The sequence below is a fragment of the Anolis sagrei genome, chromosome Y (assembly GCF_037176765.1).
Source record: "Anolis sagrei isolate rAnoSag1 chromosome Y, rAnoSag1.mat, whole genome shotgun sequence".
In the NCBI taxonomy this organism is placed as follows: domain Eukaryota; kingdom Metazoa; phylum Chordata; class Lepidosauria; order Squamata; family Dactyloidae; genus Anolis; species Anolis sagrei.
The window spans coordinates 14,986,606-15,095,816 of NC_090035.1; the positions used below are offsets into that span (position 1 = coordinate 14,986,606).

A 109,211-nucleotide genomic window follows, 5' to 3' on the forward strand; every position below is an offset into this window, starting at 1 on the left:
TCCCCACTAAGATTACCATATTACATGAATATAATGCGCACCCTAATTTTGGCAAGGTAATTTAGCCCAAAAAAATGAGCAAGTAAATATGGTATATTCTAGGCAGAGTTTGGACTAGATATTTACTTCTGCAAAAATGCTCTGGAACAGTTTGAGCCTTCAACCAGCTTTGCTGCATCTACTTGGTCTATTTTGGATCTGAAATAACCGACAAACATCTAATTGACACTCCTGAGAACGAGACATATTTTTTCAAAAAGTTCCACGTTATGAAATCGTGTTCTCCTCGTTCGAAGCCTGGGAGAGGATTTCAGCGGCTCGAAAACCTGTTATATTGTCTAAGACCCGATGCACATTCCTTTGGGATATAAATATCAATTTGATTAGCTAGCAGGTCTTGTCAGCTACAGTATCTTATCCCCCGGGGCATTTGAGCAATGACGTGGTCCCAGGACTTCTGTAAAAGGCCTGGGGGATCTTAACTATAGTCTATATAAGACAGGGTCTCTCCCCAAGCCAGGAACCTAAGAGAAGAGAGATCTTTCTGCCTATTCCTCTCAGCTTTGGAAGCCAACTCTAAAAGGTGAGTTTAGCTTCTTGTTCGAGAAGAGTTCTAGTTATCTCCTGGAGCCATCGGCGAAATTGAAAACCTGCAAGATTCTCTCACCAAAGAATCAGTTGATGATGATGAAGAAGAAAAACATTGATATCTGGGATTTGGGGTTTTGCAAGAAACCGAGAAATCGATGCTGCGAGAAAAAGGAAGCAAAGATGCATCATGTGAAAAATAAAATATTATGACTTGGGTGGAGAAGAGGATTTGAAATCTTTCGGATGAAGGAACTCTGCTGCCTGGTTCCGAATGGGAGCTCGCTTTTGCCTTGGACTGTATTTCTCGCTTTTCGACTGAGATGTCAAGCAATCATGTCATTCGTTGCCTCATCTGCTCCGGCAGCTGCAGCCATCCATACACAGATGATCTCCTGCCCCAAAATTTTATTTTTTCCCTCTATAGTTTTAATATTTGTCTTTATTGTCAGCTAATTATTTCTCCCTCCTCCTCTTCCCAGCTTTGACATGTCTCTAGCCGGTATTCTGACCGATGCTGAGATTGCAGCAGGCCTGGAAAGTTGCAAAGGTAAATGTCTCTCTGAAAATTTTTTGTTGCATTGTTGTGTGTCTTTGGGTGCATCTGCACTGCAGAACAAATGCAGTTTTGACAACACTGTGTTTCAATGCTATTATTGCTGTAATTTGTAAGCTGCTTTTTCTCTTAACTGAGACTCAAAGCAGCGAACAGCGCTAAAAAGAATGCAATATATAATACAAAACCTCAAGATGATATAGATTAAAACAGAAATTAAACCAAAAGAGTTGTCCTTTTACAAGATCTTTAGAATCATAGAGTTGGAAGAGACCTCATGGGCCATCCAATCCAACTCCCCTGCCAAGAAGCAGGAAAATTGCATTCAAAGCACCCCTGACAGATGGCCATCCAGCCTCTGTTTAAAAGCTTCCAAAGAAGGAGCCTCCATCACACTCTGGGGCAGAGAGTTCCACTGCTGAACAGCTCTCACAGTTCAGGAAGTTCTTCCTAATGTTCAGGTGGAATCTCTGCTTCACCAAACCACAGATCCCAGGATTTAATAGTACCGAACCATGGCAGTTAAAGTGGTGTCAATCAGCATTCATTCTACAATGTAGATGCACCCTATGAGTAATTTCCAGCTCATTGAGTTTCAGAATGCAGGCTGGAGCCCCCGGTGGTGCAATAGGTTAAACCTTTGTGCCAGAAGGACTGCTGACCAATAGGTTAGCAGTTCAAATCCGGGGAACGCAGGTTGAGCACCCTCTGTCAGCTCCAGCTCCCCATGCAGGGACATGAGAGAAGCCTCCCACAAGGATAGTAAAACATCAAACATCCAACCATCCTCTGGTCAACGTCCTTGCAGATGGCCAATTCTCTCACACCAGACGCAAATTGCAGTTTCTCAAGTCGCTCCTGACACGAAAATAAAAGCAGGCTAACTGGATTATATGACAGTGTAGAATCATATTTATAATCCAGTTCAATTAATATGCACCCCAAAACTTCATAATTTAACAGTGTAGATCCAGAACAGATGCAGCAGAAGTGTCAGGAATCATTTGGGGAACTTTTTTGGAATCTTAACAGGCAAAACACTAATTGCAAAGAACAGTATGCTAAATTACACAGAAGAGTTTTGTAATCTTTAATGCTTAACGTGTCCAGCCATAACAGTATTTAATCTATCTATCTATCTATCTGCCCAACCTAAGCTTTCTAGCAGGGATTGTGCTGATGTTTGTTTTTAATTTTCCACATTATTGCTGACAGCAATTTAGCAGATTGGTTTTCTGTCTTCATTGTCTCTTAAGAGAAAGAACAGAACACTACTGTTTAGTTCTGCAAAGATGTGCCCATACGTTTCCATTGACCTCAGTACAATCCAGGCTAGCTGCTCTCATGATCCAGCTGTCATTCCAAGCCACTATCCACATGTAACAGGTGGTTCTGGATGTGCCTGGACAGTGAATCTACACTGAAGAATTAATGCAGTTTGACACCAGTTTGACTGCTATGGCTTACTGCTATGGGATCCCAGAAGATGTAGTTTGGTGAGGCAAAGAAAATCTAAAGACTGTGTCAATCCACAACTCCTATGATTCCACAGCTCTAAAGTGGTGCCAAACTGCATTCATTCTACAGTGTAGAAGCACCTTCGGTGTTCTCTTTCAGCTCTAACACTCTATGGATGCTTTAGAGCAGGCATGGTAAACTTGGGCCCTCCAGGTGTTTTGGTAGGCTGTTAGGAATTGTGGGAGTTGAAGTCCAAAACACCTGGAGGGCCGTAGTTTTCCTATGCCTGCTTTAGAGCAATTCTTGTTATGAATCAGTCACACATGTCTCACTGGTGCATGAAACTCATATCCCTATGTCAAATAAACAAGAGTATTGTAGCATTTCAAAGACCTGAAGACATTTATTACATCAGATTGTAGCTCATTTAGGTTGCATCTACACTGTAGAGTTAGTCCGGTTTGATGCCACTTTAACTGCCAAGGCTGTAAAATCCTGGGAGTTGTAGTTTTACACGACCTTTAGCCTTCTCTGCCAAAGAGGTCTGGTGCCTCACTAACTACATTTCTCATGCTTCCATAGCAAATAAAGTGGTGCCAAACTGCATTAATTCTACCATGTAGATTCACTCTTAAACAAAGGCATCAAAACCCAGATTTTTTTTTCTGTAGCAGGCTAACACATCTTGAAATGATTGTACAATAATGAAACATAACCCAGAGTTAGCATGTTCCCACCTCAAAGTTTGGGGAAAATAATTTCTGCATTTGAACTGTCCAATATGCCAGAGACAAATAGATAAAATATACTAGGCAAAAGCTGCCTGTAGTAAAACCTTCATTAAATAAATACCTAAAATGCTACAATGTGTTTACAGAACTTGGGAAAGACTTAAATTAGAGTTATACAATCCTTCATATTTGCTAGATAATATGTTTAGGAAGGAGCCCCCCACTGAGCTGCTGAACTTGTTGACCGAAAGGTTGGCAGTTCGAATCCGGGGAGCGGGATGAGCTCCTGCTGTTAGCTCCATCTCCTGCCAACCTAGCAGTTCCAAACATTCAAATGTGAGTAGATCAATAGGTACCACTTGACCAGTCATGCTGGCCACATGACCTTGGAGGTGTCTATGGACAACGCCGGCTCTTTGGCTTAGAAATGGAGATGAACACCACCCTCCAGAGTCGGACACGACTAGACTTAATGTCAAGGGGAAACCTTTACCTTTTTATGTTTAGGAAATACATAGAAATGTGATTTGCCTGTGCTATGATTGGGACCTCCTTCTCACATGCCTTTAAGTTGATTGTAAAAGGAATGATAATCATGTCAATTGTGCCAAAATTGTGACCAAGGCTGTATCCACACTGCAGTTTGGCACTACATTAACTGCCAAGGGTTCGATAATAATAAATCCTGGGATGTGTAGTTTTGTCACCCTTCACTGTCAGAGAGTTCTGTTGCCAGAACAACTACACATCCTAGGATTCTATATGAGAGAGGGCCATAGCAGTTAAAGTGGTTTCAAACTGCTATAATTCTGCAGTGTAGATGGCCTTGAAATAGCAATTGTGAGTACGGAACAGCTATGAAGGGGTAAATTTAGATAACTGGTATTGACACTCATTACTTAGTCACAAATATGACACCACCCTAACTCCCCAACCTATTTTAATGGGCATCAGCTGCCTGGGAAAAAAAGAGATGCGTTCTGCTGGCCACTGGGACTGAATGACATCTCCAGAAGGTCTGGAGGGGTCAGGCCAGGGGAGGTTGCTTAATGTAGTATCCTTAAATCGTCTGGTTGATACTGACACGATAAATAAAAAAACAAAAAATAATAACAGAGTTGATACAGGAATCAGGCCATTATTGTCAAGGGAAAACAATGTCAAAGAAAACAAATAATTTCTTAAAAGACTCATATCTATACTACTCACATATAGCCAATGCTATGTATATATATTGTGTGTGCCTTCCAGTTGTTCCTGTCTTATGACAGGAGTTTGCCTGGAAAAGTCTGTTCAATTGGGGGGTTTGTCCTTGCCCTCCTCTAAGGCTGGACTTAAGGCACCAAAATAATGCAGGCCGTTCTTAACTATAAGTCATTTGTAAATCAGATGTTTGTAACTTGGGGATTGCCTATATAGTGTGTGTGTGTATTCATACACAAACACACACACACACATATGTACATATACACTAGTTTAGTTTGAGGGCCCATGTTTTAGAATAATATACCTTGGTTTGGTAACTCATAGGAATGAAGCCTGTTGCGTTATTTATTCCTTCGCATTCCCATGCTTCACCTTCTGCTCCTTTTTCTCTCTCTTCCTTCAAGCCCCGGATTCGTTCAACTCCAAGACCTTCTTTGCCAAATCAGGCCTGCACGGCAAATCGAAGGATCAGCTGACAAAAGTGTTTGGCATCCTCGACCAGGACAAGAGCGGATTCATTGAGGAGGATGAACTGATGTCAGTAAAAGGAAAGGGAAAGGGATGGGGACAAAAGAAGGGGGAGGAAGGGAAAAAGGGAAGAGGGAAAGGGAAGCAAAAGGAAGCGTGTGAAAGTAGTGGTAGGGGTATGAGGAAGCAGTAAAGAAACAAGGGCCGCTTCTACACTGCCCTATAAAATCCAGATTATCTGTTTTGAACTGGATTATAAAGTAGTCTGGACTCATATAATTCCATTCAAAGCAGATAATGTGGATTATCTGCTCTATAGCAATGTAGAAGGAGCATTTAATAATAAAGTTCAGGCATTCAAAGAAACTTGCCAAATAAATGTCAACACAGCAAATAAACATTCCAGGTGTGGATAATTTTCAGTGTCTCATTCTATTCAATAACACAAATTCGGGGGCAACTGGGGGGGGGGTCCTTTTGCGGGAGTAGGGTTTTTGTTTATGGAGCAATGCCTTCATTTGCAAAAGAGGGAGCTGCCTTTTCGCTCACCCTGTTGTTCTTCCCCAGGAAATTCCTGCAGAACTTTAATACATCTGCCCGAACTCTGACTGAGAAGGAGACCAAGGTTTTCCTGAACACAGGTGACACTGACGGAGATGGCAAAATTGGAGTTGATGGTAAGGTGACACCCCTAAAAGCTATTTCCTCTATTTCTGATGATCATCTCAGGAGCGCTGATCCATATGTAACCAAGCATGATCGCCCATTCAGAGGGGCTTCAGTAGATTTGAAGGAACACTCTGATATCCAGAAGTACAAACAAGTCTCTTGCAAGAGTAGGGTGGTCAAATGCAAAAGATATAGGGACCCTGCACCTTTTGCTCTTATTGATATATTGCTTCTCTGCCCACCAAGGACATTATTGTGCCATAGTCTGGTAGCACCACAATCCCATTTTCTGTGAAAACGGGAATATACCGGCATTGTACTTCTTCCTTGCACAATGTTCCCGTATTGTTGTTGTTGTTGTTGTTGTTGTTGTTATGTTTCTGCTTCGTGGAGTCTGTGAAATGTGCCCTGCTTTTTCTCTCCACAAAGGAAACTCAAAGTGATAATAGAATATATGTTGTGTTATCGAAGGTTTTTATGGCCAGAATCACTGGGTTGTTGTAGGTTTTTCGGGTTGTATGGTCATGCTTCTAGAACATGGCCATACAGCCCGAAAACCTACAACAACCCAGAATAGATGTTATCATTGCCAAACCTTATTTTGTGGTGCTGGGGCCACAACAGCAGAACTCCAAAGATTGCGATGTTTGGGTTATTGTAGGTTTTTTCGGGCTATATGGCCATGTTCTAGAGGCATTCTCTCCTGATGTTTTGCCTGCATCTATGGCAAGCATTCTCAGAGGTATCTCACTACCTCTGATGATGCTTGCCATAGATGCAGGCGAAACGTCAGGAGAGAATGCCTCTAGAACATGGCCATGTAGCCCAAAAAAAAACTACAACAACCCAGTGATTCCAGCCATGAAAGTCTTTGACAATACGTTGCGATGTTTGTCTGTTTGAATCCCAGTCACAATATCACAATTAAAAGAGTGCATTCATATTCAAAAGGCAAAAAATCATAGAATCATAGAATCATAATGTAGCTGAATACACAAAGCAGTCATTTTTCCAGAAATATTTCTGCACTATATTCTATGTTTCTATGTTTCTATATCTCACATGAAAAGGATGCTTGTACAACAAACAGAAAAGCAGAATAATGCCTGGAGATACCAAATATGCCACTGGCATAAAACAGCAAGGTGCAATAAACTGCACAATAACATGCTGTTAATCACTTGTGGGAAAATGACTCTCAAAGCAGAGATCAATAAAACGGAGCAAGCATTGTTTAAAAATAAATGGAAGTCCATTTCAAAAGCCTATTTGAAAGCACTTTCAATCCCCAAAGCCCTTTGAGACTGAATCTTCATTGCCATATAATTAGATTATCTGCTTTGAACTGGATTATATGAGTCTACGCTGCCATATAATCCAGTTCAAATAGATAATTTGGATTGTGTATGGCAGTGTAGTATTGTTCAATGCAGCTTCTTTTGGAGATGGGTCCCACAACAAGGGACTCCACAGGAGATTTCATGTTCCAGGGAAACTCATACAGGAAGAGGCGGATGCAGGGAGAGGGCTGAAATTCGGGGCTCAAGCTCCTTAAGGCTTTGCATATTAAAATTTGGATCTTGGATGACATTTAGAAACAAATAGAAAGCTTTTACAGCTGGTTTAATTGGGGCCTCTTCCACACAACTATTTAAAATCCACATTGAACTGGATGTATGGCAGTGTGGACTCAGATAATCCAGTTCAAAGCAGATATTTTGGATCATCTGCCTTGATATTCTGTGTTGAAGGGCCCTGGTTCAGTCAAAGAGTGGTCTGGATGCTGGAATTTTCATTCCTTGTTGCTGCAGAACAGTTTCCAAGGGCAGCTCTATGTAGAACGCATTACAGTAGTCTAATCAGGAGGTAATTAAAGTGGGGAAAAGCAACAGAAGTAGCTGCTGTGAAAATTAGTCTTTCCTGTATAAAACCAGTAATGGTTTAGAAGCCACAATCCCTTTTGTATGTGGCCAATCCAGACAGAACTAAAGTAGCGACTGCAACGTTGAGAGAAATGTTTTCTATTTTCCAAGGTAATGAAACCTATTTTTTCTCTCCTTCTTTTCTAGAGTTCATAGCCATGGTTACTGCTTAAAGTGGACAAGAGGAAGACCAAGCTGATTATATTGTAAAACACTCTTTCTTACTGCAAGTTGACTATTTCTTTATACCTTTTTTTACAGTGAAACAGCATTAACAGTTGCCAGTATCTTGTTTCTTCTTGTTGGAGAATTGTGTTAACTCACAAGCGCTCCCTGTTTGATCTTTATTACTGTCTAGTCTTGTAAGTTCGTAATGAAAAGTGGCTCAACATCCGAGACAAAGTTGGAAGCCTTCGGAGTGGGACTGTGAACTTTGACGTTTCATTTGCAGTAGGCGCTGTTATTAGGAAGACTCTGTAAAAGGGAGATTTCAAAGAGATCTCCGAATCAAAGGTTAGCCGATACAAAAACGATAGAGGACAAGAAAAATCACATTGATTTTTTTGTTTCAACAAAAAAGCTTAAAAGGGAATGCTCTGACTGGTCTTAGCTTTACATAACCAGCTTCACAAAATGCCTTGCTGTACAAAAACTGGTGGAATTGTTCATTCATACCTATAAAGTGACTTCATCTTTCACAATTTCTGCAGTTGTCCTTTCCTTATGTGGCTTCCTGGGGTCTGCTTTGTTTTCTTCCTTTGCTTACACAACAAGAGGCTATTTGGTAATCAAACCATAATGACTTTGTCATGTTTGGGACAAATTCTGGTATGGTTTAGGGGTGTTGTTTTTTAAGTGATGGGGACTTAGGGTGCATCGACATTAAAGAATTGATGCCATTCAACATTATTATTATTTACGATATTTATAGCCCACCTTTCTCAGCCATACGGCGACTCAAGGCAAGTTACAGGTTGGCACAATTCGATGCCATACATCCATGCTTGGCTAAATCGTATGGAAACATGAAAGGGTTGTTGTAGGTTTTTCGGGCTGTATGGCCATGTTCTAGAAGCCATGTTCGGGCCATACATCCCGAAAAACCTACAACAACCCAGTGATTCCGGCCAGGAAAGCCTTCGACAATACATGAAACGTAAGAGTTTTACAAAGTCTTCAGCCTTCTCTGCCAAAAGGTACTGGTTCCTCACCAAACTACAAATCCCATGACTCCCTAGGATTGAGACATGGTAGTTAAAGTAGTGTTATAGTGCATTAATTCTTCAGTGTAGAGCCAGCTTCACGCACTTATTGAAACCCAATTACAGCGAACTGAGCTTTTTAGAAACTATGGCCACTTGATGGCACTCCTATTTCACCCAAAGGTATTACATGCATAACACGTTGAATTGCTGTTCTTGAATGACTCCCAAGATCTCCTAGGCTTCTTCTACACTGCCATATAATCCAGATTATCAAAGCAAATAATCCAGATTAATTTTATTGCTTATTATTTATTTACAGTATTTATACCAACCTTCTCACCCTGAAGGAGACTCAGAGCAGCTTACAGAACACACATACAGCAAACATTCAATGCCAATTATACAATTAACAGAGACAGGCAACACAAACAGAGGTAAAGGAAGCTTTTCCCATATTATTTCCAGCATCTTGGAGTCTGTGCTCGACTCCAGTTACAGGGGGGTTCTTCTATGCTGAAGAGCTTTCCTCCAATTAATCAATGTCCTTAAGGGCGCCTTTATTACCTCCCTGCTAAAAGCGGTACCTATTTTATCTTCTCGCATTTCTGCGAGATAGGCAGATGAGTTGGGGCTAACGGTGGGTGCTCACCCTGACCCGGGCTCAAACTACCGACCTTCTGATTGGCAGGATTTTTCTGCAGCACAGTGGTTTACCTTGCTGTGCAAAGACCAGCTCTGAACTGGATTGCACTGCCATATAGTTCAGATAATCTGGATTTTATCGGGCAGTGTAGATGGGGCCTCGGTCAAGTATCCCATGGATAGGTTCAAAACAAGCTTATTATGGCACACCCTTCAACATTTTAAGGATGAAAACTGTGGCCAAGCAGTGTCAGAGTGTGGTCAAGAAGCCAAATGATACTCATTGGTAAGGACAGACAAACTAGGCAAGGCTGCACGAATTTGCTTTCGCTTGGGAAGGCAGGAAGAGTCATGAATAGCTGTCAAAATCCAATAAATATGCTCTTTATTTACAATTGTCAGTCCTCTGCTGACATCCTCTCTGGCCATTGAGAATAACCCTCTGATTTTGCCTCCAACCCATCTGTGTCTAATTTGGCCTTCTGGAAGCTAGACACGCTGGGCCCTGAAGCCATGGTTCTTGCGAATGCTGAAATTATACAACAGAAGGACTACTGAAAGAGGCACTTTTGGCCACTAAGGAGAGTGGAAATGAATACTGATCTTCACAATGACTGAAGAAAATACTGGCACAATCTATACCAAAGCTTAAGGTGTACTTACACTTCTATATGCAAGAACCCAGGATCCTTCCAATGCCATACAGAGGGGCTGAATAGCCATCATTTTCTAGAGGTTCCCATAGATGAATCTGTCTACTATATTTTTAGAACTCCTCTAGCTATCTACTTACCTATTACTACAGTTTTTGATAATGAATTAGATATATCAGCCACATGTGAGAAAATATGTTTTGTTTTCTCTCTGAACCCATTTTACACTCAGAGGGGATAACTGGGTTTACCCAACTTAGTTCCAACAACGCTGCAGCGTAAGCTTCCTCTGTTCACCAGCGTCCCTGAGTTTGGGCTGATAATTATTTTAAGACAATGGCCAATAATGCTGGAACTCTAGAAGAGGAGCTGGTAATAGGATATACAACCAGGTTCTCCCTCTGTGCGTGTCTCTGTTACTCACAACTTTTTAACTCATTCTTGAGAGAGGGTCTCTATACCTTTAATCATCCTCTAACCTTTAGGGCCAGCGTTATTGTTGAATCAACAGAGAAAACCTGAATAATTCAGCAATCCAGAGATCGCCCTCCATGATTATGCTGCTGACAGCAGCCAGAAACATCTTTAGACAATTGCATGGTGCATCGAGGTCACAAGATAGTGTTACTAGACCCTGGGCAACATTTGACACTCTGTTTAATGATCATGACGGATAAAGTATATCAAGTGGTAGCAACAGCAGCCGCAGAGGTGCCTCCCTTGGCTTTGATGCTGAAGGCATGGTGCCAGGGCTCCTCTGGTCTACCCAAATATCTACAGATGAGGTGGAAGCTGGACTTGAACTTATTTTTAAAATACAGCCATATCACTCACCTCTTGTCCTGCTCTAGTCTGTTTCCATCACTTTCTGGGTTTCACACTCAAGGCAAGAGGTGACACCCCCCCCCCCAGGAGTTTCCAATATACAAAAGGAACATTACCCCATGGAACCAGTATAGCCTAGTGGTTTGTGCATCTGACTACAAGTTTGGAAACTATGGTTTGAATTCCCTCTCAGCCATGGAAACCTGTTGGGTGATCTTGGGCAAGTCATACACTTGCAGTCCTAGAACCACTGTTGTCAAACATGACCCCCCCCCCCCCCCGGCCCGTAATAAAAGATAGTTTATAATCAGGGAATTCATAGTTTTGCCAAGGACATCAGGCTGGAATGCTATAATAAGGGTTGGGTTGTGGCCAATCTGTAGAAGGATTAACAACCACAACAGGTTAGATGGTGTGTACATTTAATCAAGATTCATGCCCTGTATTTCATATATTTATAGCAGAAGGTAACTGCTAACATTTACTGAAAACCTTGTCACAAAAGATATTTGACCTTTTAGCCTGGGCCTAGCCTGAGCCTCACCCAAGTCAAGAACTAACTACTGTCAAACAAGGGATGCCAAGGCCTTTTGTCTAAGGCCAGCAAAAGGGGAAATGCACAGCGATACCTGCCTAGCACGTATGAGAAAGACCTGTTTGAGTCACGTACTTACTTAGGCAATCCCTTGTTGTCCCAATAGGATAGTCATCCAAGGTCAGTGTACTGGTGGGTCCGTAGGTGACTGTGGACCTGCATCTTCTCCCACAGTGAGGGCATTGGTTTCCAGGTGGAAGGTGGTCTCGGTCAGGATTGGCTTGACGCACCTTCCTCTTGGCACATTTCTCTCTTTCGCCCTCCATTCGTGCCTCTTCAAATTCTACAGTACTGCTGGTCACAACTGACCTCCAGCTGGAGCGCTCAAGGGCCAGGGCTTCCCAGTTCTCAGTGTCTATGCCAAAGTTTTAAAGGTTGACTTTGAGCCCATCTTTAAATCTCTTTTCCTGTCCTCCAGCATTCCGTTTTCCATTCTTGAGTTCGGAATAGAGCAACTGCTTTGGGAGATGGTGGTCGGGCATCTGGACAATATGGCCGGTCCAGCAGAGTTGATGGTGGAGAGCCATTGCTTCGATGCTGGTGGTGTTTGCTTCTTCCAGCATGCTGACATTTGTCCACTTGTCTTCCCAAGAGATTTGTTTGAGTAAATAACTGCTTGGCTTGGGAGGGCATGTTTCTGAGTGCATCACATGGCATGGGCTGATCTGGTTTTTTAAAATATATACATGGCATAAATGTAGGGTAAGGTGATTGCTTAAAAGGTAATATCTACTGCGCAGGGGCCAGCTTAAGCCAATAACAACCAGTTTATCAAGCGTCTCTTACATTGTATCTAAGACAATGGTTGATCTTAATGATGTATGTATTGTTCTTATATTATTATTTAACTAATCGTTTATGTTTTATACTCTTTTAACATAAATGTTGTTTTATTGTTTGTTTGTAATTTAAATTGTTCAAACTATCAGAATGGACAATATTTCTGCTTTTGGACTCACTGGACAGCAGCGCCAGAGGCTCAGGACTCCTATCGCTATTTTTTTGACAATAAAACCCATGGAATTTGATGGCTCCCTTTGTTTGTCCCTCAGCTGGGACCCAATAATCCACTCAAGACCCATCATCCTTCCTTTGTCTCCTGGACTCTCCTGCCCCTCATTCACCATTAGGAGCAGGGATTGATCTCCTATTGGCCAGCCAGTGCCGCAGTCCCATCTTTGCAGGGAATCCTCCCTCAGCTATTCCATGATGTCAGCGGCGCCTAGCCAGTCATGGTAAAGGTGGATCCAGCTCAGTGGGAGCAAGAATTTCAAAAGACTGCAGTGTATAAAAATGTCTGTTTTGCAATGTTATGGCATCTCAGTTCATTTTGGCGGATTACTGTGGCCTGACATCACTTCAGCTGATTTCAATAAACACCTTGGTGGCTTCTTCTTCAACTTGCTGACATTTATTCAAGAATATTGGGCTTCTTTTTCTCACCAGGGCGGCCTGTCACCAGTACCAGTAACCGCATATCGGAACTTGGTACCCACACTTCAGGTTTTGCTATCTGTAGCTTGGCTCTCACTGTCCGCAGCCATTTTAAATTGCTCTATTTCACTGTGACCTCTGGCTTGCTCCATTGTTAGACGTGTGTAGACATTGCTAGGGGATTGTGGTCACTCTGCAGCATTGTTCCTTGGAGTTCAAAATGTAAAGCAACATTCAAATGAAATGTATGAGAGGTTGCAGACGGGGGGGGGGGGGGAATCCAATGTGCTGTCTGTATACCCACAGATAATAATTTATATTTTTTATTATTTCTCGATAACACTTCCATATTTTCACATTGCTTGGTTCTCATCTGTTAAATGGGTTTGCATTCGTTAGAAGGGTTTGCATTCGTTAGAAGGGCATCATTTACATTTGTTGCCTTATATCAATGTCTCTATTGGCCTCTGGAAATATGGAGTGGTCCATCTCTGCAGTCCATTAAGAGATTCTGTGGGTTCGTAAAACATATCTCTTTTTATGAAGTGCAATTGAATTCAGAAGAGGAGCTCGCAGGGAGGCGGCACAAATAATGGCACCCTTACTGCTAACCAGAACGTAGTGAGATTCAGCTTCAATGCCAAGGCCACTCTAGCTTTGTTTGAACTGCCTTCTGTTTTGTTTCTTTGACTGATCGCAGTCAGGCATCAAGAGTGGCGGCGCTTCCCAAAAGCCAGTGGTTTAAGACAAAGAGTTAGCATTTAGCCTGCTAAGCAAGCCTAAATGCATTTCGTGTTCCGATGTGTGTAATTAAGAGGCCCTTTTTTATTAGTGGTCTTGGTCCCGGATGATTTCATGCATTCTAATTAAGGCAGACAGAAAGCCACGCTTCAAATGAAGAGTGTCATCAATTAATAAATAAATGCAAGTAACTGTAGATTGCCACCTGTATCATTATCCAGAAGTATTGACTTCGTTCTGAAATGCAGTTCTTTTTAGCTTTCGTAACCAACCTTTCAGATAGGACCGGTATCACTTTGGAGTGTACCTTGGCATCCGATTTCCAGCTTAAAGGGCACAATTCTCAATAGCCCTTGTGCAGCAACATCTCATTACCATGTTCCTGCCGGACACAATTGTATGTTTACGATATAGTTGACTTCAGTTAATTAATGGTCTTCAAATATATTTGGAGGAAGGATTACAAGAGCTGCTTTTGACATCTGGAAACAGGCTACTCGTATCAATGTTATTTCCAAAGTGCCTATCTATTATATTGTGAACTACTTTTATTGTAATTTGTTCGTTTAATTTTTATTCTACCTGTCTTCCTAAAATGTGGGATCCATCACTTACATTTCAAAGGAGCTGTAATCTACTATTAGATCAGAATCAGGATGCCGTCGGTCTTAAGTATGATTAATTCAAAGGAGATAGTTTCAAGCTGTGATATATATGACTCTGGAGATCAGGGTTCGAATCTCTGTTTAGCCATGGAAACCCACTTCATGATCTTGAACAAATCACACACTCACAACCTCAGAGGCAAAGACAACTGCCTGCCAAATCAATCTTGCCATTAAGACACCACGACAGGATTGCCTTAGTGTTGGCATAGATCAAAAACTGCTTAAAGGCACACAAAAACTTGAAGTTGGCTTATTTCAGTCGTAGTTACGATTAACAATCATTTAGGGTTCCAACACAGCAGTGGCTAGTTGAAAATGGCACAGAACACTATCTTCTCTCAAGAAGGTAGAGAGAGGCTCGGTGCATGAATCCATGCTTAATTCATGAAAAGCTAAACCACACTGTTATGCCAAACCATAGAATTGAATCAGACCATTGGTCAATCCCTAATATTAATAGTTAATAGTAACAGTTACATGTTTCAAGAAGAACCAAGAGTTAAATGAAGATACTGTGTAACCGCCAAGCATATGTGAACCTGAGAAATCTTCAAATAAATGTTGTTTCTGTTCAGTTTAAATACTGAGTGTTTATGACTACTTATTTAAGAGAAGATTCTCTAGAAGAGAGAAAGCTGAAGATCTCATGGAGCCAAAGATAAATTTGTTGCATTGGATTACACATATTAAAGTAACATAAACAGGAGTCCACTCTCAAATAAACAAAGTCTCATCTTTTACACAACTGGTGGCAAGGTGGAATGATAAAGTAAAGGTCCCCCCTGCCTGAGGATTTCTGCCAGCATCACCTTAGGTGTGTGCATTTCATATTTATTGGTGGCAGAAGTGGGATAAGAAAAACAAGATCCATCCTGCCACATGAAAGATCTGAGTGTGTTTCGTATTGATTAAGCTTAGAGAAGCTAATGATGCTGGAGGAAATGGAAGGAAAAAGGAAGAGGGGCCGACCAAGGGCAAGATGGATGGATAGTATCCTTGAAGTGACTGGCTTGACCTTGAAGGAGCTGGGGGTGGCCAAGGCCGACAGGGAGCTCTGACGTGGGCTGGTCCATAAAATCACAAAGAGCCAGAAGCGACTGAACGAATAAACAACAACAATTGGTCAATCTAGATTTTACACTAGAAGATGAGCCAGTGGGATATAATGCTTTGAATGTTAAATTACAGGGTTCAAATCCCCACTTAGACATAGAAACCTACTGGGTGGCTTTGGGAAAGTCACACTCTCTCAACCTTAGAGGTTACTTGCAGGCACATAATAATAGTCTGTCCCAACTAGCAGTGTCTCTTTGAGGTGCTTCCTTTTCCAGAGATGCCAGTAATTGAACATGAGATGGGCTACACCCAAAGCATGCGCTCTACCACAAAGCTCATCCCCCTTCATATCCATTATTAGTCAAGACAAACAGCTTCCAGACAGCTTGTTTTGGGCACCTCATCCTCAGAATTCATTAAGGGACTTTGGTCAGATCACTGGCTGCCTAGGATTTTGCCACTTGGGGTAATGAAATAATGGATGTAGGATTTAAGATTCTAAACCTGATGGTCACACTAAAGCTCAAATGGATCATCTAAACCCCTGATGTGGTCTACGCTTCTACCATACTAGTAGAGTCTAATGCACCAGTGAATCTAATGCACAACTCAATTTTCAAAACCATGAAACCCAAAATATATTTGCTGGTGATGCGCACGCTTTGTCATTTGGCCAGAAAAGGTGTGTTGCATCCTAGTTAAAATTCCTTTTAAAAAAACCCCAAAATTCCAGCAATCTATATAAATAAAATTGTAATGTTCGTTTGTGGGATTGACATAACTCAAAAGCCACTGGATGAAATGACACCAAATTTGGACACAATATACATATCAAACCAATGAGTGACCATCACTCATAAAAGCACTGGGAAACACAGCAGAAGAGACTTAAAAAGCCAAAAAATAAAAAAGATATTACTGAGAGGGAATTCAGAAAATGTCATTTTCAAAATTACTCATGTCTGAAAATATTGTCCTTATGCGACAGAATCTGGGGCTGACACCATAATTGTTTTAGCTTGGTCACAAAGTCCACTCTTATAGATAATGGGATTAGGTGATTGCTCAGCACCCACTGATAAACGGGGTGCATAGCTCAGTTGCTTACTAAAGCATAATTATTGATATGTAATGAATAACCACAGACATAACAATTGATATGTAATGAATAACCACAGGACATAGACGTTGAGACATAATTGCAAAATGTTTGCTTAAGAGTATATAAGTTCTGAAACAGCACCATTAGCGCGCGGCAGCTTAGTAACAACACAACTCTGTGTATGGGTTGTCTGTCCGCCTTCTAACTGCAGTTCAAAATAAACCTGTGTTTTTGTTTCTAACTATTTGGGCTTCTGGTGATTCAAAGTGGTTTGGCAAGTTCCCGAAGGTAGGGACGCCATTCCCTTACATTTCAATATAGAAATACACACACACACAAAACACATATACACAGACTGGGCCACAGCAATGCGTGGCAGGGGACGGTTAGTCCATATAAATAAAAATGTAATGTTAGTTTGTGGGATTAACATAACTCAAAAACCACTGGACGAATTGACACTAAATTTGGAAACAATAAACGTATCAAGCCAACAAGTGACCATCACTCATAAAAACATTGAAAAACACAGCGGAAGAGACTTAAAAAGCCAATATATATATACATAAAATACATTACAACATATGCGCATAACCACATAAATACACATATACACAAATATACACACACACATATACACATGTATACACACACAAAACACATATACACAGACTGGGCCACAGCAACGTGTGGCAGGGGACGGCTAATGGAAAATAAAATCTTGGGAAACATCTGTGCTGTTGAATGAATCCACTTTAGCTGCCATAGTTCATTATTATGAAATCATATGGGAGCTCCTGGTGGCGCAATATGTTAAACCCTTCTGCCGGCAGGACTGCTGACCAACAGGTTGACAGTTCGAATCCAGGGAGCGGGGTGAGCTCCCTTCTCAGCTCTAGCTTCCTATGTGGGGACATGAGAGAAGCCTCGCACAGGATGGTAAAATATCAAACATCCGGACGTTCCCTGGGCAATTTCCTTGCAGACAGCCAATTCTTTCACACCAGAAGTGACTTGCAGTTTCTCAAGTCACTCCTGACACTAAAGAAAATGTGTTCATATGGTTTTATAAGGTCTTGAGGGTTCTCTGCCAAAGAATGCTACTGCCTCACCAAACTACAAATCCTAGGATAGCATAGCATTGAGCAGTGGCCATTAAATTGGAGATAATGTCATCAAATTGGAGTTCCAGGAGCTCCTGAAGCAGTTTCCCTTTTTACTTTGGCTCAACACTAAGATTACTGTATTACACAAATCTAATGTGTACCCTGAGCCCCCGGTGGCACAGCTGAACTTGCTGACTGAATAGTTGCCGATTCGAATTTGGGGAGCGGCATGAGCTCCGGCTGTTAGCCCCAGCTTCTACCAATCTAGCAGTTCGAAAACATGCAAATGTGAGATCAATAGGTACTGCTCAAGTGGGAAGGTAACAGAGCTCCATGCAGTCATTCCGGCCACATGACCTTGGAGGTGTCTACAGACAACGTCGGCTCTTTGGCTTAGAAATGGAGATGAGCATCACCTCCCAGAGTCGGACACGACTGGACTTAATGTCAGGGGAAAACCTTTACCTTTACCTAATGTGCACCCTAATTTTGGCGGATAATTTAGTCAAAAAAGGTGAACATTAGATTAGAGTAAACATGGCATTTTGCCAGTCCTAGGAAAAATTAAAATTTGCAGCAATAGCTCTAAATGGCTTCCATGTCAGTGGGATGGTGAATCCATCCCAGGGTTTAACCCAAATATGAAAGGATCTCTCCAATGTGCTATCCCAGGCATGGGCAAACTACCGGCTGTTAGGAATTGTGGGAGTTGAAGTCCAAAACACCTGGAGGGCCGAAGTTTGCCCATGCCTGTGCTATCCTCCTCTGGATAGGATCCATTACCTTGGATAAGCTTCTTTAAACTTTAGACAAAAACTCGGTTAAAATCCGTCAGCTCACGAAACATCAGCCGCAAATAGCCAAGAGTCCAGCCAACTTCTGGGTGTGAAATAGAGAAGAGACCATCTTGGCCTTCACCTCGGGCGGCAAAAGGTCTTGGGCCACTTTTGAAGCCAATGCCTTCATTTCCTGCCTGCAGTTCTTTCTACAATATCATACTTGGGTTTAAATCGGAGAGGAAAGAAACCCAGTTCATTAGTTAAGCAAGACATTTGAGCAGGGGCTCAAATTGAGCATCTAATCCATGAAAAGGTAACCCAAGAAGCTATTGTCACCTTTTGAAACCTATATAAATTGGGCAGGTGACTGGAAGCCAAAGGTACAATTCTGCCGGAGATCAATCCAGCTCTGTTCCTTTGTTCCCTGGGAACCATTACAAGGGGAGCAACCAGCTCCAAGGACAGAAACATCTGTGTCCAGCTCACCAAGAAGTAAGTACCCAGTTGCCTCTTTAATATTAACTTATTATCTAATGTTTATTCTGCGTTTTCTCTTTTGCCTCTTTGAGGAAACCACAAATAAGTCAAACTAGTCCATAAACAGGCAGAAACGTTTGTGAACCGAAGAAATCTTTTTCAAATTCCAAGAAAAGAGAGTCTGCTGAAGTATTAGGAAGGTCTTCTTGACTGGAGGATGGAGGACTCTCCTTCTTTGGAGGTCTTTGAACAGAGCATCTTTTGAGAGTGCTTTAGTTGTGTATTCCTGCTGCAAGGAGTAGAATTCAAAGTCTGTTGCTGATCTTTCAAACGCGATGGTTCTCAAAGATAGAATTATTATTTTTTACTGACCAGAATCGGTCCAAATGCCACGAGAAAATGGAATAATTATCTTTTTAGTGAGCACATTCTACATTCAATCTGGATCTGGGTAACTAAAATGTACATTGTAAAGGCATCATTTTTGGTATCTCTCAGCTTGCCAGAGGATGAAAGATGGAGAAGATATTAAGATAGGCTAGGCTCCAGAAGAGAAGAAACCTGTTAATTTCCAATGGGTTGTCATATTGGTCTGCTCTAGCAACTCAACAGATGGTGCATCTACATTGTAGAATTAATGCAGTTTGACACAACATCAGCTGCCATTGCTGAAGCCTCATGGGATTTTTATAGTTTGCTGGGTTATCAGCCCCTCATAGCAAAAACAACTAAAAGGTAAAGGTAAAGGTAGTCCCCTGACATTAAGTCCAGTCATGTCTAACTCTGGGGTGTGGTGCTCATCTCCATTTCTAAGCCGAAGAGCCAGCGTTGTCCGTAGACATCTCCAAGGTCATGTGGCCGGCATGACTGCATGGAGCGCCGTCTAAAACTACAAGTGAGGCTGGATCTTCACTGCCATATCATCCACATTATCTGCTTTGAAGTAGATTATATCAGTCTACACTGCCATATAATCCAATTCAAGGCAGATAATCTGGATTTTATATGGTAGTATAGACAGGGCCTGAAACGATTCCATGGCAGTTGGAATGACATCAAACTGCATTAATTCTACAGTGTAGCTATACCCAGAGAATCCTAAGGCATCTTAAGTGCAGGCACAGGCCACTTATACACTGCAATATAATCCAGATTATCAAATCAGGTAATCCACATTATCTGCTTTGAACTGGATTATATGAGCCTACATATACTCTTAAGGATCTGATACCTTAAGAGTAATGAAGCACAGCTGCAAGACAATTTATTGCATTGTCAGTGTGAACAAAGTGGCCAGTTACACACAGCTACTGATTTGGACCCCATCTGATGAGGTTGCTCATGGCATGCTGCTAATCTACAAGACTTTTGGATTTGCAATTTGCTGAGAAACTTAGAATTCTCTGCTACACAGCTCTAGTGTCTTATTTGCAGAGAGCATTCCAGCCAAAGTACACATCCCAGTTGCTTATAAGTCACACACACGAACTGGTTTTGTTAAAAGATCTGCTTTTTTCCTCTCTTCTGCATCTTGCATTTCACTTCACTTGCCTTTTACAGTACTTTTATTCCTTTCTGGAACAGATTAATATGAGCCTCAACGACCTCATCAGCCCTTCCGACCTGGCTGCTGCACTCAGAGACTGCCAAGGTAAAATGACTGCATATTGTTGTTATTGTGCTTTAAAAGTACTGGGGTTTTTTTGGAAGCAAAAGCCACAAGAAAAGACTTAAAGCCCTGTGTGTAAGTATATATGCCTTAATGTCACTTGCCAACTTATGGTATAGGGTTTTCTTTGGCAAAGAAAACACTCAGAGGTGTTTTTTCCAGCCCCTTCCTTTGAAATCCAGCCTACAATGCCTGGTATTCATTGGTGGTCTCCCATCCAAGTATTAATCAGGGCTGGCCCTGCTTAGCATTCAAGAACAGATGGGATATGATACCTTAAGAGTAATGAAGCAAACCTGAAAGACAATTTATTGCACTGTCAGTAAACTATGTTCTTCCAAATGGACAAATATTTCTGGAGAATTGTTGCTGAAGTCCTCTGTAGTTTCTTTTTAAATACCCAAATCCATGTTTCCATTGCCTCTGTCTTGTTGTTTGTTGTTCATTCGTTCAGTCGTCTCCGACTCTTCGTGACCTCATGGACCAGCCCACGCCAGAGCTCCCTGTCGGCCGTCACCACCCCCAGCTCCTTCAAGGTCAGTCCAGTCACTTCAAGGATGCCATCCATCCATCTTGCCCTTGGTCGGCCCCTCTTCCTTTTGCCTTCCACTTTCCCCAGCATAATTGTCTTCTCTAGGCTTTGCTGTCTCCTCATGATGTGGCCAAAGGACTTCAACTTTGTCTCTAGTATCCTTCCCTCCAATGAGCAGTCGGGCTTTATTTCCTGGAGGATGGACTGGTTGGATCTTCTCGCAGTCCAAGGCACTCTCAGAAATTTAACAGAAAATGGGACCCCATATACACTGCCATATAAAATCCAGATGATCTGTTTTGAACTGGATTATATGGCAGTGTAGACTCATATAATCCAGTTCAAATCTGATAATCTAGATTATCTGCTTCGATAATCTGGATTGTATGGCAGTGTAGAAGGGGCCTGGGTTTCCTTTGAATTCAAAGAAAAATTAAAACAAAAAGTCTTCTCTCTGTTTTTCATGCTTAGAATTATTGTGCATTTGTGGATCAATGTGTTAATTTATTAATAGAATAGCACTTTTGTACTATAGCACAATAATTCTTTTTCTAAAAGAATGAAAATTACCCTTCAAATGACAGGATCATCTCAGCCATTTATTAGTTATTTACTGATTAATTGATTTAATTCACTTATGCCCCTTCTTTTCCCTAGTAGTAGGACCCGAGGCAGCTTCCACTATAGGGATCCCTATACTAAAAATATTAAATATTCAGGTTATTCCTGAAAAATTATAATATTAAAACCACTGCAATTAATTTAAAGATTATGTACAGACCAACAAAACAGCATAAGAAACACACTTAAAAGCCCATTTGAAGCCCCATCTACATTGCCATATAAAGGAACTGCATTTTAAGGTTAGGGTAGACCAGGCATGGGCAAACTTGGGCCCTCCAGGTGTTTTGGACTTCAACTCCCACAATTCCTAGCAGCCACAAGGCTGCTAGGAATTGTGGGAGTTAAAGTCCAAATCACCTGAAGGGTCCAAGTTTGCCCATGCCTGGGGTAGACTCTTATGATGCAGTTTAACTGCCCTGAATGCATTATATGAGTCTACACTAACCATATAATGCAGTTTCAAACTGTATTATATGGCAGTGTAGATGGGACCTTAGTTTCTAAATGCTTGATGGAATAAGATTTTTTTTACTTGCTGGAGGAAGGAGAGTCAGGATGGAGCCATTCAGGCCTTTCTGCAACTTCTTAAACCTTTTGCCTTTTTATCCGAGAAATTCTGACACAACCCTGGTATATATGTTGCTCCCCAGGCCTGGAAAGACCTACACAAAAGTCCAGAGTATAAGCAAACCGTTTATTGTAAAAACACATAAAATATATGAAAATTCAGAAATAAAGAAAGAATAAAGAAAGAAGATATATAATCCAAAAAAGAGTTAGCAATAGGTTATAACCAAACAGTAATCCAAATGTCTCATGTAAATTCCAAAGTAACACAGTCCAGCAATAGCCAAAAAATCACAAGTACTGTATAAGTCCCCAAGTAAAAGTTGAGCAGAAATACAAAAACGAGAACACAGAAAACTTCCAGGATACTTAACTCCAAAACCAAGGCTTGACTTGAAACAAGAACCAGAGAACTCAGGCCTAGTGTCTCACGCGAATGTTATGTTGCCTGAACTAACCCTTAGGTAAACAACTTGCTAATTAATAGGCACCCATGAAATCATTCTTTTTCCCACTAATTTTCTCCCCAACTTTCCCACATAATTGTGCAGACCAGTGACACCTATTTTCTGCTCTAATCTGTAAACGAAGACTTTTGTGGATCTCCGTAGGTAGCTCCATGTGTTTTTCCCTGGGAGCCTTTCATATCACTTAGCTCTTTGCCTGACTTCTTATCTAATGTTGCAGTTTCTGACTCCTCTGACTGACCTTGAAGCCCTGCACTTTCTAAGTCAGATTTCTCCCAGAGAGAACCATCATTTCCCTGACTTGAATCATCATAACTTTATGCCCCAGGAAATCCCAGAGGAAATCCCGCAATCCCCTCTTAAATAATCAGTGAACCAATCTACCTCACGCTGTACAACAATATAGATATATAAAATAGGCATGCAAATCAAAAATTTACTGGTAATAAATCATAAAAAAATATTTCAAAGCAATTCCATAATTTTACCATTTATTAAAGACAAAAGCCAATTTGCATTCTAATGAGACGGGGGTGCTTCATTAAATCTTAGCTGTGCATTTGATACTGTAGGATATAGACCCTCTTCAATGTTTTCCAGATATGATCAATACCTTGATTTTGTAATCATTGGTGCTTTGCATGACATTGATTTTCCCTTTTTATTAAGTACAGTGGAGGCATTTGCTGCAAAGTACACTGTAAACGCTACAGGTTGCTGATAACGTATTTGTGTAAATGCCTAAAACAGTCACTAGGTGGCGTTCAGAAACTTTTTACTGTTGCCAAATATTTCACAATACCAACGTTCACTTACAGTCACTCTGTATGGGGTCATAACCCATACAGAGTTTTTATTGTACTTTATTGTACTATTTTAATATGTAATGACTTTGCACTTTGTTGTACGTATATGTTATTGTACTTTCATATATGCTGTAAACCGACCTGAGTCCCTCGTTGAGGTGAGAAGGCCGGTATAGAAAACTTCTAAATAAATAAATAATAAATAATAACTCCATCCAGTTTGGACCAATACAGTTTGAATGAACACTGACACTGTCTGTATAATTTAGATTATTTCAATGTACACTGCATTTTAATGTATCATCTACTTTGGTTTAATATTAACTTTAAACATGTCCAGAATCCCATTGAGATGTTATATCTTTAGAAGGAGGTACTTGTATCTCTGGGTATTAGAATCTGGCATCCATATCAGTCTCCTTCTGGAGATTAATCAGGGTAATAATAATAATAATAATAATAATAATAATAATATAATTGAGAGCTATTGTTACATTATTAGGCAGCAAAGTTGGTCAAGTAGCCAATGCATATTTCTGGTGGATGAATGTACAATGGCACTGATGCACAATATTGTAACTAAAATACAAGAAAACTTGAGAGAGAAAAAAATCAGTGACTATAAAAAAGACCCAGAAACAGTGGAAGCAACAGTACTCCGGTCTCCATGTGTTTGTATGATATTGAAGATAGATAGAAGTTCTTCCTAATGTTCAGGTGGAATCTCCTTTGCTGTCATTTGAACCCATGGCTCCAGTATGCCCTAGTCTCCAAGCCTGCACACGAAAGTGCAACTACAACTGGGTAATAATGACAGCTCTAACCAGAACACATGAGCATTAGAAGTTCAGAACACAGAATAAGGTTTAGCCTTGTGGGTCTATTGATGCTGCAGATACGAGATGGGCTTACAAAAATGTCTTTGTGGTTACAGGTTATCTAACTTTGTGGATATGCTTAATTAAAACATGTTTTTGCTGAAACGCAACACCAACGTTTTACAGAAGTCTTTTGGGTGTTTCCTTGGATGGTGTCACACATCTTGCACACAATCCCCAGTGATGCCACTATGTGGGTCTCCTCCATTGCTATGAGTTGTGTAAATGAGGTAGAGTGATTTCAGTACAGCATTCATTCAGGCAGTGGTCCTCAATCTGGGTTTCCCAGATGTTTTGGCCTTCAACTCCCAGAAATCCTAACAGCTGGTAAACTGGCCGGGATTTCTGGGAGTTGTAGGCCACAAACATCTGGTACCTGATTTCTCATAGACATCCCACACAATTGTGTTTGTACTGCTGTACTGTATATGCATGAATTGAAACACTACATTTTGCAGTTATGGCAAATGCTTAAGAAAATTATTTCTTTTAGCTGCAGTGGTGGCTGGTTTACATGCATGCAAGCAGTTGTGTGAAAAGAAGCATGGATGTCTGAGGACACCCAAGGATCTTTAAATGCCTCTAAGGTGCATCTGAGAATAAATACCATTTGACACCACTTTAACAGCCATGGCTCATTGCTATAGAATAGTGAGAATTGTTGTTTTGCGAGATACCAGAACTCTTGGGCCGAGAAAGCTAAAGACCTTCTAAAACAGTGGTTCTCAACCTGGGGTCCCCAGATGTTTTTGGCCTTCAACTCCCAGAAACCCTAACAGCTGGTAAACTGGCTGGGATTTCTGGGAGTTGTGGGCCAAAAACATCTGGGCACTCCTGGTTGAGAACCACTGTTCTAAAACTACCACTCCCATGATTCCATAGCAGCGAATCATGGCAGTTGAAGTGGTATGAAGCTGCAATAATGTGGCTGTGTAGATGCACTCTAAGGGCCCTTCCACACAGTCATGTAACCAGAATATCAAGTCAGATAATCCACAATATCTGGTTTGAACTGGATTATCTGAGTCCACACTGCCATATATTCCAGTTCAATGTGGATTTTATACAGCTGTATGGAAGGGGCCTAAGTCTAAGGAAATCTCTATCTTCTGTCCCTAGATGTCTAATTAACAGAAGTTTTCTTTTTTCTGTCTCAGCTCCAGATAGTTTCAACCACAAAAAATTCTTTCAGCTCACCGGTATGGCCAAAAAGAGCAGCAGCCAAGTGAAGGATATCTTCCGGTTCCTGGATAATGACCAGAGTGGCTTCATAGAGGAAGATGAACTCAAGTGAGGCTTTTCCTGTTTTTCATTCTGAACTTCCCTTTGAGATGACAATGTGATACAGTGGTCAGTGCCCTGCAAACATCCCAGGTCGAGGGGAACAGTTCTAATTCAACCACCATCCCACTTTATCAGCTGGTTTAAAAATGTTCCAGTTTCTCCCTTCTCCTCCCGCTTTCCCCTTTTGTCTTCTGATGCTGCAAAATGGGTGAACTATATAAAGTGTGGTTTATCCATTTAAACCATGACTTGTTCCAATGCAGTTCCCCAGCCTTAAATAAAAGCCCATGGGAGGGTTGCAAGAGCACAGACCGAAAGTTAAGAAGGCAAGTGGTTTTCCTGCTCATCTGTCACCGAAATGCATGACCTACTCCATAAGCCATGGTTCAAACAACCAAAGGCACCTCCTCCTAATTAAGCCATGAGATATCCCATTGCAGTGCTTGTTCAGTGATTGCTCACTTTCCTAAACACTTCTATCAAAAGAGCTTCATCTTCCCCCTCCCACGCACACATCTTTGAGTAACCTCTATTACTGATGTTAAGAAGCTTTTGTGTTGCATAAGATTCCTCTTCGGGTATTTTTGTTTCCTTAGCTCCCTGTTGCTTTTCTCCCTTCTCTCACTAGATTTTTCCTCCAGAGGTTTGAAAGTGGAGCCCGAGTTTTAACACCGACAGAAACCAAATCGTTGATGGCAGCAGCAGACCATGATGGAGATGGAAAAATCGGGGCAGACGGTATGTAACCTCCTCCAGTCCTTTTTCTTCCATTTTCCTTTCTAGAGTAGACACTCGCTTATCCAACCTTTGCTCATCCAACATTCTCTATTATCCAACACAATCTGCTTCCCACCCGGATCCACAGCTGTTTCAATACATTGTGATGTTTCAGTGCTAAATTCATAAATACAGTAATTACTACATAACTTTACTGTGTATTGAACTGCTTTTTTGTCAATTTGTTGTAAAACATGATGTTTTGGTGCTTAATTTGTAGAATCATAACATAATTTGGCATTTAATAGGCTTTTCCTTAATCCCTCCTTATTATCCAACATATTTGCTTATCCAACGTTCTGCCAGCCTATTTACGTTGGATAAGCAAGACTCTACTGTACCTCTTTTTTTGTGTGTGATCATAAGAATGGCAACCAGAGGCTGCTTGGATGCCATCCATATGCAGGACCCTTAAGGACAAATGGCCCAGACATTTGACACAGAGATTGCAATAACACACGCCACATGTATATGTATATGTGTGTGTGTGTGTATATATATATATACACACACACCATATGGCTGAATTGCTGTAGTATGGAGCTGTCTTCTCCCCAGCTGCCTTAATTCTTCCCGCACCACTGGCTGGCTATGTGTGTAACATGAGAAAAGATGCATAGATGGACTGAAGGCGTGTGTAAACACACAGAGATGGGGGCTACTGCTTGTGGCAAAGAATGCAGGGTGACATGACTCCAGCTCTGCCCAAGGCCGGTATGTGATGGCTGAAACATTACCCTCAGGTTAAGATGGCCTATATTGGAATTCAGCATTTTCCTTCCACCCACAGTCACTTACAATGATAACCTATATCAGATGGGTGAAACCCAAGGTCTGTGGGCCAAATCTTGTCTGCCATGTCATTAGATGTGGCTCTTCTCCAGATGTTGGACTACAACTCCTATATTCCTCATTATTAGACATCATTATTAGAGTTGATGGGAGCTGGGATACAGTAACATCTGAAAGGCTGCAATTGTTCTATTTGGTCAGGATAATGGGGTTTGGATTTAGATACAAGGCTTATGGATAGGATGTCTGACTTTAAGATGTCCTTTAACTTTTCCCCAACATCCGAGTCACAAGTGGTGTTGGGTTGCAATTCCCATTATTTCCAGTAATCAAGTGATAGGAGTTTTCATTCAATAACATAGGAGGATCCAAATTGGGTTAAAACTAAAGAGTAATGATCACTATGTAAAATAATATATAGTTAGCTCTCTGGATCCATGGATTCTCCATCCATTGATTCAATGGCCCTCTGAAGGCAACCATAAAGCAGATGTAGCCCTTGATTAAAATGAGTGACACTCCGGATCTATACATGATAATTGTACAAAGAGATGATAGAAAAAAGTCTATCTCTTTACAAAGCTTCTAGAATGTCCACAATCAAAACAGGAAACTATCTCATTCCAGTACAAACTCACAGCCAAGATATATGTACTGATGGTGGATCAGGACTGGTCATTTCTTAGGCCCCTTCTACACTGCCACATAAAATCCAGATTTTCTGCTTTGAACTGGAGTATATGGAAGTGTAGACTCATATAATCCAGGTAGAAGGGGCCTTAGTCCAGCATCTGGAGAACCCTAGCTTACCCCCTTTTTCTGCTTTTGCCATGCCCTCTTGCTTTTGCTCGGGGAAAGAAGCAACTGCCAGCGACCAACCAATTCATATTTTCTCCTTTTGGTGCAGAATTCGTGGAAATGGTACACTCCTAAGTTGCTGTAAACCATCATGCGGTGTGGACTAGATGATCCGTTTATAGCAGATGCCGTCTCCAAGGCTTGTAATCCCAGGAATACTTTGTTAATGTTGTTTTACTCTTGATTGCGTGTTACTCATTCATAGGTTTACACTAGTTAATAAATGTGTTTTCGTGCTAGTGTAGACCTTGGTCATCATCGCAGAAGTCCCTATGTTGAAAAATAGATATGTACACCTACACACTATGTTTCTTTCTCCTATTCTTCTTCTTGATTTTTCTGGGTGGGGAGCTTGTGTGGCCCTCCAGAAGTTCACGAACGACAGCTCTCTGCAACTCATAGCAGCATAACAAATGGTGAAGAAAGCTGGGAGTAGCAGTTTCATGTCTGGAGGGTGACACAGTTCCTACCCTGTGCTCAGCATTATCCCAAAAGGTGTTGCAGGAATTGGGTTGTAGCGTCCAGGCTCAAATTCTTGCTATAGCATTTTGCTATTTGACCAATGCTCTGATTTAGAGAACCAGTGATCCACAATCTGCTCGTTCTCCCTCTTCCCCTCTACTGAGACTTGCATTTATATTCCATCTTCTTGCAATAAGTTGAAGGTAGTCCATACAGATCTTTGTCTCTTCATTGTCTTCATAACAACCTTGTGAGGCAGGACAGTGAAGAGAGCTGGAATGGCCTCAGGTCATCCAATTAGTTTCATAGCTCAATGGCAACTGGAACCTGTCCGTTTCAGCCTCTTGCTTAAGCAGGTTGGACTTCTTTGCAAGATCTAAATTTTTCTATGTGATTGTCTCACGGAAATGGCATCCTGTGCAGGCATATTTCGCCAATATGGCGAGCTAGATTCCAAACCATTACTATAAAGCAAATGTCAGGCATATCTCACTCATATGGTGAACCAGATTCCAAACCATTGCTATAAAGCAAATGTCACCTTGAAGTGAATACCAGCCCTTCTTATTCACTTCCTACAGAAGCCAATACACATATTACATCATCATTGATTGAGTGCTTAATAGTGCTGGGCTTTTGCAAGAGTAGCAATAATAATAATAATAATAATAATAATAAGCCAGTAAAGGTGGTCCCAGTGGTGATTGGCACACTGGGTGCAGTGCCTAAAGACCTTGGCCTGCATTTAAACACAATCGGCACTGATAAAATTACCATCTGCCAGCAGAAGGCCACCTTACTGGGATTTGCACACATTATTCGCTGATACATCACACCGTCTTAGACACTTGGAAAGTCTGACATGTGATCCAATACAACAGCCAGCAGAGTGTCTGCTGTGTACTCATCTTGTTGTGTTTCTAATAATAATAATAATAATAATAATAATAATAATAATACCAAAATATGATCCTGAGATACAAAGTGAATACATGTTATAAACTGGACTGGCTTTCACAGTACTATTGTTTCATTAAAAAGCACCAAATTGGTGAAACCCTCTAAAATAAAGCACCTATGTGAGGTATGCCTGTAGTCCCTCAACTCTTTGAGCCTGTCTTCTACTGTGGGAAAAACAAAAAGGAATACAGTATCACAACTCAGTAAGTCTTGACATTGGGAGTCTCTCTGAAGTCTCTCTGAAGCTTTGTTGTGTTATGGGTTAAAGTAATAGCAAAACAAAATGGCATATACAAAGTCGCCCAAAGTCTGCTTTTATTTTCATTTAGGATAAGATGAAACAAAGCCAGGACATAGGCTTTGCAATGTTGAAATGCCATAAGAATTGTTTGTTACATTTCTGTCCTGTCCTTTCTCAGGGTGGAGTTCATGGCCCTCTTCCCCATTTATCATCACTACAGTCATGCAAGGTAGGTCAGTCTAGAGCAGCATGGGCAAACTTTGGTCCTCCAGGTGTTTTGGACTTCAAATCCCACAATTCCTGGCCTCAGGCCCCTTCCTTTTCCCCCTCAGCTGCTTAAGCGGCTGAGGGGGAAAAGGAAGGGGGCCTGAGGCCAGGAATTGTGGGAGTTGAAGTCCAAAACACCTGGAGGACCAAAATTTGCCCATGCCTGCTCCAGAGAGATTGGTCCAAAACCTCCCAGGGAACCTCATATTTTCTTTAGTCTCTTCTTTAGTCTTAGGTGTCATCTTCATTTAGATCTGAAGCTATTGAGTCGATTAACTGGTGCAATCCATCGACTAACCTCTAGTTTCATTTGCTTTCACATAACTGAAGGCAAGAGTCTGGTGGTGCACCTATTTGTAGGCTTAAGTTCACCTCTTCATTCCCATTAAAAATTCAAACCATTTGCTTCTTGGAAAGTGAATAGTAAACCCTGCCCATTGAAGAGGAAATGGATGATGTGGAGAAGAGTCCACAATCAGCAATTTCTGAAACTCCTCTAGGAAAATATTCATTCCTAGAGTGAAAACTATTTGGAGAGGTTTAGCGTAATTCATCATTTTTCTAAGATCAATGCTCTGTCACTAAGGCCCCTTCTACATTGTCATATAAAATCTAGATAATCTGATTTGAACTGGATTATATGGCAGTGTAGACTCATACAATCCAGTTCAAAGCAGAGAAAGTGGGTTATCTGTTTTGATAATCTGGATTTTTGGCTGTGTAGAAGGGGCCTGACTCAAAACAACATGATTTGAAAATTAAACTGCACTCTAGAGATGCCTCTTGGGGTTTAAAATCCCTCAAATTTTATTTTTATTATTTATTTGTATTAATAAGGTCCCATCTACGCTGCCATATAAAATTCAATTGATCTGCCTTGAACTTGATTTTTATAAAAATCATGTCAGAAGCAAACATACTGCAAGTTGCTTCTGGTGTGAGAGAATCGGCTGTCTGCAAGAACGTTGCCCAGGGGACGCCCTGATGTGTTACCATTCTGCTGGGAGGCTTCTCTCGTTTCCCCACATGAGAAGCTAGGGCTGACAGATGGAAGCTCACCCCATATCTGTCTCACAGATTTGAACCGCCGACCTTCAGGTCAGCAGTTCAACCAGCACAAGGGTTTAACCCATTGCGCCATTACGGCTCCTTTTTGCACCACCGCAACAGTGTAGACTCATATAATCAAGTTCAAAACAGATCATCTGGATTATCTGATTTGATAATCTAGATCAGGCATCCTCAAACTGCGGCCCTCCATCTGTTTGGGCCTCCAACTCCCAGAAGCCCTAACAAGCTTGTTCAATTGTCAGGAATTCTGGGAGTTGAAGACCCAAACAGCTGGGGGGCCGCACTTTGAGGAAGCATAATCTAGATTATATGGCAGTGTAGATCCAGCCTAAATTAGAAAGTCTCATCTTGAAGTAGGACCAATATATAATGGGGAAAGTTTCAGTTCCCTTCCACAGACACAAACATTACATTGCACTTCTTGTTATGCATCTTAAAGCAGGCTCTGGTCTGTGGAAACCCTATTGTAGTTTTTTTGGGGGGGTTGGCATGATTTATTCAGGGTTTGCTACTGCATTACTTTTCTTAGATGGGAAGAATGTGACTTACCCATGATCATTTGGTTGGTTTTCATGGCTGGGAAGGGATTTGAACTCTGGTCTCCCTGAATCCTAGTCCAGAACTCAAACAAGTAGATCATGTAGGATCTTTCTTTCCAAATAAGCCTTGTTGTGGGCATTTCTTTGAAAATAAAAAAGCTGGGTGGGGGAGCTGGTGTTATTTACTTAAGAGTAAATATTCAAAAGATTTTGAATTGCACAAGACCCTTTTAGACAGAAGAAATGTTGGATATGCTGCATGTTTTAAATCAAATTATAAAAGAGCAATCCAAGGAAAGGATTTAGCAGTTTCAATAGATTCTTGAAAATATGGTCAAAAACTCCATATTAGATTCTTTGTTCCACTACCATTTTACTGTCAGAGATACACTGTAATCAGGAATATGTTTCCTGCAAAATAGATTACATTAATGTACATAGCATTGCCCTCTCAAACAAGCCTTGTCGGACTAAATAGGACTCATTTTTAGCTGATTTCCATCCTGGCTTACAAAGAATATACTATATAAATGTTTAAGATGCAATTCAGACAGTAATATTCCCCAAAACGTTCTGAAGAAATGCCCAGCTAAAGAAAGGAGTCTCACTCATTTCTCATTCATAGTTATTTAAAATGTAATAATGAGGGGCTACTAAGAAAATGTCACTACTCAGTGTAACCATTGATGTAATTTACATCTGAAAATTAAGCATGATCTTATAATGGGCCACACTAGTGAGCCAGTAAGTCCGCTCCAGATTTCAATCTATCCAAAGCCCAATACTCTAACTCTCCCCAATAGGCTCAGCAGTTTATTTTGTTCCGGTAATGTTTAGACTAAAACTGTAAGAGTCCTTTTCTCCCTGACATGAGAACTATCAAGCAGCCCTTTTAGTAATTGCAGATAATAAAATAATAGAGTTGCAAGGGACCTCAAAGGCCATGCAGTCCAACCCCCTGCCATGCAGGAAAAGCACAATCAAAGCACACCTGACAGATGGCCATCCAGCCTCTGTTTAAAAACCTCCAAAGAAGGAGCTTCCACCACACTCCAAGGCAGAGAGTCCCACTGTTGTCCCGACTCCAACCTGGAACCTTCTGCATGCAAAACATGTGCTTGATCGCTGTGCTATGGCCAAGGGAAGGGGCAGAAATCTGGAACGATTATCTCAGCAATGAAAGAAAGAAAATGTAAGAAAGCTAATACAATATTGTTACCCATTCCTAGCAATGAAAGAATGGCCATTCAGAAGAGGTTTTCTCTCTTTTGCGTGTATTTTTGGCAAAATAAATATTTCCTCAAGACTGTGTTTGTCTGTCATTGTTGTCATATGATTTCTCTCAACAGACAGGATGGAGCTCCTATTATCTGCTTCGATAATCTGCATGATATGGTAGTGTAGTAGGGGTTTTAGAGTAAGCAACATTTTCCAGCCATATGGAATAGAGGAATTAAAAATGGGGCTCAAATTAAGGCTCGCTGAAGAACTGTAGCACTATGGTATATAGGCACATTTCATTTTTCTCCTGCAAATGTTCTTCACCACATCCATTTTCCATTGCAGGATTGACCATGTAAGGAATTGGCTTTGTGTGCCATGAAAGAAAAGGAAATCTTACTTATAGAATTATAGGTTTGGAAGAGACATGGGCCATCTATTTATTTATTTATTTATTTCCTTCATTTCTACCCCGCCCTTCTCCCAAAGGGAACTCAGGGCGGCTTACATAAGCATCAGTGATGCTGTCAACATATACATTCGATTAAAAACAATAAGGCTCAATTAAAGTCATCAATAAAAACATTTAACATTCAATTAACATACCGCAAAATCCAAGGTCCAGTCAGATAACTCCAATGTCAAAATCTTCAAATTTCCTTTTCAAGATGCCATTGTCATTTAGTCAATGCCAATGAGTCTAGTCGAACGCCTGGTCCCACAGCCAGGTCTTCAGTTGTGTCCTGAAGGACAGGAGGAAGGTGATGTCCTTAGGGAGGGAGTTCCACAGATGGGGGGGGGGGGCACTGCTGAAAAGGCCCTGTCTCTCATTCCCACCAACCGCGTTTGCGAGAGTGGCAGGATCAAGAGCAGGGCATCTCCTGACCATCTTAAACTGTGTGATGGTTCATAGCAAGAAATATGTTCGGAGAGGTAAACTGGGCCAGAACCATGTAGGGCTTTAAAGGTTAAAACCAGCACTTTGAATTGTGCCTGGAAGCTAATCTAGTCCAAACTAATTCTGCCATGCAGAAAAAGCACAATCAAATCACCCCTGACAGATGGCCACCCAGCCTCTGTTTATTTAAATGCTTGTAAAAACTCTCTGTGTTCTTCATTCATCAAGATAGAGGTCTCATACACAGGGGCGGCTCAACCCATTATGCAAAGTAAGCATTTGCAGTATAGTTGATTTTGCTCAGGGGCGCTCTTGAGGGAAAATAGACCTTGACATATGCAAGCTGTAGTTACTGGGATGTATAGTTCACCTACAATCAAAGAGCATTCTGAACTCCACCAATGATGGAATTGAACCAAATATGGCACACAGAACTCCCACGATGAACGGAAAATATATATATCAGTGATTGGTTGAGGGGGGGGGGGGGTGCCAAAATACTGTTTGCTTACTGTTGAAAATTACCTAGGGCTGCTTCTGCTCATACAACTACTTCTTCGAATGAGAAGAAATGATATTTCAAGATTCATGTGCAGAAATAACTTGGAAGATTTAGGCCACATCTACACTGTTATATAATCCAGTTTCTGATCCCAGATTACCTGCTTTGGACTGGATCATATATCAGTGTACACCCATATAACCCAGTTCAAAACAGATAATGTGGGCTATCTGCTTTAGTCATCTGGATTATATGGCAGTGTAGATTCAGCCTCATATAATCCAGTTCAAAGCAGATAATCTGGGATCGGATATTGGATTATATGATCCAGTCTTTGCTACTATGTAGATCCAGCCTTTGCTACTGTGACTTAGGGTGTGCTTGCACTGCAGAATTAATGCAGTTTAACCACTTTTGCTGTAATGGTTCAAAGCTATGCGATCCCGAGAGTTGAAGCTTTGATGAAGCAGCAGCACTCTTTGGCACAGAAGTTCAGAGGTCTCGAGGAACTACAACTCCAGGGATTGCAATATATTGAGCTATGGCAGATAAAGTGTCATCAAACTGCATGAATTCTACACCGTAGATGCACCCTTGGTAAGTGCAGATCCTGGAGAAGTACATTTTTGGACAGCAATCCTCAGAAACCCCTAGCAACCATGTTGGCTCAGGGCACAGACGGTGGGGACAAGGGTTATAGGAGGACTGAGTCTCCCTTTTCGCAACACTTGCATAAGAAGCAGCGCTGGACAGCTGGCTACTAGCTTCACACTTTTGCCAATGCTTTGAGACCACAGGCTATCAATGAAGCAACTATTTGACTCTGTCAGCTGAATGTGTTTATAGCTGTCAACTTTGACACCCAGGATGACTTATGGTTGCTGTGCACGGGTTTTTGGGGTTACGCCTGATATTCTGTAACCCATGGAACTGCTGAAAATAGAATTTGGAAGCACAGCCAGCAAGCTCGAAGGCACTCTCCCTTCCTGTTGAATAGAATATTCCTATTTTAACTACAGGTCAGGCATCACTGAAATTAACCAGCTACAATTAATTACTTCCACGTCATTTCCAACTCATGGCAAACCTACGAGAAACCTATCACAGGATGTTCTTAATAATAATAATAAAACTTTATTTCTAGACCGCACCTCTCTTCCAAAAGGAACTCAGGGTGGTTTCCAGCACAAAAACAGGCAAACATTAAATGCCTTGCAAAGTAACAAACAAGAATAATACACAAGAATACACAATGATAGCAATAAACTTATAATGAAAGAATTAAACGTTGAGATGGGTGATAAACCAATTAGATAATAAATGAGGACGTGCAAACATTAAATGCATGACAGGATTTGTTCAGAGGGTGTTTGCCCTTGCCTTCCCCTGAGGCCGAGAGAGTGTGACTTACCTAAGGCTAATAATGTAATGCTTGTAATTAATTAATATTTCCAGTAAACAAAGTTTAGCTATTATTGACTGATGGGTTTTATTACATCCTTCCTTCCTCCTACAGGAACCCAAACCAGCTTCCAATGTAATGTAAATGGTTTTGATGAAAAACAATCAATTGCACATATTAAAATATGATTTAAAATTATTATTCCCATTGAAGCATCAATTAAAACAAATGAAAATACAAAACAACATCAACACGATATGAAAATGCAGTTACTCTATTTCCTCCAAAATAAGACCTAACCAGAAAATGAGCCTTCTTTTAATGTGCACCCATGTAAATGAATAACTCCTGAAGTAGAAAATAAACCCTTACCTAGATGTACATGTTCCAATTAACTACACATCGTTTAATTGTGCTTTTTAAATCCTATATTTATACTTTTATTTTGACTTGAGTATTGGGGGCATTGGATCATCAGGACCCATCAGCCACCCATCAAACCACATTTCAGCCAGTTTTTGGAAAGGACTCACAAACAGACAGAAGACTTCAAATCCACGAGTGACAGTGTATTAAATTTCCTGCCTCACCTCTGATTGGCTCAAAGGCAGAAGTACCTCCTCCAATGGAGCTGTGGATCCTAGCTGGCACCCTCCAAGACCAATGAGGAACTGCTGCAGCAATTTCCAATTGTTCTGTATTGCTCTGCCTTCCTGTCAAATAATAATAATAATAATAATAATAATAATAATAATAATATTCATTAATAAAATTCATAAATTAGAATGTATGATTAAAATTTGTGATTAAAATTCACAAATTAGAATGTGTTATAAATAAGCCCATGTGTTTGCAGTTAGGTTTTTAAATGCTCATGTGTTACTGTTTATTGTTTATGTTTTATGTGATTTATATTAATTGTACTGTATTGATTGTTTTTGTTATTGATGTACTGTGGGCTTGGCCTCATGTAAGCCGCACCGAGTCCCTTGGGGAGATGGTAGTGGGGTATAAATAAAGCATTATTATTATTATTATTATTATTATTATTATTGGTATGTCAGTACTTTTGAGTGTTTTCTCTGCTGACATCCTCTCTGGTCATTGGAAATGAACCTCTGGTTTTGCCTTGACTTGTCTGTGTTTGATTCGATCCTTTGGAAGTCAGGCACTTCAAACCCTGAACCCGTGATTTAGCGGAGCTGAAATCACATAACATGATCAGAAAGGGATGGCTTTGCTTGATCATATCATTGGGTGGCAACCTGTGCTCGACAGGGTTACACTCCCCCCTGAAGGCGCAGGTCCGTAGCTTGAGGGTCCTCCTGGATTCAACGCTGTCGCTTGATGCTCAGGTGTCAGCGGTGGCCAGGAGGTCCTTTGCACAACTCAGACTTGTGCGCCAGCTAAAACCATACCTCGTGAAGTCTGACTTGGCCAGGGTGGTCCACGCCTTGGTTACATCCAAACTGGACTATTGCAATGCGCTCTACGTGGGGCTGCCCTTGAAGACGGCCCAGAAGTTTGAACTGGTACAACGGGCGGCAGCCAGGCTCCTTACTGGAGCAAACTATAGGGAGCATACAACGCCCCTATTAAAACCACTTCATTGGCTGCCGATAAGTTGCTGAGCCAAATTCAAGGTGCAGGTCATGACCTATAAAGCCCTAAAAGGTTCGGACCCCGCCTATCATAGGATAGGACACTGGGTCTTCTTGTTGTTTCCTTCTAGGGCAGTGGTTCTCAACCTTCCTAATGCTGTGACCCCTTAATAGAGTCCCTCGTGTTGCTGACCCCCAACCATAACATTATTTCTGTTGCTACTTCATAACTGTAATTTTGCTACTGTTATGAATTGTAATGTAAATATCTGATATGCAGGATGTATTTTCATTCACTGGACCAAATTTGGCACAAATACCCAATACTCCCAAATTTGAATATTGGTGGGGTTGGGGGGGGAGGCTTATTGATTTTGTGATTTGGGAGTTGTAGTTGCTGGGATTTACAGTTCACCTACAATCAAAGAGCATTCTGAACTCCACCAATGATGGAATTGAACCAAACTTGGCACACAGTTCTCCCATGGCCAACAGAAAATACTGGAAGGGTTTGGTGGGCATTGACCTTGAGTTTGGAAGTTATAGTTCACCTACATCCAGAGAGCACTGTGGACTCAAACAATGATAGATCTGGACCAAACCTGGCACGGATATTCAATATGCCCAAATGTGAACATTGGTGGAGTTTGGGGAAAATAGTCCTTGACATTTGGGAGTTGCAGTTGCTGGGATTTATAGTTCATCTACAATCAAAGAGCTTTCTGAACTCTACCAACAATGGAATTGAACCAAATTTGGCACACAAAACTCCCATGGCCAACAGAAAATACTGGAAGGGTTTGGTGGGCACTGACCTTGAGTTTTGGAGTTGTAGTTCACCTACATCCTGAGTCTGTGGCCTCAAACAATGATGGGTCTGGATCAAACTTGGAACTAATACTCAATATGCCCCAATGTGAACACTGGTGGAGCTTGGGGAAAATAGACCTTGACATTTGGGAGTTGCAGTTGCTGGGATTTATAGTTCACCTACAACCAAAGAGCATTCTGAACTCCACCCACGATGGAATTGAACCAAACTTGGCACACAGAAATCCCATGACCAACAGAAAATACTGGAGAGGTTTGGTCGGCATTGACCTAGAGTTTTGGAGTTGTAGTTTACCAACATCCAGAGACTGTGTACTCAAGCAATGATAGATCTGGACTAAACTTGGCACGGATACTCAAAATGCCAAAATGTGAACATTGGTGGAGTTTGGGGAAATTAGACCTTGACATTTGGGAGTTGTAGTTGCTGGGATTTATAGTTCACCTACAACCAAAGAGCCTTCTGAACCACACCAACGATAGAATTGGGCCAAACTTCCCACACAGAACCCCCATGATCAAAAGAAAATACTGGGTTTTCTGATGGTTTTTGGCAACCCCAGGTTGAGAAACAGCGCCTTAGAGAGACCTGGGGCCTAGCTTGGGCCGCAGAGTCTGAAGAACGCTAAGGGCCTTCCTTCCGCTTGAGGCCTGCGTCGCAGTGGCAGCCTGAGCAGAAGCACTTCCGGGACGGAGGAGGAGAGCGCCTGAGGCCTGGCCGTGCCCGCTCCGCCAAGGCGCCCGATGCTGCGGCCTCGTAAGGCGCTCTTCCTCCGGGCCCGGCGGCGATGGCGGCGGGAGCCGGGCAAGAGAAGCTCCTGGCGCCGGCCCTGCTCGGCTTCTTCGTCTACAACCCCCGGCTGGGCCCCAGGGAAGGAGAGGTAAAGGCCCTTCTCGTCCCCCAAACGCCCCGAAAGGCAGCTACACGAGAGAACTGGCGAGGTTTGACACCTGCAGTGGTCGGTAGGCTGTTAGGAATGGGGGGAGTCGAAGTCCAAAACACCTGGAGGGCCCAAGTTTGCCCAGGCCTGAGATATATTATAATTATGTTTATTATTGTGTTGCTTTGTTGTTATTTGTATTAGACCCACTCCCCATCTATTATTGTTGTTGTTATTATTACTATAATGGTGTGTATTTATACCCCACTTTTTCTCTCCACAAATACGACTCAAAGCGGCATACATTAAATACTTCAAACACTTCAGATTATTTCAGTGAATTACATTAGGTATTGGTAAAGCTTTCCGCTTGATACGAAATCTAGTTGTGTCCGACTCTGGGGGGTGCTGCTCATCTCAATTTCTAAGCCAAAGAGCCGGCATTGTCCGTAGACACCTCCAAGGTCATGTGGCCAACATGACTGCATGGAGCGCCGTTAGGTATACAGTATGTATAATATATTATGTCTATTAATTTGATTATGTATATGCAAGCATTCCAAAATTAAGGAAAAATCCAAAACATTTTGGGTCATTGGGTATATTAATTTCATTATGTGCATATTATGTATGCTATATTATTTATATGTCATGCATATGATTTTATTATTATTTATTATTTATTTATTTCACAGTTTTGTATACCGAGCTTCTCAACCTCGTTGAGAGACTCAGCCCGGTTTACAGCCATAAAAACATATACATTCATTAAAATATCATATATCACAAATTACAAAACAACTTTAAAATACACTAAATATAAAACTACAGTGGTCAGTCGTCCTATTAGATGGATCTATATCCACTTCCATCCAGAGTCCTATGGTGTTATCGCATTCCTCAAAGGCCTGACTCCACAGCCACGTCTTCACCCGTTTCCTAAATGTTAGGATGGATGGGGCGGTTCTGGCCTCCAGAGGGAGAGAGTTCCATTATGTATATATGGTGTATAATACATAATCTATATATCACCTATACAAATTTCATTATGTATATATTATGTATAATTCAGTTTATTATCTGTATATCAGGTATACACATTTCATCATGCAATATATTATGAATAATATATTTGTATATATCATACATACGAATTTCATTATCACATATACATATTTTGTTATTTATATATTATGTATCAGATATACAAATGTCATTGTATGCAAGAATTACAAAATCCAACAAAGATCTAAAACAATTCAGGTCCCTAGCATTCCACATAAAAAGAATAATCTCTTTCCTGAAACTTTTGGAATGAATTGATTTTTGATTTTTTTTAAAAAAAACTTTGGAATATAGTACAACTTATGTATCCACAAAATTGGTAGCCACTATTTTATTTCTAAATGTCCCACAAAATATGTCCTTTTTATTCTACATCCTCCAGCATGACTCTACATTATTCTTGGTTTTTCATTTCAGTAGAGTTCGCTATTTATCTGCAGTTTCTCGTATCCATGTGAAGTTCTGGAACATTTTCCACTAAAAAACCAGGATAAATGTGAAAGAGGCTAGTGGGGCAGATAATTTCAGAACTTCAGAATTTGATTATAGTTTAATATAGGCTAATGGAAAATACTTGCTAAGTTGGTGGGAAATAAACAGTGCGTGCCTTCTAAAGAATAGCTGAGTTATAGATGTGTGGAGAGAGAGAGAAAATACAAATACTTGTTGGTAGCAATATCATGCCCACAGTTTTCTGGATTTGAACAAAGCATTTGACAAGGGTCCACATAATATTTTTATTCTTAAATTAAATAAATGAAAACACCATCAAATGGAAACTAGGATGGATTGATATCCAAAATGTAGTGAGATGCCAAGACTTCAAAGATGTTTGTTTGACTCTGACCCTTTGTCTTTTTGGTCATTGCTGATTTTCTAATTTCAGGAAGAAAAGAAGATTCTGTTTTATTATCCAAATGAAGTAGAAAAGAATGAAAAGATTAGAAGTGTTGGGTTATGTGAAGCCATCGTGCAGTTCACAAGGTATTGACTTCCATCTGTTTGTATATCCCATTTCTTATTTATTTATATGGAACACAGAATCCTGGGGGCTTTAGCTATACCAGGTCTTGAGTCATTTCTGCCAAAGAATGCTGATACCTTAGCAAACTACAAATCCCAGGATTGCATAGCATAACATGTCATTGAGCCATGGCAATTAAATTAGATGACATATCTCAAATAACAGTTCCAAGTTCTCCTGAAACATCTTCCCTTTTGTTTTGGCTCAGTACTAAAATTGCCGTATTACACTAGTCTAATGTGCACCCTAATTTTGGTGAGGTAATTTAGCAAAAAAAGACGAGCATTAGATTCAAGTAGATAATTGTAGAGGATGTAGTTCAAGATACATAGAGGACTAGATTTTTCTTGTCAGTTTTAGATGACATGTTTGAAGCATTATAACAGGCAACATTTAAGAAGGAACCTCTCTCTGAAAAAGGTAAAGGTTTCCCCTCGACATTAAGTCTAGTCAATTCCTACTTGGGGGGTTGTACTCATCTCCATTTCTAAGCCAAAGAGCCAGTGTTGTCCATAAACACCTCCAAGGTCATATGGCCGGCATGACTGCACAGAGCTCCATTACCTTCCCACCAGAGCAGTACCTATTGATCTACTCACATTTTCATGTTTTCGAACTGCTAGTTTGGCAGAAGCTAGGGCTAACAATGGGCGCTCACCTTGTCCCACAGATTTGAACTGCTGACCTTCTGTTAACAAGTTCAGCAACTCAGTGGTTTAACCTGCTGCAGACCTCTCTAGTGTATGAAAAAAGAGGGAGTATCTCTAAACACTGATTACTGTCTGTAGATTCTAGAAGTGCATTTTTCTGTCTGATTATCAAGTGCCCTTTCAGTTAATTTACAACAAAAACAATTGCACTGTCTGTTAAACATTGCTCCCCTAGAACATATTTTTGAACCATTTTGGATCTCAATCCAAAAAAAAAAAAGGCAGGGTATAAATAATAACATGACAACAATAACATAGTTCCATGATATTTGAAATGTTAATTCATTTGAATTTTATCTTTAGGACTTTTAGCCCCACAAAACCTGCAAAATCTCTCCATACCCAGAAAAACAGGCAGTTCTTCAATGAGCCTGAAGAAAATTTCTGGATGGTTATGGTATGTAAATACATGACACTGTTACAGTAAATGTTGTACTCAAGCTTCTTAAAGCTCTTTTGAATATTCAAAAGAAGGAGAAGGGGAAATTATTTAAAGTGTAATCACTTCACGTTACAGCCAGAAGTCATCTCTGGCTCCATTTACACTGACCATTTCATGTCGTTTGAAGCTATCTTCAAACTACAGCAACCAGATAACTAATTCCCACAAAAGCACATGAAGAACAAATAACTGAGCTTTAGATTATATTGCATCACATTGGTTGCAACCCTATAAATGATTTTCTGGAAGTAAACTGTTGACTACATAGTCTCTTCCATATAAAAATTCACAGGATGGCATCATTGGCGATCTTATCTTCTGTTTTATATTTGACCCTCTTTTGTTGAATTTTTAATCAATACAAATGCTCAATGTAATGCCTCTAAACAAATCTGCTTATTTTGTTCTGTTTTTCAAGGTTGTACGAAATCCCATCATAGAAAAACACAAAGATGGGAAACCAATTGCAGAATACCAAGAGGAAGAATTATTGGTAATTATTATCTAGATATTATGTTGCAAGTTAAATAATTAAGTGTTAAAAGCTTGACTTCATAAGCTTTCTCATAATTAATCACACCAGATCACAAATTTGTTGATATGGAAGCAGCTAGATGGCATTTGCTTGGGCAAACAGGTAGCCTGCTGGGATGACTGCCACTCAGTTCTTTTGGGGGAAGGTCAAAGGCAATTGGCCTCCTAGGAAAGGCCATGGAGTAGTCACCAGCACATTACGTTTCGTAGAAAAACTTGTAATATTCACCAAAATAGCTTGCAACTTACCCCATCCTTGTGACAATTTTGTACTTTGTGTCTTTGTATCTTCAGGGGAGGCCCTCCTTTTGCTCCGACCACCGTCACAAGTACAGTTGGTTAGGACAAGAGAGAGGGCCTTCTTGGTGATGGGCCCCTGCCTCTGGAATGCCTTTCCTAGGAAAATAAGATAGGCCTCATATTTGTCATGTATGTTTGATATACTTTTTAATTTTTAACATGAAGCAGTAGCACTTCATGGCAGTACTTTTCTGTTAGTAAATATCTACATGTTGTGTAGACTTTAAATACAATTTGAATGGGAAACTGAATGAACCATATTCATATAAATGTTAAGGAGAAACAGACTGCATGTCTTCAGGAAAATAAACCAGTCCTGTGCGTAAGTTAGTCAAAACATTTGTAATCTTATTGTTTCTGAAACAGTTCTTTGTTTTTTTTGTGTATCTTACAGGACAAAGTGTATAGTTCAGTGTTACAGCAGTGTTATAATATGTACAAGGTATGTTTTTAATGTACATTCTATAAGCTTTAATTATACTGGGTTGGAAAGAGCAGTCTGTGCCTGTTCTCTAACCAAGAGTGAATTGACTCTTGGTTTCATTCTCTCTAAAGGCTGGACAGGAAAAACATTTCTTAGTACAAAATATTTACTTACTACTACCTATGGGGACTTAGGCTTGGTTGTGTTTTAATATTTAATTGGTCAATATTTTGATGTGTTTTTATAATCTTATTGATTTACTTAATGTTAATTGTTTGTACTGTGATTGTTTGTTTGTTGGTATCTAATGATTGTCAGTTGTAAACTGCCCTGAGTCCCCTTTTGGGGGTTGAAAAGGACGGAATATAAATGTTCAAATAATAAATAATAAATAAATATGTGGGTATCATTACATATAGCAGTATGTGCTGCATTATTGTACCACTTTTCATACAGTGCATTGCAATACATAAAACAACAACTAATAAGATGAAGATGTTACAGAAGCAGAAAGGGGAGGGAAACACGTCCAAGAGTTGAGAACACTGCAGGTAACAAGGAATGAGTCTACACTGCCATGTAATCCAGTTTAATGCAGTTACTCTGCATTCTAGAACTGAAGTATATGACATTGTAGATTCAGCACAAAGTCAAATGGCAACCCCAGTCTCACAAAGTCTCACTGTAAAAGACACTATGGAAAGCTCAGAGCTTCTAGGACAAGGAATCTTGCTGTAATATTCTTATTGTGATTTGAACCATGTAAATCAATTGCTCAGCTCTTGGTACTCTCAGTATTGTGAATTTCAGCTCCTTTATTTCCTGAGCATTGATCATATAGGCCATGGCTTCTGTGAACTAAAATACAAAACATCTGAAAGACTGTTAAATGACTGTGACCTCTCATGTTCCATACTCTGTCATATGTTTATCAGCCTGTCCCTGACCACAGTTTGCCATCTCATTCAAAGCTTCAAGTATGGTTGAGGCTTGCCTTGGAAAACCAGTTAGCTAGCTGGACAAATACTTACCATGACGGCATAGTTGTTTTCTCTTGTTCGCACAGTGTGTTCATGCTCATGATTGGGGATACAGTAGGCTGCATCCTTTCCCAAATGTCAAGTCCCCACCAGTGTGGCTAGAGCAAGAGATGCTGGGAATTGTACTCTGGGTCATTTGGGTTATGTTTAAGTTGGGAAAGGTTGGGATAATGTTATTAACTGAAATTCCATTGCTTGTCCTGAGTGGCAACCTTTCTCTAAGTAAATATCTACATGTTGTGTAGCTTTTGTTTTCCTACTAAAGGACATGAAACTAGAGGATAGAACTGTAATTGTCTTTTTAAGTGGAATCCAATCTGATGAACAGATATGTTTTTAATGACTCAGTTGCCCAACTTAATTGTCTTGTTATTGTTGTTTCTCAAATTATAATGGATAGCTTTTTAATGGCACATTCCAAAAAGCCATGGAAGATGGAGGGTCCCGTGTTCTGAAAGAGCGCCTAGAAAAGTTCTTCCATCGGGTGAGTCTTATATTATTTTAGTGGTAAGAGCATGTTAGCTGGGCATCTAGTTACTAATTCATTCACTTACTTTCTTTTACTGGGACTTAATTACAAGATTAAAAATTAAAGGACCATTTAATTAAAGCTATTTAAAAACACACGATTAAAAATTACAATGAAGAGTTGTCATGGTGTTATGGTTTGAGCACTGGAGACCAAAATTCAAATCCCCTCAGTCATAAAGATCTGTTGGGTAACCTTACACAAATATTGCTCTCTCAGCCTCAGAGGAAGGCAAAGGCAAACTCCCTCTGAACAAATCTTGTCAGGAAACCCTGTGATAGGGTCACCATAAGTTAGAAGCGATTTAAAAGCACACAAGAAAGCTTTTTCGTTTTCCTCAAAATGATTCTGAGACCTAATGGAGACCACTCTATGATTCTCCTCTGTGTGTGAACCATATTGACTTATAACACTCTTCTGAATGCTTTTACACACTAAGAAATCCCAATTTAGAAGTCAAGATAAAAAAATGAATGAAAGACAGAAAGTTATGAAATGGTGACCTTTGTGAATGGTGCTTTTTAATTAAAAAAAAGGTTTTGGACGGCATCCACTTAGTGGCATGTACACATGCCCCCAGTGGCGCAGCGGGTTAAACCACTGAGCTGCTGAACTTGCTGACCAAAAGTTTGGGATTTCAGACTTTGCCTGAAGCATTATACAATAGTGGCAGACAGAATTGGAGCTTGGGTTTTTGGCCCAGGAATAAAGAAACACTGTGGCTTCTCAGTTTTAGTGCTCTTCCCCAAATATGTCCCTATCTATCTCTACCTACCCCTTCCTGTCACTGTTCGTTAAGTGGAAGGCTTTTGTTTTCAAATAGATTAAAAAAGCAACATTTGTTTCTTGCTATATCATATATATTCCAGACCACTATGTTCTTCATCTGACTCCGTTATGTGGTTTTTTTTTTTCAGTACTTGCAGACACTTCATTTACAGTCATGTGACCTACTGGATGTTTTCTGTGGAATTAGTTTCTTTCCATTGGACAAAATGACTTACTTAAAAATTCAGTCATTCATCAATAGAATGGAGGAAAGCTTGAGCATAGTCAAATATACTGTCTTTCTCTACAATGATCAACTGATCTGGTAGGTACCAGCATGAATGCAAAAGCTATAAATGCACATTTCTCTGATTTTTCATTTTTTTTTCTCTCTCTCTCTGTCATACACACATGCAGAGATGCTCATCCTGCATCCCTATATGTATATCTTTCCTATGCCGTATTTCTACCATAAGAAAGGAGTACATATTCAGGGCTATACTCATGTTTACACTCAGGAGTATAATTCATTGTCTACAGCAAGACTTCTTCAGAGTTTTACACTTGCAACCCCTTTTTCCTTGAAAATTTTTCAAGTGAGCCCAGATGTACTATCCATTTTAATAGTAGATATTGCTGTGTTTCACTGATTGAAGGGAGATGTTTTACTGATTGAAGGGAGATGTTGACAAGCTGAAATGTGTCCAGAGGAGGGCAACTAAAATGATCAAGGGTCTGGAGAACAAACCCTATGAGGAGCGGCTATAAGAACTGGGCATGTTTAGCCTGCAGAAGAGAAGGCTGAGAGGAGACATCATGAGAATCATGCATCAAGATATGAGGGGAAGTCATAGGGAGGGAGGAATGAGCTTGTTTTCTGCTGCCCTGAAGACTAGGACGCGGAACAATGGTTTGAAACTACAGGAAAGGAGATTCCACCTGAACATGAGGAAGAATTTCCTAAGTGTTAGAGCTGTTCAGCAGTGGAACTCTCTGCTCCAAAGTGTGGCGAAGGCTCCTTCTTTGGAGGCTTTTAAACAGAGGCTGAATGGCCATCTGTCAGGAGTGCTTTGAATGCGATTTTCCTACTTCTTGACAGAATGAGGTTGGACTGGATGGCTCACGAGGTCTCTTCCAACTCTAATTGTATGATTCTTTTAAATTGAGGTTGTGTCTTTTATTTTTCTAATGTGTTGTTTATGCTAATTGACATTGTTATTGTTTAACATTCTGGTGTAATTTTACCTGTATTTTATGTGTACTATGTCACTAATATGTGCTGTCCTGTAAGCCGCCCGAGTTCTTTTGGGAGATGATGTTAGGATACAAATAAAAGTTATTATTATTATTTTTGGTGACCCCAACATTGAGCTTTTTGGAGACTGGACTCACATTTTAAGAAACAGTGGGCTAGAGTACCAGAGAAGCTGTCTTGCATCATTTCAGGACATTGTATGCAAAGCACTCATTCATTTCTTGACTTACATTTTGAAACTGTCCACTAACCAGAGCCCTTTGCGTTGTGCACAATGTGTTAAAATACCAAAAGCAACAATTAAATGACAGCAGAGACTTACTGCTTAGGCGATCCCTCGTAGCTCAGGATGATTGTCTTCCAGATGTAGTGTCTAAGGCGGAGGTTCCGTAGGTGGCTGTGGAGCCCTATTCTTGATCCGCATGTTCTCCCGCAGTGAAGACATCAGTTTCCAGACGGAAGGCAGTCCCAGTTAGGGTTAGCTTGATGTGCCTTCCTCTTGGTGCGTTTCTCCCTTTTGTCCTCCATTCATGCCTCTTTGAATTCTGCAGCATTGCTAGTCACAGCTGACCTCCAGTTAGAGTGCCAGAGCCAGGGCTTCCCAGTTCTCAGTGTCTATGCCACAGTTTTTAAGGTTGGCTTTAAACCCATCTTTAAATCCCTTTTCCTGTTCTCCAACATTCCATTTTCCGTTCTTGAGTTCAGAGTTAGGACTAGAGTAACTTCTTTGGGAGACCGTGATCAGGCATTCGGACAATGTGGCCAGTCCAGCGGAGTTGATGGTGAAGGAGCATCGCTTCAATGCTGGTGGTCTGTGCTTCTTCCAGAACGCCGACAGTATGAGAACAGAGAACAAGGAATTTCAATCCGGAGAACAAAATTGAACACGTCACAAAGGCAATTTTTTTTTGTGTGTGTGGCACCAGGTTGTGAAAGCGACAAAATGTTGGTATAAACAAGCTCTCTACCAGGCCTCGTAATATAGGCATCAGGGGAGCCTTGTGGGAGGCTGTTGAATGATGACTTTAGGATCCAGAGGCTACGAATTAAAAGGAGCAAGGCTAGATCTGGCTGAAGGGCTGTGCAGGCCAAGCTTCTGGCCCTGAAGCCATATGCCATCGGAAGCTCAGAAGAAAAGGGACATGAGGATATTTCTCCACCTGTAAATCTACCACAGATAGGTTCTATTTATTTATTTATTTATTTACGACATTTATATGCCGCCCTTCTCACCCCGATATATATACATACAATATATTATGTTATTAGCATAGTGCAATATCAGTATTAAATATTACTATATTGTACTATGCCATTATATTGTAAAATTATTAATAATATTACATGTAATATAAATATATAATTATGCTATATTATTAGTATTATATTGCATTATATTTTAATATCATAAATATTATATGTATATACAATATATTATATTTTCTTGTTTTATCTTCTATAGTTCAATGGTGTGCTTTGAAAAACCATTTCCTTTTGTGTGCTCTGAATCTTTCCAGTGTTCTGCTTCAGTTAATAATCCTGGTTTCTCATATCATGATGAGACAGGGAAAAGTTCTGTCTGTTTTCTGCACACCATGTATGCATTTAATTTCAATGATGACTGCAGCCTTTGCCTTCCTCCCTTTATAAGCAAAGCAAATTATGATGAAAACAGCTGAGTCAATTTCAGATGTCAGAGATGAGCCATTTAGCATCTATTTTCTGTTTCTGAAGTGAGGAGATCAGAGGACTAGTAAGAGAGACAAGTTGCCAGGGAAGAAGGCAAGAGATAATTCTTCCTGGATAATTAATCTCTTGGGCTCTTGGTCCCTCCACACACACACACACAATTTTTTTCTTCGACACTTTTAATTTTGGAAGGAAGCGATAAAAAAGAGTGGCATGTCTTGAAGTAATCCAAGGCACTCTTTGCCCACCATGACTTCATTGAGGGAAAATGTTGTGTTTTAAACAGAAACAAAGACGTGCCTCCAGTTTGCAGCATCAATGTAATTTAAACCCACAAGCTCCCCTTCAGCTGTGTTTGATTTCAGGGTGTTTATTGACACGGCACAGCTGCACCGGGCATCCAGTTTCATTGGAGAGGTCCAGTTCAAGGGTTTCCTGTTCAAAAGTGATTAAGGAGTCAAGAGAGAATGTGCTCCAAGCTTCGGCAAGAAGTAATTGACTGGCGGCCGCATAAAATAATTACAAATCAGAGGAAGATTAAATATATGGTTTTCTGGGTTTTGGTTTTCAAGGTTCTAGGCCATACTTTTTCCAGGTTTGATGCTTATATTTGGGGGGGGGGGGGGAGAGAATTTGCCTTTTGTGTTACAGATACATGCCAAGAGTGTTGACAGCTTATAATTTCAAAATGGCACAAATAAAATAGTAGAAATGTGGGCATGACTGTCAGAACAGGGAGAAAATTCAGGCTGGTGTTCAAAGTGGCTGCCTGGTTGCATAGGTGAAAGTTGCATTTTAGGCCTATGCTTAGGTATATTCAGGACATTGGAAAATGTTCTTTTTCTGTATTACAGCTATTTGGGGGATTCTGATCTGTGTGATCAAAATGTGAAATTGTCCACATGCTTGTGGGTTTCAATGGCTTCTCTGTGTAGCTTGACATGGTGTTTGTTAGAGTGGTCCAGCATAGCTGTGTTCTCAATATGCTGTGTCCCATGTTGGTTCATCAGGTGCTCTGCTATGGCTGACTTCTCTGGTTGACACCATGTCAGACTACACAGAGACACCATTGAAATCCACAAGCATGTGGACAATTTCAGCAGAAAGGAGAAAACCATGAAAATAAACAAAATCTGACTACTAGTCTTAAAAAACTCTAAAATCAGGACAGTAAATAAATAACTACACTCAAAAAACTGGGGAAATCCAGAGAAGAAACAATCAGGGCCAGCTAACATCTCCCAACAAAGGATACCTCCAGGCAGTAAGCAGACAGGCTTTGAAGCTGCAAGTCTATTCAGTGCTTATCAAGCTGGCCAACTGCAACACTCACACTTGCCTCCAACAGACAGTAGTTCTTACTCCTATCCTGGACATTATTCCACAGATATATGAGCCTCACTTGCCTAGTTTCCAACAGACCTCTCAATCTCTGAGGATGCCTGCCATAGATGTGGGTGAAATATCAGGAGAGAATGCTTCTGGAACATGGCCATGCAGCCTGGAGAACTCACAGCAACTCAGTGATTCTAGCCATTAATCACATTAAAAATTCATTATTAGCAGCAGTAAAGTAACTTCCCTTGGGTTCAAGTATGTATCTTGTCTGGTGGAGCCATACATTTCTTGGGGTCATTGGCTTGAGGCTACCAGGCACCTCTCATCCTACAATGTCATAAAATTGTCAGTTAGGCAGGCACAAAAAGTGATCCAGTCCAGCTAATTGCTAAAGCTGGAAATCCACTAGCACATCTCTGTTAAACGGCTACGCAATCTCTGCCGAAAATTCCCCAAAAAGGAGGGACCATCACGTTGTAGCCTAGTCTGTTCCGCTGGCCAACTGCCCTTACCACAAGCTCTTACTCTTTGCTGGACTGCAGTTTTCATCTACTACAACTACTGGGAGTTCCAGTCCAATACATATAGATAATACTATGTTTAGGAAGTCTTGTTGTGGGGATAGGTAGTCCTTACAGTCTGAAATACAAGGTCCTGAAAACACTCAGGTGTTAAATATACTGTCTGGATGTGAACCAGTGTAGCTAGCGCGAGCCAACAACCCTGTGAATTGTGAGGGCTTGACAGCTGTTGTGTGTCTTCCATTCGAGTGATTTGTTATTAGTGAATGTGCTTAACATACTGCTCTGATGAGGGAGACGCTATCGCTTATTGACAGAACATGCAAATTACATATTTAAAGTCCAGGAAGATGGCTGGCATCTCAGCTAAAGGGATCTCAAATAGAAAACATCCCTGATGGATGGCCATCTAGCTTCTGTTTAAAGCAGTGGTTCCCAAACTGTGGTCTGTGGACCACCAGTGATCCACAAAAACTAAAATATGGTCCACAGCCTCGATGGATGGTCATCTAGCCTCTGTTTAAAGCAGTGGTTCCCAACCTGTGGTCCGTGGATCACCAGTGGTCCACAAAAACTAAAATATAGTCCACAGGCTCACCCTTACTACACTATCGCAACAAGAGCTGGGGCAATAGTTGCAATAGTGCTGGGGCTTATTAAATACGGTTTCCTGTAGGCATGCAGATAGCAGCTACTGGATGGCATATGTTCTGTATCAGAAACTAGAGCTGATGTGGTCTATCCAATGCAATTTTCTGCATCAGCACCCCAAATTACCAAACCAAATCTAAAGTTGATCAAAAACGGATTCGTAACCCTTTTGGTGCTAATGTTGGAGAGTGGTCCCTGGCCCAAAAAAAAACAGGTTGGGAGCACTGGTTTAAAGGCTTCCAAAGAAGGAGCCTCCACCACACTCTGAGGCAGAGAGTTCCACTGTTGAACAGCTTCTATGGTCAGGAAATTCTTCCTCGTGTTTACTTGGAATCTCCTTCCTCCATTGAAGAGGGAGGAAGATAATACAAGCTTCTAAAAACACATACTATAAGTGGGTGTAAGGTAGACATGTGCCTGCATGTAACCCTCAACAGGATGCCAGCCTGTACAGCCTGTAGTCTATCACAGGACAAATAGTGCTGCAATTTAATCTTTTTTTTTTTCACATTCCAGGAGTGGGTTGGAGCAAGATGATATGAGAATTTTATACAAATATCTCACCACGTCTCTCTTTCCCAGGCACATAGAACCAGAGGTAAGTGGTGCCATTCATCTTTGCAGAAACTATCCTTTCCTCTCAATTTTCCCACTTCTCCTGGGAGAAAACAAGGTTGTATTGGCACAACCGCTAAATCCTATAAGGTAGCCCTTTCAAGCTTGCCACCCTCCGAATATGTTGTCTCCCTATTCCTATCAACCCAGAGAGCCATGCTGGCTAGGGGTCATAAGAGCTGTAGCTGGGTTATAGCACAGCAGGTTAAACCATTAGCTGCAATAAATCTTGTCAGTCGAAAAGCTGCCAGTTCAAAGTCTGGGTAGGGTAAGCTTCTGCCTTTTAGCCCAGCTTCTGCCTACCTAGTGGTTCGAAAGCAAATATGAGCCGATAAATAGGTACCGCTTAAAAGCGGGAAGGTATTCTGAGGCACCCACAAGGAATGACGGTGATTTGATCAAAAGGAGGAACGTTTATGAACAAAGTTCTTTGACAGGGAGATGGAGCAATAGACCTCCCCCCCCCCCCCCCCCGTGGTCAGAACCAAGCACAAAGCCTCCAAGATGCCGAAGATGGGAAAAGCCGATATATATTTCTATCTATGTACAGTTGTCTGTCTTGTTTGTGTATAAAACAGCATTGAATGTTTGCTGTGTATGTCTGTTCTGTGATCCGTCCTGAGTCCCCTTCAGAGGGAGAAGGGTGGAATATAAATACTGTAAATAAATAAATAGCTCAGGAGGTGCAGGACACAAGGTTGAGGAAAGGTGCTGCGAGGTAACGATGGCGCTGGGAGCATGGCAAGGATTTCCCTAACAGTGCCTTTCTTTTCAGTTGGCAGGAAGAGATTCCCCGATACATGCGGAAATACCTGGAAATCTACAACACTATGGAAGGTAGATTCCCCCTCCCCACCTGTTATGAGCTGTCCTGTCCTTGTTTACATTCTTGTTAATCCAAAAGTGGTGAGAGTATTCCATTCTCTTGGCTCTCATTATAGTGTCATCCAGTCTGTAAACCACGGACTGGGCGACATTAAAAACAAGGAAATATCCTGATGTGCTTTGAGATCTGCTGGAGGGTGGCTTTTTCTTTATCCCACCACCATTAGAAGTACCTCTGTCGGGAACATTGAAGGGCCTTCTCAGAGACTGCCCCAAGGCTCTGGAGCTCTCTTCCCAAGCAAATTAGTCTGGTACCTTTCTGACTGTTTTGACTGGATACTGTATTTCATCACATAATAGTTGCACTTTTTATCCATTTTTTTATAAAAAGGGGGATACGACTTACGCAATGAAAAAAAACTGCCTTTGATTCTCCAGTTTCTGATTTTAAATAAATAAATAAATAAATAGGAGAAAGGATGATCCAATCTCAAACAAACAGCTCTGTTACTATTTGTTTTTTTAAATTGCCTTGCCAAGGAAGAAAGAAAATTCCCTCCCTCCCTTCTTTCTCTCTTTCTCTGAAGGGAAGACAGTTTACAAAAGCTGAAATGGAGCTCTTTGGAGAAAGGAGCAAGAAGGGAAGATCCAAGTTCAGACCCAAATGGCTTTGCGGCTATTATGCGAGGAACACAAAAATATCAATTTAGCCATCCAAAAAATGCAGGTGCGACTATTATGCAGTGGTGACTATTATGCAGTGAAATCCAGTATTTAATGGGTGACTATATAAAGCCTGTTCCACCGAAATGATGTGGTGGAGCTTGCTAATTGGTGTGTCATTGTGTGCTTAATTATAGACAGTTTTGATTTTTTTGGCATTTAATATTTTTTTAAACTTTTATCTCCTGTAGATTTCTAACAGTACATTTTTTTAATTTGTTGTAAGCTACTCTGAATTCCAAATTGTGTAGATGGCGGGATAGAAATAAATATCATTACATATTTGCATTTTAGGTTTCTCACGGGACCTCTAAACCTGAATGATCCGGAAGCAAAATGTCGATTCCCCAAAATATTTGTAAACACAGAGACTGCTTATGAAGAGCTTCACTTAATTGTTTATAAGGTAATTCCCCAACTGTTTCCTAGTCAAACAGTATAGACTGATTGGAACATTTAAATAGCTTAGTTCTTGGAGGATAGAGCAAGAAGAAGAAGAGTTATATCATTTAACATATCCATATAGTGGTTTGAATTTCACTCTATGACTTGTAGACCATAATTTGAATCCGTACTTAACTATGGAAACCTACTGGGTTACTTTAAATAAATCAAACGCTCTCCGTTTCAAAAGAAGGCAAAGGCAAACTATCTCTGAAGAAGTCTCGCCAAAAAAAAGCTCACAATAAGGTCACTTTAGGGTTGCCGCAAGTCAAACTTGAATGCACACAACAACAATATATACTAGCCGCTTTAGCGTTAGAAGCGTAGTAGAGCTTAATAAGAGATTCTTATGATAAATGTTCTGTCTTTTTCAGGCTATGAGTGCAGCTGTCTGTTTTATGATTGATGGTGAGTATAAAATTATATTCTTTGAAATAACCTGCTCTTTTTTCCTCTGTGACAAATCCTTCCATGTGAACATTTTCCTCAATTATTTGGTGGCATTTGCTTGCCTTATTTATTCCTTTTGTGGGGTTTTACCAATGATTTATAATGACAGGTGTGTTTGAGCTATTTTCTTTATGAGAGAAATCAGGATTTTTCAAATGCAGGCAGTCCCTGGATTATGGGCAAAGTAGGTCCTGTAGGTTTGTTCTCAAGTTGAATCTTTTATGTACGTCTGAACAGTTACATTTTAAAGTGTAACTCCAGCCATTTTTTAAAAAGGTTTTGGATGGCATGAGGAAGGGTTAACATCCCTGTAACATTTCTTTTGCTGTCTGTGCCTCTGTTCAGAATATTTCACCTCACTTTCTGTCCCTGTGAGAATTGGATTTTGAAAATATTGGCTTGTTTTGGAAACAAGAATTGGTGAGAAAACTTTAGTGGAAACACGTTTCCCCCATGAAAACTCTTTCAGGAGTGAAATTCCCTTCCAAGAGATAAATTTCTCTCACTTCCTGTGGTCTCACCTCTGTTCTTAACTAGGAGTCAGGCATGTAGCCGTGGGGGGGGGGGGGGGGCTTGAGGGGCTTCAGCCACCCCCACCCCCAAAATTCTCATGGTGGTTACTGGTGCATTATTTAAACTGTTATGTTTATTCATATCATGATCTGAACACCATACTCAATATGTCCCATATGCATGGGGGTATTGGGGTAATGATACAAAAGGTTTGCTAGGGTAGACCCTCTTTCACTCAGACTCAGCCCCCCCCCCCCGAAACTCAGCCCCCCCCGAACCCCCCCTGAAAAAAACTCACCCCCCCCCCCCCCCCCCGAATCGAAATCCTGGCTACAGGCTTGCTAGGAGTCATTTGTAAGTCAGATGCCTGTAACTTGGGGATTGCCTGTAGAGTATGAATGGACCATGGGTAACATAGTAGAAGAGAGAGCCTGAGTCTGTAAAAGTCTACTCAGAATCAAAGCCCATTTCAGTGAAAGAATATTTTATTATGTTCTGCAGATGTGGTGTCTGTGGCTGCAATGTACATTGGGGGGAAGTCTCACTGTCCTTTTCCAAACTGTTTTGCAGCCTCTGTGCAGCCAACCCTGGAATTCTGCCGTAAACTTGACAGCATTGTTGGACCTCAACTCACAGTATTAGCTTCAGACATATGTGAACAATACAACATCAACAAGAGGATTTCAGGGTTCGTACGATCTTTCTCTCTGTTGCAAAATCTCTGCCAGTAAACAAGAGCCAGCTATTCCAGAACTGGCTACAATGCAAATAAAAAGTGCTTTTAAAAGATCACCCTTTTTATGTCATCCCATGAGGTTTCAGTACAGATAAATAGGACTGGGCCCCTTTGTGTCAGATTGCAGCTCAGTTATTTGTCGCCATTGGCAAGGTGTAATGGGAGCTGTAGTCTACCTCTGCCTCCTGCGATACCTCTTTGTCCACTGGCTTTGGGCAGGTGACAGGCCTGCTCTTTTCCACTGTGGGCTCCTCTGTAGGGTCTGGAACAAAGCTTTGCAGCAATGCCTTTGGATTTGTAGTTTAGAAGTAGTATGGCCACCTTTTGGACTCAGATGGGCATTCTCGGAGTTGTAGTCTCTATCATAATATTCTCAAGTTGTGGTATAGAGCCTTTTCTGGCCTGAGAAATTTTGCTTGAACTCAGGTATATAGGAATATAAAATAAGCATAAAAACCAAACATTTACTGATAACCAATCCCCATTTGCAAGGCTTGCTAAACAGGCTGATATTCCTTTTTATGAAGTATAGCTGAAGGATCTTCTGCGGAGTCTACTTTAAGCACTGCACAGCAGCTTTATATAAATGTCTAAAAGGGCCATTAGGTAATGTTCAGGACAGTCTTAGGACCCCAACATTGAGCTAAGGCAGGCATGGGTGAACTTTGTATTTGGGAGCCACATGCTAGGACTTCCTGCTAAGAGGACTGCCCGCTGATGGAAGGAGGAAAGAAAGAGAGAAGGAAGGACAGGCGAAAGGGAGGAAGGGAAGGATGGAAAGAAAAGAGGGAGAGAGGGAAGGAGAGAGGGAAGGAGGGAAGAAAGGGTGGAAGGGAAGGGGGAAGGGAAAAGAGAGAGAAAGAAGGAAGTGAAGGGTGGAAGGAAGGAAAGAGGAAAGGAAGGAAATAAATGAAGGGAGGGAGGAAAGGGGGGAGGGAGGAAAGAGAAGGAAAAAAAGACAAAATGGAAGGGAGAAAGGAGAAAGGGAGAGAGGGAAGAAGGGAAGAAAGAGAAAAGGAAGGAAGGAGGAAAGAAGGGAAGGGAAGAGGGAGAAAGAGGGGGTTAAGGAGGGAAGGGAAGGAGGAAAGGAGGAAGGAAAGAGAGCAGGAAGGGAGGACAGGATGGTAAAAGGGGGGGGGGCTGAGAAAAGAGCCCAAGGGGCCGCATCCAGCCCCCAAGTCTGGGTTTACCCATACCTGAGCTAAGGATAATTCCTGTGGGATCATCCGCAGTTTAAGAATCCCTGGTATAGAGAGAAGCTATGCCATCTGCAAGCAATTAATTTTACCACATCTATTCATGTTGTAACATCAAGACAAGTGGCCAGGGTCTAGCAACTCCAAATAAATATGGAGACACTTGCCGGAGTGTGGCATAGCATTGCCTTCCTCTTTCTTCTCCTAGTCAGGACATTGTCTCCTTCCCCCTGCCCATACTAAATGGCAGCTAAGGAGGGAGAAAGCCTGCGTGCATCATGATAGTTTGCATATTGGCCGGAGGAAACATTGGAAATCCTTCAATTATATCAGGAAGGCTCTTGTCTGCTGAAGGATAGCAAAGGTAGATTTCCTTGGTTGGTTTCATTCTTATCCCAGATCTGGAGACCAAGAGATCAAAAGCAGTGGAAGGGAGCCGGTCTGCAGAGATCTCCACTGCCCTATGAGTTTTCCAAGGTATGTTTCCTGGGGAAGCAGAGGACTCCAAGAGAAATATTACACAGAAAGCTCCCCTTCTGCCCCACATGATCACGTGGTATAGTCTGGTGAGAAGCATGCAGTCTTCACTGGTGTGGCATGGGATAGTATGGGACAAAATTGAACTTGATGGGAAGAGGTCAACACCTTATTTATCAATGTATTTACAGTATTTATATTCTGTCCATCTCATTCCGAAGGGGACTCAGGGCGAACCACAGTACACATATACAGAAACTTTCAGTGCCGTTATACAGACAACTGTAAATAGATAGAGGTATATATAAGCTTCCCTATCTTCAGCATCTTAGGCTTGTGCTTGTTTCCGGCCACCGGTGTGTGGGTGTGAGTGTGTGTGTGTGCTGTCGCTCCATCTTCCTTGCCAAAGAGCTTTGTTTGTAAACTTCCTTCTTGATTGAATCACTAGCATTTTTCTGGCATTTCCTTATGGGTGCCTTAAATACCTCTTTGCTTTAAAGCAGTACCTATTTATCTACTTACATTTGCTTTCAAACTACGCAGGGAAAGCTGAGCTAAATGCCAGGAGCTCACCCTGACCCAGGCTTTGAACTGTCAACCTTTCGATTGGCAAGATTTACTGCAGCTGGCAGTTAACCTGCTGTTCTAAAGCCCATCCCCCTGGTTGGTTACTGAACTAAGGTAATAGAGGGATTCAGCCTTTCCTGGCCAATATCCGTAGCTCATGAAACAAGATGATACCTTCTGGCCTGAGATTCTTCACTGATCCTGCTGCCTAGTTACGAAGGATGCTCCAAATGCAGTTGTGTTTAGTCAGTGGGAATGTAAAGGAAGTCATAAGACAAGTTTCAAAGCTTGGGCAGTGATGGCATGATCATCAGCATAGATGAAACTCTCTGTCCCTTCTGGCTGTGGCTTATACTTTTCCTTGCTTTCAAGAGAACACACAAAAGCCTGTCAATTCAAATAGCGTAAGAATTTCTTAAAAATCAGCCAATAATAGCTTCCCACAAGCCTCTATCTGAAAAGCCTCTGCAGGAGACTGTAGCAAACTGATGGGATAGACAGTGCTAGTCTGCACAGATGGGCTGAGCTGGCATAAGATAAGTTTCCATGACTTTTCTTATTGTTATTAATCAGCTTCCAAAATGGCCCAGCTTCAGTTTCAAAGGTTTGTGGATCATGCGACTGGGACCCCTCCCTGGAGTGGGTGTCACGTAGGCCACCTCAACTATATTGTCCGTCAGGAGTCCTATCATAACAAAAGGCTAATGGTCATGGCCCCTGACTGCGGCTGCTACTGCTTGGTAACTAGAAGTGGGGAAAACAATTTCCCAAGTGCATTTTTGTGCTTAAAACAAAGCAGTCTGTGAGGAGGAGCTTCATTTTACAGAAGAATCACACTCCTAGAAACTTTGCGGATTACAGATCTTTCTTTTGGCCTTCAACTTCCAGAAATCCTAACAGCTAGTAAACTGGCTGGGATTTCTGGGAGTTGTAGGACAAAAACATCTGGGGACCCCAGGTTGAGAACCACTGTATGTTCCAGGAACAATCTTTTGACACTGGTTTTAAAATTGAAGGGCACAGTGGTTCACTCTGAAATAGAGGTTCACTCTGAAATAGAAATCTGCAGCCCCTCCGTCATTTACAGAATGTTTTTCTTCCTCTGGTCTGTTTCCGTAGGTCTGAGAAGGAACCTCAGTTCAAATTCATCTACTTCAATCATATGAACCTGGCGGAGAAAAGTACTATCCATATGAGGAGGACACCCAGTGTCTCTCTCACGTCAGTTCACCCCGATTTGATGAAGATTCTTGGGGACATCAACAGCGACTTCACTAGGTGACTTACCTTCTTCCTAAGAGGAGCAGTGAGTTACAGGACACACATGAATCCCTTTCTTTCTTAAAGTCTTCTAATCGGCTCTTGGGAAGTTTATTCTCCTTCAGACTGATGCCAAAATTGAAGTGGTTAAAACTGTTAAAATTCAGTCAGAATGGAAAGCTATTTAGGAAATCCTAATACACATGTATCTAACTCAAAGCCCACCATGTTGTTTTATGTGGCTCTCCAAATGCTGGACTACAGCGCCTGTATTCCTCATCATTAGGCATCCTGACTAGAGCTGATGGGAGTTGTGATACTTTTACTTACTTAGGCAATCCCTCATAGCCCGAGGATGATGGTCCTCCAAGTGCAGTGTCTTTGTAGTGGATCCATAGGTGGCTGTGCAACCCTATTCTTGATCCGCATGTTCTCCCGTAGTGAGGACATCAGTTTCCAGGTGGAAGACAGTCAAAGTTGGCTTGATGTGCCTTCCTCCTGACATGTTTCCTCCTTTTGCCCTCCATTTGTGCCTCTTCAGCACTGCTGGTTACAGCTGGCCTCCAGTTAGAGTGCTCAAGGGCCAGGGCTTCCCAGTTCTCGGTGTCTATGCCACAGTTTTTAAGGTTGGCTTTAAGCCCATCTTTAAATTTCTTTTCCTGCCCACCAACATTCCATTTTCCGTTCTTGAATTGGGAGTAGAGTAACTGCTCTGGGAGACAGTGATTGGGCATTCGGACAACGTGGAGTTCATGGTGTAGAAACATCACTTCAATGCTGGTGGTCTTTTTTTCTTCCAGCACGCTGACATTTGTCCACTTGTTTTCCCAAGAGATTTGCAGGATTTTTCGGAGGCAACATTGATGGAATCGTTCCAGGAGTTGCATGTGACATCTGTAGACAGTCCACGTTTCTCAGGCATATAGCAGGGTATGCAAACTGAAGCAGACCCATTGAATTAGTGAACTTGGCAAGTCAGTATTTAATGCAACAGTTAATTTAGTTAGGCCCACTCTAATTGGGCCTTTAATGCTTTTTGTGTGAACCATAGATTCTGCATAATTCTGCCAGAAGTGTGGCCTAATACATCCACATGTCTTCACAGGGTTGATGATGATGAGGAAATCATCGTGAAGGCCATGAGCGATTACTGGATTGTGGGCAAGAAGTCTGATCAGCGGGAACTGTATGTCATTTTGAATCAGAAAAATGCAAACCTGATTGAAGTCAATGGTAAGGAGGATTGGAGATATGGTCAAGAATTGCTTTCATTATTATTTATCGACTAGCTTGTCCCGGTTGTTTGAAAGTCAATTTTAACTGTACAAAATGCATAAGGTTGTGGGTGAACTACAACTCATATCATTCTAGGTTAACCTCCAGAAACTCCATCAGTACTTTGGCAGGGTATAAAAATAAAGTTGTTATTATTATTATTATTATTATTAAGTTTGTTATGTTGGGCAAGTTTGCTCTAGATGCATCATGAGTGGGATTCAGTGTGCTCTCTGGTTGTAGGGTAAACTACAACTCCCACTATGGTGAGTCACTCACCTCAAACCCCTCCAGTAGATTGAAGTAGTCATGGGGATTCTGTGTGGCAAGTTTGGTCCAGGTCAATCATTGATGGAGGTCACAGTTGCTGTGGTTGTGGGTGAACTACAATTCCCAGAAAGGAAGGTCACTTCCCCCCCCCCCCCAAACCCCTCCAGTAATCAAATTTCAGCATATCAGGTCTGTGTGCCAAGTTTGGTCCAGATCCATCGATGTTTGTGTTCACAGTGCTCTGTAAATGTAGATGAACTATAATTCCTATAAATCAAGGTGAATTTCCCACAAAGCCCTCCTGCATTTTTTGTTGACCATGAGGATTCTGTGTGCCAAGTTAGTCCATGGCCATCATTGGTGGGGTCCAGAGTGCTCTTTGATTGCAGAGGAACTATACACCCCCGTACCTACAATGATTAAATCAAGGTGAATTCCCCCCACATCTCTCCAGTATTTATGTTATTCATGGGAGTTCTGAGTGCCAAATATAGTCCAGGCCCATTGTCAGTAGGGGTCACAGTGAACTACAACTTCCATAATGTGGAGTCAATCTCCCAAACTCCTCCAGTACGTTTAGTTGCTGATTAGTTCTGCTCTCTTTGTTGTGCGGACAGAGTTGAAAAGAGTAGGAAAGGGTTAAGGGAGAGGCAATGGGCGGGATCATGCAAATTCCACACCAATGGAGAGAGTGAGAAACACTAGGATGTCTCTATGGTGTAGGAAACATGTAAAATCTAAGATGAAATTGTCCTCGAATGAAAGCCTTCACTTGGGTGATGGATGGGCAGTATGAAGTTTGGGGAGGACATTGGCAGGAGTTGGGAGACATGTTCATGCTACTCGCTATTTAATCTGCCATAGTGTTTTAAATCTCTTGTGTATTATTGATTTAGTTATATTATTTGTATTGTTTTATTTGCTTGCTTGCTTTGTTGTTGTATTGATGTATTTGTTGGGCTTGGCCTCATGTAAGCCGCCCCGAGTCCCCTTGGGGGGATGGTGGCGGGGTATAAATATTATTATTATTATTATTATTATTATTATTATTATTACTACTACTACTACTACCTGAAATGTCATTGGAGGGAGTGTGGGTTATAGCTGTTTGTGGAGGCGGGAGGGCACCTCAGCCACATAAACACATACACATTTTCACTTTTATTATGTGTATAGATGTATAGATAAGATATCGATAGATACCTTTTTCTTCCTCCTTCTCCCTCCAGAAGAAGTAAAGAAACTTTGTGCAACACAGTTCAACAATATTTTCTTCTTGGATTGATTAGCCAATGGCCCGTTCCTATGAAGATGGCTTTAAACAGGTCTGGAAAGCATTTTTGTTTACTGTGACAGGTAATTAAGTCATATTATTGACTGGAACAATGACAATAGTAAAGCAATACTTACTTTGTAAGAATCAAATTTCTACCAAAACCGATCATACAATTTTTAGATTTTAATGTATTTATGTGTAAGTTAATTAAAATGGGTCTGAATTCAATATGTGTCATTCCATTCCTCTGATATTGTTATGTGAATATTTTACTGGAAAAAAAATAAAAGTAATCATTGTTACAATTTTAATTGGTCTTATTATTATTATTTAGTTGCAGGATCTCACACATTCCGGGAGATGTAGTTTCTCTCCCAAAGGAGGCTGGGGCCTCACCAAATCCCAGGATGCCAGAGCAACTAAAGCGGTGCCAAACTGCATCCATTCCACAATATAGAAGTGCTCTAGAAGAAATTCCCTTAATGTAACTTCTATGAAGAGCCAACTTCACAAAGAGGCCAGAAAAAAAATGAGACTTTGACCACATGAAAGAAATCTAGGACCCTTAAACCATATTTAACTATGGGCTTTTTCAGGTGGTAAAGATGGAAAACGAACCAGCATGGTGCAATGGTTTCAGTATTGGACTAGAATGCTGGATGATCTGGGTTCAAATCCTTCTTCATTCATGGGCTCTCATGCACACCCAGGTATTTCAACAAAGCTAAATTCAACAACAGCATGGACATTCAGTACAACTGATTTCTATAAATATAATTATGTGCATAAATATAATAGGATTACGTGTTAACTTTAAATCCTTAAGTCAGTAAAAGTAAAGGTAAAGGTTTCCCCTTGATATTAAGTCTAGTCGTGTCCGACTCTGGGGATTGGTACTCATCTTCATTTCTAAACTGAAGAGTCGGCATTGTCCATAGATGCCTCCAAGGTCATGTGGCCGGCATGACTGCATGGAGTGCTGTTACCTTCCCGCAGAAGCAGTACCTCTTGATCTACTCACATTTACATATTTTCAAATTGCTAGGTTGGCAGAAGCTGGGGCTAACAGCAGGAGCTCACCTCGCTCCCTGGATTCAAACCTCCGATCTTTCCGTCAGCAATACGTCAATACATGTACATTAAAAATATATTTGATCTTGGCATTCAGTAAATGGGGGCCTCCCGGTTCTTTCATCCACTTCCAGCTGAGCCTGTGCGTTATTTACCAGTTACACCTACAAAACACTCCTACTCCAACACAGTGGAAATAAATTCCACTGGTTTCAATATTATTCTCAAGCATGAATAGAACTGCAGCCCTGGTAATGTTCATGGTCTAGGCCAGGCATGGGCAAATTTTCTAACTTAGGGGCTGCATGGCAGGCTGGAGCGGGAGGGCAGGCCAGGAGGGAGGGGTTTCCCCCCAAGTCCCCTCCCTGCCTCTTCCTCTTCTCTTTCGGAGGCAGAAAATGAAGGAAAGATGGCTAACATTTGGATCCCAAAAGGGCTGGTCTTGATCAGGAGGAGATGGTGGACAGGAGAGGAAAAAGTATCCACGAGACCCCGTATTGCCTACTCCTGATATAGAATCCTAGAGCTGGAAGAGGCCCCCAAGGGCCATCCAGTCCAACCCCCTGCCATGTAAGAAGGCACAATTAAAGTACTTTCAGTAGATAGCCTCTGCAGAAAAAGCCTCCAGAGAAGGAGACTCCACCATACTCTGAGGCAGCCAATACCACTCAACAGCTCTTACTCTCAGGAAGTTCTTTCTAGTCTTTACAGTCGAATCTCGCTGGCATTTGAAACTATTGCTTCTTTGTGAGCAGCAGAAAGTCCGTTTCCCTTCTCTTCCTCCTCCTCCTCCTCCATGGGACACCCTTTAAAATCTTGAAACATGGTTCTCATATTCCTTCTCTACCTTCTCTTTTCTCCCAGCTAAGCATCCCCTGGGAGGAAAGAAGGAAGGAAAAAGAGAAGGAAGGGAGAAAAAGAAGGAAGGAAGGGAATGCAGAGAGGTAGGGAGGAAAGAGAGAAGGAAGAAAAGACAAAAGGGAAGGAAGGAAGGAAGGAAGGAAGGAAGGAAGGAAGGAAGGAAGGAAGGAGAAAGAGGAGAAGGATGGAGGAAAAGGAAGGAAGGAGGAGGGGAGAAAAGGAGGTAAGGAAAAAGAGAATGGAGAAAAAGAAGGAAGGAAGGGAAGGTAGGAAGGAAAGAGAAGGAAGAAAAGACAAAAGGGAAGGAAGGAAGGAAGGAAGGAAGGAAGGAAGGAAGGAAAGAGAGGGGGGCGGAAAGAGGGAAGGAAGGAAAGACAAGAGGGAGGGAAGGAAAGAAGGAAGGAAGGAGAAGGATGGAGGAAAAGGAAGGAAGGAGGAGGGGAGAAAAGGAGGTAAGGAAAAAGAATGGAGAAAAAGAAGGAAGGAAGGGAATGCAGGGAGGTAGGAAGGAAAGAGAAGGAAGGAAAGAAAAGGGAAGGAAGGAAGGAAAGAGGGAGGGGGGAGGAAAGAGGGAAGGAAGGAAAGACAAGAGGTAGGGAGGGAGGGAGGGAAGGAAGGAAGGAGAAAGAGGAGAAGGATGGAGGAAAAGGAAGGAAGGAGGAGGGGAGAAAAGGAGGTAAGGAAAAAGAGGATGGAGAAAAAGAAGGAAGGGAATGCAGGGAGGTAGGAAGGAAAGAGAAGGAAGGAAAGACAAAAGGGAAGGAAGGAAGGAGAGAGGGGGGAGGGGGGGAGGAAAGAGGGAAGGAAGGAAAGACAAGAGGGAGGGAGGGAAGGAAGGAAGGAAGGAGAAAGGAGAAGAATGGAGGAAAAGGAAGGAAGGAGGAGGGGAGAAAGGGAGGTAAGGAAAAAGGGAAGGAGGAAAGAATGAGAGAAAGAAAGATAAGATGGAGAGAAACAGCGAAAGGGCTCGAGAAAAGAGGCCAAGGGGCCACATCCGACCTCCAGGCCTGGGTTTGCCCATGCCTGGTCTAGTCTGTGTTTCAGAAATGTTCAGTAATCTGTTTCTAACTAGGTTGTGAGGCTCATCTTGACAAAGCCATTGATTTCATAAAAATACTTTTATTACTAGTACAATTCAAAGGCCCCAACGGATGGATGTCACGTGGCTCTACTGGGCCGCCTTCTTCTTCTTCTTCCCTCCTGCCGTTGCCTTGCTGCTTGGCGGCACTTGAGGCACAACGGGAGGCTCTTCTTTTGGCGGAGGGGGAGGCTGCACAGAGATCTCCTCCATCTCTCGGCCCATGCTTTCTTCCAGCTCTAAAGCTGCCTTCTCGGCTGCAGCTGCGGCTTCTTCCAGTTTTCTTAATTCTTCTGCCTCCCGCATAGCTTTTAGCCTGTGATCAAACACGGAGTGGGAAAGCAACCATTGCATTTTTAACACGCAACTTCTGGGACAGTTGGAAGCAACTTTAAACTAATAGAAGTCAATTCACAGCACAGTTCAACCAAACTGTAGAATCTATACCAGCCCTTCTAAACAACACACTCGTTGTTTGTATTGTTCGTATTCCCCATCGTGGTCACTGTGAATCGCACATATGGTAATTCACAGGTGACCACTCGGGGAACTACGGTTACAGGTAAGCAACCCATATTTTATACCCCACTTTTTCTCTGCCAAAGGACACTCAAAGTGGCTAAATAAAAAACCTAACACTTATAAACATTAGAATTGAACACATAAATATTTTTTAAAATAATTAGAACAAATAAATAAAACCATTAAATAAATCTATTGAACAGTTAATCCTGTGTTGTTCTGTGACAACAACAAAAAGGAAAGCCGGAATCCAACAAGCACAAAGGCTGTGCCAGTCCCTGACACGGTGGAAAATGGCAATTGTTGGTTCTGCTGTAGGAAATGATTTACTAGTCCTCTGTAGCAAGGGCATTTAAAAAAAAATATATAATTAGAACAAATAAATACAAGCATTAAATAAATCTATTGAACAGTTAATCCTGTGTTGTTCTGTGACAACAACAGAAAGGAAAGCCGGAATCCAACAAGCACAAAGACTGTGCCAGTCCCTGACATGGTGGAAAACGGCAATTGTTGGTTCTGCTGTAGGAAATGATTTACTAGGCCTCTGTAGTAAGGGCTATTAAAAAAATAATTAGAACAAATAAATAAAACCATTAAATAAATCAACAACACAGTTAATCCTGTGTTGTTCTGTGACAACAACAGAAAGGAAATAGCCGGAATCCAACAAGCACAAAGGTTGTGCCAGTCCCTGACACGGTGGAAAATGGCAATTGTTGGTTCTGCTCTAGGAAATGATTTACTGGACCTCTGTAGCAAAGGCATTTAGTCCTTTCACGTACAAAATGATCCTAAATTTTTGATATTGATGTCTTAAGGCCAGGTAGTAAAGGTAAAGGTTTCCCCTTGACATTAAGTCTAGTTGTGTCCAACTCTGGGGGGTGATTCTCACCTCCATTTCTAAGCCGAAGAGCCGGCGTTGTCCATAGACACCTCCTAGGTCATGTGGCCAGCATGACTACATGGAGTGCCATTACCTTCCTGAAGAAGTGGCACCTATTGATCTACTCACATTTGTATGTTTTCAAACTGCTTGGTTAGCAGAAGCTGGGGCTAACAGTGGGAGATCACCACCCTGCTCCCCAGATTCGAACTGCCAATCTTTCTGTTAGTAAGTTCAGCAGCTCAGCGATTTAACCCGCTGCACCACCAGATATGATGAGCCCTAAGAGAACTGGACATACCTGTCCTCATATCTTTCTTCTGTTGGCAGAAGCAGAGGGAGGGCAATGCGCCTAAGAGATTAAACCAGAACATGCGCTTGCTTTTAGTCTACTTTTCCTGATTGCAGCAGAACCTACAACTCAAGGTGGTTTAGTTTTATGTATGGCTGCAACCACAGCCTGACCTTGTAGAACTTGGCCCTGAAAAAGTACTTGTGAGATAAATGCCATCTGGGAAAGGACCCCTTTGTGACTTGGAGTGACGAAAGTCCAGTCTCCATTAAAAAGAAAAGGGCCAGAGACCACTCACTTTGCATCTTCTTCCTCCTCCTGAATCTTCCTCAGTAAGTGTAGTTCCGTTTCCCAGACCCTGTTGTCCAAAATGGTTTCCTTCACGATCTGCAAGTGCTTGTAGCCGGCAAAGAATTTGTTGACGAAGAAAATGTATATCTGGCTCATCCACAAACTGTGCTTGTCCTTCTGTTCGTTTTTGGCACTTTGGAGCTTGTCTGGGCCACAATAAAAAAAAACACGTGATGACAAGTTTTGATGGTAAAGAAAGCAGAAGTTTTTGCATTGCCAAAGGTTCCCATCCAGTCCCTGACTCCTTTAACACAATGATTTCTAGCAGAGACACAGCTGCTGTCAGTCAAAAGAAACGCAATTGCACAAGATGGACAAATAGTATGACCTTGTGTAATATAACTATCGTTTATAGTCAAAGGCTTACAATCCACTGCAAATCTGAAATAGTTTGTTGTAAGTTTTTTTTTAGGCTGTATGGTCATGTTACAGAAGCATTCTCTCCTGACGTTTCACCTGCATCTGTGGCAGGCATCCTTAGGTTGTGAGGTTGCAACCTCTGAGGATGCCTGCTCACAACCTCTGAGGATGCCTGCCATAGATGGAGGCGAAACGTCAGGAAAGAATGCCTTCTGGAACATACTCATACAGCCAGGAAAACTTACAACAACCCAGTGATTCCGACCATGAAAGCCTTTGACAATACAAATCTGAAATGATTGGGCGATGATGGAATCCAGCCCAAACTTCCATATTTCCACTTGATGTTTTTATTTCCTGTCCTTCTACTGCCCTCATGCGGCAGCTACAGGATTTCACATTGGGTTCCACACATCTCAGAATGTGCAGGTGCTATACACAAGGAACAGAAGTGTGCTAGGGCTGCCAGTCCTCTTTTCTCATTCATGTCTATCACGCTCTATACTTAGAGAACAACCTTTTGAACAGAGAACCTCCTCTAAGGGTTTTTTTTAGCTGCCCTCCAAAGCTCTCCCACTTCATAAAAATGTCCTGTATAGAAGCACAAGAAGAGTTTCTCAGTGTTACAGAACTTAAATCCGGTGGCCATTTCAACTGGTTCTGGGAATTGTAGCACACTGCCTGTGGAGGACAGCACCACATCTGTAGGTGGGATGGAAAGCCTTTGGCCAGTTTTCAGGTGAAACGTCAGCTAAAGGAATTGCATTTTTGTTGCAGGGGCCTCTGGGGTGCTTCAGGATTTGCACTTTGGGGTCCCACAGGGCACCTACAGTCATCTGTGCTTTACCTGAAGGTCAGTGGTTCAAATCCGTGAGATGGGGTGAGCTCCCATCTGTCAGCTCTAGCAGGGGCATGAGAGAAGCCTCCCACAGGATGGTAACATACCCGGGCATCCCCTGGGCAACGTCTCTGCAGACAGCCAATTCTCTCATAAAAGAAGCGACTTGCAGTTTGTAAAGTTGCTTCTGACATGATTTTTTTAAAAAGCCCTGCTGTCTCAAAAGACCTCATTGTCTCACCTGCCAATTCTTTCATCGGAACACTAAGAAGCACCTCCTGCTCCACTCCTGAGGTTGTCAGCGCTGGCGTTTCCTCTTCACCTTTCTCTTCCTCAACAGCAGTGAAGGTGACACTCGTCATTGCGGGCGCTGGAAGGAGGAGAGAAGGCCAAATGGTCAACCTATGGCTCCACTGGAGTCCAGGCCCAGCAATGGAGGACGGACCCTGCAGCGTCTCAAGAAGGATGTACAATGACAGAGCAGACAGTTCAGTGTTCACACTGGTCAAGTCCTGTTGGAATCACAGAATCGTAGAGTTGGAAGAGACCTCAGGGACCGTCCAATCCAACCCCATTCTGCCAGGCAGGAAAAGCACAATCAAAGCAGCCTGGACAGATGGCCTTATAGCCTCTGTTTAAAAGCCTCCAAAGAAGGAGTTTCCGCCAGACTCTGAGGCAGAGAGTTTCACTGTTGAACAGCTCTTACAGTCAGGAAGTTCTTCTTAAGATTCAGATGGAATCTCCTTTCCTGTAATTGGCACCCAATGCTCCACTGAGTCCTAGTCTCCAGGGCAGCAGAAAGCAAACCTCCTCCCTCTTCCTTATGTCATTCTCTTTATGGCACCCCACTGGATTCCATGGCAGAGAGTTCCACTGTTGAACAGCTCTTACAGTCAGGAAGTTCTTAAGGTTCAGGTAGAATATCCTTTCCTGTAATTGGCACTCAATGCTCCACTGAGTTCTAGTCTCCAAGGATGCAGAAAACAAGCCTGCTCCCTCTTCCTTATTATGCTCTCTTTATGACATCCCACTGGATTCCAAGGCAGAGAGTTCCACTGTTGAACAGTTCGTACAGTTAGGAAGTTCTTAAGGTTCAGGTAGAATATCCTTTCCTGTATTTGGCACCCAATGCTCCACTGAGTCCTAGTCTCCAGGGCAGCAGAAAGCAAACCTGCTCCCTCTTCGTTATGACACTCTATTTATTGGCACTAGATTCCAAGGCAGACAGTTCCACTGTTGAACAGCTCTTACAGTCAGGAAGTTCTTAATATTCAGATAGAATCGCCTTTCCTGTAATTGGTACCCAATGTGTTTTAATATATATGTGTTATTGTGATAATTTTATGCTTACGTTGTGTTGTTAATTTATGTCATGCTGTTTACTCTGTATGTTTTGGTGATGTTACTTTGAAACCACCCTGAGCCCCCCTCAGGGAGATAGAGCGGTATATAAATAAAGTGTTATTATTATTATTAATATTATTATTATTATTATTATTGTGATCCACTGAGTCCTAGTCTCCAGGGCAGCAGAAAGCAAGCCTGCTCCCTCTTCCTTAGGACACCTTCTTTATGGCATCCCACAAGTCCCACCTTTCCAGGATGAAGAGGAACCATTGGGGAGAAGCATCCTTTGGGTTCGGTCACTTAACCAATGACAGATCCACCTAAGAGTCGCATTGCCTAACCCACATTTGTCTAGTTTGCTTGGGAAAAGGTCTTGGGGGACTTTGTCAAAGGCCTTACTGAAATCAAGATATGTTACATTCATAGCATTCCCTCCATCTACCAAGCTTGTAACTTATCGAAAAAAGAGATAAGATTAACCTGGCAAGATGTGTTTTTGAGAAATCCATGCTGACTTTTAGAGATCACAGCATTTCTTTCTAAGTGATTGCAGACTGCCTTCTTCATGATCTGCTCCAGAATCTTTCCTGGGAGCTGTTCAGCGGTGGAACTCTCTGCCCAGGAGTGTGGTGGAGGCTCCTTCTTTGGAGGCTTTTAAACAGAGGCTGGATGGCCATCTGTCAGGAGTGCTTTGAATGCAATTTTCCTGCTTCTTGGCAGAATGGGATTGGACTGGATGGCCCATGAGGTCTCTTCCAACTCTAGGATTCTATGAATCTATATTCTGCTTTATCTCCCCAGAAGGACTCAAAGCAGATTACAGTTTACATATATAAGGCAAACATTCAATGCCTTTTTTAACACAGTAAACAACGACATACAATACACAGACAGGGCTGACGGGACATACAATACACAAGCCAGGGCTGACGGGACAGTAATTGCTAGGCTCCTCTTTCTCTCCCTTCTTGAAGATAGGGACAACTTTCTTCCTCCACTAATCTATTGGGACTTCTCCAAGCATCCTCAAAGGTTATTGCTAGTGGCTCTGAAATGACTTCTGTGGTTACTCCTGATTAGAGCAAAGCCTCAATTGGAATGACCATTCAATAATTGACCGAATGGCTCTATTCTACTTAGGTTTAAGCAGCACACTTCCATCCCAGGTCACTTCACTAGTTGTTTTTCCGAAGAGCCAGGTGAGGCCTTGAACACCAGAAGGCATGTGTTATATAAGCCAGAAGCCATATAGGACTTACATGGGGGAGAACGGGTCCTTTCTTTGCTGGATGATTTTGAACCATGTCGAGACGCTTTCTCTTCCTTTTTGCCCTCCTTGGTTTTCCCCTTCTGTGAAAATCAGAAAAGGCCAATCACACAAAGATCACACAAAAATTTGGGGTATTTCAATATAAATAATAATAATACACTTTATATAATAAAGTAGAGAAGGGTGACTCAAATCATCCAGGGTCTGGAGAACAAGCCCTATGATGAGCGGCTTAAGGAGTTGGGCATGTTTAGCATGCAGAAGAGAAGGCTGAGAGAAAACATGATGAGGGCCATGTATAAATATGTAAGGGGAAGTCATAGGAGGGAGCAAGCTTGTTTTTGGCTGCCCTGGAGACTAGGACGCAGAACAATGGCTTCAAACTACAGGGAAGAAAGGAGATTCCACCTGAACATTAGGAAGAACTCCCTGACTGTGAGAGCTGTTCAGCGGTGGAACTCTCTGCCCAGGAGTGTGGTGGAGGCTCCTTCTTTGGAGGCTTTTAAACAGAGGCTGGATGGTCATCTGTCAGGAGTGCTTTGAATGCAATTTTCCTGCTTCTTGGCAGAATAGGCAGAATGGGGATGGACTGGATGGCCCGTGAGGTGTCTTCCAGCTCTAGGATTGTATGAATCTATATTCTGCTTTATCTCCCCAGAAGGACTCAGAGCAGATTACAGTTTACATATATAAACATTCAATGCCTTTTTTACACAGTAAACAATGACATACAATACAAAGACAGAGGTAAAGGCCTTCCCCTTTCCATCTCTGGCGTCTAGAGGCGATGCTCAACTCCGGCCACAGGGAGGTGCTCTTGTTCCATTTTTCCATGTCGAGGAGTCTGTTGTCCAGAGACTTTCTCCAACTGTTGCCAGTGTGTCTGCATAGGTGCCCTTTTACCTCTCCACCGAGGTGATACCTTTTTATCTACTTGCATTACATGCTTTCAAATTGCTAGGTAGGCAGAAGCTAAGGCTGACAGTCAGGAGCTCACCCTGACTTGTGGCTTTGAATTGCTAACCCTCCGGTCAGCAGCTTTCCTGCATATAGCAGTTTAACCATCACGCTACCGCACATGTCAAAAGTAAATACATAACCCTAGAAGAGCATTTCTCAACCTGGGGGTCAGGACCCCTGGGGTCGCAAGGGGTGTCCGGGGTCGCCAAAGACCATCACAAACCACAGTATTTTTGTTGGTCATGGGAGTCCTGTATGGGAAGTTTGGCCCAATTCTATCTTTGGTGGGGTTCAGAATGCTCTTTGATTGTAGGTGAACTATAAATCCCAGCAACTACAGCTCCCAAATATCAAGGTCTATTTCCCCCAAACTCTACCAGTGTTTACATTGGGGCATATTGACTATTTGTGCCAAGTTTGGTCCAGATCTGTCATTGTTTGAGTCCACAGTCTCTGGATGTAGGTGAACACACCCAGTGTTTATTTTATTTTTAAAAAATTAATCTATTACATCTGACCTGGGTGTAAGGTTTTAAATTTTGTGTGTTATTGCTTATATGTGAGTTATATTAAATGTACTGTTTTATTTGCTTGCTGCTTTGTTGTTTACTGGTGTGTTGTTGGACTTGGCCTCTTGTAAGCCGCCCCATATCCCCTTGGGGAGATGATGGCAGGGTATAAATAAAGTTATTAATTATATTATTATTATTATTATTATTATTATTATTATTATTATTAACTACAACTCCCAAACTCAAGGTCAATGCCCTCCAGTATTTTCTGTTGGTCGTTGGAGTTCTATGTACCAAGTTTGGTTCACTTACATCATTGGTGAAGTTCAGAATGCTCTTTGATTGTAGGTGAACTATGAATCCCAGCAACTACAACTCCCAAATGACAAAATCAATCCCCCTGTCAACCCCACCAGTATTCAAATGTGGATGTATTTGTGCCAAATGTGGTCCAGTGAATGAAAATACATCCTGCATATCAGATATTGACATTGCAATTCATAACAGTAGCAAAATTACAGTTATGAAGTAGCAACGAAAATAATGTTATAGTTGGGGGTCACCACAACATGGGGAACTATATGAAGGGGTCGCGGCATTAGGAAGGTTGAGAACCACTGCCCTAGAAGGAAACAACAAGAAGACCCAGTGTCTATCCTATGTTTGGAGGTATCATTCGTAAGCAGGAGAGAATTGTATTTAAAGAAATATATTTACATCCGAGCTCATTGAGTTAAGCCAAGCGATAACTCGATCTCTGCCTCAGCCGTACATTGAAACCCCGTCTGGGAAACTCAGCACAACTAACAGGTCTACAAAGGAATGACCCATTGCACCAACCTCGGACTTCTTTGTCTTGCTGACTTCGACAAAGTGAACAATCTTGCTAGCGGACGACTTGGAGCTCAGGCGGCGAGTGGCGTCTGTCGTCTCGTTGCTCGCTTCCCCGCTGCTTGTGCTTCTAGTCTGAGCAGACTGACAAACATACACAAACACAGGTCAGTTTGGTTACAACGAGTAGGAGATCTTCATTTTGTTTTGTAGTATGACCCCTACACAAGAAGTCCCCGAGTTACAAACATCTACTTGCAAACAACTCCTAGTTAAGAACGGGGCTGAGATAACAGGAAGGGAGAACAATCTATAGCATGTATAGGTGAATTTGGACCTTCTAGGTGTTTTGGACTCCAACTCCCACCATTCCTGACAGCCTCAGCCCCCTTCCTTTTCCCCCTCAGCCGCTTAAGCGGCTGAGGGGGAAAAGGAAGGGGCCTGAGGCTGTCAGGAATGGTGGGAGTTGGAGTCCAAAACACCTGGAGGTCCCAATTTTGGTCTAAAGTGAGAATTTCACCAAATCAACAACCTGGGATACAATTTTCCATACAATTTTTCACATTGCCCTTGAAGCACTCCTGGTGACGCATCTCCATCAACAGCAGAGGGGAGTGGAATGGTTTTGCTTATATGAATGCTTATTTATATTGTTTCTTGCACCTTATTTTTTATATTTTATTGTTGTTATATGTTATTTGCATTGCTGTATTGGAGGGCTTGGCCTCATGTAAGCCGCCCTGAGTCCCCTTTGTGGAGAGGGTGGCGGGGTATAAATAAAGATTTATTATTATTATTATTATTATTATTATTATTATTATTATTTGCTTCCCACTTTTGCCTGATAGGCTTTCCGGTCGCTCGGCCTCCTGCACAGCTCAAGAGGGTGGCGAAAGGGTTACGCTTTACGAGAGCGGCAGTGGGCAGGATTATGCAAATTTTACACCAAGGGGGAGACGGGAAAAATGTTGAAATTTCCGCAATGGAGAAAACACATAAAACCTCGGATTAAATTGTCTCTATATGAATGTGTCCACTTGGGTGTTGGGTAGTATTGGGTTTGTAGAGCACATTGGAAAGAGTTGCCAAGCAGAAAGCGAAAATATTCTTCCAGATGCTTGTGCGTCTTCACGATACTCACCATAACCTGAAATATCCTTGGAAATAGGGACTTGGTCGGATCGGGAAGGCGTGGGTATCGCTTCTCGGCCTTTTGGCTAAGATCAAGTGTAGTATCTGTTCTTATCAGTTTAATATCTGATACGTCCTCTATTTGAGGACTATATATTAAATGGATTTTTGGGCCTGGGAGATGGAATAGGGGCTTGCTCCATCCACTCCACGCATCGACCTGGTATTGCAGTGCCTCCAGGAATGGTGCACCTCCCTCTGGGGGGAGATCAACATGGTGCAAAGACAGATGAGAGTTGTAGTTTGGGTGCTTAGTAAACATTGCCTTGCTTCTAATGGAATGCAGTGTTTCCCCATTCCATTATTCTTTTCACAGGATATTTCTCCTTGCAGTGAATGCTAATGCTAATGGTTTCCCTTTTTTGTGGTGCTATGTATTAGGAACTAGTGTTCACAGCACTCTTGGGATGTAGGCAAACTACAACTCCCAAAATCCAGAGACAACCCCCCCCCCCTTTTTTTGTCGTGTCAGGAGAGAATTGGCCGTGACGCCCGGATGATTTGTTGTTTTTATCATCCTTTGGGGGGGGGGGGGTTCTCTCATACTTCCCCCAGACCCATCCAGTGTTTTCTGTGGTCATGGAGGGATCTGTGTCCCATCACAGGGCTTTCTGAAAGTGGGAACCATTGTGGAAATTGGGTTGCTGTGAGTTTTCTGGGCTGCATGACAGCCAAGAAATATTTCCTAATGATTTGAGCCTTGGAGAGAAAAAGCAGGATGCAAAATAATAGAAGTAATAGTAGTAATAATAATATTAAATAGGGACAGATAACAAATATTGTCTAGTCATTTGAATTTCTTTCTTGGAGAGAAAAAGCAGGATAGAAATAGGAGGAGGAGGAGGAGGAGGAGGAGGAGGAAAAGTAGTTGTAATAGAAGAAGAGGGGCCTTGAGTCCCTACAAGGAGAAAACTAGGAGAATAATAAAGATAAGAGGAGGAGGACAAGGACAAGGAGAAGTAGTAGTAGTAGAAGAAGAGGGGCCTTGAGTCCCTATGAGACGAAAAGTGGAATAATAAAGAGGAAGAGGAGGAGAAGTAGTAGTAATAGTAGTAGTAGAAGAAGAAGAAGAAGAGGGACCTTGAGTCCCTATGGGAAGAAAAGTGGAATAATAAAGAGGAGGAGGAGGAGGATAGGGCATGAGTCTCATTTTGGAGAGAAAAAGCAGGATATAAAGTAATAGTATTACTAATAATAATAATAGTTTAATTTATTGATGTTCAGTTTAATTTACTGATGTTAGGCTTTACTTTGATGTTAGGTTTTAATGTTATTTTCATATGCGGGGTTTCTCTGGGATTTTATGTCAGAATTTGTTTGTTTTGCAAAGGCATTTAATGTTGGCTGTTGTGATATTGAATCCGCCCTGAGTCCACCCTCGGGGAGATAGGGCAGAATACAAATAAAGTTTTTTTATTATTTATTATGGGTTGTTGTAGGTTTTTTTCGGGCTATATGGCCATGTTCTAGAGGCATTTTCTCCTGACGTTTCGCCTGCATCTATGGCAAGCATCTTGAGAGGTAGTGAGGTCTATTGGAACTAGGAAAGTGGGTTTATATATCTGTGGAATTAATATTTATAATATTATTTAGAATAAAAATTAACATGTCAAACTACTCTGAGACTTCTGAATTCAGACTGACAGAGTTTCGGAGCACAGTACTCCTGACCTCACGACCGTGGACAGAAACATAGTATGGATCGTCAATGTTGCAATCCACACGAGATGAGGAGTTAAAGATCAAATTGCAAAGACTCTGGCACAAGCCAGCCAAGGTGATCCCAATGGTGATCGTCACACTGGGTGCAGTGCCTAAAGACCTTGGCCTGCACTTAAAAACAATCGGCGCTGACATCACATAGTCCTAGACGCTTGGGAAGTGCCTGATGTATGATCAAATACAAAAGCCAGCATAGTTATTTTGTTTGCTCTATACTAATCTTGTTATGCATCAAATAATAATAATAATAATAATAATAATAGCAGGAGAAGAGCAATTCCTGCTCTCTAATCCTTTCTAATACAAGCCTGTAGCTGCACCCAGAGGCCTGTCTGGAGGGTACCTGTCCAGAGGAGTGATCCTGGGGGAGTGGAGAGAGCCGGGCCCCGTCCACAAAGTCCTCCGTCCTGTAGGAGCTGCCCGACTGGCTGGCCTCCTCCGCCTGGCGCTTCAGCATCTCGTCCGTGACGAAGAGCAGAGCGCAGTCCAGCAGGGCTTCAAAAAACTCAAGGAACACCATCTGGAAGAGAAGCCAAAGCAGGCAAAGGGGGAGAGGAAAAGCACCACTGAGTCTCCAAAGGGATTACGAGACTTGGGCCAAGTATGGGCAAACTTGGGCTCTCCAGGTGTTTTGGACTTCAACTCCCACCATTCCTAACAGCCTCGGGCCCTTTCCTTTTCCCCCTCAGCCGCTTAAGCGGCTGAGGGGGGAAAGGAAAGGGCCCAAGGCTGTTAGGAATGGTGGGAGTTGAAGTCCAAAACACCTGGAGAGCCCAAGTTTGCCCATTTCTGGGCTATAAGGTCAAAAGGGCTAGCAACCCAAACAACACTGCTGCAAAACGTAATTGCTGAAATGCCAAAGTCAAAATATCCGAATTTAAGCTATTCAGCCAGAAATGGAAAAGAATAGCACAGGATCATATATTTTGACAAATGGTAGATTTGTGTGAAGCCCAAAGGAATGCATTGATGACAAATCGGATACAGGAATCAAGGTTATAAGGCTATCCTTCCACTTTAACCGCCATGGCAACATTATATGGAATTCTGAGATTTGCATTTCACAAAAGGAACAATATTTATTATTTGAAACACAACAAGATGAGTCCGCAACAAACAAGATCATTCTGCTGGCTGTTGTATTGGATGACACCTCGGACACTTCCCAAGTGTCTAGGACTGTGTGATGTATCGGCCAATAATGCATGCGGATCCCAGTAGGGTGGCCTTTTGCAGCTGACAGATGGTAATTTTGTCAGTGCCAATTGTGTTTAAGTGCAGGCCAAGGTCTTTAGGCACTGCACCCAGTGTGCCGATCACCACTGGGACCACCATTACTGGTTTGTGCAGAGTCTTTGCAGTTCGATCTTTAAATCCTCATATCGTGTCAGCTTTTCCAGTTGTTTCTCTTCAATCATGCTGTTGCCTGGGATTGCAACATCGACAATCCACATTCTGTTTATTATTATTATTTATTTTTATTATATTATTTGTATATTATTTATTATTTCATTATTATTATTCATTTTTATTATATTATTTGTATATTATTTATTATTTTATTTTTATTATTTATTTTATTATATTATTTGTATATTATTTATTATTTTATTTTTATTATTTATTTTATTATATTATTTTATATTATTTATTATTTTATTTTTATTATTTATTTTTATTATATTATTTTATATTATTTATTATTTTATTTTTATTATTTATTTTTATTACATTATTTTATATTATTTATTATCTTATTATTTTATATTATTACACTTTGTTTTTGTTATATTATTTTATATTATTTATTATCTTATTATATTATATTATTATTCTTTGTTTTTGTTATTTTATATTATTTATTATTTTATTATTATTATTATAACAACAACAACTTGGGGCGGCTTACACATGGCACAATGTGTCTAAAACAACACATAAAATAAACACATCATACATGGCAGCTAAAGCAGAATATAGCATTATTAACACTATAGTGCAGTAAGGCAGTGAAGTTCCCTCCAAGTGAAGTCCAGGCTCCCACAGCAAACAGACTCTTTCCATTGCAGTTGTACAAATGGATTTCTGAAAGACACACACACACCTCATGCTCCAAATTTGTGTCCTCCCCATTGCGGACAATTGGGCTCTCTTTGGCCAGAACGTTCACAACTTTGGTGGCTGTGAGTTGCTTGCTGATGAGCCTTAAATCCTACAAATGGAAAGAAGAAGTAAGTTATTCCCTTTCTACATCCAGGAAGGAGCAGGGGAGATGTTTGGGCAGGTGGGCCATTTGCAAGCTGACCCCATCCAACATCTTTCCCCAATAAGCAAAGAGCACGAAATGTACTCAGAAAGGCAGAGACAGCAAAAGATTGGTTCCAGTTCTGCCCACCCCTTGACTTCACCTCTGGCTACTCCATCGTCTTCCTACTGTTGTCAGATCAGGACTATCGCAGGCCCTGTGTTATTGCCCCAACCTTATTCTCCATTTTCATCGCTATGATATTACACTTTGTTGATAGGAAGCTTCCCACAGGATTGGAAATAATTTCGTAACAGACAGATTGCAAGCTATTTAACCTCAGCAGACTGAAAGTCAAAACCAAGGTTACAACAACATCTGTTATAGAACTCCAATATGCCAATGATAACGTAGTCTGTGCCCATTCAGAAGAAGACCTACAAGCCACTCTAAATACCTTTTGCAGAAGCAAACGAGAAGCTTGGCCTCTCATTGAACATCGAGAAAAACAAAGTGCTTGTCTAGCAAGCACCAGCCTATTTATTTATTTATTTATTTATTTGCAGTATTTATATTCCGCCCTTCTCACCCCGCAGGGAACTCAGGGCAGATTACAATGTACATATATATGGCAAACATTCAGTGCCTTAGACACACAATACATATAGACAGACACTCTGAGGCTATTTAACATTCCAACTTTTTCTGGCCACCAGGGGAGACGTCGCTTCACCGTCCATCTGAAACACCGATGAAGTACTTCCTCATTCCCCGCATGATTGCTGGAGATTTTTATGGCCTCATAAATTAGTTACCGTATATACTCGAGTATAAGCCGACCCGAATATAAGCCGAGGCACCTAATTTTACCACAAGAAACTTGGAAAATGTATTGACTCGAGTATAAGCCGAGGGTGAAAAATGCAGCTGCTACTGAAAATCATCAGTAGGTTAAATGTTTTTGTGTATTTACATCAAACTGTAATTTAAGATAAGACTATCCAACTCTGATGAAACCATTATTCTAATCTTCTTCAATGTGCTTATGCATCCTTCCAATAATATTAGAGTAAAATAATAAATGTAATAATAATAATAATAGAATAAATAATTGAAATTTAATAACTATAATAAGAGTAAAATAATAAATGTAATAATAATAATACATAGAGTAAAATAATGTGATAAAATAATAGTACAGTAAAATAATATATAGGTAATAATAATAATAATAAATAGAGAAAAATAATAAATGTAATAAAATAATACTAATAACAGAGTAAAATAATAAATAACCTTGACTCGAGTATATTTTTAAGCCTAAAAAAGGGGCTGAAAAACTAGGCTTATACTCGAATATATACACTAAATTAGCCTCCCCACAAAGTGGTACCTAAATTTCCTACTTGACAGATGGAACTGTCTTTCGGGCTGCAAAGGTCGACAACAAGCTACACAAATTTGGTCGGAAGCTCACTCCGACCCAGGTCAGTAGTGATCTTAATGCAGCTGACACCCAACCAGCTGCACCAAAGTCCCGGTGCCAATCCTTCTGCAAAGCCAGAAATACAGCTTAATGGTGTAATGTTAGAAAGTGTTGACCATTCCTGCTCCCTTGGCAGCCACTTCTTCACAAAAGACAGCATTGACACTGAAATACAACACCGTCTGAGCTCTGCGAGTGCAGCCTTTTTCCAAATGAAGCAGGGAGTGTTTGAGGATTTATTATATACTGTACAGTAGTGGCCATCGCAAACTAGAAAAGCAGACTCTCTGAAGAATCAAAGTGACACACTGACTCACACACATGGCCACAAAAAATAAGGGCTGTAAAGTCCCTGGCTTCCACAATCTGTCTGGAGACTACAACCATCTCCCACAGCAGTTCCTGGACCACTTGTACAGCAGGGACAGTGTTGCAGCTTCTGGCCACCAAGGGGAGCATGCATCCAAACAAAAACTTTGCTAGGTCTTACTTTCAGGGGAGGCCTTAATAAAATAATAATAAACTTTTATTTATACCCCGCTCCATCTCCCCCAGGGGGACTCAGTGCGGCTTACATGAGGCCACGCCCAACAATACAATAAACACAATATAACACAAAAGCATAGCAAAAATCGAAAAAAGGGCAGCTGCAGCTAGTATATATAATGTAATGTTCGTTTGTGGGATTAACAGAACTCAAAAACCACTGGACGAATTGACACCAAATTTGGACACAAGACACCTAACAACCCAATGTATGTCCTTCATTAAAAAAATTATTTTGTCATTTGGGAGTTGTAGTTGCTGGGATTTATAGTTCACCTACAATCAAAGAGTATTTTGAACTCCACCAGTGATGGAATTGAACTAAACTTGGCACACAGAACTCCCATGGCCAACATAAAATACTGGAAGTGTTTGGTGGGCACTGACCTTGAGTTTGGGAGTTGTAGTTCACCTACATCTAGAGAGTCAAGCTAGGATGGATCTGGACCAAACTTGGCACCGATACTCAATATGCCCAAATGTGGACACTGGTGGAGTTTGGGGAAAATAGACCTTGACATTTGGGAGTTGTATTTGCTGCGATTTATAGTTCATCTACAATCAAAGAGCATTCTGAACCGCATCGAAGATAGAATTGGACCAAACTTCCCACGGAGAATCCCATAACCAACAGAAAATACTGTGTTTTTCTGATGGTCTTTGGCTACCTCTTTGACACCCCCTCGCGACCCCCCCAGGAGTCCCAACCCCCAAGTTGAGAAACGCTACACTAGGAGATAGGACTATGTAACATACCAGGGAGGGCATCCAGGGATGAGGTAGGGTTTAATTGCACAAACCATAAAATAAAGTGCTTCTGAGGTCATTTTGTGCAAAGTTTGGTCAGGGAGTATCTTACATTCAATCACTGAAGGCACATTGGAATAACCAGGTTTTCAGGTTCCTCCTGAAGATTGCCAGCGTGGGGGCTTGCCTAATGTCTCTGGGGAGTGAATTCCAGAGCCGGGAGGCCACCACAGAGAAGGCCCTCTCTCTCGTCCCCACAAGTCACTCTTGCGATGCAGGCGGGAGCGAGAGAAGGGCCTCTCCGGAAGATCGAAGAGGTCGTGTGGGTAGATGGAAATGCGGTTGCGCAGGTAGGCGGGTCCCAAACTGTTCAGGGCTTTGTAGGTCAAAACCTGCACCTTGAATTGGGCCCGGAAAATAAACGGCAGCCAGTGGAGCCTTATATTTAGCATATCAGCAAAACCTCTACTAGGTCTTATTTTCAGGGGACGTCTTATTTTTGGAGAAACGGGGTAATAAATAAAATTGCCTTTCCCAACTCGGAACAAACAAGTCTGTGGCGAAGCAGACCCACGGATCAACCCGGGAGGCGGATGCTTACTTTCAGCATCCAGAGAAACTGCCTAATCTTCATGGTAGGTTCATGCGGAGGGAGGGGACTCGGTCGGCAGAAATCCCGGTATATCTCCCAACACTTGTCGATGTAATTGATGGCGTAGACAGCTTGCTGCCGCTCACCAAACAAAACTCCTGTGGATGTAACAACATTTGGCTGTTGGTTTGTTGTAAATCATAGAATCCTAGAGTCAGAAGAGACCTCAAGGACCATCCAGTCCAGGAAAAAACACAATCAAAGCACCCCTGAGAGATGGCCATCCTAAGAAGGCAGGCTACCTTTGATCTGGCAGGCGTTGGGAGCAATGTTCTCGGCCATCAGTTTGGAGAAGCACTTGAAGAGGCGGGGAGTTGTGTCGCTGGGTGCGAGAGAGGAGAAGACAGCAGTTTCACACATTTGGAAGAACTCGTGCCAAACTAATTGGAAAATATTTCTGGGAAAACGCCAATTAATCAGGAAGCAAATAAACAAAGACATAAAGAGGCATTTGGGTTTCCTTCCTGGATGTTTAGGAAGGCCTCTTCTGAGAGGGCATCTATACCATGTGTGGGCCAACTTGGGCCCTTCAGGTGTTTTGGACTCCGACTCCCACCATTCCTAACAGCCTCAGACTCCTTCCTTTTCCCACTCAGCTGCTTAAGCGGCTGAGGGGGAAAAGGAAGGGGCCTGCGGCTGTTAGGAATGGTGGGAGTCGGAGTCCAAAACACCAGGAGGGCCCAAGTTGGCCTAGGCCTGGTCTACAGTCATCCACTTCCCTGGGAATAAGGCCATTTGGCTTAGAAACAATGGGATTTGTTTCTATGTAGACTGAGCTGGGGCCAACACAGGAAAGGCCACTTACTCAAACTCCTTGTGGTAGATGTGGAAGGCCAAATAAATCAGATACGTCAAAAACATCCGCAGGAGTAAGGTCTCATATGGGGAATGGATCTCTTCCGGCAGTGTTTTGTCTACAAAAGAAAACACGAAACCCATCCGACAAAAGGAGGTATTGTCAGAATCAGTTTGTCTGCAGGAGATAACAGTATCCTTATATTCCTTGTATTGGACTCCTGGCCACTTGGATTAAATGGCTTGTCTGCTCCGTAGATTTGATGCCATCTGATACCACTTTAACTGCCATGGACTCCTGGGAGTTATAGCCTTGCAGGGTCAGCAGACCTCTCTGTGAATGACTGGTGTATGTATATATCTATATAAATAAAAATGTAGTGTTCGTTTGTGAGATTAACATAACTCAAAAACCATTGGACGAATTGTCACCAAATTTGGACACAAGACATCTAACAACCCAATGTATGTCCTTCATAAAAAAAAATGATTTTGCATTTGGGATTTATAGTTCACCTACAATCAAAGAACACTCTGAACCCCACCAACGATGGAATTGAACCAAACTTGGCACACAGTTCTCCTATGACCAACAGAAAATACTGGAAGGGATTGGTGGGCAGTGTCTTTTGGTTTTGGAGTTGTAGTTCATCTACATCCAAAGATCACTGTGGACTCAAACAATGATAGATCTGGACCAAACTCTACAAGAACACTAAATATGCCTGAATGCGAACACTGTGGTTCCCTCTTCAAGAGAGCCCTGTGACTCCCACCAATGGCAAAACACAGTCCCCCCATGACCTACAGAAAATACTGGGTTTTCTGCAAGGGAGTGGCCAGGATTTTGGGAACTCTAGTTCGCCTACAACCAAAGGGCATGGTGAAACCAAAAGAAGCCAGGCACCACAATACATAGCATAGATACCCAGGGAAAAGAATAATGGAAAGGGGAAACACTGCATTACATTAAAAGCAAGGCAGTGTTGAACTAAGCAGCAAAACTGCAGCTCTCATCTGTCTTTGCACCATGCTGATTCCCCCCAGAGGGAGGTGCACCGTTCCTGGAGGCACTGCAATACCAGGTCGATGCGTGGAGTGGATGGAGCAAGCCCCTATTCCATCTCCCAGGCCCAAAAATCCATTTAATATATAGTCCTCAAATAGAGGACGTATCAGATATTAAACTGATAAGAACAGATACTACACTTGATCTTAGCCAAAAGGCCGAGAAGCGATACCCACGCCTTCCCAAGCCGACCAAGTCCCTCCTTCCAAGGATATTCCAGGTTACGGGGAGCGCCGTGAAGACGCACAAGCATCTGGAAGCATATTTACACTTTCTGCTCGGCAACCCTTTCCAATGTGCTCCACAAACCGAATCCTTTCCAACACCCAAGTAGACACATTCATATAAAAACAATTTAATCCTAGATTTTATGTGTTTTGTCCACTGTGGAAATTTCAACTTTTTCCCGTCTCCCCCTTGGTGTGTAATTTGCATGATCCCGCCCACTTCCTTTCCCGTGAAGCCCTGCGCTGCTTGCGTTGATTCCTTACAGGGAGGCCAGCGCAGACTTCCTTAGCAACCACCGGCAGAACTGCTCTGCCTTAGCTCCGCCTGCTTTCTGAGCCCGGGCGGTAACCATGGCAACCCCAAAGATTCCAAGACAAGCATGCTTTTCTGTTCAGGAAGAAGCCCTTGACGCTCCATTGGGACTCTTGCAAATTGCATGAGAAGTCTTAAAAATTTGAGGGTTTCTTTTTTGCATAACTGACACAAAACCAGTTTCTCCTAAAGTTAGAAGAGATCCCAAGGGAAATAATGTTAGGATCATATGATTTTAATGTTCTATTAGGTGGTTTAATTCTTAATAATAATAACAACAATAATAATAACGTAATAATTATAATATTTGAGCTATTTAATAATAAAATAGTAATAGTAATAATAATTATTATTATTATTATTATTATAATAAATAATTATAACATTTTGGCTATGTAAACCTCAATACACAGCCCAACAAAATAATAATAATCTAAAATAATTATAATTATAGTGATTATTATTTTGTTGGGCTATGTAATGGCGATTGTTGATGTTGTTTGCCTTCAAGTCACTTCTTACTATGCCACTGCATAGAACGGGACTGGATTTTGGTATCGAACAAGATTCTGGATGCAATAAAATGTCTTTTATTGTATCTTACGATTTGTTCCATTGATTTTATATTTTGTTATATGGTGTTGATTGTGATTTGTGTATGTTTGTAAGGCATTGAATTTGGCCACTATTTCTGTGTAAACTGCTTGAGTCCCCTCAGGGGTGAGAAAACTGGTATATAACTACTGTAAATAATAAATAAATTAAATAAATCTATAACAATATATTATAATATTATATATTATATATTGCATGTAATATTACTAATATTACTGGCTGACAATTTGCTACCGAGCACAATTCAAAGTGCTCGCTTTAGCCTATAAAGCCCTAAGCCAGTGTTTCTCAACCTTCCTAATGCTGGGACCCCTTAATACAGTTCCTCATTTTGTAATGACCCCCAACCATGAAATTATTTTCATTGCTACTTCATAACTGTAATTTTACTACTTTTATGAATATGATATCCAGGATGTATTTTCATTCACTGGACCAAATATTATTATTATTATTATTATTCCCAGGTACACTCCAGTGGACCCATGGCATCAGTTGGGGCTTGCATCCAGAATCCTCCTCGATTCCAAAATCCACTTCCATTCTATCCAATGGCATAGTAAGAAGTGACTTGAAGGCAAACAACATCAACAAACCCCATTACACAGCCCAACAAAATAATTATTATAATTATAATGATTTTTGATTATGATTATTTTGTTGGGCTATGTAATGAGGTTTACATAGCCCAAATATTATTATTATTATTATTATTATTATTATTATTATTATTATTATTGGTGCCTTTGTTTTTAGGCCTATTCCTGAGGTTCTTTGGGGCACTGATTCAGAAAACTGCATTGGATAGACTGCATCAGTTCTAGTGTCATAGATAGGGTTATTGTGGTTTTCTATGGGCAAGCAACTGCAATATGGCTTTTGTTCTGTATCTCAAAAACTAGAGCTGATCAGGGGAAACTGGTGCAATTTTTGGAATCATAGGGTGAAATATACCCAGAATCGGGGCTGGGATGGGAGGCACCAACATGTTGTTCCTGCCTCAATGATTTCAATAAGATAAACGAACCGTTCAGGATCCGATCCATGTCAGCCAGAGTGAGGTTGCAATGGTGGAACCTGCAGTCCTTTAAGAAGCGCCAGAACTGCAGCTTCGTCATCAGGAAGGTGTTGTCGATTGAGCGGTCGTACCCCAGGCTGCTGTAAAAGGTGTAGATCCGCCTCAGTTCAGAGATGTGCCTCAGCACAGCAAATTCCGTCTGGAAGGAAAAGAGGGGAAAGTGCCATGAGACTTTTCTCACATCCAGATACCAACCAAGTCTAGTCCTGCTTAATTTGCAAAATGAGGCAGGATCTAGGACCTTTTGAGTATTTCAGTATTTGAGTATTATTAGCTTAGGTACCCGATGTTGCCTGAATTATTTGAAAAAGCCCATTTTCATTGTACAAAATGCATAAGGTTGTGGATGAACTACAATTCACATCATGCAAAGTTAACTCTGAGACACTCCATCAGTATTTATGTTGGGCAAGTTTGCTCTAGATGCATCATCACTGGGGTTCAGTGTGCTCTCATAAACTCTAGGATGAAATGTTCCCCATTTGAAAGCCTTCACTTGGGTGGTGGGCAGTATGGTGTTTGTGGAGGACATTGGCAGGGCTCTTGGATATGTTCACAGCACTCACTATAACCTGCAATGTCATTGGAGGGAGGGCCATTGGTGTCTCCTGAGTAGTGGGAGCTATAGCTGTTTGTGGAGGCAGGAGCTTGTTTGTGTGAGTGGACACTCCAGCCACACCTTTATCATATGTAGAGTCCTAGTCTCTGCTGCCCTGGAGACTAGGACGCAAAACAATGGCTTCAAACTACAGGAAAGGAGATTCCACTTGAACATTAGGAAGAACTTCCTAATTGTGAGAGCTGTTCAGGAGTGGAACTCTCTGCCTTGGAGTGTGGTGGAGGCTCCTTCTTTGGAGGCTTTTAAGCAGAAGTTGGATGGCCATCTGTTGGGGGTGCTTTGAATGTGATTTTCCTGCTTCTTGGCAGGGGGTTGGACTGGATGGCCCATGAGGTCTCTTCCAATTCTATGATTATATAATTATTATATTATTATTATTATTTGAAACATCACAAGATGAATCCACATTATTATTATTATTATTATTATTATTTATCCACTGCTTTTTCTCTCCATAAAGGAGACTCAAAGTGGCTATTTAGGCTATGATAGGGCAAACATTAGGATGGGGCCAGAGAGGAGATCCCCAACTTGCAAAGAATGGACCAAGTTGAAAGCCAGATTTGAAAACTTTTTTCTTCCTTCAGGACCTTAATTATATTCTCCCTTATCTCTCCCCCTTTTCACAGGCAGGAAACACTGCGTACCTGCTTGATTTCTTCTTTCCGGTCTTTTTCTGGAAATATAGCCAGCAATGTAGAAATGTCTATCTCAATATTGGTTCCCAAGGTAGAGGCATCACCTGGGCCATCAACCACTTTGATGCTCTCTGCACAGGGATCAAAAGGGGAAGAAATCAACATGGAACACTTCTAACTACTAAAAAAGACAAAATACCAGTAAGGGTTACGGAGGTTTTTGCATAAAGCTTGAGGCTGTTAGGAATTTGGGAGTTGAAGTCTGTTGCACTCCATAACAGGAAAGCTCTCTGACTTTAAACACCACACAGCTGAGTGGAATTGCAAGCAGTTTATTAAAGATATTTTAAAAGCAGTAGCAGTAAAAAAAAAAACCCTCCATAAAAATAGGTAAATCCAATTAGGTAGAAAGATAAGCAGGAACAAATAGTCCAGGAAAATTAGTCCATTAGAGTTCATGAAAAACAAATATTTATTTATTTACCATATTTATATACTGCCCCTCTCAACCCGGAAGCGACTTGAGGCAGTTTACGGTCTTTTACAAAAACTACCAAGGTAAAACTCCAAAATATGAATCATGAATCAAAAAGGCACTTAACACATGAATCTATCCAAGGCAAGGCTTCCAAGGACCAGGAAAGGTGTCTTGACTCAATTCCAACAATGCTTCGTCTGAACTAAAGATTCTATACTTGGCACTTTTATCCCCTAATCTACTTATCGTCCCAAGTGGCCAGGAACAGATTTCGTTTCAGCCTTGACTTTGTTATCAATCTCTCTCTGAGCCTGGCAGAATGCCTAGGAGATTGGGTTGTTTCTCTGTGCTGACTAAAAACATGCCTTCTATGTACTGGCTCATTAATTTCCGCAGCTGGCCCAGGTACCAAACTATTTTCAGGCTTATACTGAAAGGGTCTTTGAGTGAAATTAGCAAATGCTAAGCAAGGGGCTTTGAATGAAAATAGCAAACAAATGAGAAATACACCCTTTGTCTGTAGAAAAGGAGCAACACAGAAGAAAATGTTTTAAAAACAAGAATGACATGTAGAGGTCATACAAAGTTCAAGCTTACATAGGAAGTTGGGTTGTGGCTAAGCGCAAAGGTTGTGGTTAAATGCAAAGTCTGCCGGTGCAAGAAGGTACTTTCCATCAAAAGGTCAAGGGAAGGGGGGGTGGAAAGAGAGTACTTTCCATGACCAAAAAACCCTTGTATTACTTGAGTATAAAGGTCAGCAAAAACAGAGGAGGGGGCAGCAGTCTGTGAAAGCTCATACAGAAGTGCTGTCTGTCCACCTCATGCTGATCAGCTTGAATAAACGGTGTCTTACCTGAACCTATTGGACTCCGTGGATTTTTTCAAAAAGGGACCCCGCACCCTAAACCCGTGATCCCTTACAATACCATCATCCCCAAACCCTTCAGGAACATTCTCATCAGAAAAGATGAGAACAGGAACAGGAATCCCATTGTTACTCCCTGCATCAATAGCAACCTCATCATTAGAAACATCATCAGATACATGAACCTTATTGTTATTCCCAACATCCAGAGTACCCTGGTCATTAGACACAATCACACGCTGAACTCCAACAAAGTCCAAAACACCTGGAGGGTCCAAATTTGCCCATGCCTGGGCTAATCGCCCATTTTCAGCCAGAGAGATGCAAAGTGGCTTGCTCACCTTTGCCAAAGGGAATCTTTGTTCGAATGAAGCTCAGATCCTGCATATTTATGTCGTCAATTTGAAGAGTGGGATATTCGGCAATGTGGTCATATATAAATTCACCTTCGTACACATGTCCATTCTTGAACACAAGCTTACCCTAAAGGGAAAGAGAAACCGAGTGGGCACATCCATCCTACTTTTGCTTCTCTGTTTACATAATCCCGACCAGCATAATCCTGCCCACGATCCTATTTGCTGGGTAGTTGCAATAGACAATGAAAATATAAATGAAAGGTTTTAATGAGATGGCCTATTTACTCAAATCGAAAGCCCAATGGCTGTATGGCCATGCTCCAGAAACATTGTCTCCTGACAGCAGGCATCTTCAGAGGTTGTGAGGTCTGTTGGAAACTAGGCAAGTGAGGTTTATATCTCTGTGGAATAATGTCCAGGGTGGGAGAAAGAACGCTTGTCTGTTGGAGGCAAGTGGGAATGTTGCAATTGGCCAGCTTGATTAGCACTGAATGGCCTTGCAGCTTCAAAGCCAGATAGAAAACAATCAGGGCCAGCTAATATTTATTTATTTACAACATTTATAGGCCATCCTTCTCACCCCGAAGGGGACTCAGACCGGCTTACAAGATATGTATACATACAATATATTATGTTATTAGCATAGTACAATATCAGTATTAAATATTACTATATTATACTATACCATTATATTGTAATATTATTAGTACTATTACATGTAATGAGCCCCAGGTGGCGCAGTGGGTTAAAGCGCTGAGCTGCTGAGCTTGTTGACTGAAAGGTTGCAGGTTCAATTCCAGGGAGCGGCATGAGCTTCCACTGTCAGCCCTAGCTTCTGCCAACCTAGCAGTTAAAAAACATGCAAATGTGAGTAAATCAATAGGTACCGCTCCGGTGGGAAGGTAACGGCGCTCCATGCAGTCATGCCGACCATATGACCTTGGAGGTGTCTATGGACAACGCCGGCTCTTCGGCTTAGAAATGAAGTTGAGCACCACTCCCCAGAGTCAAGACATGCCTGGACTTAATGTCAGGGGACAACCTTTACCTTTACCTATTACATGTAATATAAATATATAATTATAATATCATATTATTAGTAGCAGTATTATATTGCATTACATTATAATATTATAAATATTATATGTATATACAATATATTATATTACCTTATATTATATTATTAGCATATCACAGGAGACAAGGTGGAACTGTCCCCTGGATCCCTCTCTCTTCACTCTGGCCCAGAGCGGCAGTTGGTGCTGCGGGAGGGGTCCCCAGCTAATGACTATAATATCTCCCAACAGAGGATTTCCCCAGGCAGGAAACAGCCAGGCTTTGAAGCTGCAAGGCCATTCGAGGCTAATCAAGGTGGTCAATTGCAACATTCGCATATGTCTCATTAGACTTTTTAACATTTTATCTTGTACATGTGGCCCACCCACAGTTACTGTGACTGTGTTTTTTGTTTATTGTAATATATATTTGTATTCTATTTTAATAGGACCAGACGTATGTTGTATGTTGTGTTTGCACCGTCTGTTTTTGATAAGGCCAACTGGCTAATCAATAAAAATTGTTGTTGTTGTTTATTATAATGTTATTTTGTTACTGTATTTTTTTTTTCTTTTCCATGTAATTTTGATGATGTTGCTTGTTGTTTATGTTTTGGTTTTATCTTGATGTTATATGTTGTTCGGGGTATAAATAAAGATGATGATGATGATGATGATGATGATGATTGTCTCCAAAAGACAAAAGTTTCTCCCACAATGGACATTCCACAGATATATAACCCCACTTACTTATTTTGCAACAGACCTCACGACTTCTGAGGATGCCTGCCATAGATGTGGGTGAAACGTCAGGAGAGAATGCTTCTGGAACATGGCCATACAGCCCGGAAAACTCACAGCAACCCGGTGATTCCAGCCATGAAAGCCTTCGGCAAGACAATACTGAATCACTGTGTCGTGAAATGACGCAGGTCTCAAAAGGTGTGTCTCCAACATGAAAAATTTGGAAAGCCCGGACACCCAATGCGGCTGCCTACCATGCCGTGCTTCTTGTTGTAGACCCACTCCCCGTCATACATGGCTCCGCTGGCAAAGAAGAACTTCCCGCATCCATGGCGGTCCCCGTTGACGAAGTCTCCCACGTATTCGTTCCTCAGGGGATACTGCGAGCCGGGTATTCTCTTCAGGTACCAAGTGTGGGTCCCAAAACCATGCTGAGAAAGGAGAAACATCGTGCTGTTCGTTAAGGGCAGCCATGCTCATTTTGGGCAAAATCGCTAGTCTTAAATCTTAACCTGGGCCGGGCTTTAGCACAGTGGGTTATACCGCCAGCTGCAGAAAATTGTGCCAAGTTTGCCTGATCTATCCCCTCTTCCTCCCTCCGTAACACTATTCCGAAACACCATTAACTTCGAAGACCTAAGGGAGTCCTCAGGGAATTTGTAGAAGGACACTGGGATTTGTAGTTTCAACATCCACACTTGGTAAACAAAACATAGAAAGCAAGTGGGCCGGATCTAGCACTGTATAATCACAGAGTTGGAAGAGACCCCAAGAGCCATCCAGTCCAACCCTCTTTCGCCCTGCAATAAAGGCACTACCAAACCAGTCCCAACAGATGGCCATCCCTCTCATGAGGTCCTTGATGCAGGCCTACCTGTATTCCATCCACCCACTTCCCAGTGTATTCCTGGTTCGTGGTCAGCCACCTCATCCGCCCTGATCCGTGGCGCATGTCCCTCTCCCACTGGCCTTCATAGATGTTTCCAGATTTGTAACTACAAAGGAGACAAACGAACCGGGAGCTAATTGAGCAGCAACCAGGTATATACTGACAATGCAAGAAGATACGGTGAGGGGCAGTTCTCAACCTCCATTGCGTTGTCTTGTGAATCACAGCAGAGCTTTCCAAACTGTGTGTCGGGACATGTGTCGCCTGTGGTACACAGGGGTGTTGCATGAAGAATGCTCCCCACAAACAAAGGCTGCCTGGTAGGAGAGCACAGTCAAAACCCTCCCAACAGATGGCCACTCAGCCTCAATACAAAAACATCCAGAGATGGAGACTTTGCTGGACTCTCAGGCAGTCTATAATTCATTAGAGTTGGAAGGGCTCACCAAAAGGCATCTAGTGCAATCCCTTTCTCCTATTAAGGAAGACAGAGTCAAAACCCTACCAACAGATGGCCATCCAGTCTCAATTCAAAAACATCCGAAGATAGAGAATTCATTGGACTCCAATGCAGTCTATAATTCACTAGAATTAGATGGAAGGGATCCCCAAAGGCCATCTGGCCCAACTCCTTTCTCTTATTAAGGAAGACACAGTCAAAGCCCTCCCATGAGATGACCACCTAGCCTATGTTTTAAAACCTCTCTGGGTTTAATCCATGCAGAAGTGGAATGCTGGTGCTGTTCAAACTGCTATAACTTTTATACTTTGTTGATTGAGTTGCAGTAATTAACACTCAAATTGATAAGTTTCTAATTAAGACAAGATAATATGTTTGTGACGAATGCCATGGAAACTATACAGGAATCCACTGCAGTAGATCAGAAGTGGAAAGACAAAATCTTGGGCAATTTCCAAGATGTTGTCGAAGGCTTTTATGGATGGAATCACTGGGTTGCTGTGAGTTTTCCAGGGCTGTGTGGCCATGTTCCAGAAGCATTCTCTCATGACACTTCGCCCATATCTATGGCAGGCATCCTCAGAGGTTGAGGGGTCTGTTGGAAACTAGGCAAGTGAGGTTTATGTATGTATAGAATAATGTCTTTTGCTGGCAAGTGTGAATGTTGTCATTGACAAGCTTGATTAGTGTGGAATAGCCTTGCAGCTGCAAAGCCTGGCTGCTTCCTGCCTGGGAGAATCCTTTGTTAGGAGGTGTTTTAACTAAAGCTTTGGATTCATCAAGCCCCGCACATCACATGATGTGTTCTGCATACAAGTTGAATAGGTTTGACTTGTGCAGCTCCCTTTTTGGGAGAAGATTTCTGATGGGGAAATAGATGAGTGGGTTGCTGTGAGTTTTCCTGGCTGTATGGCCATCTTCCAAAAGCATTCTCTCCTGAGGTTTCGTTCACAACTATGGCAGACATTCTCAGAGATTGAGGGGTCTGTTGGAACCTAAGTGAGTGAGGTTTATATATCTGTGGAATGTCCAAGGTCGGGAGAAAGAAGAACTCTTGTCTGTTTGCGGTATGTGTGAATGTTGCAATTGGCCACCATGATTTGCATTTATGGCCTTGCAATTTCAAGGCCTGACTGGTTGCTGCCTGGTGGAATCCTTTGTCGGGAGATGTTAGCTGCCCATGATTGTTTGCTGTTTCACCCACAACCCCTGTTGTGGGTGAAACAGGGGAAAGAATGTCTGGAGAAAATGCTTCTGGAACATGGCCAAAGGTAAAGGTAAATGTTTTCCCTTGACATTAAGTCCAGTCGTGTCTGACTCTGGGAGGTGGTGTTGATCTCCATTTCTAAGCCGGTGAGCCAGTGTTGTCCGTAGACACCTCCAAGGTCATGTGGCTGGCATGACTGCATGGAGCAGTTCCCTTTCCACCCGGAAGCCCCCGGTGGCGCAGTGGGTTAAACCCCTGTGCCGGCAGGACTGAAGACCGACAGGTCACAGGTTCGAATCCAAGGAGAGCACGGATAAGCTCCGTCTATCAGCTCCAGCTCCTCATGCGGGGATATGAGAGAAGCCTCCCACAAGGATGATAAAACCTCAAATCATCCAGCCTCCCCTGGGCAACATCCTTGCAGACAGCCAATTCCCTCACACCATAGGTAACTTGCAGTTTCTCAAGTCATTCCTGACACAACAACAACAAAAAAAATCTTCCCACCGTAGCGGTACCTATCGATCTACTCACAATTGCATGTTTTTGAACTGCTAGGTTGGCAGAAGCTGGGACTGACAGCGGAAGCTCACACCACTCCCCAGATTTGAACCTGTGACCTTTCGGTCAACAAGCTCAACAACAAGCTCAGTAGTTTAACCTGGAAAACTCACAGCAACCCAATTTCCAAGATGGTTCTAACTTTCAGAGAAACCTGTGATCCTCCCCATGACCAACAGAAGACACTGGACGGATGTGGGGAGGGGATTGGCTCTGGATGTTGGAAGTTATAGTTCGCCCACATCCAGAGAGCACTGTGAACACTATTTCCTAATACATAGCACTACAAAAGACCTTCCCTGGGCCATCAATGGGTAACTATTAGCTAATGCATGCAGAAAGGAGAGATACCCAGTGGAAAGAATAAAGGAACGACGAAACACTGCATTACATTAGAAGCAAGGCAATGTTTACTAAGCACCCAAACTACAACTCTCATCTACTTTTTGCACCAGTGTGATCTCCCCCCAAAGGGAGGTGCACCGTTCCTGGAGGCACTGCAATACCAGGTCGATGCGTGGAGTGGATGGAGCAAGCCCCTATTCCATCTCCCAGGCCCAAAAATCCATTTAATATATAGTCCTCAAATAGAGGACGTATCAGATATTAAACTGATAAGAACAGATACTACACTTGATCTTAGCCAAAAGGCCGAGAAGCGATACTGAACTCTCCCCAAACTGCCCAAGTCCCTCCTTCCAAGGATATCCCAGGTTACGGGGAGCGCCGTGAAGACGCACAAGCGCCTGGAAGCATATTTACACTTTCTGCTCGGCAACCCTTTCCAATGTGCTCCACAAACCCAATACTTCCCAACACCCAAGTGGACACATTCATATAGAAACAATTTAATCCTAGATTTTATGTGTTTTGTCCACTGTGGAAATTTCAAAACAATTCCCGTCTTCCCCTTGGTGTGAAATTTGCATGATCCCGCCCACTTGCTCTATCGTGACGCCCTGCTTGTGTTCATTCGTTTGCATAATCCTGCCCACTGCCGCTCTCGTAAAGCGTAACCCTTTCGCCACCCTCTTGAGCTGTGCAGGAGGCCGAGCGACGGGAAAGCCTTTCAGGCAAAGCAGGAAGCAAATAATAATAATAATAACAACAACTTTCTTTATACCCCACCACCATCTCCACAAAGGAGACTCAGGGCGGCTTACATGAGGCCAAGCCCAACAATACAGCAATGCAAATAGAGTGACGGGAAAGCTTTTCAGGCAAAGCAGGAAGCAAATAATAATAATAATAATAATAATAATAATAATACTCAGTTCTTGTGGGTTTTTTCGGGCTATATGGCCGTGTTCTAGAGGCATTTCTCCTGACGTTTCACCTGCATTTATGGCAAGCATCCTCAGAGGGTGAGGTCTGCTGGGCTGGGAAAAAGGGGGTTTATATATCTGTGGAATGACCAGGGTGAGACAAAAGGCTTTTGTAAGATGGGCTAGGTGTGAATCTTTTCAATTGACCACCTTGATTAGCATAGAATGGGCTGACTGTGCCTGGAGCAAACTCTTAATGAAAGGTGATTAGATGTCCCTGCCTGTTTTTCTCTCTGTTGTTTTAATTTTAGAATTTTTTAAAACTGGTAGCCAAATTTTGTTCATTTTCATGGTTTCTTCCTTTCTGTTGAAATTGTCCACATGTTTGTGGATTTCAATGGCTTCTCTGTGTAGCCTGACATGGTGGTTGTGAGAGTGGTCCAGCACTTCTGTGTTCTCAAATCATATGCTGTGTCCAGGTTGGTTCATCAGGTGCTCTGCTATGGCTGATTTCTCTGGTTGGAGTAGTTTGCAGTGCCTTTCATGTTCCTGGATTCTTGTTTGGGCGCTGCGTTTGGTGGTCCCTATGTAGACTTGTCCACAGCTGCATGGTACACGGTAGACTCCTGCAGAGGTGAGAGGATCCCTCTTGTCCTTTGCTGAACGTAGCATTTGTTGGATTTTCTTGGTGGGTTTGTAGATTGTTTGTATGTTGTGTTTCCTCATCAGCTTCCCTATGCGATCAGTGGTTCCCTTGATGTATGGCAGGGATACTTTTCCTCTGGGTGGATCTTCATCTTTACTCTTGTGGCTTGTTCTTGGTCTTGCAGCTCTTCTGATGTCTGAACACGGCCATATAGCCCGAAAAAACCCACAAGAACTGAGTGATTCCGGCCATGAAAGCCTTCGACAATACATAATAATAATAATTTATTTATTTATACCCCACCACCATCTCCACAAAGGGGACTCAGGGCAGCTTACATGAGGCCAAGCCCAACAATACAGCAATGCAAATAAACAACATATAACAATAATAAAATATAAAAAATAAGATACAAGAAACAATATAAATAAGCATTCATATAAGCAAAACCATTCCACTCCCGTCTGCTGTTGATGGAGATGTGTCACCAGGAGGGCTTCAAGGGCAATGTGAAAAATTGTACAGAAAATTGTATCCCAGGTGGTGATTTGGTGAAATTCTCACTTTCGACCAGGTATGGGCAAAATTGGGCCCTCCTCTCTCCGTGAAGCCTTGTGTTCTTATTTACTCTTTCAAGTCAATTCCTACTGCTGCGCCAAATAAGATGGATTTGCACCAATCAGGATGCTGAAGTGGGTTAAACCCCTGTGCCGACCGACAGATCGCAGGTTCGAATCCGGGGAGAGGGCAGATGAGCTCCCTCTATCAGCTCCAGCTCCTCATGCGAGGACATGAGAGAAGCCTCCCACAAGGATGGTAAAACATCAAAACATCTGGGCGTCCCCTTGGGAACGTCCTTGCAGATGGCCAATTCTCTCACACCAGAAGCAACTTGCAGTTTCTCAAGTTGCTCCTGACATGAAAAAAATTAAATAAACTTTTGGTGGTCTCCCATCCAACTGCTACATAATTATGATTTAATTATGGAAACCCCGGTTAAACCCTTGCGCCGGCAGGACTGAAAACCAACAGGTCGCAGGTCCAAATCCGGGGAGAGCGCAGATGAGCTCCCTCTGTCAGCTCCAGCTCCTCATGCAGGGGCATGAGAGAAGTCTCCTACAAGGATCAAAACAACCAGGCATCCCCTGGGCAACGTCCTTGCAGATGGCCAATTCTCTCACACCAGAAGTGACTTGCAGTTTCTCAAGTTCCTCCTGACACAACAAAAAAAAAAAAAAAGGATGCAATTGGGGGGAAACTCACCATCGGATCCCCCATCCGCTTTTGACATTGTAGACGAAGTCCCCTTCGTACCAAGAGGAGCCTTCCTTGTTGTAGTAAATGGTGCCCTGGAAATCAAATTAGGACAGTGTAGGTCAGGCATAGGCCAACTTGGGCTCTCCAGGTATTTTGGACTGCAACTCCCACCATTCCTAACAGCCTCAGGCCCCTTCCTTTTCCCCCTCAGCCGCTTAAGCACAGTAGCTTTTTACACACAACAGCCTTCACACTGGAAGTTCCTCTCACACTGAGGCATTCTCATACTGAGGCCTGCTAACACTGACAACCACCTGCTAACACTGAGGCAAATTAACACTGAGGCCTACTAACATACTGAGGCCTTAATCCCACAGAGGGCTACTTCTGATGGCTACTAAGCTACAGGCACACTTGTTTATATTGAACTGCAGCGTTTGCTAAGACACTGCATCCATTTAACCCTTTGAGTGCTTGACTCACATTTTTGTAATTAAAAATACCTAGGTAATTTTTAATATTTCTGACATATTTATCTGCTGAAAAGATGATATACTAAATTGCTGGTGGTAGTTTAAGCTGCTGAGGGGAGAAAGGAAGGGGCTTGAGGCTGTTAGGAATGGTAGGAGTTGGGAGTCCAACACACCTGGAGAGCCCAAGTTGTCTCATGCCTGACCCAGGCGATGCTGCTGCTTGCATTACCTTGCCGTGCCGCTTGCCATCGACCCACTGGCCGATATAGGAAACAGGGTACGTGCCACACTTATACATGCCAAACCCGTGCCGGATGCCGGCCTTCACTTCCCCTTCGTAGATGCTGCCATCGGGCCAAGTGTAGCTGCCGTGCTGCATCTGCAGGTTCTTGACAAAGTTCCCCTAAAATCCAAAGAAGAGAAGAGAGATATTTGCTCCCGGAACAAAGCATATTTTATTTGTGTTGTTGAAGGCTTTTGAGGTCAGAATCACTGGGTTGCTGCGAGTTTTTCGGGCATGTACGTCCATGTTCCAGTAGCATTCCCTCATGATATTTTGCCTGCATTTGTGGCTAATCCATTAGCCACAAAACATCTTGGGAAGTTCTGTTGGCACTGCCTTACCTCGTACTTCACTCCATCCGCCCACGTGTAAGTTCCTCGTCCATGCATGAGGCCTTCGGAAAACATGCCCTTCGAAAGGAAAGACAGGTTCATCAATACTTCCACAAGTACGACAAGCAGAAAAGAAACTCAAAGAGGCTTACATTAAAAGCATTTCAATACCATTTGAGGAGCCCCTGGTGGAGCAGTGGATTAAACCGCTGAGCTGCTGAACTTGCTGACCGAAAGGTCGCATGTTCAAATCTGGGGAGCAGGGTGAGCTCCCACTGTTAGCCCCAGCTTCTGCCAACCTAGCAGTTCGAAAACATGCAAGTGTGAGCAGATTAATAGGTACTGCTACGACGGGAAGGTAATGGCACTCCATGCAGACATGCCAATGGCCACATGACCTTGGAGGTGTCTACGGACAATGCCAGCTCTTTGGCTTAGAAACGGAGATGAGCAGCAACCCCCAGAGTCGGACAAGACTGGACTTAACGTCAGGAGAAAACCTTTACCTTTACCTTACTAATACCATTTAAAATCTACAAACATTAAAATAGAATTAAATATCAATGGTATTGATACACCTCCAAAAAGTATAAGATTAATAGAAAAGGACAGGTTAGTTGATCTGCATTATAAAGGCAGTGAAAAGAAGTATGTCTAGGTTTATATGTACACGTAAGTATTGCTGCTTTTCTTTTTTTCTGCAGGATTATTTTTCCGTTTTTCTTTTGAAAATTAAAAATATTGGGGGAAAACAAAACAAAATGAAAATAGAACCCATGCAGCTGAAAATGAAACCTACCCACCTTATATACATTGCCCCCTTGAAAATATGCTATTCCTTCTCCCTCGTACAATCCACGGACTTTGTCGCCTTCGTAGCTACAAGGAAAACAAACGAATCAGGGTTCAATCCAGATCTAAGAGAGCCTTTGAGGGGCATCTATGCTTTAGAATAGGTGTCACAAGGAATATAATATTTATTTATGACATTTATATGCCGCCCTTCTCACCCCGAAGGGGACTCAGAGCAGCTTACAAGATATATATATACATACAATATGTTATATTATTAGCATAGCACAATATCAGTATTATATATTACTGTACTATACCATTATATTGTAATATTATTAGTAATATTACATGTAATATAAAATATATAATTATAATACCATATTATTAGTAGTAGTGTTATACTGTATTACATTATAATATTATAAATACTATATGTATATACAATTATATTATATTATATTATATTATATTATTAGCATAGCACAGGAGACCAGGTGAAACTGTCTTCATGGCCCCTCTTTTTTCACTTGCTGGACTGTAATTAAAAGTTGCTAATGAGAACTGAAAAAGTCAACTGTGATAAGCACTGTGACAGTGATAAGAGAAATGTTTACAATGTTAAGAACGAAGTCAACACAAAGGCTAACACCAATCATGAAGAGTAAACATCTGGCCAGGAAACTGAGATCGAGCTGGGATGGAAGACTATCATTATTTTACAACTTTGGGACTACATCAGCAAAATATTCCTATATAAGTGGCGCAGTGGGTTAAACTGCTGAGCTGCTGAACTTGTTGACAAAAAGATCACTGGTTCGAAACTGGGGAGTGGGGTGAGCTCCCACTGTTAGCCCCAGCTTGTGCCAACCTAGCAATTCAAAAGCATGCAAATGTGAGTAGATCAGTAGATACCGCTCCAGTGGGAAGGTAATGGTGCTCCATGCAGTCATGCTGGCCACATGACCTTGGAGGTGTCTACGGACAACACCAGCTCTTTGGTTCAGAAATGGAGATGAGCACCACACCCCAGAGTCGGACACGACTGGACTTAATGTCAGGGCAAAACCTTTACTTAAGTGACCATATGACATTCCAGAAAGTGTGACAGACAGAGACACTCTTCACCCCCTATGCTCTGCTCCATTAAGAAGGAGAAAGATAGTGCGTGTATGGAGAGTAACAGGTCTGTAATGGAAAAGCAGGATTCTCTGTTCACTTTGGGGTCACCGTATGATGCAAATCCAATGTGCACCCTAATTTTAGCGAGGTCATTTAGCCAAACAAAGGTGAGCATTAGATATGAGAACACAGGGAAATTCCTGAGCTTACCTTTCCACAATGAGCCGCGTGAGGATGGGCTCCTCGTACTCGATGGGCTCTGGGACCGGCACCACTTCTGGCTCTTTCGGCTCCTCCTTGCCCAGCAAAGAGGCCGCCAGCTGATCGTCCCCTTGATTTCCTGCTGCCAAAATGGTCTGTAGGGAGCTGCCGGCGTCGAGGGGCGCATCATGTGCCGCAGGCGGGGGCAAAGACTTATCTCCCTTTTTGCTGTCTTTCTTCTTATCTTTCCCCATCCCAGCGAGGCTACGGAATCAAGCCTTCCTGCTGTTCGCATCCACTTCAAATGTCCCACTTCGTGGCGGGCACGTCTTTGGCGAGAACCTACGAGAATCATATTGTTCAATGTATTGTCGGAGGCTTTCATGGCCGGATTCGTTGAGTTGTTATGAGTTTTCCAGGCTGTCTGGCCATGTTCCAGAAGCATTCTCTCCTGATGTTTTGCCTGCATCTATCCTCTGAGGATGGCTGCCATAGATGCAGGCGAAACGTCAGGAGAGAATGCTTCTGAAGCATGACCAGACACCCTGGAAAACTCACAACAACCCAATCATACTGTTAATTTTCTTGTGGATGATTATCTTTTATTTATTTACCATACAAATATATTGAAAATAATAAGTGTGCTTTGAATTTTCCCCCCACAGATTTCTTCCTATATCTATAGGCCCACCTTACCTATCTAAACGTATCTCCCTCTATGAACTCCCTCGGAGGTTAAGATCATCCGGGGAGGCCGTGCTCTCGGTCCCACCTCCTTCCCAGGCACGACTGGTGGGGATGAGAGACAGGACCTTCTCAGTGTTGGCCCCTTGTCTATGGAACTCCCCCAAAGAAATCAGATCAGCCTCTTCTCTCCTGACCTTCAGGAAAAAAACTGAAAACGTGGCTTTGGGACCAAGCTTTTGACAAGTAATTGGAGCAGCTCAGTAAGTGACCATGGATCAATGTGATTGACAAATGGAATGGCCCTGGATTGTGATTTGGATGGTGTAATTTTAATTGAAGTTTTAATTATTTGGTTTTAATTGTAATTGTTTATTTTTTAAATATATCGTACAAGAATCAATCAGGGCCAGCTAACACCTCCCAACAAAGGATTCCCCCAGGCAGCAATCAGCCAGGACTTGAAACTGCAAGGCCATTAAATGTGAATAAAGGTGGCAAATTGCAACATTCATACATATCTCAAGCGGACAAGAATTCTTTCCCCCCACTCTGGATATTCCACAGATATATAAACCCCACTTGCTTAGTTTCCAACAGACCCCTCAACTTTAGAGGATGCCTGCCATTGATGTGAGTGAAACATCAGGAGAGAATGCTTCTGAAAGATGGCCATACAGCTAGGAAAACTCATAGCAACCCATTCATCTATTTTCCCACCAGAAATATTCTCCCAAAAAGGGAGCTGCACAAGTCAAAAGATGGGAAAACTATGAATGAGGGGTCCTCAAACTAAGGCCCAGGGGCCAGATATGGCCCTCCACGGTCATTTACCCGGCCCTCACTCTGGGTCAACCTAAGTCTGAAACTACTTGAAAGCACACAACAACAACAATCCTATCTCATCAGGAAATAATGCCTGACTACTCACTGGAGAGAAGGATATTAGAGGCGAAGCCAAAGTACTTTGGCCACATCATGAGGAGACAGGAAAGCTTAGAGAAGACAGTGATGCTGGGGAAAATGGAAGGCAAAAGGAAGAGGGGCCGACCAAGGACAAGATGGATGGATGGCATCCTTGAAGTGACTGGACTGACCTTGAAGGAGCTGGGGGTGATGATGGCTGACATGGGCTGGTCCGTGAGGTCACGAAGAGTCGGAAACGACTGAACGAATGAACAACAGATATTAAATTGATGGAGTTGACATAGCAAGCCCCTATTCCATCTCCCAGATGTTAGCTGGCCCTGATTGTTTGCTGTCTGGACTTTCCCTGTTGTGGGCAAAACATGGGAATAATTTCAGGAGAGAATGCTTCATTCAGGAACATGGCCATACAGCCCAGAAAACACAACAACACACCAATCCCTTCATGAGCAACAGAAAACACTGGATGGGTCTGGGGAAGGGATTGGCTCTGGATTTTGGGAGTTGTAGTTCACCCACATCTAGAGAGTGGAGCCCCCGGTGGTACAGTGGGTTAAACCCCTGTGCCAGCGGGAGAGGCGGGTGAGCTCCCTCTATCAGCTCCAGCTCCTCATGTGGGGACATGAGAGAAGCCTCCCAACAAGGATGATAAAAACATCAAATCATCCGGGCGTCCCCTGGGCAATGTCCTTGCAGACTGCCAATTCTTTCACACCAGAAGCAACTTGCAGTTTCTCAAGTCTCTCCTGACACTACAAAAAATATCTAGAGAGTGCTGTGCACACTAGCTCCTAATTCATAGCGCCACTTAATATCTTCCCTAAGACACAGGAAGAAACTAGGCATACTGTTGGCACTCCTGATCCCAAAGGAAGAAAAAATACCAAGTGAAAAGAACAATGGAATGGCAAAAACACTGCATTCCATTATAAGCAAGGCAACGTTTACTAAGCACCCAAACTGCAACTCTCATCTGTCTTTGCACCATGCTGATTCCCCCCAGAGGGAGGTGCACCGTTCCTGGAGGCACTGCAATACCAGGTCGATGCGTGGAGTGGATGGAGCAAGCCCCTATTCCATCTCCCAGGCCCAAAAATCCATTTAATATATAGTCCTCAAATAGAGGACGTATCAGATATTAAACTGATAAGAACAGATACTACACTTGATCTTAGCCAAAAGGCCGAGAAGCGATACCCACGTCTTCCCAATCCGACCAAGTCCCTCCTTCCAAGGATATCCCAGGTTACAGGGAGCGCCGTGAAGACGCACAAGCGCCTGGAAGCATATTTACACTGTCTGCTCGGCAACCCTTTCCAACGTGCTCCACAAACTGAATACTTCCCAACACCCAAGTGGACACATTCATATAGAAACAATTTAATCCTAGATTTTATGTGTTTTCTCCACTGCGGAAATTTCAACTTTTTTCCCGTCTTCCCCTTGGTGAAAAATTTGCATGATCCCGCCCACTTCCTCTATCGTGAAGCCCTGCTTGTGTTCATTCGTTGCCACCCTTTCAAGTGGTTTCTTTCTATATACCTATCAAGTATATATTCATAACTGGGGGGAGGGCGGGGGAGGGATTCTTGGTTAGCCAATAATAATAATAAATAATGATTAAATCCCGTCTAATAAGTGCTAAGCTGTACTTACAGAGAGGCCAGTGTGCAGGCTTCCTTAGCAACCGCCAGCTGAACTGCTCTGCCTTAGCCACGCCTACTTTCTGGGCCCGGACCGTAACCATGGCAACCCTGAAGATTCCAAGACAAGCATGCTTTTCTGTTCAGGAAGAAGCCCTTCACTCTCCATTGGGACTCTTGCAAATGTAATGTTTTGCATTGCTTGAGAAGACTTAAACATCGTAGGTTCTGTTTGGTTTTGGTTTTGCATAACTGACACAAGTTAGAAGAGCTCCCAAGGGTCACATTCCTTTGATCCGTGTCTGCAGAGGCGGCCCTAGGTAATTTTCAAAGGTAAGCAAACATTATTTTGGTCCCCCCCCCCCCCAACCAATCACTGAAAAATAAAAGGTAGAAGGTAGAGGTGAAAAGGCCCCCTGCTGGGATCTGCACGCATTATTCGCTGATATAACACATAGTCCTAGACACTTGGTAAGTGTCTGATGTGTGATCCAATACAACTCCCAGCATAGTGATTTGTTCGCTGTGTACTAATCTTGTTGTGTTTCAAACAACAATAACAACAACAACAACTTTATTTGAGAACACAGAAATTTGAGAACACAGAAATGCTGGACCACTCCAACAACCACCATGTCAGACTACACAGAGAAGCCATTGAAATCCACAAGCATGTGGACAATTTCAACAGAAAGGAGGAAACCATGAAAATGAACAAAATCTGGCTACCAGTATTAAAAAACTCTAAAGTTATAACAGCAAAACAGCAGAGGGGAAGCAATCAGGCACATCTAATCACCTCTCAACAAAAGATTCTCCCAGGCACAGCCAGGCCTTCAAACGCTAATCAAGGTAGTCAGTTGAAACATTCACACCTAGCTCCCAAGAGTTCTTTGCCCCAACCTAGTCATTCCACAGGTATATAAACCCACTTTCCTACTTCCAACAGAACTCACTACCTCTGAGGATGCTTGCCATAGATGCAGGCAAAACGTCAATAGAGAATGCCTCTAGAACATGGCCATATAGCCCGAAAAAACCTACAACGGCTTAATTAGTGTTGTTGCCTGGAGGCATCCTTTGTATGGGAGATGTCCACTGGCACTTGATTGGTTGCTGTCTGGAATTCCCCTGTTTTTGAGTGGAGTTTAAAGGAGATAATTTGGATTATATATGACTGTGGAGAAGGGGTTTAATACAATCCCATTTGAAGCAGATAATCCGGATTGTAGATGGCAGTGTAGAAGGGTCTTAATATAATCCAGTTTGAAGAAGGTAATCTACATTTTATATGGCTGTGGAGAAGGAGCTTAATATAATCCAGTTCAAAACAGATATTCTGGATTTTATATGGTCGTGTAGAGGGGTCTTAATATAATCCAGTCCAAAGCAGATAATCTGGATTTTATATGGCAGTGAAAAAGGGTCTTAATATAATCCAGTTCAAATACAATAATCCAGATTTTATATTGCAGTGGAGAAAGGTCTTAATATAATCCCGTTTGAAGAAGATAATCTGCATTTTATATAGCTGTGGAGAAAGGGTTTAAAACAATCCAGTCCAAAGCAGATAATCTGGATTGTATATGGCAATGTAGAATAGGTTTAATATAATCCAGTCCAAAGCAAATAATCTGGATTTTATATGGCAATGGAAAAAGGTCTCAATATAATCCAGTTTGAAGAAGATAATCTGCATTTTATATGAGGAGAAGGGGTTTAATACAATCAGTTCAAAACAGATATTCTAGATTGTATATGGCAATGCAGAATAGGCTTAATAAAATCCAGTGCAAATAAAACAATCCAGATTTTATATTGCAGAGGAGAAAGGTCTTAATATAATCCAGTTTAAAGAAGATAATCTGCATTTTATATGGCTGTGGAGAAGGGTTTTAATACAATCCAGTTCAAAATGATGCGGAGCATCTCCCCCCCCCCCCCCCCCAAGTATTTGTAGTTCGCCAAGGGCCGGACAATGGATTCTGTTGATTCCTGACCCAGCACACATAACTGGGTTCCTGTTTCCTCTCTGTGAATTCTCTGGCTTGTGCACTGGACCCTGGCCCCTGATCAGGGAAATGTAGTTTCCCAAAGGACACTGCTTCACAGATCGCAACCCGGAAGCCCCCCTTTGAACTCTCTTGCTTGCCCTCTCCTATTGACTTTCTGCTCCACATCCTGGACTGTTTTCAGCCACACTTTTGGACACAAACCTCAGACCAGGCTAGCTTGGAGGGACAAGCAGCCTCTGCCTACATGCGCCTTCACCAAGGAGACTATGATTCCAACAAGAATGAAATACATTTATTATTGTTGTCTTTAATAAACTTTGCTGGGTTGGGGATAGGGATTCATTTATGGAATGTATATAATGGAAATCTATCATATGAAATGTACCCTGACCCTCTTCCCCACCTTTTCTCCCTCTGAACTTTGCCCCAAAAGGAATGTGACCTGAGGTTACTGTCAAGAGGAAATCCTATTTCCTCAAAGGTAAATCCATATTTGCATCTGCATGGCCGCAGTTGATCTTATCTTGAGGTTCATTTTCAGAGCAGGCAATGGACTGAGAGATAAGTCAACAGAAACTCCGGTAAAAGGATGATTAACTCAACTTTTGGTATTTGTGCAGCTCCTTTGTTTGCAGGGCTCCCCTGTTTACAGAGTTTTGAGATCCAAATACCATCATCAGCCCCTTTTCATATTTCCTCCAAATCTCATCAACAAAACCAGGAAGCCCTTTGTCCCCCCTGTCTGCCACCCCTTGACAAACACAAAGGCTCGGAAATCAGCTGGGAGACGCCTCCGGGGCGTCCCGCCTCCCCTAAGCTGTCAAACTGAGTCCCGCCTCCTGGCCTCTGATTGGACCATCTCCGGAGGCGCTAGGAAGGCTCCGATTGGCCCCCTGGAGGCAGCAGCACCCGCTGGTTGGTTGGGAGGCGGGACGTGCAGCCAAGCCTCCTCCCAGCTGTTCCAGGGCCAGCCAATCAGGGCAAAGCCAGCTGAAGGAAGGCGGGCGGGAGTTTCGAACTGTTTTTCCTTTGTTCTGACAATATAAAAATGCCTGTAACTTCTATGAATGTATGCTTGTATGTGAACTATCACTACAATCGCATCCTTTTCAGCTGAATCGCAGAAATAAACACTTCGGTCACTGGATACCTCTTCAGCCTCTGGTGGGATTAATTCTTAATATTCTTGCGCTATGGATTGGCTCTCGCTGGCTGCTCACCAAGGTCAAAGACCCCATTAGCGGTCTTCAGGGATCCCCCTCACTGGGAGGGCCCCACAAAAAGAGCTCGATAACAAAAACAGATATTCTGGATTGTATATGGCAATGTAGAATAATGTAGAAGCAGATAATCTGGATTTTTATGGCAGTGGACAAGGTTTTAATATAATCCGGTTTAAATCAAATGTAGGCTAAGTCATTTATTTGCCATATAAAATCCAGACTATCTGCTTTGAACTGTTTTCTGTGGCAGTGCAGACTCATATCATCCAGTTCAAATCAGATATGTGGGTTGTATATGGCAGTGTGTAGACCCAGCCTTGGTGAGGGATGAGTGAGGGGGGAATCAACCGGATCATAGCCGACCCTTCCCTTGAGAAAGTTCCTTGGATCCTTTGGGCGGACATTGGAAGGTGAGAGGGGTGACCTAGAAAACAACAAGGGAGCCCTGCCAAGGAGCGAAGAAACCCAGCGAGAGGCAGGAGGACGAGGAGGCCAGCCTTGGCTCCCCTCTTTCTCGCTGCTGCCTTTTCTCTCTGGGGAAGAAACCTCCAGCGAGAAGAGGTGAAGGAGGCAGGGCAAAGAGGGGCGCAAAACAAAACAAACCCCAAACCCTGCCATAGAGTCCAATTCAAAGCAGCAAACCTTGATGTGCTGGAGTACTTTCTTTGGGGGCAAAGATGACTCCGTGTTCCTGGGGCTGGAACACGAGGCTGCGAGAATGGAGTGGATGAAGCAGGAGGAGAAGGAAGGAAGGAAGGAAGGAAGGAGCCGGCATTTCCTCCTCCTGTTCCTCTTGCTGCTGCTTGTGCCATCACCATCTTCTTACATCTCTTCCTCCTCCTGCTGCTGCTACTGCAAAACCCCTCTTGCTGCTGCTTGGAGCCCGGATCGGATTGCAAGTGTTGCACGGCAAGAAAAGGAGGAAGTAGAAGAGGGGCCCTATTGCTTCAGCCGCCCTTTCCCTTCTTTTTTCTGCCGTGGCCTTGGGACAACTTCCTGCTTGTTTGGCGAGTGGGCGCACAGGCCGAGCCACCTGAAAGGGGTTTGTTAATTAAAGGTGCCTTTCACGCGACCCGCTTGCGCACCCACCTGCCAAACAGGCGGGAAGGCGCCCCACGGCCGGCCGTGGCAGAAGAAAGAAGGGACCGGCACTTGTTGAGCGAGGTCCATCTTGAAAAGCGCCTCCTGCCCACCCCGCGTCAGGCCCAGCAAGGCCGAGGGCTGTACGGCTCTCTTTCCCTCGGTGCCCAGGCAAGGGAAGGTGAGGCCTGACGAGTGGCCGATCCTTTGCCTGGCAGGGAGAGGACGGGTGGGCAGGGAGGGGGGCGGCAAGAGCGCCCCCGGAGAATTCGCCTAATGGTTCAGCCGGCCCTGGTCGAGGGGCATTTACAGAGGCGCCTCTGCGCCCCTGGAAAAAAAAAAAGTGTTCTGCGACCGCTTACTTCGCGTAATGGACGAGCCGTCCCTGCGTGTCTGAGCAATGGTGCATTTGGTGGTCCCTATGTAGACTTGTCCACAGCTGCATGGTATACAATAGACTCCTTCAGTGATTAGAAAATCCCTCACTACCTCTGAGGATGCTTGCCATAGATGCAGACGAAACGTCAGGAGATAATGCCTCTAGAACATGGCCATATAGCCCGAAAAAACCTACAACAATAAATCCCTCTTATCCTTTGCTAAATGTAGCATTTGTTGGATTTTCTTCGTGGATCTGTAGGTTGTTTGGAGCTTGTGTTTCTTCATCAGTGTCCCGATGCGATCAGTGGTCCCCTTGATGTATGGCAAGAACACTTTTCCTCTGGGTGGATCTTTGTATTTACTTTCGTGGCTTCTTATTCATTTATTTATTTATGACATTTATATGCCACCCTTCTCACCCTGAAGGCAACTCAGAGCAGCTTACAAGATATATATATATATATATACATAAAATTTATTATATTATTAGCATAGTACAATATCAGTATTAAATATTACTATATTGTAATATTATTACTAATATCGCATGTAATATAAATGTATAATTATAATATATTATTATTAGTAGTATTATATTGCATTACATTATAATATTATAAATATTATATGTATAGACAATATATTATATTACATTATATTATTGGTGCTGGGAGGAGGGGTCCCCAACTGATGACATATGCATCTTGCAGGCCTTCTGAGGTCTGTCGTAGAATACCCATTGGCCTGTAGAGCCCAGTTTAGCCTGTACAGAGCCCAGTACAGTTTTCATCTTTTGAGTCGCTCCATAGTTCAAAGTAATGCAGCCATAGGAATAAAATGAAGACAAGTCATGAAGAATTAAAAACAATTTAATGAATACTGGAATAGGTGTGTGTGTGTGTGTGTATTCTAGTATAAAACATGAGGTCAATCAAGTTGTGATAATGGATAAGCAATTCCTTGTATGCGCAGAGGTAAACACTATTGCTTCTCTGTCTAAGCCAGGCCTGGGTCAACTTGGGCCCTCCAGGTGTTTTGGACTTCAACTCCCACAATTCCTAACAGCCTCAGGCCCCTTCTTTTTCCCCTTCAGCCGCTTTAAGCTTTAAGCGGCTGAAGGGGAAAAAGAAGGGGCCTGAGGCTGTTAGGAATTGTGGGAGTTGAAGTCCAAAACACCTGGAGGGCCCAAGTTGACCCAGGCCTGATCTAGACCCATAAT

The 109,211-nt window shown here is 42.2% G+C and overlaps 5 protein-coding genes and 4 non-coding genes across 10 annotated transcripts in view; 4 read left to right on the forward strand and 5 right to left on the reverse strand.

Annotated features, from left to right (window-relative positions):
- Nucleotides 1–508: 508 nt before the first annotated feature.
- Nucleotides 509–8,301, forward strand: LOC137095442 (parvalbumin beta-like). Its single transcript, XM_067462117.1, has 5 exons — nucleotides 509–583; nucleotides 1,071–1,138; nucleotides 4,944–5,076; nucleotides 5,575–5,684; nucleotides 7,746–8,301. Exons 2-5 carry the CDS (start codon nucleotides 1,078–1,080, stop codon nucleotides 7,769–7,771), a joined length of 330 nt encoding a protein of 109 aa, XP_067318218.1. The 5' UTR covers nucleotides 509–583; nucleotides 1,071–1,077; the 3' UTR covers nucleotides 7,772–8,301.
- Nucleotides 8,302–20,471: 12,170 nt separating this feature from the next.
- Nucleotides 20,472–28,532, forward strand: LOC137095542 (parvalbumin, thymic CPV3-like). The gene is made up of 4 exons (XM_067462323.1): nucleotides 20,472–20,532; nucleotides 25,582–25,714; nucleotides 26,337–26,446; nucleotides 28,185–28,532. Exons 1-4 carry the CDS (start codon nucleotides 20,472–20,474, stop codon nucleotides 28,208–28,210), a joined length of 330 nt encoding a protein of 109 aa, XP_067318424.1. The 3' UTR covers nucleotides 28,211–28,532.
- Nucleotides 28,533–38,794: 10,262 nt separating this feature from the next.
- Nucleotides 38,795–62,239, forward strand: LOC132782034 (vacuolar fusion protein CCZ1 homolog). 2 transcript variants are annotated; one of them, XM_067461541.1, is made up of 15 exons: nucleotides 38,797–39,011; nucleotides 40,963–41,060; nucleotides 42,114–42,207; nucleotides 42,671–42,745; nucleotides 43,481–43,528; nucleotides 44,951–45,034; nucleotides 45,997–46,172; nucleotides 51,818–51,899; nucleotides 52,692–52,753; nucleotides 53,759–53,870; nucleotides 54,283–54,316; nucleotides 55,442–55,559; nucleotides 58,967–59,125; nucleotides 60,213–60,340; nucleotides 61,882–62,239. In XM_067461541.1, exons 1-15 carry the CDS (start codon nucleotides 38,919–38,921, stop codon nucleotides 61,935–61,937), a joined length of 1,419 nt encoding a protein of 472 aa, XP_067317642.1. In that variant the 5' UTR covers nucleotides 38,797–38,918; the 3' UTR covers nucleotides 61,938–62,239. The 2 variants fall into 2 exon arrangements, with proteins under 2 accessions (XP_060642660.2, XP_067317642.1); XM_060786677.2 differs by lacking the exons at nucleotides 58,967–59,125; nucleotides 60,213–60,340; nucleotides 61,882–62,239 and adding an exon at nucleotides 57,203–57,744 and having other exon boundaries at nucleotides 38,795–39,011.
- A 2,720-nt stretch (nucleotides 62,240–64,959) lies between these two features.
- LOC132782033 (radial spoke head 10 homolog B2) lies at nucleotides 64,960–103,368 on the reverse strand. The gene is made up of 21 exons (XM_067462330.1): nucleotides 103,307–103,368; nucleotides 100,049–100,381; nucleotides 98,728–98,803; nucleotides 97,934–98,002; nucleotides 97,539–97,712; nucleotides 96,843–96,928; nucleotides 91,426–91,546; nucleotides 90,806–90,982; nucleotides 88,735–88,876; nucleotides 87,060–87,181; nucleotides 85,743–85,932; nucleotides 82,502–82,610; nucleotides 81,939–82,018; nucleotides 81,646–81,794; nucleotides 78,125–78,232; nucleotides 76,364–76,540; nucleotides 73,117–73,251; nucleotides 70,794–70,884; nucleotides 68,429–68,557; nucleotides 66,937–67,135; nucleotides 64,960–65,254 (listed from the first exon to the last, which is right to left on the reverse strand). Exons 2-21 carry the CDS (start codon nucleotides 100,291–100,293, stop codon nucleotides 65,029–65,031), a joined length of 2,805 nt encoding a protein of 934 aa, XP_067318431.1. The 5' UTR covers nucleotides 100,294–100,381; nucleotides 103,307–103,368; the 3' UTR covers nucleotides 64,960–65,028.
- LOC132782193 (U2 spliceosomal RNA) lies at nucleotides 74,305–74,495 on the forward strand. Its single transcript, XR_009632038.2, has one exon. It is a non-coding gene; the product is annotated as a U2 spliceosomal RNA (small nuclear RNA).
- On the reverse strand, nucleotides 83,540–83,730 carry LOC132782192 (U2 spliceosomal RNA). Its single transcript, XR_009632037.1, has one exon. It is a non-coding gene; the product is annotated as a U2 spliceosomal RNA (small nuclear RNA).
- LOC137095734 (U2 spliceosomal RNA) lies at nucleotides 94,141–94,331 on the reverse strand. Its single transcript, XR_010908894.1, has one exon. It is a non-coding gene; the product is annotated as a U2 spliceosomal RNA (small nuclear RNA).
- Nucleotides 102,655–102,845, reverse strand: LOC137095735 (U2 spliceosomal RNA). The gene has a single exon (XR_010908895.1). It is a non-coding gene; the product is annotated as a U2 spliceosomal RNA (small nuclear RNA).
- A 5,714-nt stretch (nucleotides 103,369–109,082) lies between the features above and the next one.
- Nucleotides 109,083–109,211, reverse strand: part of LOC137095309 (mismatch repair endonuclease PMS2-like) — a 25,488-nt gene continuing 25,359 nt past the window's right edge. Inside the window, exon 15 of the mRNA XM_067461781.1 lies at nucleotides 109,083–109,211. This exon is cut by the window's right edge and continues 484 nt beyond it. The gene's annotated coding sequence lies outside the window, so the exon portion shown is untranslated.

Excerpts from the sequence above, each read along its gene's own strand:
- LOC137095442 (XM_067462117.1), top strand. The coding sequence starts at position 1,078 with ATGTCTCTAGCCGGTATTCTGACCGATGCTGAGATTGCAGCAGGCCTG. Across the intron at positions 5,077-5,574 it reads ATTGAGGAGGATGAACTGAT|GAAATTCCTGCAGAACTTTA; the intron begins GTCAGTAAAAGG and ends GTTCTTCCCCAG. Across the intron at positions 5,685-7,745 it reads TGGCAAAATTGGAGTTGATG|AGTTCATAGCCATGGTTACT; the intron begins GTAAGGTGACAC and ends CTTCTTTTCTAG.
- LOC137095542 (XM_067462323.1), top strand. The coding sequence starts at position 20,472 with ATGAGCCTCAACGACCTCATCAGCCCTTCCGACCTGGCTGCTGCACTC. Across the intron at positions 25,715-26,336 it reads ATAGAGGAAGATGAACTCAA|ATTTTTCCTCCAGAGGTTTG; the intron begins GTGAGGCTTTTC and ends TTCTCTCACTAG. Across the intron at positions 26,447-28,184 it reads TGGAAAAATCGGGGCAGACG|AATTCGTGGAAATGGTACAC; the intron begins GTATGTAACCTC and ends CTTTTGGTGCAG.
- LOC132782034 (XM_067461541.1), top strand. The coding sequence starts at position 38,919 with ATGGCGGCGGGAGCCGGGCAAGAGAAGCTCCTGGCGCCGGCCCTGCTC. Across the intron at positions 46,173-51,817 it reads TACAATGATCAACTGATCTG|GAGTGGGTTGGAGCAAGATG; the intron begins GTAGGTACCAGC and ends TTCACATTCCAG. Across the intron at positions 52,754-53,758 it reads AATCTACAACACTATGGAAG|GTTTCTCACGGGACCTCTAA; the intron begins GTAGATTCCCCC and ends TTTGCATTTTAG.
- LOC132782033 (XM_067462330.1), bottom strand. The coding sequence starts at position 100,293 with ATGGGGAAAGATAAGAAGAAAGACAGCAAAAAGGGAGATAAGTCTTTG. Across the intron at positions 87,182-88,734 it reads AAAGATTCCCTTTGGCAAAG|AGAGCATCAAAGTGGTTGAT; the intron begins GTGAGCAAGCCA and ends ATCCCTGTGCAG. Across the intron at positions 68,558-70,793 it reads AAGGACCCGTTCTCCCCCAT|CGCCCGCAATGACGAGTGTC; the intron begins GTAAGTCCTATA and ends TCCTCCTTCCAG.